At 43.8% G+C, this 120,943-nt stretch overlaps 4 protein-coding genes across 7 annotated transcripts; all 4 read right to left on the reverse strand.

Moving 5' to 3' along the window:
* Positions 1–2,770: 2,770 nt before the first annotated feature.
* On the reverse strand, positions 2,771–46,896 carry LOC118787708 (unconventional myosin-Va-like). 3 transcript variants are annotated; one of them, XM_036543343.1, is made up of 42 exons: positions 46,697–46,896; positions 35,343–35,453; positions 33,921–34,092; positions 33,554–33,698; positions 32,791–32,947; positions 29,430–29,573; positions 27,294–27,375; positions 26,183–26,290; positions 25,762–25,868; positions 25,316–25,581; positions 24,918–24,999; positions 24,116–24,256; positions 23,813–23,938; positions 23,010–23,093; positions 20,179–20,331; positions 19,954–20,051; positions 19,492–19,578; positions 18,696–18,804; positions 18,035–18,246; positions 17,488–17,644; positions 16,300–16,539; positions 15,732–15,980; positions 15,215–15,308; positions 14,818–14,966; positions 14,584–14,697; positions 14,244–14,381; positions 13,909–13,965; positions 13,275–13,502; positions 12,972–12,980; positions 12,266–12,363; positions 11,112–11,168; positions 9,958–10,038; positions 8,830–9,028; positions 7,184–7,277; positions 6,892–7,041; positions 6,042–6,196; positions 5,609–5,698; positions 5,364–5,514; positions 4,712–4,994; positions 3,915–4,089; positions 3,697–3,777; positions 2,771–3,556 (listed from the first exon to the last, which is right to left on the reverse strand). In XM_036543343.1, the coding sequence occupies exons 1-42, from the start codon at positions 46,721–46,723 to the stop codon at positions 3,404–3,406; spliced, it is 5,613 nt and encodes a 1,870-aa protein (XP_036399236.1). In that variant the 5' UTR covers positions 46,724–46,896; the 3' UTR covers positions 2,771–3,403. The 3 variants fall into 3 exon arrangements, with proteins under 3 accessions (XP_036399236.1, XP_036399234.1, XP_036399235.1); XM_036543341.1 differs by lacking the exons at positions 9,958–10,038; positions 11,112–11,168; XM_036543342.1 differs by lacking the exons at positions 9,958–10,038; positions 11,112–11,168; positions 12,972–12,980.
* Positions 46,897–49,630: 2,734 nt separating this feature from the next.
* Positions 49,631–55,115, reverse strand: LOC118788061 (cAMP-regulated phosphoprotein 19-like). Its single transcript, XM_036543911.1, has 3 exons — positions 54,953–55,115; positions 52,145–52,267; positions 49,631–50,623 (listed from the first exon to the last, which is right to left on the reverse strand). Exons 1-3 carry the CDS (start codon positions 55,010–55,012, stop codon positions 50,453–50,455), a joined length of 354 nt encoding a protein of 117 aa, XP_036399804.1. The 5' UTR covers positions 55,013–55,115; the 3' UTR covers positions 49,631–50,452.
* Positions 55,116–58,462: 3,347 nt separating this feature from the next.
* Positions 58,463–87,969, reverse strand: LOC118788005 (protein FAM214A-like). The gene is made up of 12 exons (XM_036543821.1): positions 86,963–87,969; positions 67,524–67,708; positions 67,077–67,279; positions 66,283–66,408; positions 64,284–65,862; positions 63,808–63,933; positions 62,377–62,465; positions 61,778–61,877; positions 61,145–61,303; positions 60,900–60,968; positions 59,487–59,686; positions 58,463–59,169 (listed from the first exon to the last, which is right to left on the reverse strand). Exons 1-12 carry the CDS (start codon positions 86,976–86,978, stop codon positions 59,016–59,018), a joined length of 3,006 nt encoding a protein of 1,001 aa, XP_036399714.1. The 5' UTR covers positions 86,979–87,969; the 3' UTR covers positions 58,463–59,015.
* Positions 87,970–97,121: 9,152 nt separating this feature from the next.
* On the reverse strand, positions 97,122–107,187 carry LOC118787661 (hepatocyte nuclear factor 6-like). 2 transcript variants are annotated; one of them, XM_036543209.1, is made up of 2 exons: positions 105,959–107,187; positions 97,122–99,316 (listed from the first exon to the last, which is right to left on the reverse strand). In XM_036543209.1, exons 1-2 carry the CDS (start codon positions 107,043–107,045, stop codon positions 99,021–99,023), a joined length of 1,383 nt encoding a protein of 460 aa, XP_036399102.1. In that variant the 5' UTR covers positions 107,046–107,187; the 3' UTR covers positions 97,122–99,020. The 2 variants fall into 2 exon arrangements, with proteins under 2 accessions (XP_036399102.1, XP_036399101.1); XM_036543208.1 differs by having other exon boundaries at positions 105,944–107,187.
* Between the last annotated feature and the right edge of the window lie 13,756 nt (positions 107,188–120,943).

Consider the following 120,943-nt stretch of genomic DNA (forward strand, 5'->3'; position numbering starts at 1 on the left):
TGTGCCAGATTTCACGGTCAGATAACAGTCACAGATACAGGACAGTAGCTGACAAAAGTGTGACATTTCAAAGGTAAATGAGATTTTTTTTTTTTTTATTTATGATAAGTACAGATATGCTCTCTGGAAATTTCTGGAGTCCAAAATTTTCACTGATCGTGTCCAACTGGCTCTTTCAATAAGTACTACATTTACTGAAGACATAAATGCACACTGCAAACTCAGAGCTGTAAATATGAAATGTAATGTGGACATGAAAACTTGTCCACCATTTGAAAATGAATGAAGTATCTCTCCAAATTATAAATCTAGAGATGTCTCTCAACAAGCATGAAGAGATTGAATGTACCTTTGGTGTCTGAAAGGTGATTTAATCCACTGATTCTCAATCCTGCTCCTGGGGCCCCCCTGCTCTGCACGTTTTCCATCTTTCCCTGCTCTACCTACCTGACTGAACTCATCAGTGGCACTTTTGATTAGTTGGGCACACCTGATTTAATCAAGAGGATCACACTAATTTTAATTGGGTGTGTTTGGAGCAAGGATAGATAGAAGACATGCAGGACAAGGGGGCTCCAGGAGTAGGAGCCTTCCCCAAACCTCTCCTGGAGGACCACTTGTCCTGCATGTTTTAGATGTCTTCCAGCTCCAACACAGCTGATTCAAACGATCAACTCATTATGAACTCCTGAAGCTGCTTAACAAACCGATCATTTAAATCAGCTGCAGGAGCAGGGAGACATCTAAAACATGCAGGACAAGTGGGCCTCCAGAAGAGGTTTGGGAAACGCTGGCCTTTAGCAACATTAAAGACCATTACAAACCAAAAAAAATTACTGATATTGAAAAAGAAGCAATATACTTAGTGAACCTTCTTTCAGCATTTATTGAAATTCCAGAGGAATATTAAAAAAGTGCATAAATTAACACTGTTTAAGGTAACATGGAGGGTCTTAAAAGGCTACAACACATTCTACTCTCAATATCCATGACTAACAGTTCTTTACAGACAAAAAATAATATTAAATATATGAACTTTGAAAAATCAAGCAATGTAACAAACACTCCACAGACAAAAAAAAGTCACAAACCGTGAGATGTACGTTCTGTCAGGTAAGGCTTCTTCCAAAAATGTGTTGCAAATAAAATTTACATATTACATGAGCAACAGATTAAAAACACATTCAAAATGGTAAGACTTTAAATATTACATTATTTTCCAGCATAATCCAATTATTCCATTTTGTGTAACTGTATTAAAATATATACACATACGCACTTTTAAATAATTGTCATATTTGGCGATCCAGTACAGTACACTTATAACAATGTCAGAAGCAATGTTCACAATATAGTCTTGATGGTCCCAGTGATTGATATGCATTTTTTGCTCCACACCACTTACCAAATATCGACATGGTATAACAACACGATTTATGTTTCACGTTCTTTTGTAACCCTTTGAGAGAGAATTATCTGTGTATAACGCTCATGGGCAGTTAGAATTTACTTAGATTTAGTTAGAAGAGGTGGCACAAATAAAATGGGAAGAATGAAAATTAATCCACCGGTAGATACTGTTGACAGGCAAACATATGAAGAACAATGCATCTAAATCCACCTAAATCATCCAAAAAAGAACAACGAATAAGGCAAGGGATGACCACAAATGTTTCGATTTAAGTCTCCACTCTTCCACATAACCAATAGCATGTTTTATCAGGGGTTTCATCTTTGGGTCAAGAGTTTTGTGAACCAGTTTCACTCAGTCCACAAAACTATGTAACCTGTAAGACTAAGAGCATGCAGACTGATTTGAGATATGCATTTTAGATATTCTAATTTCTCTATGCACATATAAAGCTCCTAGCAACGGATGTAATTTACTCCCACAAGCATATACAGCGTATCTATATCTAAACAAAACAGAAATCAGGGAAAAGGCATGCCACAGGTCCTTTGTTTATAGAATAAAGCTTGCAGCGTCATTATAAAGGCCATTGCACAGAGGGTAGTGACCACAGCCAGCGAAATGCCAACTACACCAACAGGTATTCTTTGCATCATGCCATTATCTGTGTTCTTTAATGATCAAGAAAGTGAAAGTAGGAAACTGACAGCACTAGTCTGGTTCAAACACTCAACACTGAAATGAATTGTGGATAAAGGTCTCAGCTAGGAGATAGTTGTCTGTGACACATGGGACATGTTTTTGTGCTTACGAGATGTTTAATCCCAAGGTAGAGGAACCCAGAGAGAACCAACTGGCTGTACCCACCATAGTGATGTCATGGAAGGGACCATCTTCAATGCCTCAGTGCAAGGCCTTAAGCCTGGGCAACAGCCTCACAGCAGAGGTGGAACAGCCAGCTACACAAAAAAACAATTATATGTACGCTGGTTTTTGATTAAGACACCCCTTGACTAAAGAACCACCGCACACTGGAGGCTTGAAAACATTCGGGCCTCTACATAACTGTGGTTTTCACCTATTCGCAACTCCTGATAGACAATGTTGAGTCCAAGTTGTAAACAATATTGATATTTAGAGCTGATCATGAGAATCCTAACCTTAAACACTGTACACTGCAGTGACTCAGTGCAATTTTCTTGGATATGCCAGTTACACAAGACAGCAATAATCTGTGTCCTACGTAAAATCACTATATATACAGAAAAAAAATCTACATTAAATAGTTAATTAGCAGATGATTTTTTACAATGTTTCGACACATTTTGTTTTGAGAATGTACAGATATGCAGACAGTTTTCCTTTTCAGTCAACCAATCCCTGGGTACATTTGTTTTCTGGAAAACTCCAGTTTCATGGCAGGTAAGATTAATCAAGTGAATGAATGACATTAACCTGTACGGTACACCATACTGGTACAGGCCTTGGGTATTGTGATGTACTCATCAGAACACTGCCAAGCTCAGAAAAGGGTAGGAAAAAATGCAACAAAACAGACAGAGCTTCTCTGCTGACCTTGCTTCAGTGTACCATTACATTCTCATCCCAGACTGGGGAAAAATGAAGTTATTTGCACTGTTCATGTTAACTGCTAAACCTGAACTACTGATCGTTCTGGGGACACTACTGACAGGTATTTCTAAGTACTCTGAACCTTAATTACTGGCTGCGCACTACTTTCTAAGCATGCTAGCGTGAACGTCTCTCTGTACATGGCATTTAGACAAGCTGGCTTTGAGTGACTGAGTCCAGGCTGCCTCTACACATGTGTAAGGACGCCCAGGTTCAGACTGCCTCTACACATGTGTGAGAAAGCCTGGATTGTCTCTACACGTGAGAAAGCAGGTTCAGGTTCAGACAGCCTCCACACATGTATGAGAAAGTCCAGACTGCCTCTACATGTGTGCGAGAAAGCCCAGATTCAAACTGCCTCTACACAGGGCTAAGGAAGCCCAGGTTCAGACTGCTTGGGATGTGAATGGTGTCCAGGACCAGAGAGGAGGGGTTGAAAGAGAATAAGACAGGGTGGATGATTCTGGTGTCCATCAGTAGCTGGGGTGACTGCTTTCGGTCTTGTAAAAGATTCTGATGGAGGGGAAAAAAGGAGCGAGACACAGAATCAGCAAACTATGTACAAACACATGCACACATCAGACTCGAATGCACTCAGACATCCATCCACACAAAATACCGTTGTATTTAAGCAAAAACACTGATGAACTTACCTGGATTGTTTGAATGAACGTTAACGAAACCCTTTCCTCAAACTCGTTCACAGGTGTGTACAAGTTGAGCACCTTGACAATCTGTGGGGGGGGGAAAAAAAAAAAAAAAAAAAAAAAACAATTACTAATATTTTCTAGCCTGGTATTAATTTCAAGGTTTGAGAGAGACAGCTGCCTTTCTGGCTGCACTCAGACACGGCAGGCCCAGACGGACGTACCTGCGCGGTGCTGAGGCCGCTGCACATGGAGCAGATGGCCTCGGCGTCCTCGTCCGTCTTCTTCTTCACCTGCAGGAGCTGCGCTGCCTGGATGAGCGGCTCCAGCATGTCCTTGGCCCCGCAGTTCATCAGGTTCTTATCCCTCAGCCACTCCTCCAGCTGGCTCACGTTGTACCTGGGAGTCGCCGCCAGAGCAGGAGGGGGAGACAGGACAGACGGTGCCTTTTAGAACACACACTCCCTGCACTGTCCCTTCCAGGAACTCTGTCTGCTCAGCACTCGCTTCTTAGTTGATCAGTGTTTGTAATTGCTGCCTCAACTTCCCTGGCTTATTTGGCTCTGCTGTATCAAGCTGTAAAACCATGTAACTGCCAAAGCCAGTCAGTTATTCACTGACTCTTTCCATGATTAAGTGAGGCAGTGAATTAGTAAGGGAGCAAATCAGTGAGGGACGCTATCATTTGTGGGGGTTCTTGCAGTGGAAGTCAAAATGGACCTGGCCCCTTCTTAACTCCCTTAGTCCCTCCACGGTTCTCTAAGCCATTGGCTTCCAGACTAGGCCTCCTAAATCCTGGTTCTGAAGCATTGTAATCCACCGGCTTTCTTCAAATCAACTGTAACTTTGAACAGGGAAGAGTAACTAAATCAGGTTGGTCAAGGTAATAATTAGATGGATCGGGTGGATTAGCGCCTGTCTGGAATGAAAGTATCCCTCCAGTTCCAGGATTTAGCAACCCCGCTGCAGACGTTTTAACCCTTCACCTGCTTCCCTCTGTCCCCCTTGCTCCTGGACATACCTGATCTGCATCCCTTTGCTCCAGGAGCACATGTCCTTGCGGAGCAGCAGGTTGTTGAGGGTGACGGCGCCGATGATGTAGAACTGCTGCTTGACGGCCTGCTTGATGATCTCGGGGTCGACGCCGTGCTGGCACATGATGGAGTGGAAGGAGGTGAGCTGCCGCAGGATGGAGTCCAGCGTGTAGGTGCCCTCGTCCGCGATGCTGGACGTCCTCTTGCGCAGGCCCGTGGGCTTCACCCCGGACACGCCCTGGATGGTCTCGTGCTCAAGCATGCCAGACACTGCAGCCAGGAGGGGGGGGGAGCAACGGGCAGAGGGATGGTGCGTTCGCCGTTAAGCACAGCGCTCACAATGTGAGCACCCACACATTCATGCGTTGGCAGAGCGAAAACCTCTGTCAATATTAACATTACTGGGCTGACACAGTGAATGAGTCATGAAGGATAAAGGGTTTATCTGATAAAAAGCTGATCTATTCAGAATTCCAGCACTCAAGAGGTCACAGGTGATCTATTCAGAATTCAAACACCCAACAGGTCACAAGTTAAAAGAAAAATACACCAGTGTGAAACGATATCGTCCACACACTACAGATGCAAGGAATGCGCTGTGTTCAATAAAAGAGTCTAGATTCTCTCATAGCGGTCTACCTATCATGGGCTGAAGGATGCTCTCCATGCAGCGGATGAGCTGCTGGTAGATCTGGATGGCCAGGTCACTCAGGACCTGCTGGTACTCGGTCAGGTCAAAGTTGGACAGGCAGTGCTCGTTCTGCCTGGGCGTGTTATGCTTCATGTAGGCCTGCAGGGGGAGACAAAGTGCAACAAAGAGGTCAAGGGCAGTCGGAGAGCAGGGGCATGAGCATCACATCTATATGACCGGTATCCACCCTCACCTCTTCTCCACTGTACTGCTTCAGACAGTGCATGAGGCGGCAGGTATTGGACAGCCAGAAAGAGACCATTTCAAAGTCGTCCCCTCTTTTCTGTAAAAAAAAAAAAAAAAAAAAAACAAAAAAACGAACAATGCTTCATTATGCCCTTCACAGTAGAAAAAAGGATGAATTATATTTAATGTATTTTCCAGGATATCCCTTGTATACATACAGTATACAGATATATCATACACACATGTATAGATAGATATAGATACATACATACTTATATTACACAGATATGATGTTACACATGACCAAAGACAGCACCACTGAAGTAAGCCAGGGTCAGACTGTAGTTTGTGGGCTCTGCCTGATAAGGAGCGGAAACCTTTACAAGGTTCTCACCGCTGTGGAAGCCTGAAACTGTTAAAGAGGGGGCACGCTCACATACCTTCAGGATCTTCTTGACGCTGTTGATGGTGGAGGTGAGCAGCGAGCGCACCTTCTGGTCGTCGTTCAGGTAGTCGGCGTGGCGCAGACACATGAAGAGGATGTAGGCCGGCAGGCCAGGAATGAAGTTGACAGCCACGCCCCTCGGCTTCAGCTCTGCACGGCGACGAGAGGCAATACGCCGGTGAGGTGAACATGCTGCAACGCTGGAGACTTTCACAACGACTAATTTAGATTAACACTGTACCACAGCAAGAAGGTGGCGAGCTCAAGAGCACACCCTAACAATAATTATAATAATAGCAATAATAGTAGTGAAATGAATAATGTATTGCATTCAGATAGGAAGTACCTCAGAGTGCTTTATGAGAGGGTAGGGGTAATTCACCTCACTTGGGTAATTCAGCGTGGCCAGTTCATACCAGAATGCTGACTCCACATCATCAGAATAAAGGGGGACAGATTATTAAGACAATTAAACTGGGGGGAGGGGTTAATTCAATGGTCTGGATGAGTAAACCAGATTGGGAATTTTGGCAGGACACCAGAGAACCCCACACTCTTTACAAAAAGGTCTCATCTGATGAGGAGGCTGGAGGCTGCTACAGAACAGTGTCTCCTCCCCTGGGCCCTTGGTTTGCTGGTTAAAGAGACAGACTCCCCACCCTAAGGAGCAACCAACACCACTTCCTGCAGCAAAATAACACTATGCAAGTCCTATCCAGACCGAGCCCTGCTTAGCTTCATCCATCAGGCTGGATGAGGCCACAGGGTGGTGCCGGCTTAATCCTGAACCTAAGAACACTGAGAGGTGGGCAACATTTTGTAGTGTGACTGGTGAACCTGCCCACCTAGAATCAGGTTCTTCACCAGTCTCTGCTCATCATCCCTGTTGTACTCCAGCATGCCCTGGAAGTCTTTCTCCTTGCGGTGGATGTTGACCGGAAGAACAGGCTCGTCCACGATCTGCCCAGGTGACACATTCTCCATCTGACCTCCCACTGAGGCAGGAGGATCATGGGAAAGAGCAGCCAAGAGGTTGCGATTATGTTTCTGTGTCATCTCCAGCAAAAGCAACACAAAATTTCTGTGGTCTTAATGCAACACATGTAGCATGCCCATGACCAAAACTTCCCCAATCACCTTCTCGCTCTCCGATCTTCTTGGAGTAGACCTTGAGCTGCTTCCTGTATTTGCGGATGACCTTCTCCTGCCTCTCCATCTGTCCCAGGAGGTCCTGAAAGACAGCAGGAGCCATTAGGCTTACGAGAGAGGGACTCCGACTACCACTCCAAAGCAGGGAGTAGATTCAGGACCGAAGCAAAAAACCCAGGCTTTAGCACACAGATCAACACTTTGACTGAGCACAAGTATCTTCACCTATCCCCAAACACTGCCAAACTGCTTGATTGTTTTATCAAATATAATATGAAATGGCCCATCATTATTAGCACACTTTAAGTTCAATCCGGCAAATCAGTTGGAATCCAGTACATTGTAATCGTTTCATGTTACCATTTAGTTTTTTTCTAGATGAGCCATATTAATGAGCCTCACCTGCCTAATGAAAGCCTCTCTGAAACAGGCATGTGGCTGCTGCTAGAGCCTCAGTATTTTCAGCAGTTTGGCTGCACTTGGCTCAAGGCTGGTTTGGATTTTTTTTTTATCCTTTTCACTCTGGCTGCTCCTTTAATGTGTGGCACACCGGCCAGCACTCTTAAACGATGAATAGCATCTGCATGCTGGCTAATCATTAGTATTTGGTTACTGTAAAAGTAAAGAATTCTCAAAAAAAATGCTAAATCCACACGGGAAAGCAGTGCGTCCGTCACCCAGCCGGCACGCGTTAGAGAGTGGGTGCTCATCTGACCACTGTGTGTGTGTTAAGACGAAGAGTGCAGCCACTGGCAGTGATGGCACATCACTCCACGCTGCCCTGTGAGCACACACACAGGGCAAGGTGCTGTTAGTGCCAACACACACACACACACACACACCGTGAATGCACACATTGACCACCAGCACCCCTACATACAATTATCCGCTGGTTAATGAATAGCTTTTCCCTCCTGTATTTGCCTGGGTCTTCAGCATACATGTCCTGTGAGGTGAAAGCCACAGAGACAGATGACTACACAGTCCAATATTCTTCTATATTTGCATTAAAGATACAGTATATCAATAGGCCTATATCACTTTTTTTTCATACAAGAGCACTGAATTTTCTCCAGTTCCACACCAGCTACTGTTATAGTGTTTGTGGGGGGGGGGGGAGGCAAAATTATGATGCTTAAATTGTGTTAAGACAGGTGTGATCCGGTTTTCATGCTTTCCCTTTAACAAGAATGTGCATTTTAAAAATGTGCAATCCACTCCCCGTCTTGGTGAACAGATAATGTTGAGGCAGACTGGAGGCTGACACCCGCATGAAATGTAACAAAATGGAATAAAAATTAGCTGAATGCAACCAGTACACAAATACATACCTTAAACATAATGTATTTAGATGTGAACTAAGGAGTGAACAAGCACAGCTCAATGGCTTTGGAGGCATTTTGCCCTCTACTAGTGAAACGCCATTACTGAGAGAGTCACTGACAGCCAGTAAGTGAGTGAATGAGGGAGAGACACTAACGTAATTATCAAAGGTAAATGAGGTCAGTGAACTGTGGGTCCCTGAGGCAGGGTTCTGGGTTCTGGAGTGGCAGAGGGACCTGAGACAGTGGTTTTGTGTGGGTGAGGGGGGAGACGGAGTGAAGGAAGGGCAGCAGAAGGCCAGGCCCACCCACCAGGTTCTCGTTGGTGAGACGCGTGATCTCGTGCTGCAGGCTGGCCTCGATGCGCGCCTCCAGGGGAAGCTGCAGGTTCTGCGCCAGGACCTGCTGCTGCCGGATGTTCTCCTCCTTCATGCTCTGCAGCTCCCTCCGCAGAACGTCCATCTCGCTGTCGTGGGACCTCCTCTGAGCCTGCATCTGGGACTCCAACAGCCTGGGGGAGACAGGGGAGGGGAGAGGAGGAGGAGGAGGAGGAGAGAGGTGGCACTCAAAAACCAAACCAAGAGGAAGCAGATCTTTGGCAGAGCTTTGGCAATTCAGCAGACAATGTAACTGCAAGTAGCAAAGCAGCTGCTGCCTCTGTTCCAGAGCCCGTAAGAGCATGGCTTCAATCCTGGCTCTGTGCTTTTGCATTTCACCACTTCACCATGATATATGCATAATGCATTATGCATTATGCATTACACATTATGATGAATACAGATGTACTGTTTCAAAGTAACTCAGGAAGAAGACTTTGGTTGTTGACTTGGACCAATTGTCTATGGTTCCTAATGAATTATTCCTAGAGAACAGGACAAAAACACAGTGGAGAATCTCAGCCACCATGCAGGCAATCAACCATCTCTGCAAATCAGGGTCAAACAGACCTTCACCTTCCTAAAGACATCAGCCTGTCTGCTGCTACACTACACTATGGTGGAAGACATCTCAGTGGTGATCATATTCTAAGCACTTTCTACATGACCTAGATAGAACAGGTTCAGGGAGGAGCAAAGGTGTGCTGGAATGTGGGAGGGGCCTTCAGGTCTGAACTGTATATAAGGCTTGTGACAAGGATGAGAGCACAGATCCATAAGACTGTGCTGCTGAAATGAACACAACGAAAAAAGAGACACATGCATGTGTGTGTGTGTTCTTAGAATTGTGCGTGTCCTATGAGCTCAGAGATTGCTTTGGAAGAAACGCTTTAAACCCAGTGAAGCCACAGTAAAGCGTAACAAACCCGTGTGTGAACCGGGGAGTGTGATGGAGGGGTTAGCAGGCTACACACAGCAGAGTGACGGCGGGGAAAGGGGAGGGAGAGACGGCCGGAGCGTGCTGCCCCGCCCCGCGCACACACGCGGCGGAAACAACGTTAACCTGTTGGTCTCCTTTAACCCTTCATATGCCAGCCATAACTCTCCATCCTCATTCAGCTGATGGTAGTCTGGAGTGGGGGATCTGACGAGCAAAACAGAACGAAAGAAAAAGAAAATGGCAAAATAAAAAGGGGGGAGGGGTGAGGGGGGATGAGTGGAGGGGTGAGGTGAGAACGAAAAGGGTGAACAGAGATTATGCAGCACATCTAGATCAAAAAAAATCAGCTAAGTTCACCAAGCTGATTCTTATTCCATCTAGTGCTGTCAGACAATAATCAATTTAACGTCAAGACAAAACACAATCAATGATGCAACCAAAAAACTGTTAAAGCAAACATGATTTAAACAAAGCAATAACAAATGAAAATGAAAATATACATAAAATAATTTCAAACTCTTCAGTTTTCGTTTAATATCACTCAACTTTGAAACCAAAATTTTCCAATTTCCACACAAGCTGACCACAAGCTGCCATGCAGTTAGTGGAAAGAGCCTCTATCCCTACATCCCTGACCACCAATCAGCTAATGCAGAGCAGGATCCCAAATATTCGTTATGCACATCTCCGAAAACCAAGCATCGCATGTTTCACTACATTACAGGGTCAGACACAAAGCTACATTATGGCAGAGATAGGGGCTTAGCAGTATATACTGTAACAGGGCCCCTCAAACATCCATGATTCTATTCTGGCATTGTTCTAGGTTCTTGTGCATGTCTGATAAGATCTGGTCTCCACTAAAAAAAGCCACTCGCAGCATGCATGTTCCTGTATGTTTTACTTATGGTTTTTAGTAATGTTTTGTTAATGCAGATATGGGTGGACGCTAATGTAGATCCTGCAAACCAAACAAATAAATGAAGCAACAGAGAATGATCTGCTTGTGTTAGAGGCAGATGAAGTAGAGGTTAGAATTAGGTTAGGTGAGCAAAGAGGACAGCCATTTTCTCCAACGCAGTGAGCTTACAGTGGACACTATTCATGCTTGTCAGAGGCTTTCACACTGGGGAAGGTCACTAGGTTAAGAAAATGGGGGTTTAATCAGACTCGCTCTCTGTCAATGACAGGTTAAAAATGCACCTTCCCCACAGGGCTCCATGTTCATGCACGGTGCAGAGGCACGCATCAGTGTGCATTTCCCTGCATTCAGTTACCTTAGCCTAATCATGAGTTCATTCACTTCAGGGGGCTTATGCAAAAACGTGGGTGATCTGGGCAAGAGAGAACATGGATACAGGCACACTGTTCAGTATAACCTAAAGCAAATATGAACCTGGATCAACAGAAGCTTTACTGGCTGTCTGAAGGGGAGCTCCAGTCAAAGGTGGCAACGTTATGATTTGTGATGCATATGAATATGTATGCAATTTCACGCGTGCCAGAAAGGCAGTGCCAGATACAGCTTGCGTAGAGGCTCACAGCCACGTCGTCGTCGCTGGCTAATTTGCGCTCTGCATATTGCGGCAGGTCAGTTGGTTTTTCTAAAACCTGAACATCTACAGTCTTGCTCAAAATGGAGAATGTCACAGTGATCTATCAGCGCTGAAAGCTGGAGCTGAAGTCTGCACAAATTGTGCTTTTGCAGAATGCAAGACACTATGTATCTAAGTCTTATTTCATTTAACATTTGAGTTCCCCCTTTAATTTCTTTGTTTCGGTAAACTCAAGCTCCCATGACAGAAGTGGTAAACTGGCACCCACAAATTATTCCAAATTTAAAAACACCAGCGTCCCAGCATACTGGCTTCTGGGCGCAAAGATGATTAATGTGCTTTCTTCTCTTGCTGTGTTCAGCAGTGGGATTCTCAACAGAACTGTAGCAATGGAGCATGACAGTGATGATGATGTTTTTTAAAAAATGCAAGACAGCAGCTGAGAGTAGTGGTGCTCGCTGTCACAATGCAGAGATAAACTGCAGCATGGACACACCCAAAAACAAGGCACATTTTTTAGAGGGTATGTAGAAAACTGCCAGCTAATTAAAATGACAGAGGACCTGGGGGGGGGTGAGCCCCTAGATGAAAGACGCATTAAAAACTGCAACGCTGTCCCTCTCTGGGAGGGGCAGCCGCTGCAGGTCGTCTCTGGACGCTCAGACAGAAATGCCTCAGAGCGCGCTATGCGACCACTGCAGGCCACCGTGAACGAAACTGTGCGACCATGACATACTGCGACTGAGCCAGACCTCGCGGCGATACCGAGGCTCATGGGAGAAGCGTGGAGGTAAAGGCGGTGCACCGGCTCTAACCAGCCGCCTGCCGGGCTCCGTCGGAGGACAGGGCGCGAGGGGAGAGAGCGCAGGAGGTACCTGTTGGTCTCTTTGAGCCCTACGTAAGCTTGAGCAACTTCACCCGCGCTCAACCTCTTCACGTCCTCCGTGTATGGCGAGGGCTCCGTCATCGTCTCCTGCAGGAGTTGGGAGGAAGGCAGAAGCAGTTTTCAAACAGGAATTTCTACTCACTCCAACATTAGCATTTCTACACAATACTTACAAAGACAGGACTGACATTTCCCATGCAACTGTGCTGTCTACTGTCTATTCTGCCTCTGGCCTGCCCTCTGCCCTATGCAGACACTAACAGTAGCTATTACAAGTATTCATCAGTTACTGTATTGTACTGTGTGAATCGTACAATGGGACTTGATAAATCTTCAGCTGAAGTGATGAAGCCGTAAGATGAGGTGTATAACCGTAAGATGAGATGAAGCATCTACTCGTCAAAAGGGAGATGCCAGTGTATAGTATTGCCGTATTCACAAATGAGAGCAAATGCTGCAAAAACCAAAATAAATGAATCAAATGGTGCTAATTCAATGGGTCACCCTATGCAACCATTTACAAGAAACTTGTCAAAGGAACTAACCTAAATTATATTTGTTTCAAAAAAATAAGACAGGTCTCCTTTCACCACATATAAAAACAGATATGAATTTCATGCGCTGTTGAGTAATGCAAGACTGCAGGAGTGATGTCGGTCAAGCTCTAAAACCCTGAGGAAGGATGAACAATTTACCTTCTCATCCTGGAAGCAAGACATTACAGGAGAAAGCAGAACAGTGGGAAAGCAGGTATTAACGCACTGTCAGCTTTAAAGGACACATCTGCAATTTGATAATAGTTTCACACACAACTTTGGTTAAAAAAAATTAATAAATAAAAATAAAATAAAGATGCATGCTATTCATTCCACACACTTAATTTAATCTTGAATTGAAGACATCCAAATTTAAAAGCTTAAACCAATGACATCTTAATATTTGCAGACTGCAGTCTCATTACATAATGAGTGACAGTGGACCTGCCTCATGACACCTACCTTGTGGTGCATGGCCTCTTTCTGACTGACCAGCTGGGACCGCAGGATCAGCACCTCCTCCTTTCGCACCTCCAGCTCCTCGTTGGAGGCGCTCAGCTGTTCCAGGAGCGCCTTGTAGGCCGAAGGGGGCCCGCCGCCTGCCCCGGCTCCGCCCTTCTCTGCCAGAGCCTGCCGCATCTTGTTCAGGTCGTGCTTCAGCTTCTTGTTCTCGGACTCCAGCTCCTGGCGCTGTGGAGGGAAGGGGCTGTCAGCGTTTTCAGGGAGACCTGCTGTCGCACAGATGGGCTAAGCCTTACACCACAGTCCCCTGCTCTGCTGCCCTCCAACGCGCTACAGCTCTGAAGGATCCTTATCACTTGCAAGCAGCTGGGTATTTTTCCAGAAATTCCACCAGACCACCTTCCCTGGAGGTCAGGGGGTTCATTTGATGCTTTAAGAGCAGGAGGCAGCGGTGAAAGGACTTAAGAGCCAGCAAGGGCCGTCTCGGCTGAAGCCGTTCAATTTTGCCAAATCAATTAAGGGAGCAACTCGAGGCAGGAAAGGAATGAACCACGAGTGTGGGAAAGGCTCCGGTTTAATCAAGTGAGGCCGGAGCTCTCCATAAAGCCCTCAGAGTGCCATGCTTTGTGTTTACCTTGAGAGACTCGTACTCCAGCTCTGCCCCTCTCGCTCTCTTGTGATCCTCATCATCCTAGTGAGCGAGAGAAGATAAAAACAGGGACATGAAACAGAAGGCTATTCAGAGCACTGTGGCCGGCTCTTTGCCAACAGTCTGCTCAGACGTCCACATTGCTAAAGAGATGGAATCAATTATAAAATGTCAACAGGCAACAGAGCAAACTGCTAGCAAATACGCTTGCTATTAGCAGGTTATTTTTAATGTTGACGGTATTCCTGGCTTCTCCTTTACAATCACAGGTAGAGAAACTGACAGAGGGTAAGAGTAAAGGAAGCAGAAATGCCCAGTACCCTGGCCCGGGCCAGCTGGAACTGCTCCTCTCTGACGTCCAGCTCCTTCTGCAGTGACTGCTTCTCATGCTCCAACTCCGTCACCCTCTTCTGGAGCTTGAGGAAGAGAGACATGTCCAAGGCGGCCTTGGTGACGTCCTGAAAAGAGCCCAGCACAGAGCCAGAGGAGTTACGACATGGCACTCAAACAGCTGACTGACTAATCTCTCCAAGAAGTTAAAAAATCTCACATTTCTGAACTGTTTGCTCTAATGTTAACCATTCAGGGAGAGACCACTCCACGCTCCAAGCAAAAAAGACTAGGTTCACTTCAGATCATATCTGAGACCCCAGTTCTCACCTCTCCCCGGTGGGAGCTTTCCTCGGACTCAGGGAACTCCGAGTTGTAGGTGTGCTCTGATTCGTTGCTGCTGTGGGTGGAGTCGGTCCTCCTGTGGCCCGGTTTGGGGACATCCTAATACAGCAGGGAGACAAAAACCCTTCAGCAACTCCCAGAGGGACCAAAAAAAAAAAAAAAAAACCACCACAAAAGCCCACATTAAGGTGACAGGTGTTGGGGGAAAAGGTCTCTCACCAGCGTGAGGGTCATCTCCTCCTTCAGGTCGTCGTAGCGCTCCTCGAGCCGCAGGTGCTCGCCCAGAAGGTTCTGGTAGCGTGCGCGCTCCTCGTTCAGGTCACTCTCCAGCTTTTTGGTCTCTTCCTGCAGGGCCTTGGCCATTCTCTCTGTGACAGAGACAGGCAGAGGAGGCCAGGTAAAACACAAGCAAGGCTGTCATTAATCCACTGTTTATTCCATTATTCCACTGCTTCTTGCACAACACTGACTGCTGTGCCCCTTTTCAGAGGCTTGTTCTGCTGTTCAGTTGCATGTTCTGCTGACTGCCACACAGCGATATCCGCCATCCAGCTAACACATTCATTTTGTTGCAGCTTTGAGAAAACAAACACTGGGCACATGCAGGGAAGTGAACCTGTGATCTGCTGGCCCTGTTCCTGGATCAGTCGGTTCAGATCGTCCTTCTCGCTCTTCAGCAGGTTGTTCTGGTCCTTCAGTTCAGCCACCATCTGTCAGCAGAGGAGAGCACAAGATGAGGTTCCATCTGCAGCGCCATTCCATCTCTACTGTAGTAACATCAAAGCTAGTAAAGCAGCATTTTCCTATCCCTGGTCTGTGGGGAAGCACCGCTTCTGGTTTTGCCTCCTAGCTCCTGATTAAGATTTAGAAAATTAGCATAAGAATATCTTACAACTAGGTGTTATTCACTGGGATCTTTCTGTTAATCCATTTTCCTCCAAATACAAAGAAACAGTAATCATATTCTTTGTGCAGATGTAACACCTTGTTAATGGAAATTTAATTCTCTTTGCACCTTTTAAATTACACGCTTTCAAAAGCGCAAGTTGGCACTGGAATATAAAAGCATACAAAACGTATTAACATATTGCTAAACACGCACTGACGATTTTGAATCGGTGACTCCTGCCTACCTGCTCCATCTTGTTGCGGTAACTCTCGGCCTGGTCCTCGATCAGCTTCTTCTCGCTCTGGGTGCTCTGCAGCTCCTTCCGCAGTTTGGCCAGCTCCTCCAGCAGGGAGGTGATGCGGTTGGCATTGTTTCGCGCCTCCTCCTCGGCGCCGCGCAGGCGGGTCAGCTCGGCCCGGAGCTTCTCGCTCTCGGCCGTGTAGGCGCTCTCCAGGCTGCTCAGACGCTCGCTGACGGCCTTGTTGTCTTTGTTCTGGAGACGGAGACAGAACCAGGACAACGAGCGTTACCCTCAGTGAGGCACCATGGGGATCCCAAAGTCCAATAGGCTCATTCCTAAAACCAACTGCCAGACAGGGGCAACTAGAGTAAAAATTATTGATGAACTGAGTAAAAGACTGATAAACTAACTGGATGACAATACGAAGCAAGCAACTGGAAGTCACCAAGAGGACACGCTCTCAAAATTGGACGGAAAGAGTTATGAATGAACATGGTCAACAATGTATGCCGAATGTTTCGTCTGCCCGGAAGTTGGGCCTCGGAGGGCCGCATCGCCGCGGGAGCCGCACCTGCTCGTCGATCTTGCGCTGCAGTTGCATGATCTTGTTCTCCATGCCGATGTTGAGCTTCTTGAAGTGCTCGACGGAGCGCGCCTCGATCTTCAGCTTCTTCAGCTCATGCTTGGCCCGCATGCGCCGCACGCAGCACTGCAGGTACACCACGGCGGCCAGCGACTTCTTGTACCAGCACCGGGCCAGCCAGCCCCTCACCCACTTCTGGATGATGACCGCCTTGTGCTCGCGAAGGAGCTGCGTGGAGAAACAGAAGAGAGTGTGGAATTGTGGGGGGGAAAAAAAATGCCTTGTATTCTGTTTAATGCTCTCTGGACTTGGCAAATGTGTCCTGCTCAAGCCAGCCTTCCAACAACACTTCCTCCTTCCTTATATCTACGCCATGGCACCCACCTTCACACCTCTGTTAGGACAGCCTTATTCTGAGCAAACTGGGACATCTACATCTGAATCATTCGTTTATAAAGCTGGATATATAGTGAAGATACTTGGATGAGGTACATTGCTGTGGGGTAACGCAGCAGTACCTCATTTAGGATTAGAACCTACGACCCAACCTTCTTGTTACTAGCGCAGTTTCCCATGCACCTCACTGCAGCATTAATGTTTAGAATCAGTAGGACTGACCCCACATTCACAAAAACCACTGGCCAGCTACACTCACTGTACTTTGACTGTTCAGCTGTACTTTGCCTCGTAGCAGTTTATATGCTTAGCAGTTCATATGTTTATATGCACAGCAGTGTCGTGTTATCACAGTGAATCTGAAACCTGAAGCCTGCTGTTCAAAACTGCTACTGGCTTCCAATGACACTGTCCTATGACCCCACTGCGGGTTCATCCGTTCAGTAATAGAAACTGACATAAATGCACATTCGTATGTGGAATGATTCACGCGAATCCACGGTACACTGCAGAACACTGCAGCCACACACATCGTTATTCAACTTTTATGTTCACTGCTGCTGCCCAACAAATTGAGGTTATGTAACAAGCAGACAGTACACTGTCCTACTTGGCTGCTGTATTTAAACATTTTAACAGGAAATGAAATACAGATAAACTTTCAGTATGACAGCGTCTGCGACAGCGTCGTTCAGAGTTCCGAGCAGCATTAAATATGTCCCTCTTTCTGAACGCTGGCGGACACACACAGGTAGACAGACGGGGCGAGTGAGGACGTACCCCCTGGTACAGCTGCCTGGCCTGGTAGGCCCGCAGCTCACGCTGGATGCTGAGGGCGGCGGCCTGCATGCGCTTGTAACGCGTCCTCTCCACGTACATGCGCTGGTACTTCTGGATGACGATGGCCGCGTTCGTCTCGCGCAGAAACTTGGCGAGGCTGGTAGCGGAGAGAGAGGGAGGGTGGGAGCAGACAGAGTGAAGTGGAAATGAAGTGTGAGGAAGATGACAACAATGAGTCGCCTCATTTTCCTAAGTAATACACAATAGCTTGGCCACATCGAGATTAGCAGGCCAAATTCTCAATGCTACAGGATCACCTTTAGCTGATGAAAGCTGCTGCCAGTAGTGCAGAAAGATTTCAGTGAAATGAAACAGCTGTGAATGAGTCCACGAGCATTATAATTTACAGACCCTGAATGCTACTGGCTTTGGGCCTTGAATGAGGATGAATCAGTAATAATTAGACACAGACTGAACAAGAAGCAGATGAGTGAACCCAGAGAGAAAATGAAGTGGCTGTCACTGGACCCTGGATGGAGAATCTCACCATCGAGCTTGGTATCCGCGCACGAATCTCTGGATGGTGATGGCGGATCGGCGCATGCGCAGGTACTTCTTGCGGACCAGCCAGCAGCGGATGGTCTTCTGGATGCGGATGCAGGCCGCCCGCAGCTTGTCTGCTCGCAGCTTCTCCAGGTAGGCCACCTGGCCCGCGCGGAAGAAGATCTTCGTCTTGCCAAACTGGTATTTGTCTTTGTCCTGCAAGCATGGAACACCAAGGCAACTATCACATTTCAAATATTCAGATTACATTTTCCTCTCAGCTACACAACCATGAAGACGGGGTTCAATAAGGCTTCATAGCAATGAGAGCGTGGCCTCAGTTTACTTCTGAGCAGATCCCCTGCATCTCTACATTTTCACCTTAGTCTATTACACAAGCAGTTCTGTATTACGCTCAGCTTTGTGTTAGATTTGCGGGCAGGAGCTGCCTGGTGTCTTGCAATGTAGCCAGCAGGAACATCAGAAAGATCTGACAGGTAATTAGCCAGCGCTCGTCTTTCTGAGCTGAGCCACTGCAGTACAAATGCAGTCACTGCACCACATAGCTTCTGTAGTCACAAAGATGAATGCACTGGCTAATTGTACGGTTCCAGGCCCAGCACAAAGCCTGCAGGTTTGCCAGGCCATTGCCCGTTTCCTCCCACCTGCACCAGCTTCTCCAGGACATTCCTGCAGGTCAGCTTCCTGTCGGACAGAACATCCTTCTGCTTCATCAGGACCCGGTACCGGCTGAAGAACTCCTGGTAGGTCCACCTGGCGTCAAGGCAACGGCGGATTGTTACAAGGTGGGGGGTGGGGGTTCAAGCGCTGACACTTCACCTAGAGTGGTCTGAGGACCAATGGTTGAGGGGGTTTGTGTGTGTGCGCATGTGGGTATAACTGTTTGGCTGTGTGGGAAGCATGCTTGACGTGTGTGTGATATGTCAGAGGGGCTGTATGGTGGTGGGTGATTATGTACACAGATAGGAAGTGGCTGGGAGTGGGCTTGACTGTGTAGCTAAAGGTAATGTAATTTAAAGGTGTGGTGATCATGGTTGTGATCATGGGGTGAGGTGGTGATCATGGACTACATGTGTGGGGGATGTGTGAGAGATGACTGTGCCTGGGTTGTGTGAGCATGCGCGAGAGAGAGAGAGAGAGAGAGAGAGAGAGAGAGAGAGAGAGAGAGAGAGAGAGAGAGAGAGAGAGAGAGAGAAGAGAGAGAAGAGAGAGAAGAGAGAGAGAGAGAGAGAGAGAGAGAGAGAGAGAGAGAGAGAGAGAGAGAGAGAGAGAGAGAGAGAGAGAGAGCTTGGCTGGATGTACCCACAGTATGTGGATGTGTGTGAGTGATGAGCTGGGTGACTGTATCTGGACAGTGCAAGAGGGGCTTTGGGTAGGTTATTGTTTACCAGGATGAATGGTGTATTAGGGTGTACTGGGCCTGGTTGGGTTATTGTGTACCTTGATGGGAAGCCAGCAGCTGATATGCGGATGGTCTCCAGGACACCACAGGCTCTGAGCTGCTGCACAGCCCTCTTGGGATCAAACCTAGAGGAGGAGACAGACACCCTGAATTCAAACTGCCACTTTATCCCATTCATTTGTAAAGGAATACCAGCTCCAGCTGTGTGCCGTAAAGACGGATATAGGACTCTTCCTGCAGTATTTCACAGTGACAGCTCTCACATTGAACGCATCTAAAATTAAATGACCACAGCATGTTCCAGGTCATGTACCATAACATTCCCCAGAGGTGGGCCCTGCTCTAGCTGAGCAAGGCAGGCTACAATAAATCAAAGTTGTTGCAACACGAAATAAGTGCTGATCCTCGCCCCTTTGATTGGACATCATGATCTCTAGTGGCCATATGTTATTGCGTCTCTGACGCCACCCTCTGGGTGATGGTGGTGAACGCAAACTCACGTGAAAGGCGATTTGCGGTCATTTGGCTTGATGCAGCGCACGTAGTGGGGGGTGGTGGCGTTCAGGGTGTCCATCAACAACTGGAGGGAGTTACGGAACTGGGAGAGAAGAACATAAGACCGTTTTAAAACCACCAAAAACTCCATGATCATCTCTGAGAGACGGACAGTTTCAGCAATCTTTGATTCATGGTTCCGGGCTCACTCGCGGTTCGGCTGACCTCACCTGCAGTCCCACAGTCTTCTTGTGTTCCTTGGCGGCCTGGCCAGCGCGGGAGGTGTCTGGCTTGACGCTCAGCCTGGTGCGGCCACCGGTGGGCGCACCTGTGGGGCTGGTGGCTTTCTCCTCGTCCTGGAACAGCTCCACCAGAAGATCAAACTGCCCCAGCACGCAGGGATGAAATATCAATCTCGACAACCAACAGCTAATGACTTTCAATGGCTCTTTCAGTTTTGGTGACTTATTGTGCTGGTATCTATTCAGAATTTTCATGAGCTCGTACAAAAGGATTAAACCAACACTGCTGGTAAACTGGCCTATGACAATTTATCAATTCCACAAAGACCACAACTGTGAAACACAAGCAGAAAAATATACTCTTTAAGTCTGAGAGGTTTGACTCTGATACCCAATGCACTATTATAAGTAATAGGACAGCCAATATGCTCTGTATTGACAGTTAGAAACTGTTAGTTCCATTTCTCAGTGTGCTGTGGTGGTTAGGGGTTAGAACCCTCAAAGTGGGTAATTACAGAATTGTGAAGATGGTGCAGAAATCCTTTTACAGCTCCCTCTACCATTAAAAGACCAGTTTATGCCCAAATGAAGGAATATTAAATATCGCTATTTTGCATTATTGCTGTATAGTTTGTGACAAGCAGCATGCTCTTCACTTCTTAGGACCGTAGACAGCCATAACATGCTGTGCAAGCAGTTTAACACCCCCCTCCAAATCCCCCCCCCCCCCTTTCCCTGCCCCAGCTGCTGCAGCAGTTACTAAGCACCCTCCCTTGTGCCCCTAAGCAGCTCTGAAACCATGGTGACACAGACAAACAATGTGGGTGAGACACCTCCCGCCCCTCCCCCAGTGGGAGCTGGAGAGGGTGAGAGGGTTAGTGGGAACACAGCTAGACAGACATGATGACAGCTTTGGAGGGTTTACCTTCTGCAGAACAAGGGTTGTCATGGTAGGGGAGACACACACACCGACAAAGTGGAGAAATGAACAGACAAACAGCAAGAGATTAAAGTTAAGAATTATATCTATTTACATAATTTATATATTGAACATAAATAACACTTCTATATGTCCATATAATTCATCTTAAAACTTGACATATAGAAGAGAACCTGGCTACCCTTCATCGTTCAATTCAAGCTCTGGGGGAGAGGGGAATCAAAACTACAACTCCCATGACTCAATTGTTTCAGTGGACACAGAAGGGCAGAATCACAGGTGCTTCAGATCAAGGGCTGTTTCCATTCGACACAGTGTGACAGAGATAGACATGAACACAAATGCAGGGTGATAAGCATACAAATGAAAATGGAGGTCTGGTTTGTTTATATTACATTAATTCAGGTAATCTTGTTATTTCAGGTAACCTCAAATTAACACACAAAGACTAAACATTTGCTATCAAATGTGCAGTAATTGTTGCAATTAAGAAAAGTTCTTTAAATATTGATTATTGCTTAAGGTGACATTTTAAATCCTTAGCATACACTTAGCCTTAGCCATTCACAAATTTATCTTCTATGAAAAGAGACTGAAACAGAACTAAAGAGCCAGGTTAGCTTCTGTATGGCCAGAATGCATTCAGCTATGAATGAATAAAATTTCATCTTACTCAAAAGCAGACACCTGACTCACACTGAGGAGCATTTCACTGTAAACTGCAATAAAATCTTGGGGATGACCACATCAGGCTCTCCCTGAATCACAGCCATTTCAAACAGACCCTGAAAGACAGCTGCCCTTTTAAAGGCAACACAAGGAGGTGGGAGTTTTGACAAGGATAGAAATGTTACTGGAATGAACAGACGGTGAGTCTTCATATCCATAGCATTTCAAAACATCAGTTATCGCCCACACCACATGAGACGACAGGGAAGCTACCGTGACCAATCGAAAAGGCAATGCTACAGCGCAAACACCGCTTCAGTCCCCTGTCCCTGCGGCAGAACTCAAGCAATATCTAAACGTCCCTCAGTGGCTGTTTTGGCCCTGCATAGTGACAGAGTTTGCCGGCACTCTTCCAGCATGCTCTTGTCAGTGACCGCTGCCCATTATTTGATTCATCTCTGTACAGTCATCTGCCAGGATCAAATATAGGGTTTAAAAGCTTAGCCCTCTTCCCAGAGGGAATATAAATCCCAACACGTGCTGCACACCACTGGTCCATGTCAGCCCTCCCACAACACAGCACTGGGAAACAGACAGTCTTCCCTGAACCCTTTACAGCTCTGAGCATTATTTATGTATTCATGTTAAATGAACCTCCTGATATGTAATAGTAATGTCACTGATCCTGGATCAGTTGGCTTGGTGAGCCACATGTGTGACACTCTCAGAAGTCACAGGGCTGTGGGAGGGAGAAATCAGCGACAACCACAATAATCGTCAGTAAAAGATGGTTGTTGAACAAGAATGCAATGACTATAACCAAATTATTGATAATTACATTGATTTCAAGCTGTGCTCTAAAGAATATACACATCCTGGGTGTTGTTTCTAAGCATTAAGCCATTCTAAAAATGTTTCTCTTTTCATGAGGCACGTGGAAAGAACAGCAGATGGCGCTGTTGCCATTGACCTTTATGGTGATGCAACCAATTTGCGAGGTCATACATCAGAAAACGCCAGGACCAAGACAGATTAGGAATTTCTTTACAGGGCTCTAATGCAGAGTTTTAACGCCTTTGGCCAATAACACCCCACTCATTCATCCAGTCTCGCTGACATGGATTCAGACTAAGACAGTAATACCACACACAGGGCCCAGGAGAAAGGGAAACAGGCAGTGGCAGCGAGACTGGTTACAAGGGATACAAACCTTGCTGGCTTTTAACACATTGATCTGTTCCTCATTGACGGTGTCTTTATTTTTCTCAAGGAATCCTTCACACTGATATTCAACCTGGGGGACAGAGGAAAACATTACTGTTCATTACTGACACCCTGGGTAACAGTCACTGGTGACAAGGGCCACAGCCACAATCAAGAAGCCCAGGCCACTCTACCATGCATGCAGGTCCCTTTAATAGAGGGACACGATTCAAAAATACAGGAAAATGCAATGACTTGCAACAGATATTACAGTTGTGGATATCTAATGCAAGTAAAATGTATAGCTAATTCCACATTAGTGACAGGTCATGGGTGCTCTGCGCTGCTACAGGCCAGATCTACCCAGCTGACTGCTCCTAACCCACAGAGAGGAGGAAGGTGCCATGACCGTGCAAATGTGGTAAGGGAAATTAAAGCTGAAATGTGTGAGGCAGCCCCCTCCTCCGTGCCCTGATCTGCAGGAACTCAGACGCTCTCTTAACTGCAAAGGGCAGTCACTCTCACCCGCGCACGCCCGCCGTAACCCGACACGGAGGCTAAAACGGGACTGAGTGACACCAAACGCGGTCAGCCGCGTTTTCATATCAGCTCCGCACACAAATGAACGGCGCAGCGCGGCCCGCTCAAACCGCAGGCCTTTGATACCTTTATTACTTTATGGGGGTGTGAACAAATGCCCTTCAAAGGCCAAAAACCGCACCGCTCTCAGAGGGATGATCGACAGGGAGGCCTTTTAAACGCAGTTACAGTACAGACGGAGAGCCCACAGAGGGAAAAGGCCGTGAGCACCTTATCTGCAAAGTGCTGGATGATGAAGGCTTTATTTGACATGCGCGGCTTTTCAAAGAGCGCGCACGTCTTCAAGTGTGTGTTGTAGAGCTTCTGGGCCCAGGTGTCGTCTGATCCCTTGGGCATCTGGAGGAGACGAGAGGTCAAAGGTTATGAGGGTCAAGGAGCAAGCGGACCATAGCGTGCCAACTGTGAACACGCAGACGTTAAATCACATGGGCATTATGTGCTGCAGAGGATTGATCCAGGAAGCTTGACCGGCTGTCACTTCTCTGTGCTTTTTGAGATCAAAGCAGGACCCACCTTGCACTCTTCATCCAAGAGAGCCAGCACCCCCATTTTCGCTTCAATGAGGTTAATGCAGGGTTGATTGTCATAGAAGTCAATGAGGGTCCAGGGGATCTGTTCCTTCATGTATTCCTCCTGCTCCAGTTTGAACACGTGCTGGAGAGAGCAGAGGCCAAGCCAACGTTTAACAACCTCTTCTGTCTCTTGGAGAGCTGGCTAATTGAAAGTGCTCAACACAGTAATCAATAGTCCACAAAACAAACTCAGGGGACAGTTTGAAAACCTCTGCCAAGGAAGTGCACCATTTTCTTCCCATTAAACAGCTCAAATTCTCACTGCTGCCAGCTGAATGTAAGACACTGAAGAGTTTTTTGGTATATATTTTATGGGTGTAGTGAAATGACCATGCGATTTAATAAGTGCTCAAAGCCTCCCTGAAATCACACAAAAAGAATGTTATATATTGGTTATTGGTTTAATCTAGCCTAACAAATTATTAACATGTTACCTGGGAACTGTGCTGGCAACAACAGGAGAAAGAATTTGTAACTTGTAAATGTATGGGTTTGTGTATGAGGAATATTTTTCAAGGTTTGCTACAAGTACAGACAATGGCACAAAATGGCTGCCGCGTTTGAAAACCCAATGGCATCGATGATGCTTGAGGACATTTCAAACTGCGGCAAAACCCTTTGATACGGAGGGGAGGCCTATCGGATTCCTGATGCAACAGCCTGCGCATCAAAGATGACTGATTAATAGGGTGATGAAAGGTTATATTTCAAAAGGACTCCATGCGGAGAGAATCAGCACTCACCATGTTAAACTGTTGCTGGAGTTTCTCATTGGCGTAATTTATACAAAACTGCTCAAAGCTGTTGATATCAAAGGTTTCAAACCTGGAGAAAAACAGGGGAGAAATACATAAAAATGTATACAAAAATCAGAAGTCCACAGTCAAACTAGGGTATTCACTTACAAATAAGACCTGGAATAAGCATAGTTTTACTGGGAATTTGCAACCACCCCCCAATGTGAAGGGAAATCTCCCATTTGTTAAAACTTGTATATAATAATTGCTCCCCTAAGATGGACCAGCCCAGGCAAACAGGGTATGAAGTAGGCCTTTCCCTTTCACACATCCTATTTAATGTGGAAAAGTTTTACACATTCAGGAAATGCCGTCCTTTGCCCTTTCTGCTCGAGGGAACACACCCGTAAATGTCAAGCACTCCGATGAAGGAGTTCTGCTTGACCGTGGAGTGCAGGGCCTTGTTGACGTGCTGCACGATCCAGTCGAAGAGCTTGGCGTAGATGTGCTTGGCCAGGGCGTCGCGCGCGTTGACGGCCTGCAGCTTCGGGATGGGCTTGACGTACGTCTCCGTGGCCGTCTTCAGCTTCCTGTGGCACAGCCAGTGGGACATGTCCTGGTACGTCACCCCCATGAGGTCACAGAAGACGGTCAGGTGCCTGTTATTGGGCTGAAAGGAGAACAGGGGAACCCCACTTCACTGCCGTGTCATTATTGTGTCAGACCTACCGTTAGAGTTAAAAACATACATATCACCCTTGAACTGAAATCTGCAGTGTTTCTGTACACATTTCAGATATGAATTCCTGTGTGTTCTCTAGGAGTGGCGCTCAGATGTTTCTGCACTCACTTCTATTTTGCTGCTGTCTGAGTCTCGGTCCTTCAGCTCCACGTTGCCCAAATGAAGGATGGAGGCAAGAACTTTGAAAACCCCCATCTGATAGGATTCATTAATTCCTGAAACCGAGAGCAAAGAGACTGGTCAAAGAACAGGCCCCAGTTTGGTCTGGCTTTCAACACAAGTGACTGATGGTTCTCAAAAGTATCGTTTTCAGACAGAATGCACTGTACTTAAATCAACCAGGGATATTCAGTACCTAACAAATCAATTTACTTCACACTCCTTGGCAACAAAATGGAAGTTAATGGATAAATTTAAAGAAAATTGATTGTTTTAGGGTCAATGTAGTGTTTATATAAAAATAACTACATACTGGTTAAACATGTTTACCTCCTTCATACTCCAGCGCTCCATACTAAGGCACTCTTACCCAATAATGTGAAAGCATTTCGTGTGGTGGACATCTCCTTGGCATCATCCACACCATCGATGACGGTGTTTAGACCCTGGTTTGTGCAGCGGAAGCCTTCTGCTTTACCTGCAGGGGAAAAGTGAGCATACCAAACAGGGACAGGGAAACCAGCAACCTCTGACATATGACATGTGAAGGACAAAACGTGTATCAAGTTAATGAAGGTGCTTGTTTCAATTCAACATTAAACTGTAGATTTAGAACAAGAGAGGTGAGGGTTTTTGCTCTGTTGGCTCATGTGAGCCAGGAAACATGACTACTACCAAATTAAGTCACTGGATTTCTTTTTCACATTATCCGAGCTGAACCATGTTAAATCTTACACTTAATTTACACTTAACTCTCAACAAGCGTTAAGTGTCAAGTTAAGTGAGAGCTTTAAGATTCTAGCTGCTTTAGCATGATAGAGGCACCTTAATGATGAGCGGAGACAGAACACTAGATATAACCACCTCCATGTAAAAGATGCAAAGGCTGCTGGGATTTGATGCTAAAAGCCTGCCATTTCAGAGTGCGGGCACAAAGACTGCGTTCAGTGAGGTGCCTATTGGCTGTACCTGGCTGCCCTGGGACAGAAGCCCATTTGAGCCAGGAAAAAAAAAAAAAAAAGCGGCCATTACTGTAGTGTCAGCTGGCCAGGATGCTGGCAGCACAGAGAGCCAGTGTGACAGTACTCCCAGTGTGCATCTGTGGCAGAGAGGCCAGGTGCCTCTTCACTGTGGGAGTGCTCTGATAGAACTGGCCACCCTGCTGCTCTTTGTAAATGTACACTGCCGCTCTCTGCTCCCTCAGAAAGCCCATATCCATAGTCCACCTTTTAAATCCACACTTTCTCCACCTGAAGACCCTTGCTGAGGTGGATGTATAGAATTATACACACTTTACTGTGTTTCCAACTGTTATTTTCCATCAAATTTATCAATGAATCTTAGCTAAGAGTGCAAATTTCCCCTTAACTGCAAAACACCACCCAAAACTAACAGCACAAATGACAGCTTCAGACTCTGAGGCAAAGGTTTCAGCAAGAGGATTAAACCACGTCTTCACTGTTTCTAGTGGAAACACCTACCTAAGTGCAGTGCTTTAAATTCAGGTAAATGAGAGGAGGCACACAGCTGATAGAAGATATGGTAGTTCCTCTCCTCATCTGCCTGCAAAGGAAGAATGACAAAAACGGAGCATTTAGATAGGGTACACACAGTAAACGTTTACCAGCACTACGCCAAAGAAAAAATAAGGACAATTAATTTCTTAATTTTTTCCTCATGAGGGTGGATGAATCAACATGACTACTAACACAACTGTATAAAAACATGATACAGGACAATGCCTGCTGACAACACATACAGCCATCAGATGTACATTTATAGAGATGAATTTTTAGACAGATTGCACATGCTGCTAAATATTAGCCTGTGAGCTCATCCTCACTTGCCTATCTTTCCCAGCCCTCTCCCTGCGACAGCAGGTGTCTGTGCTGGGAGTCAGTGCGGAGGGATGACTCATTCCTGGACCCGCGACTGTGTCATAGCCCATTTCATTCATGACTGGGGTTCATTTCCAATGACTATTGCTGCCTTTTATTGGATTTTCCCCAGTGGTATAGACTTACTGGCAGGGATCCCTCTGATGCAAGGAGGCTGCTTCCGCCACCCCTACTGATCTTGCAGCTGGTGAAGGACTCGTCACTGAATGGTGAGGAGTCAGTGATTTGCATGAATGGGGCAGAGACAACTGGCACAGTACCAGCTGTGTGCTGGCACCGGATGCCAAGGGGGTGATGGGGAAGGCAATGTGTAATCTCTCTCACACACACACACACACCTCTAATTCCATCCTCTGATCAGCCCCTGAAAAATCCCTGACTGTGACCTGGAAATAAAACTGCCCTGAAGAGATTCATTCCTGAGTCAGTCTCTGACAGTGGAGCCCAGAGCACAAAGAGCCCTACTGTACTGTGACTGCATTAACTGGGGAATAAACCTTTATTTAAAAAAAAGATGGACAACACATTTATAGATGTTTAAGACACTGCCAAAGTGGACACTGAGCATAAAAAAAAAAAAAAAAACATTAACATCCCATTAACCAATTCAGTCATATATACTATCAAAATAATGAAACAGCAGGTAAGCTGAAATGTTATTGAATTGGCATGATTTGTGGAAACGGATTCTGCCGATTAATGCACTGTGGGAGGCCTGCAGTGGAAGCAATGCTAGCTGTACATCTGCGATGCAGTCTTCGCACCGCACTGCAGAGGCTGCCGAGCGGGACGCCGTCTCATTCCTCCCGATTCACTGCTGAGAGAGACCTGGCTCCAGCGCTGGCGGGTCTGCCTCAGGTGCTGCTGACACGCTCATACACAAATCGCTGTGCCCTGGCGTTTCTAATGCTGTGGAATTGGCAATCCAAAAAACAATCACTGAGCGGGCCGGTGTCTTCATCTTGGCAAGGTACTGCGGCTTGCCATCTCCCAAACCACTGACTGCACTATTTGGTTGCGGCGTTTTGCCAGGTTAGAAACCGCTGGTTTCTAAAAACACCCCGGACAGAGAGAGCCAGTTCATCAACTCTCAATTTGATCCAGCCTCCAAAGTACCAATGCAAAGACCTTCTCTTGATAAGCGGGATATAATGGGAAATTGAAATTCAACAGGTTCAATAACCTCACAACATGCGCCTCATTTGGTGTCTGAATAAAGTGGAGATGAAGCGCTTACACAACTGTCAGTCACTCAAACACACCACACTGTTTTGAATCACCAATAACTGAACTGACATTCAGATTTGATGAACACAAACCCATGAACAGAGGGTTGTTTCTTTCCATGCTCAGTATATGTACAGCCCTCCATTACTTTGACATGATTTTTCTTGTCTTGGAAAGAGCTCAAGGCAGCCTTTCCACAGCACTGGATAAATAGGTCCTCTACGCCACGGGCTACAGCTCGGTGGCCTGACGCTGGGGTTAATACGTCTCCACCTCCGTCAGCACTAAGGAGGGCTGCACTTGAACCGAAGCACACGTCCACATCAGGACCTCCTCCCCACACTGAGCATGTGCAGGGTGCATGCATCGGTCTGATGGAGAGAGGCCGATAAACACAGGAGATTCAGGGTCTACATCCAGTGCAGCACTCAACATGGGTACTCTGTCCGTAAGAGGTGGAGAGCGCAGGCTGCGGGAAAAAGTGCCACTCACCTGAAACACCACTCTGGACTTCTCCAGCAGGTAAGTTCTCATGTTGGCACCAACAATGTGATATTTCTTGTCAAATCCGATCTCAATGTACTTCCCAAAGCGACTGCTGTTGTCATTCCTGGTGGTCTTGGCATTGCCGATAGCCTGGATTAAAAGCAGAATATATGCATTCAATTACAAGTTGGAGTAGTGATATCTGAAATTAAGATGTTTTTCCTGTTTTCTTTTTAAATATTTTTAAATTTCGAAAGGAAGGATCAATTAATGACCACGTATTTACTGATGTTAATCCCTGACGTCAACAGGCATGTTCTACAGGACAACAAAACTAAGGGACAGCATTTCACTGGAAGAAATTCTTACCATCTCAGCATCAGAAGTGACGCTAACGTAATGTCCACTTAACCAAAATAATACTAACACTTAGGCTTTTTCCAGAAAAACTACATATTAATTTTAACTGGTATGTCCAACTACGCCTTTTCCCTGGGATTCAGCACCAAATATTGCATTGTGTTTTTTCCCAGAAGAAATTTCATGTCAAGCTCCTAAATGGTAGATTTTTTTTAAACGATGATTCAAAGATAAGGTACAGTTCATTCTAAGACCAGCCCCCGGCAGCCTATACAGCCTTAAATATACAGTGCTTTCCCGGCCACGGCTTCTTTCTGACCCTGCCTGCCCTCAGTAGCCCCATGGCAGCCTCCCTGCCCCCAGAGGTCCACACCAGGCAGATTTGTGACAGGCTCAGACAGAGCTGTACATTCAGGTGCTGCTCCTTAGGGGACCGGGGAGCTGACGCCTCGCTTTCCTTCAGTCTGAATCACTGGCCGCTCCAGTAGAGCGCAGGCCAGACCCCGGGTCTCTGCGGAGCGTCGCTTGGAAGGAGCAGAGGAGGGGGGAGAGCGCTCCGAGCCCAATATCGCAGACGACGGGCGGAATTAGGCGGCTAAAAATAGCCTGGTTGGTAACGCTTACGCTGGTGGCAGATTGAGATCAACAAAAACACCTCTCAGCGTTTCGTTTCAGCGCACCACAACTAATCCCCCCCAAAAAAGGAATTCACTGAAACCCAGTAGAAATCAGGTTTCTAGAGGGAGGGCCCATGACAGCTACAATACACATTTCTCCAGGCTACCACCATTAAGCCAGTCAGTCCACATTCTAGAAAATATTGGCAACATAGAGAAAGCTGCCAGCACTATGACAGTAATGCATCTTCAGAGGGGGACAGAATGACATCCAATCCGTTACCAGTACCAACTCTGCACATGAGCAGCACAGGAATAGCACACACACATAGCCCTTTCCCCCAGTTCCAGGGACAGAATTCTATGCTTTCACCCAGAAAAATGTGTCTCAGTTCAGCCATCTTGGATCATTTGGCTGGCCCTTACATGGACCTCATTTAGGACATGATGAATAAAGCCCTGCAGCACAATCTGTTGACAAGGTTACGTCAACACGATCAGACCCCTCGGAAGTGTTTATCTGAGAGGGGCCAGGGCCTTGATCCAGAGTCTTTCTCCACAGGAGAGAAAGTGCCCTGCTGCTGCAGATGCCACCGACAGGACGAGTCACCACAGCTGACAGAGGGGGACACGGAGGTGACAGCTGCGTTTTACGTCAGCCGGGTGCCCGCACCGAAGTGTCAAAAGGAGACGTCCCTCTGAGCTGCAGGCACAGGGGAACGGGGCCTTTTCACCAGGGTGCGGAAGTACGCAAATCACTCCGCCTGGCACTGCTGTGCTGCGCGTACCGGCAGGAACAGCTGATTCAACCCGGCCTGCAGGAACCTGCCACGGATGCCCCGAGCGTTTCCAAAACTCCCATCCTGCACTGGGGCAGACGGTGTCCTGGTGTCTCACAGCGCTATCACCACGACTCATCCGCCCTCTGACACAGCTACAGCCTGGGAGGAGATCTCTATCGCATGCGGCTCCAAGAGGTCTGCCAGCCATTTCGGCGCTGAGGGAGGAGGCTCAGGGGTGGGGAGCGAGGGCAGCCAGGAAACGGCCATATGGGCACTGGGGAGTGCGTTTCCCCTCCCCGCCTCGCCCCTTCCCACAATGCACTGTGCACACAGGCACGCTGATCCTGGCAGGCTTGCAGAGAGCAGTCACAAACGTCAGGCACAGCGCTGACTCACTGAGGCTCACAGCACCGCAAACCACGCTAGCAACAAACAGGGGAGAGAGGGCGGAGCCTTTCCTGGAGCTGCTTTCACTCTCTCAGGCCGTCATCTGCTATAAAGGTCATCAACATAACAGTTAACTGCCCTTTTTTTTTTTAATGTCTTTTGGGACAAAAGGGTTGCAATAATTACTAGACTAGTTAGGCTTGGTCATCAACTCAGACATTTCACATGTATTTCATGGTACAGTTTAGGGTGAGTGACAGGCTACACAGGCCACTGGCCAGTTCACAGTTGTTCCATTGGGCCTCGGAGCCACACAGTAGCACACTGAAAGACAACATGCGGACCTAAAAACTCACAACAGCAGGTCAGGCACACAGCTGGCCACGACTGACTTTGTTAGTAAAATATCAAGCACCAGACTGGCGATAAGTGATTAGACAGCTATAGTATGGCAGCTGCTTTTTACACAACGCCATGTTTCAGTACAGGTTCCTCATGGTGAATCAGTGAGCATCTGGAGACTCTTTAGCAGAGTTTTAACTCAACACCATAATCACATGAAAGCCTTGCAGGAACAGAAGGTCAGAGTTGGTAGAGATTGCTGGTCTCTTATTTGTCACTGCAAATATCAATGGACGAGATCTGAAGACCCAGAGAACACTGACGAGAGAAATCCGAGGCCCTTTTCATTTAGTAAAATGCCAGTAAATAAATCTAGTTCATTTAATCAATTTATATTCATACTGCTCTGGTGCTTAAGAAGAAATTTACAACAATTTAAATGACTGTCTCTGCTGACTTCTTGAATTACTAGCCACTTTGTCAGGATACTATAATGAACGATGTGAATCATTTTATAATTTTACTCTAAGCAATGGCAATAACAAACAATCTTGTTAGAATGCAGGGTTAATTCCTAATAGATTTTGAGTTGTTACTGAATGGCAGGACTGTACAGAAGCTGTAAAATGGAACTAAAAAACATTGATCTATGGAATCATCCATTCATGCAAAAGTGGAAGCCCCAAAAGTGGAAGCCCCAAAAGTGGAAGCCCCAAAAGTGTTCTACTACTACTTCTTTGCAGGACAGATAAATACCTTAATTCACTAACTGACAGGGGCATCTCAACACACAGTAAAATGTCATGCGTGTATGACGAAGCAGTGTCTGACCAGCTGCTGGGGATAGCATTACAGAAGGGTCCATCGGATGCCCCTCACCTCCATGATGGGGTTGGAGGCCAGCACCCTCTCCTCCACGTTGGCCTCGCCGGCGGATCCGCTGACCGTGGCGAAGTAGCGCATGGTGTACTTGGCGGAGACCGTTTTCCCGGCGCCCGACTCCCCGCTCACTATGATGGACTGGTTCCTCTCGTCCCTGCGGGACAGACCTGAGATCAGCTGAGGGAGGGCAGTGGCTACTGCCAGATGCGTCCACAATGATGGAGCATCAAGCACAATCAGTACAGAGTGCAAATACAAGTCCCGATTTTCCCCTCCCCAGACTGCTTGTTCCTATTGATTGTATTACCACAGCACTATTTCTGACACTGTTTGTCCTAGTAATTTGAGATTCGCATGCTCTAAGAGGGATCACCATTTTAGAGAAACTTTTGAGCGGTCACAGGAGAATCGATGCAGCTCAGCACAGCCCACTCAAAGGAACAGTAGCTCAGTACACTGTGTGAAAGCCGGGGGTGAGACAGAGCACACCACAGTGACAGCAAGGGGGAGCCGCTGCTGTGGAAACCACCTCACACATGTCTGACTCCTCAAGGAGGTGAAGCTGTTTCTTCCTCGGGGTGCCTAGGCTATTTCTAGATCACCCATGCTGAGTGACATGGTGACCTATAGACCTTATTTTCTGATTTGCCAGCAATGACAGTGTAAGACTTTAGGGCTCCTCTGAGCACAGATACAAGGAACCAGGGAACTATGATTCTACAGAATCATACAAATGAAAAGATTCAGACATTTAACAAACCTGGCCATTTGCTTGTACGCTTCCTCGGCCACTGCAAATATGTGGGGGTCCATGTCCCCCATGTTCTGGCCACTGTAGGCATTGATGATGTCGGTCCCATAGATAGGCAGATTCTCATAGGGGTTGATGGCCACCAAGACAATGCCTGAACAGAATTAAAGTGAAACAATGGATCTCCAATAGGATTCCACAATATCACATGAACATTACCTAGAACCCCAGGAAACACTACAGTTATAAAACAATTCTAATAATATCTCCACAAATACTAATTATCACTACCAGTGTCTGTTCTACCAAAGTGGCACGTTTGCACTCAAGAGGCGTAACTGTGAAGCAGAGCACAGTCAGAGCTGATCCCATTTACCGCAGTAGGTGTAGATGAGCTTGGAGTCGATGAAGCGCACTTTGAGGTTGTGAAGCACGGCGGGCTCGTGCAGGTAGCTGAGCGCTGTGAGGTCATTCTCTCCCACCAGGATGTCAGGGTTCCGCAGGTGAGGCAGGTTCTTGGTTTTGGGGTCCAATTTGTGCTCGATGTCCTACAAAATGCAATTTAAAAAGGAAACAAAGAATATAAATCCTAATTTATGAATGAGAACCATTTTAAGAGAAGGTATATACACCATATACAGAAAAGGAACACACAATGGTCCTTCCTTTTTTCATAACAGGACACAACCCTCTATCCCTGCTGGCCAATCAGTTGCTCTGACACTATCATCCAGAAAGCCTATCAGTGAGCACTACCTGGGCGCAGGCCAGGTCTGTTCCAAAGCCGGATATGAATTTTTCACCATCTGCTCTAGATGCGAGTGAAAATTAATGACAAGAAAAATCTCCCAAACAAGCCTTTTGAATTCAGGCTGTACAGTTAGAGCAAATCCAACACCGAGGACATGCGAGGTGATGCAACGAAAGGACTTCTTACATAAGTGTGGGGAAGGGCTGGGAAGTGCTCTGCCGCAATAGTCAGGGAGCATCAGTCTAAATATAACTCATCTCCATACTCCCTCTCAATACTTACATCCACAGCACATTCGATTCACAGAAAGTGCTGACAGGGACAAGCCAATCACACAGCAGCCCTTGCTATTCCCGTTTGGCGTGAAAAACTAAGGAATTAAATTCCATCGTGTGTGTCAATTAGGACTGATTTCTTTTCAGAAAAAGGAAACTGGTCATTTCACTGGTGTAAATACAATGTCTTTTCACTTCAGATCTGCCAATAAAGTCATCAGCTTTGGAAAAACACAACACAAGACGCTGACAGCAATGTCTTAGGGGAGGAAACAGTTGAATGAAGGCGACAAGACCAGCCAACAGGAAACAAACACTCACATTATACACCTGCTCCACCTGGGGCCTTCTAAAGTACAACCTGACAGAGACAAAAAGCTAAAACTAAAATCCTAATGCAGTACATCACTGCCTGTGCTCTGCATCTTCCTATACCCCTTAGCTACCCCATCCTTGCACTCCATCTATATCCCCCTCCAACCCTCCTGCAGCACTCCACTGCCCCTCCCCGCCAATCTTCCAACTCCCTCCTTCATAGACTCTCTCAATGCTCCACCCCTTTCAACACTCCACCCCTCTCCTCCCACATTCCTCCTTTGCTCACTACAAGCCCAGTCTACCCCCTTCTACTCAATTGCCCGGCCTCCTTAAATCTTGTTCCCAACTCCCCCCCACCCAACCACTCCCCCCCACCTCCCCCTACAGTCCTCCTTCCCTCAGCCTCCGATCCTCTAAGTCCCACCCACCCCGCCGCCCCTCTCCCACCCCTTACCTTGCCATCCTCCAGCCGCAACTGTAGTGAGGCGTCTCCTTGTTTGTAGTCCTTGGCGAGTTCCGCTGACTTCCACACCTCGTCAGCGTCCGGGATCCAGACCCGGGCATACTGCAGGCAGACACAGGTCACAGGTCAGAGAGCGACAGGTCAGCGCCGAGGCCTCCCATTTCACTTTCAGAATTCAGCCAAACATAATCATCTGTTCATCTGTTTCTAGTGAGATGACTATAATTGAGCAAATGCCAACCACACTGTAAAAGACACTCAATGGAGACTTAGTGTTACGTTGAATTATTAACATTAAAGATTTGTTCCCATTTCAAATCTTGGCTACACCAAAAGGCTAAAAATGAAAACTGTCATAATTATACTGAAATAAATGGCTGTACAAGGCAGTCTGCCACCTTTAAAGTTCAACCATACTACAACTGACTAACAGGCCAAAGAGCACATAACTCACGTTGATTCAGCAGAAGTACAGTAATTGGATAGGGGTTATTCTCACGAAACTGAGAATCATTTCATCCTGCTGTATAGTTAATTGCTTTGCCTGCTAACTGGCTCCTATTAATGAGTACTTTTAATAAAGTGCTATTTAATGATATAACTTTAACGATATAAAACATTGCTTTGCATACTTAATAGCCATTTAATGTAGCCATTTGCAGTTTAATGTCACTGCTATTTTCCATTATTTTCAAGAGGTTGCAGAATGGTTCAAGCAAAGGACTTATGTTAAGGGAAAACACCACCAAACACGATCTTCGTATCTAAATGTCGGACTGGTAAGAATGGCATTCTGTTTGTATCCAGGGAGTTCAGTCACACCGATCTCTTTAGAACAATGTTAGAGTCTGAACACACAGAAAGGTCTAGAATGAGTTCAGATACTACCTATATCTTTTTGCTGCCTTTCCATTGTTAAAAAATACAGAAACACATTTTCTTAAGATCTGTCCCCAAAGAGATGGCTGGACTTGCTCACAGATCTGCACACTCATGTTTAAATTTCAATGCTCTAACCAGCACTAACTGAAGTAGTAAATGAGCTAGGCAGACCCCACTAACTTTAGTAGCTTTTTGATGAAAGGAATGAGGAGGAAAAACAATGGTTGCTTGATGCAATTTCTCATGTGGTCTCTTCCTGTTTCTGTGTGCCACCGCTTGGCTAAAATAATGTGTCTGGCAAGTCAATGAAAATATGACTGCCAAGTAAACAAGGTGTACTGCACCACAGGGGGTTTGGGATGGCACAGTAGGCTCCGATCACCTTGGCTCTCTCAGCATAAAACAGAACACAGCAGAATGTATTACAGTTTATATATCCTGTTTGAGGATATTCTTGGAAAAGAATTCACAGGAAATGAATGCCAGATGCAGGCTGGGGGGAATCTTAAGCACAAAACTGCCCCAGGAGAGATCAAACAACCCCTCACACTGACCAAGTGTGAGAACTAACCTGACCTCCAACAGAGGCACAGTGAAGACCAACAGTGACCTCACATCCACTAGACATACAGAAGCAGCAAACACTGACTTGAGCTCCAGATACAGACATGGATCACTGATGTCCACAAAAATACCCTTATGTTCATGCATATCAGTGATAAAAATTAAATTCAGAACATAGTGCATAACATAAGCACCTGAATGTACCCATTCATATGGAAATACTAGGGAGGTTTATGCATAACAGCAACAGCAACAGCAACAGTGTACAGTATTTTGATCATGTCTGTATAAAAAAAATGTATCAAGACAAGGTAAAACAGATCATGAAAAGGAAAGGACTTTAAAGGGGCTTATATATGGCTCCAATAAACCCTTTGAAGTCCAGTACTTTTCAAACTGGTAAATATATCATTGGTGATCATGGAGCCTCTATGGTTTGACACAGCAGCAGCAGCACCACCCCCCCCCCCCCCCCCCCCCCCCCCCATCAGTGCAAGGCTGGCCTGTTGAGACAGCTGGAGAAAGGACCCAGACTGTTTGCGTCAGAGTGCTGACCCTGCCGGTCAGCCATGTTTGCAATGGTGACAGAGGCGGAAGCCTGTAAACAGCTGTTGGGATATTTGTGGGGGAAAAAAAAAGGTTGACTGAGCAGCAGCTAAATGACATTACAAGACACAGGGCAACATGGATGCTTTTACTTATACTTTATTATATTCCTGCTGCCCCAGTATATCTGCTGCCCCAGTAATCAGACACAAAGTGTAAATCGGGCTAATCCAGGAAAAATGGACTCTCAGGAATGTGACCTCAGGGCACTCAACAAAACAATATTGCAGCTCTTGCAATTCCTGTTCGCTTTTGAAATGATACTTTATGCTTACCAACGCAATGTAAAAAATCCTCGCTGGTTTAGGGTAGTTTGTTTTGCTGCAAGTCAGTACTGGAATTTAGTCTAGTTTCCCCTAACTGGTCGATCTGTGATGAATTTTCCTCATATGGTCCTCAGTGCCTGCAGCAGTCCACTCCCAGAGAAACTCAACTTTGGAGACATTTTACTGAGCAAATTGCCTGAGGAGTCATAAGCCCATACAAGCATTCAGTTTAAAAACAGAGGGAGAGAGCTGGTACCAGATGGTCTGCTTGTCACAGAAAGTGGGACATCACTACACTTTGACAATTGAACAAATCACACTGACAAATGGTTCAACACATCTAGCCTATAGCTAGTATTCAGCATTAAAACACTCCCATACTGGGAGAACAGTTTTAGAGACCATATGTCATTTGAGAGGTTTGTACACAGCACCTCTAGCTCACGCTCCTTTAATCAACATTCACTTTCAAGCTCAGTTTCTCCAGTTTGAACAGACTGCTACTTCTCAAACTATTAGTGCTGTCTGGTACCCAAACTGGACAAAGAGTCTGCGCATGAATCCTGTGGATGAGATATGAGGATATGGTTTGACAAGTCAGTCAAAGTAATTATGCCCAAGTGGTACCCCAGTGAATAGTGATGTGCGTTTCCCTGGTGACAGTATTGCCATGGGAGCAGACTGGTGGCACAGATTGCTCAGTTATAGCAAAGGTTGATTGGTTAAGAGAGAAGAAAAAAAAAAAAATTGTGTGCCAGTGATTGTGTCGCCAGTTAGGCAGTGCTTGACATCAGCTTTTAAACAATAGAGTTGTCCACATACATTTCCCAGCTCCATAAGCAATGGTGAAAGTAGCAGCACCATCAGCTATCTATGCCCGTCTATAAAATGGCACTTATGGAGGCTACCATGACAGAATCTTTACATAAATGCCCTTCCACAGCACACTCCCCCTTTTGTGGTCTGCTCATCGTGCTCATCAATGAAATGAAATCCATTAAATACTTATGATTCTTTAACCTGAGGGTTCCCCTTGGAGGCCCAGCCCTTTATCTTGGCACCTAGCAACCACCAAGAGGGAGCAGGGAGTATGGTGGCAAATACAGCACCTAGGGATGTGCCACATGACAACCACACAGCCATCACCTACCACTGTTAGCAGCTCCTACACTAACAGTCTGCGCTCTTAAGCACTGCTGACAAGTCATTGCACATTATTTGACTGACATTTAAATGTATAGCATAGCTTATGGTTAAGACTATATGCCATCACTGGAGTAATTTAGGAAATACATAAATGGTACAAAATTTAGTAAAGCTTTAAGCAATGAGGAAAGACTACAAAAATTCAGTAAATAAAGGTTCTACCACCACAATACTGAAAGGGGAAGGTGTTCATGGCTGTTAACAAGGGGAATTAACATGTTCAAAATGTATTTCTTCTGCAATGCTGAGGAACATCATACATACAGCATGCTGTGAATGAGCCAAGAAGCCTGTGAGTTTTTTTTCCTGTTCTCCTCATGCCATAAAACCTAATCTAGGAGGTAAGTTAGGAGATCAATTATGAATGCACCAGTGAAGTGATTTAGATACTGTGGGGGAGGATACTGTGAGAGTAGCAGGAGAAGACTGGGACCGGGACCTATTTATAAAGAACATCAATTCCCATGAGGCTGCACTGCGGGCGAGATTCTGAGACTGAAGGAGAAACACAAATGGCATTAAAGACCGAGACAGTCTGTGTGGGGAGAGGCGGAAAGGGTGGTGGCAAGTCTGTCCTGAAGACCTGCCGGCGTGGCAGAGGGGGTTGGGGTGGGGTGCGGTGGGGGCGGGTGATGATGAATGGGTAGGAAGAGATTAAGATCTGTGACGGCCCCTGATGAGTCATCACTGCTGCTAACACCAGGGGTGCATGGGAGCACAGCCATAGATATTCTATTATGCCCAGATATTCAGTTCCTCTTTGCCCATCCTCTGTCCCGGATCTTACAGTTTGGAACACAGACAGCACCGGAACGTTGTGTTACCATGTTGACTGGATGTTCTATTCTAGACCACACCCCTTCAAGAATGTTCGTAACCAGCCAGCCAATCAGTACACTTGTAGCTTCAGCAAGGGCAGAGAGAGAAATTTCAAAGTAATGCACACTGGACCAGATCGTCAGCTACAAAAAAAAATCTGATACAGCATTTTCACTGATTCCACACACTGAACATTTATCACACACACCTCCCACATAGAAGCACAGAGATTCATTTTGGGCCCTGATAAGCACGGAAAAAAAAAAAAAAAATGTACTCAATGACCTACTGCTCCGAGCAATGCGCAAAATGCTAAACTTGCAAATGTGCTTCAGGAGAGGAACACAACCATTCAAGAGATCCCCGATGGTCTTAACCATCAGTTCTCATTTACATTAACCGAATACATCAATTTTTCACCTCTCAACACAGCTCTCAAAAGTCACATCTGAGCAGTCTGAGCAGCCAGAAGGGAACTCTTACCCTTCTGATTACTGATGTTCACTTGCCACATTGATGTGACAGTTAAGAGGAAGATCAGGCTGATTGGCAAGATGGAATGCAGTTTGCCTTCAATTGTCCAGCACAGAACTCATATCAAATGACTGTGCCTCAAGTGAACAGCAAAACAGAAATGGACCAGCCATCATTTTCTAAATTAGTGCCATTTATAGATGGGCAAAGTAACCTTTTAAGACATCGCTGCATTAAAGCATTTTATGATCTGATCAAGTATGATCTAGAGGCAACTTCAATTGTTTCAACTGACTACACAAAGTCCAGAAATATAAACACACATTTGAGTTTCCCAGATCATAAAAAAAACCAGATAAATCATGAATGGCCAGTAACATGAACAGATCCTCACACAAATCTCTCAAAGCGGAGATCATGAGATGGAAACATTCAAGGCATAAGGCCTGATCTGAGACCTGTGAACAGCACTTCTGCTCCACTGCAGAGCCTAGAGGCCTGTCACACACCTGCCATGCTGAAAGCACCTGTTCCCTTTAGTGGGCCTGCATTTAAGCTTCATTTCCATTTGATTCCATTTCAGCTAAATCATCCCTCAGGTTTGTCTCAGGAAGACCCAGCTTGTGAAAAGGCATAGCAGCCAAGTGCAAAGTAACTATTAAAAAAAAAAAATAAGATTCTTTGCTGAGCCCCTGAGAGCTGTACAACACTAGGGGGGCACACAAGAACAATTGTCAGATATTATAAACACACATTTCATTTCATTCAACTTGGCCCTTTACAAAGTATAATACAAAAAACTGAACAAAACATTCAGATGTTTATGAAAGAATTTTATTACAGTCCATTCATAAACTTTCATGATGTATTCATCTCTTTGTTCAGGATTGTTACAATTGTCACATTGATTCCAACCTATACTCACTCCTCCATTTTAAAATAAACGCATGAGTGACAATTGCTATAAAAGTTCTGAAAAGAACAATGCAGTTAAAAATTAACAGGGATGTTCTTGACCTAATCCCTTTCAATTTTAGCCTAAAGGTTGCAAGGTTTGTCTCAATATTGAAAAAGATAATAGGCTTTATTCACACATAGGCTTTATTCTGTAACTTGCAATTAAAGTTTTTGCAAATATTGTTTCCTGAAAGCTTTGATATCAATTCCTTAAGAATGCTATCTTTTGTCATTAGCTATTTTGCCAAGAACATGGTGTATAATTAATGCTAAGTCCAACCCATGGTCACCACGGCAAAAGGCATAATTGCATGCAAATCTTCACGTTAATCCTACAGTTGCGAACATCAATGTGAAATGTGACACAACCATGTCCCTAACAGATCATAACAAAATTACATGCTGAATCAGGGATATTATAGAAATCTAATTTATGGAGGAGTCCAAGTTGTGGCTTTGATCATTTGAATAAATGGGTAATGGAGTTCATTTATCAGTGTCTTCCACTTGGATATGAATCTTAATTTTTCAAGTAAAAAAGGGAGAAGGGTCTACCTTTGAATTCTGCTCGATTTCAGAAACACTTGTTAAGCTGACATGTATTATATTTAAACCTGCTTGCACATGAAATCTTCAACCCTCTGCCCCCAGGTCCCTTCCATACTTAAGTAACAACTTTCCTTGTGAGCGTATTCTTAAAAACTAACAAATCAGACATGCTAGGTGACTCTACACTTTTGCTCAACATTTATCCTACTGTTAGACACAGCTTTGACTGAGGTCAACAAGAGAAGATGCAGTTAAAGAAAGTCTTCAGAGGGGGTGGAGCCAGCCTAAGAGAGCAGCTGCAGCCACAGAGAGGTTCTGAAAGGCAGGCGGGTCCAGGAGACTGCCCCTACGCTTGTTAATCTTCTAGAGGCCAACTGGAGATTAAAGCATTAACCTGCAAGTCTCCCGGCTTTCACTTCAGAAGTCACGCCTCATACGCTTTCACTGACACACTTTATTCACCCTGATACAGAGGGGGAGGAAGCCACATACAGTATGCATGTATGGCGGACATGTAAATTATGGCCTTAATTCAGTCTAACGAGACTGCACTGCACTTGAGCTGTAGTTCTTATTCGTTTGTTTTACGTTATATTCTTCCATTTCAGTGACTACCAACCCCTGTTATGCAAGATACTTAAAAACACTGAAGTAGGCAGAATAATAATTCAGAGGTGAGTAATAAAGGGTATGGCAGTTTGAAGCACAGTGGCCTGTGCCTTACAGAACAGATCTGCCAAACAGCTGCCTTCCAACTTTCAATTCAATCCCTTGCATTTTAAATGTACCCACTTATAACCATATTACATAAAAATGATATATATTCCAGACAGAAAAGAAACCAAATTAGGCCTATTCTTTATCACAACAAGAAATCAAATAAAGTGCATAATAGTGTTAAGTTTTTGTCTGTGATTCTAAAGGACACGTTTAACATGATTTGTTCCATAATACATAAGGATACGCCATCATCCTTTCCTTTTGCTAATATAACCATCATGCTTTGCAATCCCAAAAGAGCGACAATACCACAATTCTCTACAGCACTTCTGAATAGGAATACAGGATCATACTTTCAGTGGGTACGATAAATTCTGCTAAACCGCCATGCAGTCATCCCACCTCTGCCATACAGTTTTGACAGTTTTGTATGATAACATAGGGCTAATCCAACACAACTGACTCCACCATACAAGCCAGCTCTGCTTCATGGAGTATTTTCTGACATTGCAGAGAATGTTTTACTCCTTCAACTGCTAACACTTGGCCTCTTCAAGGGGACCCCAACATTGACCTCACCTACAAAACTGCCCTGGAGTTCATATTACAAGGAAGCTAGCTTACCTTTAAGGGTCGAGTTGGGGTCAACACATGTGCTCATGCTCCAAATACACTAAAATGATTAAATTAGTCCCCAGTGAGGCAGCAAAGAACATATCTGACTACAGCTTAAAACCTGGATATTCTCTGCAAGCAGGCTTGAAGACTCACAATATAAACTGGGTCAGCCAATACTAAGTAAAAGTGAACATTTCATTGTTTACATCTAGAGAGGGAAATCAGCAGGCTCTCTAAGGATGAGCTGCCACTAAATTTTGGAGATAGTGAATGCAGTCTCTTAATGTCTATTCCTAAGCCTCTGACAAAAGCTTAACAGCACAAGCTTGACGCAGAATGTGTGGGGTGGTCCAAGCTGGGTCAGGGCTGCTAAAGGTCAGCTGAACACAGAATGCACCCTGAAGCCCAACCATGACTTTGCTGTAGTTTCTAAAATACAGGAATTATTCTACCATTTCATCAGCGTTTGATCACATTGAGGAAGACTAGGACAGACTGAATTACTTTCTCTCCCCAAAACCTAAGTCAATACTTTTCCGCATCACTTGAGATAAGGGAAGATCACAGCCTGATTGACCACTACTGCATGCTAAACACTTGACTAAACAGATTCCCAGGTGGAAATCATCTTTCTGATGCCTTGCTAGTTCCCCAAAATTAAGGACAGTAAGCAGTCTAGCCTCTGGTGAACCTTCACTGGAAGGCCTGGTGACCACAAGAGCTATCGGAGCTCTGCCATTTTATGCTGGCCCTGCATAGGGTGTAAAACTGCTCTAGATTTCCTGTTCTCATCCTCAAAATGATCATGGCAACACAAGGTAGTCACGCAGAACACCTCATGAGAAAATACGTCAGAGAGGCATTTCACAAAAAACAGATTTAAAAACTTTAGACACACTGATGACGACATTATGGAGGAACAACTGTGCTTGTTTCTTCTGCTTGTTGCCAGTTACAACACCAGTGCTTTACGTCAAAATCTGGCTTATTTCAAAATCTGCCTTGAGCTTCTTTAATTTCAGTGCAAACATTCTGGCTGAAAGATTTTCTTCTTTTGAGGAATTCATACCTGTGATAGTACTCATGTAAAAATATTCTCAACCAGCAACAATTAAAGAATCTCGAAGATGGATGATTATTTTAAGCATGCTAAATTCTCTAAAGCATTGCGAGGTGTGAGTCATTAATGAACTTTAGTTGGCTGTAACATCTTGCCATGCAAGAAACTGCTGGCTGTGAACAACCCAGATGGCAAGTGGCGCTGTGCTGACTCGGTATAGTCCAGCCTCCGACATCAATGTCAAGTAGGTGTCACTTTTGATAAGCAAAGTATACTGGTTGCTTTTTGTGTTTCTCTTGATTCTGAGCAGGTCTGCCATTTAACTGGTTAAACATCCTATGCATCAGAACATCATTAGGCACAAGCTAAATTTATACAGTATTATAGTATTGTAATAAGTAAATTGATACCACATGCTGTCTTATCAATATTCAAAACTTATTACAAGGACAAAAAGTGGTGCATTTTATCTGGGGTTCAGTATATGCATCTGCATACTTAACTGGAATCAATGAGACTCATTAAATCTGTGAGAAATTTAATCACCCAACTTCAAAAATTTTCAGAGGACAACACAGTCCGGTGTCTGAACTTTACATGGTGGCATGAATGACTGGCATTTTTTGTGCTCATTTTTCAATCAGCATGCAGAAAATAAGGCGCCAGCGATGCTGCACACCACTGATGAGGTCTGCCCCACATCCTGACCTGGCCTCTCACTAGAAACGACACACTGTCCTGCCTGGTCCTGGAGGAACAGACCTGACTGGTTGAGAGAGCTGATTGGAGGAACAGCACTAGTAGGCCTAGTAGTACCGGCGTGATTGGAGAGGGGTCTGATCGGAGGAATTTTCCCCATCGGGAGGTACAGCCCTGACCTGAAGCAGCCGTCTAGAGGGTCAGCCAAACTAGAGGATCAGTCGAGACTAGAGGAATACCTCTGTCCTGGTGAGGCATACTGACATGGAGGAGCAGAAATAGCAGGGGAAAAGCTGCCTGATTGCTGAGGCTATGGTCAAACCCAGCGGCGTTAGGGCCGATCATTCGGGGCTACAGCCTGAATATTTTAAGCCCAGCCCCAAATATTTTCACCCAGAAAAAGGTGGCGTTTATAGCAAAACAGAGTGTAACAGAGCGGACCTTGACTTGCAGCCTCCGAAGGTGTGATATTTATTATAAAAAGGTAGATATAACCTCCGACCGACCGATGCCGATCTCCCTTCAAAAAAAAAAAAAAAAAAAAAAAAAAGCCAAGCCCCAGGCAAACTTGACTTAGCCACTGATCTTTTCAATAGCTAGAAACACCCCTGCTGAAACCTCCACTGCAATACTGCACATTCATACCAACAAAGAAAATAGTGCCAAAATCCGAATTACAATCTTGCACAATCTGAGATGCCATCTCAACCACTGGTCAGACACTCAGTTTAAGTCAAGAATCATTTCAACATAAATTAGTAATACTTAATGTCATAAAGGACTATCGTTATTAGTACTAGCAACTATTATTACTGTTTGTTGTTTTCATAACCTTTACGCCGTCCTGTGTATCCATAACGATACAACCCAAACCTATTATTTTTCAATAGCTTACGGAACCGTTTTGTTATTAACCGGAACCATCTGAACTGACATTACGGTGTTAACGACATACGAGTTCTCGATGTGAGACGTGCATGCTTTTATATTTGTGGCTTTGGTGTACTAGTTGTAATGCATTATAAATCCTCTTGCAAAACGGCGTCTCATTATCACAGTATTGTAGCTGCGGGCAATCTGCATCAGTTTCAGTCAGGTCCATGGGCCTTGCAGTGAATTCAAAACAAACGTCATTGACGTCAGTGACGTCAGCGCCAGTCTCAGCATCTCACAGTGGCGCTTGCAATGTAGTCCATCCTTTGAAATCTGCATTCATTTTAGACGCGCAGACTGTCAGATGTAACAGCGTAGACAATGTCAAAACTAAAATTCACTTAATTCAGACATTTACACATCACTTGTGAAATCGCACAAATACGTGTATTGCACACGTACAAACATTAACCAGTGAAATGTCTTAAAGCAAAGGCTGTAACGTACACAATGATATGTTACGGACAGTCAATCGTAACGTTATTTTTTGCAATGACAATGCGCAAACATTCGAACCGAGTGGGTAGCTTATAAGACAGCAAGACAAAGGCTACGGCTAGCGCAAAGGATAGCACGCAAGTAGCTAGCAAACGTCTGAAACACCAAGCTTGTTAATAACCTGCGCCGGTAAGTTATAGCGCCGGGTCCAGACCGCGCCTTTGAAAATATAACAATCACACAGCAGCTCCACTTATCGAAGCAATAAAACCCGTAAACTACATATGGCCGTTTCTGTACGAGTCACGCCGAAAACCAAATAATTTAATTTCATTCATTCTCCTAACCTAGCTACCTATTGTTCATTCACCACAATTTTTCCTCGGCGTCGGTGGCACTTTTTCTCTGACGGCAAAAAAACTAGCGTGGTTTTTTTTTTACTCAAATACCAACCTCACTGAAGATTTCATAAAACGGTATGTGATGATACAAAATCAAAATATGATGCCACATCAGTAGCCTGTATCGCTCAGGACCGCACAATCCGGCATTACCTTTGTGTACAGTTCAGACGCTGCCATAACGGTCGATCTATCCTTCCCCAAGCCTTGGTTAGAACAGCATCAGAAATGCGTTTCTCTGCGCATGAGGTTCCTTTTCGTTTTTGTTTTTGTTTTATTAAAATATCTCTCTAGAAGACCGTGATGCTTCAACAAGAGGTAGCTATCGCCATGATACTCGAAAATCCTGCTATTTAAAGTCTCTGTGCATTCTGGGTATGATTGATGATATGATTCAGCTGTTGTTGCTACGGGTTTGTAAGAAAACTAGCGACGGCTGCCTCCCAGCGGCAGTGATTCATTTTCGCCGATTGTTTCATCAAAGAGCGTCTGGCGAGGTTCCAGTTCACATCTTTATTGTCAACGTGGCTGTCAGAGAATCAGCAAAGTTAAGAGGTGTGCAAATGTTCAATTTAAATGTGTTTAGCTAGCTGGGTGAACATGTAAGGCTATAGATCATAGCCTTCTTGCTATCTAATAATTAGCCAGCTAGCTACGGGTACTAACAAAAGGGGTTGTGATTGTGGTTAAGTCCACGTAACGTTACAGTATTTACCCAATGTAGAATAAATTGTAATATTAGACATTCAGGAATGTCTCTGTTTAAGTGTAGCTGGCGTTAGTCAATGCTACAATAAACAGTTAGTTTATTCTCCACGGAATACATAACTAGTACATGCCAACTATGTATGTTGTATCTCTTAGATACGGTAACAAGGCCTATTGTATGCCGTTTGGATGTCATCATTGTCATCTGTGAGAATTTGAGATAGTTATCGTTAATGAGATCATTATGACTTAGAAAACCATGTACGGCAAAAATTCTAAACGTGTTTCCAGCAAATAAGGATACAAATGATTTGTTACTTGGCAGCAACTCGCACACACGCTGAAGGTGCATTGGGCAATACAAGGTAAAATAAGGAGCACTGGTAGTAGGAGCAGGTACCTAGGAGCTGCATGAGTCTGCAAATGAGTGCACGGCAGCAATATAACAGCAATAAGAGACAGCAGCAACAGAACATTACAATGTGTGCAGGTACAGGAGTTATCACATGAAATATATACAGTAGCAAACACATGGCCTCAGCACAGGACATAATACTAGTGTGCAGTAGATTGGCAGCACAGTACAAAAATAGGTAACAGCAACAGCACAAGAATACAAAAAACAAGCAAACATGGTGCCTAATAGAGTTACATTGGGCCACTGAACACAGAAGGGTAATGTAAAACAGCAATTCAAATACAGCAGTTCAAATATTAAAAATGTGACTGGATTTTTTTTTTTTTACATAAAGTAAGGTAAAATGTTTTAAGGCTTGATCTAAAAAGATGCAATTAAGAAGGATGATTTCAGAAAAGTGCACAATTGAGTCCTTTGCATTGAGAGGAGACTAGTGCTGATAGACCTAAGGGTGTACATCAGTGTTTGGAGGGCAAGGTTTTGTCAGTAAGTGGAATTGGTGTCGTGTAAGGTCTTGAACTGTCTTGATTTTAAACTGAATGTGGTACTTCACTGGCAGTCAGTGCACGGAGGCCAGGATAGCTTTGGGTGGATCTGTGAAATTAAAGTGCACACACAACAATTCAGAACATCTTGAAATGTTTGGTTTTAGCAGGAACACAGGCAAAGGCAGCTTTACATTAGTCATGTCTGGAGAAGGTAAAGGCACAGGTAAATTTCTCTGCATCAGGAATGCTCAGAGAGGCTCTCAACCTGGTAATAGTTTCATGATGAAAGAACAGCATTTGAAAAACACTTATGTTTCATGTATTCCTTGTTAATACCCATGAGCATTGTGACGTGTTAAGGTGATAGACTGCCATTTGTCCCACTTATACAGTTCAATACTAGTAGCCTACAAGTTGTACTATAACTTTATAGATTTTTGGCTAGAACAACTGCCTGCAGCTCAAAAACATGTTGTGAGTGCAGTGCCATTGTGTTACCCTCCCAGGAGACTACTGACTCATAACAGACAGCCTTTTCATGTATCAATGTCTGAACGAAGGGGTAGAAAATGTGGCTTATAATTACACAGAATCTCATGGTAGTCCAAATCAAATATCTCCCATTTAAGACTTCTGAACATACTTTTTGATTTCTTGTGTTTGCAACTGATCTCCTCAAAGAAAAGGTGTGTCTTTTATCAATTTGTCTTGTGAATTATTTGCAACTAAAACCCGCATATTCTCCATTAGAGGGCATGGTAGGAGGATGAAAAAACAAATAATGAGGTTTGCCAAATTGGTACGGATATTAAGTGATTGTTAGTTAACCGATATGGCTTCAGGGTCAGAATGTGTTTTATTAGTACCCCTGTATTCGGTCAGGTTATGCTCCAATGTCCAATAAAGTTGTAATAGAACTTCATTCAGGTTGAACAAGGCATCATATGGTCCCACCTTTAATTCTTAAATTTCCAGTTGGTCAGTGTGCTGTTGTCCAACTCTTATGCTAACCTTTCTTTCTGGTTGAAGAAGGTGCTTACACAAAGGTGACGCAAGTCCTGCAGGATCCTCAACCTGAAAACGGCTGCCCAAGCTTACCGTGAACAGTTAGAGTTGAATGAAGAGTGACATGCAAGGAAGGTCCTGGTAGAGAGGTGTGAAAGAAGTATGCTTGGTTCATGTTCTCACTACATGCATGTTACCTTTAATCCCTCCACACACCACAGTGAACACCACTGTCATTTCCTCATCTGGCTGTTCTAGTATAGCTCTGCTTAGGATTTTATTTTTTCCCCAGATTTGGCCACTACTCTTCCCCTCTCTCCTCCATCACCTCTAAATTCAATAGTGTAACATGAGCCCAAATCAACCATTTACCACATAACACAGACAGGCATAATTAATGTAATTCCATTCTGGTGTGATTGTGATGCGTAGCTAGAAAGGCAAAAAAGGCACAATCGTTAGTGCAAAACTATTTTATTTACAAAAAAACATGGCACAAAAGTGACTGCACAGTTGATGCACATGCACACTTCAGACATTTCATCTTGGTGAGTTGCCCAACCACAAAGCCTAATGGAGACTGGTTTCTGCACACACTCCTGACAAGGATAACTGGGGTTTTTCCAGGGGGTGGACAAATATTGCCCAAGAGAGCCTGCGGGTGATAAAGCCGACTGAGGGTTTAAGGCCATTTTGTAATTACAGATTGGAGACAAGCAAACAGCAGCCTTCTAGAACCTAGTGTCACACATGCTCTTTCTAGCATGACCCTGTAGCAATAGCTGTGTGGTCCATTCTTCATTTTTTTGAAGTATACAAAACAAATAACATAGCAATGACGAGGAGGAGGGGTGCACGGACAGTATTGTGGTTCATATTAAATCATTCAAGCACATTACTTCATAATTTAGATGAGGACGTAAGGAATGGTACAGTAAAATGTAAAATCTTCTAAAACGTTGATTCCTTCCGTAACTCCAACACAAGCAACTATGCACATTCCATTCAGAATTACTACAGTACATTTAACCTTTGAGTAGACTGATTTTAGACTGGTTTTGTCTGTTTTTCCTACCACTGGCTGGCAATACAGACAGTGTGACAGGGCCCTCCTCTAGCAGCAGTAATTAACTGCCTACTTGTTTTTTTTTCTCTTTTTTCAGAGCACTTATAAATGGAAGTAAACTGAGAAATAAAAGGAATGAAGAATAACATGACAGGGGACAATGAAAAGGTAGGGGAGGTGACAGAACAGAACTGAGGACCTAAGCAGTGCCCTTAAAGCTGCCATCAACCAGCCAGTTTGCTGGCCACCAGAGAGGTTTTCCTCTGAGGAAGGTCCTTTGGGGTGGGGATGTGGCCTCCAGTGATCTCCGTCTTCTCCGCCATGGCTGCAGGCAGCGGTTTGTTCTTCATCTTTTCCTTGGCCATGTTGTAGTCGCCGGAGTCAAAGTACTTTTGCTGAGGAGGGACAGAGGCACATGCGTAAGGGGATGCGCGCACACACACACACACACACTCTGCAGGTTCCGAAGGGTCCAGCTGACCTAAAATGGCCCACTCAGACATTTCCTTGCAGCGCCCATTTGTGAAATGAAAGAAGGCAGCTGTACACAACAGCCTCCAAAGGCACTCTATGCAAGCATTATTTTTCTTGAAGTAATGAACTATTTCAGATCCAAACAGCTACAAAAAACAACCCCAGTCGCTCAAGTCAGGCTCCTTAAATGTCATGCTGTCTTAATTTTAGACTAGATACCTATGTATTCTGACTGGTTTCATATACTCAGCTGAATTTTGAGAGAAGAACAGGGTAGTCACAAAAACAATACAGGAATACTGCAATAAAGGCTGCCCAGACATGCAGGTACAAATACCTATATAATCCATTTCATCATTCTGAATTTTCAGTTTGCCTTTTGTCTACATTGTACATTTCTCAGTTTTTCCCAAAGCAAAACCCTGTTTACATCACAAGGTCCTGTGTTGCTGAAATTAGATCCGTATCCTGCGAACAGATATTGTTGGGAGCCCTTTAGTGATTGGCAGCTGTGCTTTAGCACCTTGAAAGGGAAAAAAAAAAAAAAAACCTGAAACATGGCTGAAAGCACATTCACACCGACTACAAAGCCAGGCAAATGAAGCGGAGTGGGATCAGACAGAATTAACCAGCCACAGAACCTACATATTTTTCAGTGGGCAGAGGTGTTCCAAGACACACAAGTGAATGAAAACGTTGCTTATGCATCTTCAAACCAATGAAATGCCACCATTTCACTTTCCATTCAAAATGCATGTCATATCCCCACCATTAACAGTCATTTAATTAGCCACACTGAATAACTGCTACCTGGCCTTTTACCGCATACATTAGCAACACAAACCCCATTTAATTCCAGCGCTTTTTTGCTTTAAGGAATGTAACCACATACTGAAAATCATAGCTGGGTTAGTCCAGGTTTCTGCACACAAAAATAAAATCAGCAAAGTTTTCACCCTTAATGTTTTAAGGGTGAAAAATATTAAGGATTGTTGGAAGTAACCATATCATAGTTTTGTAAAGAATTTGGGCCACATATTTATGTTAAGATGATTGAAACAGCAACAATCTGATTCGACTTAGCTCTACTTCTCAGAGCTTATCAGCAAAGCATGTTTTGTTTGCTGCAAGCAAAACAAAGCATGTCTGGCCTCTGGCTGAGGGGTAAAATAACCTTTTTGTTGTACTCTCAAAGTGTACTTCTGTGCCTTTTAATGTTGTTTAGTCCCTATACACTTTCACTCTAATGACATTATTTTATAAGGGCTTTTTATATTGATTTTACTCTAGTGTCCTGCATTGCTTTATTTCATTTTATATCTGGATATAACTCTATATATAACTCCATCCTTGTTCTCTGTAAAAGGGCTTCGTCAAGGTCATATTTACATTGTGGAGCAACAGAAACCCTTTAGAACACATCGAGATGGGTCAGAACTTACCCCCTTCTGAAGTCGTTTCCTGAGGAGGTCGGAGCCCCCAGGCTTGGTGCCAAGGTTGGGATACCTGGCCCTCAACTTGGCTTCCTCCAGTTTCTCTGGACTGACCACCTTATCCTGCATTTCCTGCAGAGAGATGGTGGGAGACAGGGGAGTCAGTCAGCACAAGAGATCCTCAGCACTGGCTGCCCCATCGCGCTGTACCCAAAACCACCTTTTACAGGGCTAAAAATCCAATGACGACTCACCTACATCATGCAGAGGCCACCAAACCACCTGAACTTTGGAGAAGCTCCTAATCCCAATAAAGTCCTCTGATGTCAGAATAAATTGCACTGAATCAATAACTTAATGCCAGCTGACCAAAGGCACAATTTTAATTATTTCACTTAAATAACCAATTCTAACTCTTGTATAGCAAGACTACTCTAGTCCAGAGAGACAGACTTCAAATTAATGGGTCAACATCTAAAACACTTTTGGATGAGAGCTGAGATAGCTGCCTGAAACACACTGCTTCTCTAACTGAGTATGATGTTTGTCTGGGCATGCCCAGCCAATCCAGATAGGGACAGAAACACCATAAGATTCTGTCAGAGAGGACTTATTTATTCAGTGTAATCAGCAACCATATATGTGTGTGTGTGTGTGTGTTTTCCAAAAATAATAATCCTGACAAAATGATTCCATTCACTTCCAAATCTTGCACCACCTCAGTTTGACGTTTTTGGCTAATTCTCCTCTTTGATACTGGACAGAGATCAGTAACAGAACGCACATGAACAAACCAGCAAGGGGCCACAGTTGATACTGTAGCTGTAGCTTACCTTTTAAAATCGTTACGGAGAGCAGAAAGCCAAGAGCACTAGGGCGATGCCACAACAGAATGCTCAGTGACAACACTTGCAGAGTGAACAGCATGGGATACGTGGGCATACTAAACAACCAACAATTGTGCTCTGGCTAAAGGAGGTGGGAGATGCAGGAGGGAAGTGAATAATGCTCTGTGAAAATGCCGTTAGAACAATGAAAGGAGGTCTATCTTCAGGCTACATGACTGCACACTCCTACACCCAAAGTGCAGCACAATAGCCCTGAAAGTCTATTTAAAACTTCCACCTACATATGATGTAAACTCCACATAAAGGAGCAGTTATCACAAGTACACTGTGCATACTTATGTGCATTATTATGGCTACGGTGGGGAAACGAGTGTGGCATTACCGTCCTCATCCAAATAAGTCTGGATTAGTCAAGGCTGGTGAACGTGACCAAGGACAGCAAATGCCATACATACATTATAGTTATCGCTTTGATTACTTCACAACTATTGTTTGTATTCAATGTTGTTCAAATGTTCAAAAAAAAAAAAAAAAACGGGCGCCACACAATACTGATGAATACAGCCACACGTCGTTTTCCGCGTGTGTTAAATGCATAGGTAATCATGCAGTCTAGTTAGGTTTGTACAGTAGCTAGCTCACTCAACTACTCAGTTACAGCACTTGCTGCGATGAGTGTTAGCTGGGGAAAATACAGCAGAGAGAAGCTGATATCATAACGTAACTGCTGAGCCCTATTTTTGCATATCACACTGCTAACACACGTTACTCGTGTGCCCAAGAGTCGCACAGTTATTGGAACAAGAGGACCCAGGTCCAACAAGTGACTACAGCAAGATTTCTCTCCGCAAGGTCCATTGTCTGAACACTTACTAGCAATGTTAGCGCCTATCTATTTCTAGGCAAATTCGCTGTGTCTGATATTCTACTTTCAGAAACGAATCTATTCTAATCAGCCATGCTGGGAAACAGAAAATTAAGCAAGCTGAAACAAGCCTATGACAACAGCTAGCTAGCTTGCGTCATGGTGTACTAGCTAAACCATCCGGATTCATATCAACTCGCGCTAGTTAGCTAGCCGGCTAGACAGTAAGCTAATGTTGGCTAGCAGCCTAGCTACCTGTCAGATAGTTATGAAATAGTGGCCAGATAGTTCAACTAACGGAATATCAAGTTAGTTAACTACTCATTTCGTCATAATGAACTTTACTTCAGTGAGGGGCGTTTTACCTAGCTAGCTTAAAAAAAACTAGCTTGCTACTCACTAGGAAACACTCTGAAGTGTGTTCTTAGTTAAGATGCGAAGCAATTCTTTAAAAACTGAAAATTAATTACAACAAACACTCCCAGCTGCTGTTGACAAGCATTTGTGTTAACGAGGTAACTAGTTAACCGGAATACGTATTAACAATAGGTACCTTCCGACCCAGCCCAAGCACAGTGGCTAGCGAGCTAGCTCAGTTTATTCTAGAAACTCTAGCATCGAGCTGGTGGGGGAATCCACGGCCCGCGCTAACGGCTACTTAATCAGCCCGCTGCTTAGCAACCCAGCCGGCTAACTAAGTTACTGCTGCGATTTTCATACGATTAGCAAGTAAGCGCTGACCTACTGACAAGAGAGTCGCCCATGAAGTTAATACAGCGACGTTTACGCTAGCTAATTAACGGCAACCAAGTGATGATTACCAAAAGAAGCAGTTAGCCGAGTCCAGGGAGCTAGGCTAGAATGTCCATCAACATCGCTGGCTACCCGTGGAACCGTCACAATCCAACTGATAACTCTGATGTGTTCTTTATTAGCTAGTCAGGAATGCGTTTAATGTACGGACGCCCCAAATGCTGTCTTAGCTAGCTTCCTAACTCACCAATAGCCCGAACCGAAACGAAAATGCAGTGAAAACGCCAATATTTGTTGCCGTTAGAATAATGTTACTAGATAGCTATCCTGCTAGCTAGCAATGTCTTTTACCTGTTGTTCCTCTGTCGGCGTCTCTTCAGTAGTCTTTGCACCTTCCATTTTCTCAGTCATAATTAAAAAATAATACAAACTATTTTTTTAACAAAAACACAACCCTACTCCCTCCTTGCGTGACAAGCCGTTCTAAGCTTTATTTTTTTTTACCTCCTCCCGCAAAAAGATGGCGGTCAGATTTAGACGTCATTGCTTAGTCAACGATTTTGTCTTAGAAAATCCATTATTATTGGAAAGTAATGTTGTATATTTCACCAAAACGGTTTTAGTACGTTGTCATGTTACATATGATATTTTATTATTATATGACACAACATGTAACATGTGGGAACTGCAGTTTCACGACTTTATGGTTTTGCAAATGAACCTTGACCTTTCACAATTAACCAATCAGAGAGCTTGTGTGCTACTAACCAAATACATGCTTTCATTGCTAAACTGGAAAATGAAACATTTCTTTGGCTTCTTCGTTAAGACATTATTTATGAAACTTCAGAGGTTTATTATTAAAAGGTTTATTATTGCCCCAGTTGTATTTATAAATGTTGCGATTCCCCCATTAAAATGATTACGTTCCAATTTTATTTTGAATATGAATCTTTTGCACCGGTAATGACAAACAGAATATGATGACCTTTCATTTTAAGTCCAGTGAATCCTTCTCATGGTCTGTTGTGGTTGATATAATCCAAAGCTGATTTACTGAAAGCTTCACTGAGCCATTAACATAACATTGTTTGTGTAAATGATGAACTTCATTCACATTTAAAAGAGGAAGGATTGTGTCCATACTGGTGTACTTAAGAATACCTGTCTTCAGCTGATGTCCCAACTATGGATTATAAAACAATGACCAGATGAAATCAATAAATACAAAACGGGGCAAGGTTTACTTGTTACCAGTGTTCACAGTCAAGTTCCATTAAGGCAAAAGCTCTAATCAACTGCTCCAAGTCAACAGCGAAACATTCCATGACACTCTCACTTTCCACACCCTCCCTGCCTTTCCTGGTCAGTACTTTGCAGTGAGAGAGACCTGCAGTGCACCTCAAATCCTCACCAAGCTCCTTGAGCAGATGCAGCCTTAGGTTAGCGGCTGTGAATTGTCTGCTGTTCCCGCTGTGCAGCCAGGGGATGGTGCTAGCGAGCACTAATGTGAGAAGGCCTTACCACCAGGCCTCTGGCTTTGCCCATTTTTTGATAAACAAATAGAGACAGTCCTGTTTTGTCAGTTCATCATAGAGTGACGTATCTAAAACTACAAGTACAGAATTGTGACTATGTCTACTTTTAAGAAAAGCTGATTGAGATTCACTGATTATGCAACTGGAGGTCTGTGCTAGAGTATGTGAAAATGCAGAACCATACCTTTGATATCAATTTGATATAGTTTTCAATACATCACATACAATATTTATCATTACGGAGTACATCCTTTGAAAACGTCCTTCCTGAGGCCAACATTGTGTAGGTACTTCCTGCCTGTAGCAACTGATCCTGGATCAGAATCAAAATTTTACTTTCATGTAGTTGGAGTTAGAATTGGGGATGGGGCAGCTTGTCCTTAGATCTTTTGTCTAGAGCAGAAAGTACCCATGTTAATATACACAGTGAGGTCATGATGGAAGTAGAGAGTAATAGAGAGAGAATCAGGCAAAATATTTCTAAAGATAATACATTTTTCATTTAAGGGATTTCAATATCTTTCAATTATGGATAAAGTGTCTGATGACAGATTGGAAGTCTCTAGGATGAGTGATCTCTTTTGATTATCCTGTAAACGCTATGTACAGTAATTGACAGCAAAAATACTAAGGGAATCACCATTAAGTAGTGGTTATAGTGTTGAAAACTCTTCCATGGTGGTTGGAGGTGTGAATCCTCACAGAGGGCTGCAGCTATGTAAACTTGTAGCACTGTTAGCTGCTCTGGAATGTGGCATTCAATACTACGGTAGCAGTGTCGTATAATGGTAAGGATTAGGGTTTACAGCCAAAAGCTTCAAGGTTTGATTACCATGTAGAGTGCCACCCTAGGTGGGGTTTGGGGTATGATACCCTTGCAGCCTGGGTTTGCTTTACCAAAATTGCTTTAGTAAATATCCAGCTGTATAAAAGAATGAAATGTCAACAATGTAAGTTGGACTGGATAAGGGTGTCTAAACAAATGTAATGTAAAACAATCTTTTCCATATTTCTGTATCATAGCTGGGTCCACTGGTTTTCTGTCCATTTTGTATCTTAATTAATTTAGGATATAATTCAGTTAAGCAATTAAGTTACAGATATAAATATACACTGCTAATTAACTAACTGGCCATAGGGGAATGAGAGTTGGAATAGAAACTGCTTCTAAGGATCTCTCAGGGAATTTGACACCCAAACCTCTATCAAAACTCCTCAGCATTATATAGGTTACCCTTCTTAAGAAACATGGAACAGTGATCACATTGTCCTTGTCAATCAAAATAAAGGCATTTCCTCATGATGAGAACCAGGCCAACTAAATTTAGCAAAATCAAATATTGTTCAAGGAAAGAATGCATCTCCTTCTACAAAACATTATCTCAGGGATTACCTCTTGTGAATCTCAGATTTAATTGAAATAAAAGTACAAAAAGTATGGTCCCTTTGATGTTTTGCGAATTGTCTCCTCAGCTGAGCTTGGGGGGTTTATGGGTTTCTCTCACTAATGTTATTGCTTTACAAATTTTCCATTGTGCAATTTTCCAACTGTATTTTGATAAGTATATAATTGGTGTTCCATATGCAATGTTGCAACACTAGCCTCTTTCATGGCAGATTGGCATCTATGTGCATAAACAGGTTTAATGTGAACTGATAAACTTACACACCTCTTCAAGGTAACAGTGAGACGTGACAGTTCTCAGATACCTTAATATATTTAGTGTGAGATTGTAGGGTCCCAGACAAATGCCTAAGAAACACCACTTATATATCTACTACCTCCATTACTTGTGTTATTGAAGGAAAGTGTCAAAGGGTTACCTGACTTCTGAACGGACGAATAACAAACTGTAAAACTGCAAAACTCCAAAACATGTATCAATATTTGAAAAATTATTTTAAAGAAACTCTCACTTTGTCCCAAAAAACACCAAACCACTTTTACTAGCTTTTTTACTACTACAAACCATTGCCAACATAGAAACTTGTGTTTATTGTGGGACACTGTGCTGTGAGAGCACTTCTCTAAAATGCAAAGGTTAGAGTAACTTTTTTTCTTATCACACCCACACAAAGCTTTCAGTAGATGTGGACCTCTTTCCATTGAAAAGCGATTATTAACGTATAATGCCAAGGTAACTGGAATGTGTGATGTGATAGCAGTAGTGTCAGAATCGCTTAACACCATAGCTTCATCTTCTCAGTTTCGTTTATAATGTAGAAATGACAGAGACACGTTTTAACATTATTTTATATATATATATTTCTGATCTGAGTATTAATGTCAAAAATACATAGTATGATTTACGCAGTTGTCCACTATATCATAATGCTTAGCATAACAGACATCACATGTGCAGTAAATGAAATATTAATTTAAATATTAAATAACTGACAAAGTAAACATGTAAACACTAAGCTAGTAAGGTATTTCTCTGTCTATTGCAACACTTCCAGTAAAGTGGTTCTGTAACAGTACAAAAAGAGATATTAGAATACTACTAATTTCATTTCCAGTTATTGTGGAAATACACAGTGCTCTTTTGCCATCTTATCCTTCTCTTGTTTGATTGCTTATGTCTTCTCTTTATTAAAGTGGGTCATAGTCTGATGCATTTGCTGTATGTCTCCACAAGAAATACCAAAGCCTTGAAAAGGATTTTGATGGGATTTAAATCAAAACACTGACCTACCAGCCAATCAGACATGACAAATCTAACATATTAAACCAACCGGGATAGGTTCAAAGATTAAAATGCATCTGGGTCTACCCAAAATAAAAAAAGGATATATGCGGTGGGATTATATGTTGCTTCTTAGCAGGTAGGTCAAAGTTTTGATTTAGTTTAAAGGCTGGATTGGACTGGGCAGGACTAGCATCTGGGAGAGAAGGGTGGGTCGGCAGGGGACTCTGTGAATGATTTGAGCTCATAGGCAGCACCACTGTCCACTTCCATTGACTTGCGTGAAAACAGGAGTCGGATGTCTCTGTGGAGGTAGATCTTTCCAGATTTTGAGCTCTGGAACCTAAGAGAGACACAGACAAACCATTCAATACAATGACAATAACTGCAGTCCCAGCAACTAGAGACAAATGCAGATAAACTCCATTGTTATACCTGAAGTCTCAATTAGCTGTACTTGCCCTTAAAAGTCACTCAGGGGACACTGACAGGAAACTTTAAATGTCTATCATTGTATCAGTACAGAAGAAGAACATGAAACCATTCTGCAGTGCATCCGACAAGGGAATGGAAAGCTTCAGGTCTCGCCCAAAGTGTCATTAACCACGTCATGCAGTAAGGGCGGGGTCTGAGGTTCTGGTGCTGACTGGGTGCCCTCACCTCAGGTGAATGAGGTAGCGCAGGGTCCGCTCCTGTCTCAGGGGGAGGGGCTTTTTGCTGACATGTCCGTTGGTTTCCCGCTTCACGGGAACAGAGAAGGTCCTCTGTCTGAGGAATGTTTGGTGATTGGCTGGCATCTCTCTCAGATCGTACACCACCACGAACATCTTCACCACCGTCTTGTTGGGATTGAATAAGGTCTGCCGCAGAAGTGCATTACTAAATTAACTGTACATTAATACAAAAAAATCTAAAAACGTCTGTTTCAAAGAAATTAAACAATTTATTTTTAAATTAGATTTAAATGTATCCAACACAAAAAGCCTAATGCTATTTTCCACAAAGGCACACTGCAGTGCCTGACATATTTCAGCTCAGCTTTTTCAACAGTATAAAATATAACCACAGGGGGCGCACAAGAGCTGGAGAGGAAACAGCCACAGAGTCAAAGCCCAGGAAGTGAGCGACGCAGCCCGCAGTGCGCTTTACTCATCAGTAAACCCCATATTCAGTGCCTACCTACTAAAACCAATACAAAAACCACTAATTTGATGAACAAACAGATACCCGATCATATATACATTTTCAGTGTGGCATTGTAATGTTTCCTCTTAAGAAAAGAATGTGATAGACTGTCTTTGTCTGGGGAAAAATACACAATTTTATTTTATTTAATTAATTTCATTTCTCAAACTTCTTGGGCTTCAACTCCTGGCTGTTGCCTAGAACAAGATAGGCCAGTCCAGTTGCTGTATATACATTCTGTGGATGCATTGTGTAAACCTAGCATTTTCCAGACAACACTAGGGGGCATATTTTCATCCAGTCTAACCATAATCCACTTCCCCCCTCAAATGGCAATGCTGTACATTGCCTTCCTCTGCCTCCTTTGTTCTCAGGGCTGTGTGCATAAGTGGGATGTAATGTTTAAAAGACCTGGTTCTAATCCTCCAATCCCACTCAGATACTGTGAGATACAGCCCACAATTAGACTTTTTTAAAACTGACATTAATTTAAACTAACATTTATTTACATTTTTTCATATTTTCAATGTAACACTTAACACTGAGTACATGTATGACTGTAAATGTACGATTATGGCTTTACAATATCCTGTGTAGAAAAGGTAAAAGCACCATATGCAGTTAAGAGGGCAATGATATTACCGTCTTAAAAATGGATGATTCATTAAAGCGTAAAAGTCCTTCCCACACAAATGCACACACGCACATACACATGAATGCGCACACGCACATGCACATTTTTCCTTTTTGTGATTAAAAACATCCACTTTTCGGCTTCAAAAAGATGGACAATTCACTGACACTACTGGATCACAATCAGCGAGGTAACATTATTTGTTAGCAGCCTCTGAAGTGGCCCTTGAAAAAATGTATAGATGTGATTCTTACCACTTGAATTGTTCCTGAAGGAGGTACACGGTAACCCCTTTTACCAAGGGACTCCAAGTTAATTACACCCTGAAACAAAATCAGAGCAGAACTAAATTAAACAGCTAATACTGGAAAAAATGGTCACACATTACACACAAGCAGAACAGACCAAGGCTGCTATCCAGAGTTTGGAACAGGATATCAGCAGTGAGCTATTCAGAATGCATCATCAACAGAAGGCAGAACATAGAGGGACATTCTACCATGTAGGGAGAAGGCGCGTTGTCATCAGAGACACTGTAGAATGACACGTCCACCGGCAGGGTCATGTGACTGGGGCAGAACGTTCCACTGGCGCCCACCTCGGCTGAGAAGCCCTCCACATTTCCCAGTGGCTCCAGACGGTAGTTCAGCACACACTCCTGCGGGCACAGCACACACACACAAACAGACACACACACAGAGAAGAGCTCAACATTTGTCAAATTATTGCTCCTCCATTTTGAAAGACGATGTGACTTTGAGATGGCCAGATTAGCCACTGGTGCCCGTGTTCACTTAATCAGAAGGCAGTATGATTCCACTAAAGCAGTCAATGGAGAAATGTCCCTGGTCTCACTCTCAGACATCCATACTTTTGTATCTATTGATCACTTGACCGCATCTCACCACAGTCTGATAGCCAACACACATCCCTGTGGATCACTCTGCAGTCCCTCAGCCCTAGAATTTACAGCTCGAACCACAGCGGCGTTTCCAATTCCACAACAACGAGGGGTCGGTGTCCGACCGAATCTATGGTTTTCTGGCCGAATCTACGGTTTTAGCTCTCTGCATCAGCAAAAACACAGTGAGCGCGAGCAGCTGTGGGGGGCGCATTCTCCCGGGAAGAGTACCTCGAAGTTTCCCAGGAGGCTGAGGCTTGCGGGGGGTGCGCTTGTGCTGAGCAGCTGCTGGGTCGGCCCGTCCGCATCGCCCTCTCTCTTCAGACACACTCTGGAAGCAGGCAACGGGGAGAAGCAGGCTTTTAGGGTTCGCGCGAACGGCCCGGGCCTTGTCACATTCTCAAACGATGATCTAAACGCAGCTCCGCGCGGCTGTCACGTGGACAGGCCCGGCTACATGGATCCTCGCCCCATTCAAAGGCTAAACCCTTTGTCCCTCGGTCGAACGGGGGAACAGCTGTGGCAAAAGCATGCTGCCATGTACAGCGATTAGAAATTCCACAGGAACAAAAACCTTGCACTCAACAGATTACTGCCTTATGTCAGTGCAGGGACCTGTGCAATGCAGGAATATCAGGAGATTAAAAATGTACAGTTGGCCAATTTGATTACAGCCCACTTCAGAACATAATGACAGTGTGTCAGCTCTTGCAGTGGCAAAGAAATGAGGCGGATTTGATGCCTCACACAAATGAAATACCGCATGAGCTCATGTGCCCTTTGTGACTGTAAGGCCACTGGTGAGTAAGATGCATATGACCGATCAATACCTTCTGCCAGCAGCCCATGGTAGACCGTTGCAGCGAATCAGTGATGTGTCTAAATCAAAGTATCCAGTCTGCGTTTTCCTTTGAGGAACCTGAAAAGGAACATTTAAAATTCCTTCAGTCAAATAACAACGAAGATGAAAAACGCTATTTTCGTCAACACGGTCCCTCTAGATACCGATAAATCTAACCAAACAGTCTGCTGACAAAATTAAACTCACAATTTTAAAGCCCTGCCAAATTATTGTATTCAAAAGATTAAACGTAAGTACTTTACGCTAATGCATGAAGTATTTCCTTATGATTCAGACAGAATTCATATGAGAATACATATGTGTCACTCAGTGTAAGTATCTATCATAGATTGACACTGTGTGGGTAAGTCTGTGGAAAATCTCAGGCAACTCTACCACAAATGTGCATTTTTCTATTTTCTATCTACAGAACAACATTTATGGGGGATGATGTTAGAACTAACTTGATACCACACAAAAAGAACATCATGCTATAATGAGCTAAAATAATAAACCCAAACATAATATAGCATGCAGTCATGTGATACATTAGATGCCTCACACAGCCCAAAGTAGGCTTCCTTAACAAAACACTGCCAACGCCCTCAAAATAGTAGGTCCTTCAATAGTGTCCTGCCAAAGAGGGCCTGTTATGCATTAACTGGCTGTGAAATCGGGGAGCTTCTATAAAAAGCCGGGTTTGAGCCCAGGCGCCGGGACGCTGCAACGGCTCACGCGCTCAGCGAGACGCAGGATATGGCGGCTCTGCCTCTGGACAGCACTGCCTTCTCCAGGAAGCGAGGGCTTTCTGAGCGAGCAGGCAAACGCCGGGCACGTGTCTGGTTTCAGTCTGCACCTGACAGCAGCGCACGGCAAAAAAAAAAAAAAAAAAGCAGGGCCCCTTTTTTGCCTCCCAGCCTAAACCGCGCTCCCGTGACGAGCCTCTGCCTTTCCGCCGTGGAGAGGGTGACTTCAGAACTGAGTCATTCACGTGAAACTGGAGGCGTAATGTCAGACGAGACTCGGGCCATACTGGCTATGTAATGAGAGAAGCTCTTTGTTACTCAGTGACAGAAGGGAATATTTTTTTTAATGTGTAATATCACTGAAATGCACGCTGGAGAGAAATAAGTCACAGCATGATTAAGTGGATAATCTGCTTGAGTGAAATGTATGTGAAAAAAAAACACTTGGTCACAGGATGATGAAATAAGCAGTCTTTACATGCAATAACAGTGTCATGTGTATGGGTGAGACACCTGTGGTCAGACAGTAATTAAAGTGAACTTCCTTTATGTCTCACATAAGTGTAATCTCTATGTGCAACAACAGTGCCAGGCCTATGGGAGCGAAACCCCCCACTTAGACAACGACAAGTGAGCTTCCTTCATGTGTAACATGACTGAAATGTGACACTCACAGGGCTGGAGAGCAGAGGTAATCCGGTGCAGGGGTGGAAGGCTTTTGTTGCTGTTCCGTCTAGGGAGTGACGATTCTGCTTCTTCCAGATATTGCACGGCTTCAAGGGGGACTTGGCATTTGCTCTCTGTGAACATAACATAGCGCGACAGTTAAAGCCCAGACCAGGAAACTCCAGATCTGTACTCTTAAAATGTTCAACAAATGAACTCAAAACAGCTATGATGATATTTATGACCTCACTGAGAAGTCAGGCCTGGCAAATTATTTATCAAAAAATGCAAAAAATCAAAGATTTAAACATTTCTTTTTCATAGGATTCATGTTCAGAAATCACTGAAGAGATCAATAATCCAAGTGATGTGGATTACTGCAAAATGCTTCCTCTCCAATCTTTGAGTCCACGTTAGAAGACTCAAAGAGGCATGCTGTGCGCATAGCTGGCGGTTGCCATTGCTCCCCGGTCACACGACTCACCAGGACGTCTCCATTCTGTGTTGTGTCGGCGTGGACCGCCCGCTCCTGGCTGCCGCCTCTCTGGGCGAGGCCGGCCAAGGTTCTGCGTGCGGAAGGGTCCCGGTTCTCGTCCTGCCAGCGGGGTCTCTGCGGGTCGGGCCTCTCTTGGCCTTTGGAATCGATGACGTCTTTCGGAGGGGAGGCGTCCGCAACGTTCACCTCGTTCTGCCCGTGGCGGTCGCCGGGCCTCGGAACGTTCCGCTCGGCGCTCAAGGGGCTCCCGCCGTCCTGTTTGGCGTTCTGTAAACCGTGTGACGTTTTTGGCTCCGGCGTCGCCGCCGGGCCTTCAAGTTTTCTGCAGGCCGGGTCCTGAGGTCTCTGGGGACAGTCCTGGGGGGTACTGCCGTTGATGCTTATATGTTTACTACTCAAGTCTGTGCAAATGTGTAAGTCAGTGCCGTTCGCTCTAAGGGTGTCTGGGGAGGTGCCCTGCAGGGGCGTTGTTTGGCCTTGGCTCTGGCCGCTCTCGCTTTTATTTGGTGTGTTCAAGGTGCCCTCCTTGCGGCTCTTGGACGCGCAGTGCAGCAGCCCGGTGCATTTGCTCTGGGACTGCTGGAAGGTGTCCTGGATGAGTCTGGAAATGTCCTGCACGGCCTCCGATATCCGCTGGGTCTCGGCAGGGTCCAGGAGCAGCAGCTTCCTGCACGAGGCCGGCTTAGGGGAAGCTCTCGGCTCGCTGTCTGTTTTGGCTTTGCCGCAGAAGCCCGGGGGGGTGTCCGAGGGAGAAAACCAGCTCCTCCCTTCACGGGTCCTCTCGGGGGAGCTGCCGTCCCGGCGTGGGGACTGGCTCGGGGACGAGCTGCAGGGTTCTTTGCTCCTCCTGAACAGGCCGTCCTCTTCGCGTGGCCCCCAGAAGGCTTTGGGGCCCGGGGCCTCAGGACCCCCGAACAGGCTGTCTGGGATGTGGGGGGCGGTGGGGTCGCAGTAATTCAGATGCTGGGCGATGCGGGCGATGACCTCCTGCCTTTCCTGCAGCAGGGAGCCAATCAGGGGGTTGGTCTCCCCCAGGGGCGGTCTGGGGCCGGGCCTGGGGGACGCCAGGGGGTCCAGCAGGGACTTGGGGGCTCTGGCGGGCGCCTCCGGGGCGTGCGCCTTTGAGCCTTCCGCGCCATTCATCGACGACCCGTAACCCTCCACGGGTCTGACATCAGAGGGGCCGCTCAGTCTGGAGTAGAGCCACTTGACCGCTTTGCTGGGGGGGAGGGCGTCCGGGTGGGGGTACTGCCTCGGGCTGGCCACGCCGTTAGGAACGGGGGAGCGGCCGGTGCGGGAGGGCGGAGGGGAGCCCCGCGGGCGGCGCGGGTCGGCCTCCGCGACGTCACAGTCCCGCCTGGGCCTCTCCTGCTCGTGGCTCCTCTTCCCGTGGAAGCTCAGGCTGGTGTGGATGCTACATTTCAAGACGGGGTAGTTGGGCTGCCGGGGGAGGGACTGCACACGCACTTTGAGGGCCACGCTGTGGGACACGTTGGGGATGGGGAAGGCATGCTCCGCCGGGGGCTGGGAGAAGTTCCACAGCAGCTCCTCGTCGGCCGCACTGATCCTGTGACAGAAACCGAGAGTCAGTGCAGAAGCTGAAACTCTGTCCTAAATTCACTGCATCAGCACAGAAATCATAACTCTTCTGCATTCATTGACTTTTACATCATTTGCCAGGCAAACCCTATTATCAGGAGCACCTCACAGTTTACATATCATCCGCTGATACAGCTGGAGTGGACTGAAGTAATTCAGGTTAAGTACCTTGCTTAAGGGTGTAACAGCAGTACCTAGGAACTGAACTAGGAAACTCTGGGCTGCAAGCCTTGCTCCTTATCGCTTAACCACACTGCTGCCCGCTACACCTCCGCTGCCTTCATTTGCACGGACCAGCATCCAAAATACATCTGCGCGTTCCCAATAGCTAAACATGGACGCTTCTGCAATGCCACACTGTACTGCCCTGGGGCAGACAGACGCTCACCTGTACAAAATGTTCCTGGGAACAATGCCATGCGACGCACTCAGCCAGGCGCTGAGCTGGGAGAAGAACACATAGGAACGTACTGCCAACAGCAAGGTCTTCTCCTCGATGAAGCGATCGCCGCTTCTGATCACAGACACAAAGAAGGGGGCATTTTAGCACTCTCTCACAGGCGCGAAGCCCATCCAAACAGCATAACCACCTTCCAAAAAAATAACCATATCTAGGAAGCAAAAAAGGAGTTATGAAGACAATATAAGCAGGAGAGATAATGAAGTAATTAGAGAATGGAGAATCATATTTGATTTCAGGCGGGCGTGCTGGGTTTGTGAATCTTTAACCCTTTCGCACGTAACTTATTTTATGCTATGTAGCGCGTGATACGTTGCATTGTTCATTATGTTTTCATTAGCGTTATTAAGCTTCTCAAAGTTTTCACCGCCACATGTGCCATACTTTAAAACTTTAAACGCTGTTTTTCAAAGCTAAAATTAGCTAGAATTTTTCCAATCTAGTGTTCTAATTGCACCGGTTTTACCGAAAACGCTAAACAGCTAATCACTGTGTGTGACTGTATGTATGCTCGAAAGGGTTAAATTGTACTCTGTGTGTGTGCAGGTGTTAGTGGTTGTGTGTATGTATGTGTATCTGTCCAGCGCGTAGTCCTGCCTTGCACCCTGAGCTTGCTGGGCCAGGCTCTGGCTCTCAGCGCGAACTCTTCGGGTGGCTACAGAGGACGGGTGGACAGAATCAGGACAGAACTTCTCCTATGGCGCAGGCTCTCCGACACGTACTGCCTGGGAACGGGCTGCAGGGTCCACCTCTCCAGCAACAGCGCGTCCTGCTTAATGGCGGGGTCGTTGATGTCGTTCCCTTCCGTGGTGGGACCCTCGTCGCTATAGCAGCAGTCAGGGAGCAGCATCACCTCTACCATGATGGGGATGTTGTTTCTCCAGAGGAGCACGACCTCTGAGCGCGTCCTCCTGGCCTGCCGGCACTGACACAGCAACACAGGGCACGTTCAGCCCCCGGACACTGCACCGCGCCAAGACCACAGAGCCTGAACATGTAACTACCCTCTGAACCCCCGAGTCTGGCTATACCTCTGAGAGTGCTCAAAATGTAACACCTCCACCCCCCCCCCACAAATAGTATCACTCACACTTCTCCCTGAAAGCAGAACCACACCACGTCCGCTGCTGCTTTGGCGGAGAGAACAGCTCGGTTTGCAGGTACGGTACCTGTGGCAGTTTGTCGCTGCATTCGTGCTTGGAGTGGACGGGCAGGGCGGACTGCGCCGGGGGGCAGTGCAGGCCCTCCGTTCGGCCCTTCACGGAGCATTCCGGAGTGCGGCCCTCGGTGATCAGCAGGGACAGCAGCACCAGGAACTCCTCCGCGTCGTACTCGAAGAACTCCTCCGCAGCGTCTGGGGGGAGGGGGCAGAGAGCAGGGACGTGCGCGGTTAAGAGTAGCCGGACGTTACACATGACAATTACGCAACGCTTCACCTCCGTCTCGTCCTCTGGAGTGACAGGGTGGGGGGGTTGGTGCATACCGCAGGCGCGTGGCTGTTTTCGTGCTAGGGTGCCAGCAGCCAGCCTGTACACACGCGGGTGTTTTCATGAGATAACCTTCAGCGCGACAGCGACAGGCCGCGGCCTCGGGAGTCTTCTGCACTCGTCTCTCACCACAGATTTCCATTCACGGAAACACAATGCGGCCCATTCCCGGGCCGCTCCTCAGCCAGCGAGAGGGCCCGCTCTCACCACGCCGGCGTGACGTGCGAATGAAATGCGATCCCGCCGCGTCTCAGGAGATCCGCACGCACCGCTGGCAGATGCCGCCGAACCCTGTGAACCGTCGTTACCGTATTGTTCCCCGGCAGACAGATCTGTCAGCCGCTTTCGTGACGATGCGGAGACAGCGGCGACGCGAGTCACAGCTGCCGACATGTCAGCGCGGCGGTGGCAAAAGGGAAAAGTAAACACAAACAAGCCACGGCAACTTATTTAGCGCTGCACAAAGACCTGTAATTACGCATACGTTTTATGCCATTTTTGTTTACACTCTGAAATCAAGTAATTACCGAAGCCCACCACAGCACTGCTGTTGGAGCAAGGGGGATGCTATTATAACAATGTTTTGACAGTGTCTATATACAGTACCACAGCGGAGATGCAAATAATTTTAAAAAAGACATTCAGACTACCTCCATGCTGAGCGAGCCAACTGAAAAAACTGCCACGCATGTCCTTGCTTTCAATGGGAAAGAAAGTATAGAAGACCACGAGCTGGGGCGATGGCCACACTGTGCCCCACACTTTGTCAGACACTGTGGAGCTTGGAGGACTCAAGTTTCTTCAACAATGTGGCAGTCAAATCAGGTAGTTACCCTAGGAGAAATGCTCTCGGGTGAAACAGAGTACAGCTTATTCATCCTTGGTTTATCCCCTGATCAGCCAGATCAAGCACTCGTGGCTTGTTAGAATTGTAAAATTGCTGTTCGCTAAAAAGCAAACTGTTAACAGTGTCTGTGCTTTGCTTTGTGGCAAGGTTAACCTTCTGCCACATTTAATCTGAGAAACCTGTAAGACGATGGCCTCCGCAAAGCTTTAAGTCAAGGCTCCCCTCCCTTTCATTCTGATTTTTCCTCTTACACGGTTTCGCCTGACTGGGCTATTATCAAAGGTGGCCTGCGTGCCGTTTGATATTTTGCATTCATTGTTAATTGCATCTAATGGCACAAGTGCACCCTTTATGAAAAGACGGGGGGCTTACAGTGGTCCCTTTGTTGGCGCCACTGTGCGAGGTTCAGTTGGAGCCGGGCGGCTGAATTGTGAATTCTGCAGAGCTCGGTGAATGCAGCAGATGTAGGCCTTCTTTATGAGCCCCAACAAAGGTCTCAGACAGCACCGCTTCCACTGAACTCTTGAGCAGCGCCGTAAGCTCATTGTACGGCCGTCATTTTTCTCCTATTTCAGCTACGACTGAACTCTGCGCATTCATTACAGAATAACTCTATCTTCTCCCACATCAGTGAAATAGATACTGCAGGTGTTGTGAAAAGATTACTCATCGTGTTTTCTGTGACCGTTACTTAGCAATACAGCATAAAGCAGCAGTGGTGACTGCTGACAGAAACATACTGCGAAGATAAGCTGACCTGTACAAACTTATTCTGAGAAGATAAACACATCATAATATCGAGCCGAGCAACCAACACGTTTCCTAAATGATATAGTTCAGTTTGATAAACAAAGGCTTGTTTCATGGGGAACCCAATTTAGTGTACAAAGTCTGAACAACGGACAATACAGGCAGGAAGACGTCTAATTTTAGGTACACCCTGAGCAGTCACACCCACAGATTCTGAGGAAAGCCACAAGACAACGTCATTATTTCACACTGACCCTGCAGACACGGGAAGGAGAGCAAATGACTGCACTTTATCATCCTTCCATCCCCGTTCTGGCGATAATTTTAGCCTTTAAACGCCGCCTGTGCTAATTGCACGGTTTAAATGACTACCCGTTCACACAGGGCCCTCGCTATTTTAGTCGCACAGTAGCTGGCATGCTGTCACACTGCCCGTGTGAGTTGACTTTGGGAGGGGCAACAGAAATGTACTGCCATACGTGGGCTCGAGTGAACTAGGTTACAGAAGGACACGATCACAGCGCGTAATTGTTTTTCTGCTTTTCTGCGAGGAGAGGCCCTGGAAGGCACTCCATTTCAACATCAGCACCTGAATAAATTATCAATCAAGGGGTGATTTTCAAGCTGTAAATCTGAGTGAACCAATCTTCACCTCAGCGCAAACAAACCCAACCCGCAGAGGAATTTCAAATCAATTCCGAGGTCAAACCGAACGACCCTCTGAAATAAACGTCCTTGTATTCCGCTCAGCGGAGAATGCGGAACGAATCATTTTAGCTGTCACTTTTCTACTTCTCTTCCAGCGTGCGGCATCTGAGAAATCCTGACACATTCAGACTCATGCAGTCTGCACGTGCTGCCACAAAGCACTCATTTATGCACAAGTAGGGAAACTGCAACCCACCCTAGAGGGTCTTGCTGCTACACGGCCATCACCTGCTGCAGCACCAAGGCCTCCTTATTCTCCAACAGGCAGAACCCTTCTCTTCAGGGTAAACAGACCCACAGAAAGCACATCTGATGGAGACATTGGCCTGGGAGTGGCTGAACTGGGATCTGTGAGCGGACACACATGTGGAAAGTGTACTGGGAACTATTCATGGGACTGCCGAGCTTGCACATACACATGCCTCTGTAAAGTTACGCCGCTAATCCAGACACTGTACTCTACGCTAGAACAGTGGAGGACTGTATGGCATAAGAACACAAGGTTCTGCAGCGCCAGTGCCTGAGTTAACCATTGCATAGAGGTTGGTATATCTACAGTCAAGACAAGAATTAGGCTGACCTGTCCTTGTTATCTCCAAAATTAATTGCTGACAGGACAGTGGAGTTCAAAGTGCCTTGACAACACAAGCCCCTCTGCGAGTGCGCAAACCTTTGGTCTTTGTTCTCACATCAAACCTCCACTGCGGCTTTCAGTTCTCTGTCGGCTTGTGGGCAATCTCCGTTTAGCATGCCCACAAACTCAACACAGACATATCTGCGAGCCGCCAACGTTCTGACCGCATCTGCACTGAGCTTGGCAGCTGCTCAGCTGTCACAGATGATAGGGCCTCATTCTCATTTTGCTTGTCTCCACTCTCTCCCGGACTCCTCACAGACACACTGTCCGAATACAAAACAAAGCTGTTGGTATTTCTGCATGCTGGTTTTGCGCATTTAGCCCAGCGAGGCCAGAGGGAAATTGCTTCACATCTGTTATTTGCTCAATATTGGAAGAGCTGTGCTGTCTGTTGCTGTCTCTTCCTGGATGGGGGTGCGCAAAATCGATGCCAGCTGATGCAAGCCGCCGTAACCGAAGACCCCCGGCAGCTGGTTCTGGTTAGACGGGGGTGGGGGGACACCGTGGGCCCCCGCGCTGGCGAGGGGGACCGTCTGTCCCCGGCGGCCGCTCCCGCTCATCTGGGGAGGGGAGGGGGACCTCTACACGCGTGACGTGGGGAAAGCACGGTCGCCACAGAGAGCCAGGAAGGGAAGAGGCGGCGGCCTCCAGCCGCAGTGATTGCGTGGAGGAAAGGTGGGAAAAAAGACAGCAACAACAAAACACAGAAACGCCAGCTCCTGCGATGCGCCCCTCTTCCTCTCGCGCTGCTCTGTGGGCGCTGCGCTTTCGGCGAACTGGGTTAAAGGTAACGCCTCATTCAATGCAAGAATAGAGACAGGGCGACCAAGGGGGAGAAGGGAAAAAAAAGAAGATTTGGGGTGGGGGGTTGTGGGGAGGCTCCAGGGGAAAAGGAAATGACTGAACACAAAGGCAAGGTTTTTGGAGTGGTACAAATCACAGCATGTGTCTCATCTGAGGTTTTTTTTTTTTCTTCCAGATAGCTGCACTTTCACATGGTGGGGAAACAGAGAAAGTGGGCTCTGGCTAATTGGCTCCGAGACAAAAAGCTGGGGGGTTACAGACAGAGAAATAATCCGGCCTTTTCTCTGCCTGGCTGAACGTTCCTGTGCCTCTTCTAGGAAAGACAGATAACATGCCTCGGAATAATAAGCCGCAAATCAAAAGGGGCCTGAACTGCCTGGACCCGTCCTAATAATCTATTTCTGTCACCTCGCTGCTGCCTTACATATCACCTCTTAGCAGGAACACGGCCCAGAAAACCGGCTCATGCAAATACAGAAACCGCACGCCGATTGCTCTTCCACGCCAGGTTCAGCTGGCCTGCGGCATTTCTCGGGGGCCCGTGCCGAACGCCTTTTCACCGGCTGCCACGCTTCGCGGTCTCGAAGTCCGACCGGTCCGCTCCCCCCCCCCCCCAGCCTTCAGGGGTTTATGTAACGAGGGGGCTATTTCGAGCAGTGCAGCACGCGATCATTAGCGCCGTCTCTGCGAGGTGCTGGAGCGGAGCCAGCGGATCAGCTGGCCGGGTTCACGCGCGCACAGAGCCTCCAATGTCACATTGGAAGGCCCCGGGCCTGGCACCCCGCTCCGGGGTGACTGCCACCGTCCCTTTCAGCCCTCGGAGTAATAGGAGCTGGCAACCAATGGGGTCTCTATGCACGCTAACAAAGTAGCTGCTTCAAGGAGATTTATTCCCCTGCCCGCAATAAGCAATAAAGGTCCACATTCATGTACTGATGGTGATTAGCTCCAGTATCGCCCTCCAGAATTCACACTGACACCCTAAATCCCCTTTACGAGACACGGTGTTGGGCGAAGCAACAGGAGAGCGGGCCGCTGTGATCCCTCTCAGCTCTGTGCCACTGAGACAATGCGCCCATGCAGCACGCAGCTGGCCCTTCCCAGCATCCTCCAGGAGGCAGAAAAACAGACAAGTGTCATGTGAGACTCAGAGCACTCCTATTCCTCACCAGACAATGCCGGTCTTGTTTAGACCCGCAGCCATATGATAAGCTTATTGAATCATCGATTCTTAACGTCCAAACAACCAAACGCTGTTTGGTGCTTTCTTTTTCGAGTTAATCCACAGATTTAGAAATGCAGAGATTTCAGTTTACGTAACATATTCAATTGGGGGGGGGGAGTGTGTGCTGCCATCTAATAGGAAACCCACCTTCAGCAGCTGCGAACCGACACGCAGTCCTCAGTGTTTCCACTGTGTGTAAAATCAGAGAGAGCTTTTTCATAACGCTACGCGGGGACAAAGCGCTTAAAAGCCTTTCCCAGGCTTGCACAATACATTAAGTGGCACTTTGTTACCGGACACTGACCTTCGCAGCGTGGATCTGACACATTTCATCTCGAAAGGAGGTCAGATCGTTATTAATGCTTTATCAGATCCCGGATCGCTGCAGATATTGTTTCCCATCTGCGCCACCCTGAGAACCTCTGAGAAGTTCTGATACTAACGAATGGCTCTGACGGGGGGCGACCGCGTGGCAAACGCTGTTACCATGAGCGTGCTTCACCTTAAAGATCACAAGAAGTACAAGTAAGCAACTGTAACGTGGCCCCCTACAATGCCTACAATATAATAAAAATAAACACAAATCCAGTCAGCATGGATTATCTTTTTGAGGTGTTTTTTTCTATGCAAATGGATCAGTATCCGAGGTGACAAAGAGCGTACATGATCACCCATAGGATACTGCTTAAGCCCTCTGTGCTATCAAGACGGAGCGTTTTGGGCCCTGAAATGACACAGCTGTGGCACCGAAGCCCAGGACGCAGCGGAGAGCAGCCCACATTGCTCTCTCTCGTAATTACCAGGCACAGGGGGCAAACCATTGGAGTTACGCTGTGGAAAAGCAATTGGGGCAAGATTACAGCCAGGCCCTGCATTGGAAAGCTGCTTACTGCAGGCACTTGTGAGATAAATTTAACCACCGAGCGCGCCTCTCTCCACCCACGCTCCCGAGACAGCTTATGTCACGCGGGCCCCCACGACACGCGGGGGACATCACCCCGGGGTGCGGGGCCGGCGCTGATCTGGGACGGGATAGTCAAATGCTACCGCCGATCCCAAAATGCAAATCTGCCCCAGGGAGAGGCAGCCATTTAAATCCACAGTCACGGCACTCCACCTGAACATAGTTCAGGTGATGTCTAAACACGCACACCTGGGGACGGGACGTGGACACGGGTACGAGGACAGTTGTAATTTTTCAATGGCTTTTCGCGGATTTCGATCAGCGCCGTTCGCCAGCCCCCCGCTTACGCAACCCGGGTCCCTGTCCCACTGACCTAAAAGCAGCAGCGGTCACGCTGCCGGGCAAGTTCCTCTCTCTCTGTTTTATTTACACCGGGCTGATGTGTATTGAGGCTTCCAAACAAGGCAACGAAATCACTCGGCTGCCTGCTGGCGCTGTCCCAGGGATCCACCGTACTTGGTGCGATCCAGACTTTGATCCCCGGTTGCCCCAGACAGCTGGTCCAAAGGTTGCACTCGCGGTGTTTTGGTGTCCATCTTCAGCGGAGATAGGATGGCAGAGTGTAACTTTAATCGTCTTCCTTTAATATACCTTCGCTGCAAACACGCCATATGTCAGCCAGCACCAAGACGGAGCTAAAAAAAACCCCACTACGATGATGTGTGTAAAAATAGGCACTTGACCCAGTGCTATATGAGTATAGGCAGTTTATGTTGTTTTTCATCTGCGCATGAAACCACTTTGTCTTCCCAAAGCGCAAATGAAAGATGGATGATGAATGCTGACATGGGTTAAAAACAGTACAAAGAAGCTCTGCATTACCCAGTGGAAAACAATATATACATACATCTCCATATACATTTTATATTACACTTGAGTATTTCATTATTTATATAGATTGATTGATTTCATCTCATACTCCTAAATGTTGTAATTTAAAATGCAAAAATTAAAGCCTATCACACTTGAAAATATAAGACAGACAAAATACTATGATTACATTGTGAATCAGCAATCCCCATTTCCCCACTAAAATAGCGCCTAGCGCCTTCTGAAACAGGCAGCACCCCGAATAGGCTGCTCTCACATGCGAGTACAGAATGTGCAGGGTGCTGGAATCCGACCCCTCAGAACATGGGCGAACTGCAGCACAGACTAGGAGGGCCACACACCGGGGCCTGGCTGCGGTCAGACAGAGCTCGCTTCTGTAGGGAGGTGCCAGGTGGAATATCTTGGCTCGGGGGTGAAGGGCCATTGGGCCGGCCTCTCTTTCCAGGGTCAGGTCAGGAGAGCGGCAGACAGCAGGAGCCTGGAGAAGGCTCCCTCTCGTGTGTCTCGGTAAACACACACCACCCCCGTGGCTCTGAGGCAGCCGTGCGCGAGAAGAGTTAAGGTAGGGCTGTTTTTTTTCCGCTTTGGGGCACTGGGGGCTCCTTTCTGCGGCGGGGCGGGTTGTTACTTATTCATATCGGAGCGACACCTTGAAAAGAACAGGAGCTTTGCTTCTGCAGTAAATGGAAGCGTTGAGTCCATTCGCAGCGGGGGGGCTCCAGCCAGGCCCATTAGAAATTCCACATCAGTTCCCCTCCATTCCGGTTATGTCAATTAAGGTGTTGTCCTCATCCAAGGGAAAGAAGCAGAGGGAAAACACGGAGGCGGAAAACGGTCCCGCCTCGTCAGGACACCGCGACGTGTCCTTACTGTGCGCTGGGACATGCTGTTTCTTCATCTCACCGACACAATCTCACACCACCCTGGAGCTGTGGCCAGTTCAGGACAACGGACGACACCAGCAATAAACGTCTGGAGGGACTCTGCATTGTTGTATAAACCTCCACTGCTTTATCATTTATTCATAAAAAACCTCATTAAAATGTGTAACAACACGGGTTGAGTGTGGTCGGGCAGACGGCCAGGTACTTCAAATAATGGACACTGCAGAGTAAAAAATATTAGCCTATTAAATGTCAATGCAAAAGCATGTAAGGCATCAAGTGAGAGTAATTTTGTTGTGTACCCGGGGAAGAGGGCTGAACAGACCAACACCACTTTTAATCTCTCTACTAGTCACTTCTCAAGCCATGTGATGAAAGTCACTTTAGGCATTACAGTGGCCGCTAGCAGGAGGAGACAGGGGAGAGGAGGAGACATCAATCACGTCAGCGCTGGCGAAGAGCAGCGAGGGGCGCACAAAGTGTCAGTGTGCTGCTAATGAAAGGCGTGACGTCAGCGCTTTCGGCGGAGGCCCTCGCCGGTCCGAGTTCACGCAAGGCAGACGTTCCCGAGCCGGCCCCCCTCCTGTCCGTGCGGGCGCTGGCCCCGTCTGCCCTCCGGCGGGCCGGCGGCCGCGGTGCGGGATTATTAAAGCGACAGAGCGCGGCAGCGGCGGCGGCGGCGGGATGAGCCGGGACGCTCGGCCTCCTCCTGTTAGACGGGAGGGGAATGCGACCTACATAATGTACACCACGTACAAAGGGACAATGCCAGCTGCAAGCTGCTCTCTGCTGCCTTCACTCTCTCTCTCTCTCTCTCTCTCTCTCTCTCTCTCTCTCTCCTCTTTTATTGCAAACCAGCTGCACGCGCTCATCGGGATTCCGGTACATTAACCATTCCCGAAATCTGCGACGGGGGGACTGGAAGCGGGTGCAGCTGATGTCACGGAAAGCGAGGGCAAAGTGGGACAAATCGTCCCCCCCCGGCCCCTTGTTCCTGGACTCTCCGCCGCGGGCCCGGGTTTCTCAGGCTGTTCAGATTCGGACGTGCCCCCGCAGGGCCACCTGTGCCGGTGCGGGGAAATCACAAAGGCCGTCATGCACGCAGCGCGCGATTCATCTCCCCCCCCTCGACAACGGCTCGTCCAACTGCTCCTTTTAATCAAGGCCGCGGCCATCCTTCTAATTTCACAGAGGGCCGACCCACCGTCTCCCCTCCTCGTATTTCACTCAGACAGGACAATGTGACAGGACAGACAGCCACACTTCATCATCACGGCCGCATTAATCCACCGAAACACCTAGATGGACTGAAGGAATTAACTCTGGGGGAGAAGAAATCAGAAATAAAAAAGGAAAAAAAAATCCTTTATGTCACGGCAGAGCTGATCTGTTTTGTAAAGAGACAATGAGATTACACGGCAACTCAGTCATAACGTCAGCGCTTCTGTCAGACCGGTTCCCGTACATCAGAGAGAAATTCTGCAGAAATCAGCTTGAATTTCAGACTGCTGGTGCATACCTGCCTTTGTTCTTACCCCCCTGCATGTTCTTCCTGACTTGCCAATTAACATGGTATGGTAACATAAACATACCACATCAATACCAACCTACAGACTCACCGACCACAACCCTTTCACCTGTGCTTTTACAATATTCCATTTTCTCTTACTTGCTAGCTGCCATGTTCTCTTTTTGCGAACATAACCTCAACAGTAACAATTTGGGATGCATTTGAAACAAAGGAAAAAAACAATACGAATTGTCTGTGTTATGTTAAAATGTTGCCTTCAGATTACTGTAAATTAAAGTGTTTATGAATTATCATAAAAATAAGCAAAAACACAGAACCATAGTGGTTTAAACAAAAAACACACACACACACAAACACACACTGTGGTTTGAAAAAAAGACAAAAGCACACCAACCTGGAAAGTGTTAAGAACAATGGGACAGGGAGAGGACTGACTCTATTGTGTTCTGTATTGTTAGTTTTCCTGGTAAAAAAAAAAAAAAAAGAACTACATGTATAGCAGGACAGAACAAAGTGCCTGACGGTCTCTTATTTTTGTCAAAGCAGACTTTATTTCCCCCTCCATTCACAGCGGAGGCTCTACACACTGATATAATCCGAGTCCTCCAGGTGCCTCCAGAACTCCCGGTGTTCCTTTACAGCTACTGCCCTGTTGTTACACAGCAAGGTACGAAATTCTTCATTTTTTTCCCCTGCTAATACAAAGGGGGCAGACTCAGAACTCACATAGCAACAAGCCCCGCGATCTGATTGGCCAGGAGGCACGCTTCTACCCCTTCACCGCTTGTTGAGCTCCAGTATAGTTTCCTCTCTGTTTGGCAGCAGAGGAGGGGAACGCCAGTCCTCCCACTGCACTTGTGAACTCAGCGGCTCTGTGCTCCTATTGTGCTGCTCAAAAACACGACAGACGCCCCAGCTCGCCATTTCAGACTCATTAAAATGTTGGGCAACAGCGAGGATTACGAAAAAAAAAAATTAATAATGAAAGTTCATTACTGAAAAACTGCTGCCTGAGAGTGTGCTCCTGCTCAGCTGTTGTACCGGCACTTCACTCAAAGCTTTTAATCACACAAAATGAAGGTTCATTAGCTTTATGTAAAAAAAAAATTTAAACCACTTTCAATCATCAAATGACACTGTTGATGTCAGAATAAGTCACATGAGAAGTGCTGCCTGTTGGAGCAATGTCTATGGACATTACAACAGTTGATTCAAAAGTGTTGTAGCATTTCACCCAATAGCGTGCAGGTGGGGCACTGAAACAGCTGCTCTATATACAAACGACGCATGACCCAAATTCTGCTTTTCCCCTCTCTGACACCACCATGAGTGAGAGCGCTCGAGTCTGCAGCGTCACAATCTGAGGTGGTTACTCAAACCCACTGCGCCGCAGGGCCTCTGTAATACTGAGGAGCAAATTTAAGACATCACCAATACACCACCAATACACAACATCACCAATACACCAGCAGAAGAGTTGGATGAAAAATGTTGTGTAGGCCACAGAATACTGGTTGTTAGTCACAGTTAGTCATAAATGCAAAGTGGGAGAACTGAATAGCTCCTCAGTACTGCGAGCTCCTTGGTGTTACACAATGACACCATAAAGTAGAAAATAAACAACAGAAGAGACTTACACTAAGAGAATGGACATCACATGCCATTACGGACTGAGTCATTCACACTGCTGTGTTCTGCAGTAACAGGATAAGCAGGCCGGGCTGTCTGACATACCAGACAAAAGCGCACTTTGAAGCTCCCTGCAAACTCCCATCTAGCCGTGAGAACCTTTGTGGAGAGATGAGGCTTTTTTTTCCTCCCGCCCTCAACAGACTCTTCAGAAACTAGATGAGTTTCATCTCATATCTCTCATGATTGCCTTCCTTTTTGGCAATCTCCATGCTTTTAACTAGAAAGGACTTTCAAATGCGTATACAATCTTCGCCTTCATTTTACCCACATTGGTTTAAAACAGACACAGAAAAAAACTATTTTCCTGACATAGTATCAGAAACAGAAACACAGCGGAATGAGGTATGCAGATGAATAGCCCACTATGTAACACCATTTACAGATTACATAGCTCTCCTATCAGAGCTCATTAATAATTAAGATCTCAGTGTCTGCATGTCCAGACTTCAGAACCTTCATTTGAGGTGTGATTTATAAACACCTCTGTACTGACAAAAGCGTGCAGGCAAAATTTCGCCCCCAGAGGTGATGGAGTTGACTGTGTGTGAGCGGGCGATTGAGCCCAAGCCAACGCACCCCCCCGCTTTGCCGCGTTCGGCTCTTCCACCGGCTCACGCCGAGCCTCGGGAACCCAGGCCCTGAGAAAGAAAGCGTGGGGGGGAGGGTGGGCCGCGGCTGCCCTTCCTCACCGGGGGGTCCCTGAGGGTGCAGCTCACCTGGCAGATCCGATTTGCTTTCACGCTAAGCCCCGTTACATAACTCTCGGGTCCGGCTGGCCCCGCGCAGGCGCTCCTAGTGAGCGTGCTCCGCGGGATCTTTCAGGACAGTCTGGCCTTTAACGTCAGCTGGGGTCAGAGCGGGGCGGCGGGGGCTAACGTGCGCCCGCGCTCCGCGACTCCTCCAATTGGGCGACCTCAGCGGCCATCTGCTTTCGGGTTGCACAACGCGGGCCGCTGCCAACAGGGGCGACCGCTGCCTTGCTCACTGTTGTCAGTGAAAACAAATTGAGCAACCCCTCAAAGGAACAGAGGGGGCATCTCCCAATTAAATCGGGTGCAGGTCATTAAATTTCCATGAGCGGCTGAACTTTGCCTTTGTTTGTGGGTTTGCGTGTTGTTTTCATGCTCTGGGAGTACAAAGGCGGCCCTGCTTCATTCCACAGAGCTTCACGTGAGGCAAGCTGCTTGATTCTGTGAGTGCTTACGTGGCATATGGGGGAGAACCCATGTGGAGCACGTTTTATCTCTGACCATCACTGCTAACTATGAATAGACGCAGATTTACACTGTTGTCACAGAAAGATCCTCTGACAGCTTTCAGACCTCACCCTCTCACTACCTACGGTACTTGTTACAATCAACTCCTTTTGTGAAGGTTCCGGCTCAAGGCTCAAGGACAATGAGCTCTGGCTGTTATATGGTATTTATATGCCTGAAAGTATAAAGATGAATAATGACTGAAAATATTCTTCTTTGTGAATTTGTGGTAGTTATTTACATACAGGCCAGCCCATCTGACTGCCACCAAACGAACAACAAAACAAGCCTGCAGCTGTTCACCTGACCTCGCTGAGCTGGTGTTGAGCAATGACCCCGAGCGAGGGCACCCGGGCCAGGTGAGGACACTGAACGGGCCGGTCAGAACGCCCCGGCTTGGACGGAGGGGGGTGGGGGGGGGGAAGAGCCTCCCACACGTGAAGGAGAAGCCCCGCGGGGATTGAATCTCCAGGCCAAGGGTACTGCGGCACGGTGCTGACGCAGAGTGCCGAGGTTGTTCCATCCGGGGGGGGGGGGGGGGGGGTGTGGGGGGGGGGCCCCTGGAGAAAGAGGCGGGCGACACCGCTCTGGAACCACTGCCTCGCCCTTGGAGCGGACGGGCAGCGGACCTACCGGCGAAGATACACTGGGCGTGACGCTCGCAAGAAAGTGGACACGCTGCACGCCCCTCCTTGGCACAAAACGGACTGGACAACGACAGCTCCTTTGTGTTCAGAACACTTCGCGAGGCCTTTGTTTTGGATGCTGTTCTTAGACGTGGCTGAGTGCAGGGCTTGTTTATTAAAACCGACCGCTGCTGACAACGCTGACAGGAACGATCAAAATAATTATATTTCCGTTCAGTCCCCCACCCCGAGACGGGCGCTCTCCGTGACACTAATTAGCTGTAATTCCGCGGCTGAGCGGAGATGCAGCCCGCGATAAAGAACGCTGCCCCCCCCCCCCCGGGGTTACACGTCTGAGATATAAACGGCTGAACCCGAGATCTTGGCTGTGCTGCCCGCTGTGCGAGAACCAAATCCGAGCCCTGGCCTTGCATAACAGCTCTACCCCAGAAAATACCGCGTATCCGCTTACCGCAGCAGCCTCTGCTGCCTCCACTCAGCTGGTCCTGCCGCGGCTTATAACCTAACCTCGCCGAAAGGTGTCACGCACGGTGTGAAAAGTGAAAAGAGGCCAGGGTCTGTCGGCTGTGTGAGAAAGAGAGAGAGAGAGCAGACTGTGGAGGGAGAAACAAAACCAACATGGTGGCTTGCCCTTGATGAACTCAAGACCAGCGCAGGCTGGAACAGACAGTGGAAAGCAAGACCGCGCTACACTCCAGATGGAGGAAACCTTTCTTGTGTTTTCACCCTCTTGGACAAAATCGTTCACAGAAAAGCAGTAGCCTCCCCTGCCACCAGCACCTTTGTGAGAATTAAACATGTAGGGCGTATGGTAATTTGATTCTCTTAAAGGGGTTGATTTTCATAGGTGGAGAGCTGACAGCATGGGGATAGCACTGTTTTACCCAAAAGACACCATCATGAGTGAATGATTCCTCCTCCACTGGGTGCAATGCAACAGAAATGCATCCCTGTTCTGCACTACGGCGCGATGCGGTGCCCAGGAAGATTTCAGAGTCTGCCTCACGTAAATGGGAATTCACTCTTAATGTCTCGTCAAGAAAGGTCAGCGAGCTTCGCTGTAATGTCAATGCATCCAATTTCGTCTGACTGTGTCCGTAAGCTGGAAGTAATTCTCCTTCAAGAGATGGGCTACGCTTTTGAAAGGGATAAAACGCGATCGCACAGAGCGGCTTCCTCTCGCTAAATTATGCGTGTTTACCCAAAACACTCACCGAGGTGATAAAGGGCATCAATTTAGTTTCCACAGCTTTACATCGAACAGCAGCAAAACTCCCTGCTCATTTAAATGTGAGCACGTCGCCCTTGATCCTCAGTGGAGACTACCTCCAGTTTTATCTAAATTAACAGGCACACAACTTTGGCCGCCGTGAACCGCTTTGAAATAAAGGTCAGAACGAAAACAGCCACATCACGCTGCCATGTATCTCAGCGCGGGGGGCTCTCGCACCATCACATTTTTAACACTTGGCCCCGGGCCTGGCCGTAGGGTGCTCCTCTATATTTAAAGGGGCAGAGTTCCGCCCTGTGCGATCTGTGCAGGGGAGTGACGCACGCGCCCCCTGACGATGTCACCTCCACGGAGAGACCTCCGGGTCCAGATGGCCCTCGTCCCCCCCCCGCCACGCTCTCTCGAAACATCGCTACCGGTCAGCTTCTCGAGAGCTGCGGTAGCATTTAGGACCCGGGCCACACAGGAAGCGCCAGGCTCTAAATAATGTCTACCGCCTGACATCATCGCGACAATGAGAACAAAACAAGCAAAAACAACAGTGGCAACGGCAACAACATCCACAACCTCGACAACAACAACACCAACAAAGGCAACAAGGGCCACAACGATAGCAGGAGGAAAACACACACGGTCAGAGCTCATCTTGGTTCCCAGAATTTGGGCCTGTCGTACGTGCAACATCCAAAACTGAATCATCCAATCCTTGAATGAATTATGAAACAGTTTACTGTAGCTCCTTAGGATCATTGCAGTATGACGCAAGTTAATGTTGATCTTATGATTCACTGTTTCGAAGAATGTGAACACTGTGAGGTAGAGTTATACTAATTACTGTTAATTGTTAGGCTTTATATTCTGTTGTTTATGAAGCGATTATGTGGCACCTGAAGATGATTTTAAGTGTCATCACTTTAACACTGTTTTTACCTTAATGTCTATTTATAGTTACTCTGGCTGCCCTGCACCCTTATAATTTGGATACTAACTACATACTCTCACAGCAAACTCCATATATATAAAATTTTTTAATATTTGCCAAACTGATATTAAGTCATGAAGCTTGGTACATGTGTCTCGCAGCACGGGGAACATTTCTGGATTATAAGCATACGATATCTGCCATACTGGACTTGCTGCCGTTTAATCCTGAACCATTTAACACCAAAAATTTATTCATGGACTTTTTCTGGATGACTAGAATTTTTCTTTTGATAATTTCTCAATATTCACCACTATACAGTACAGCAGTGAAGCTCTCTATATATATTTCTCATATCGCCAGAAATATTTTTATAATTTACACTTATGATGTCCACATAACTGGGCTTTCTATATTCTGTGCAAGTACTTAACCTCCTAGACCATTTCATGTTTCGGCAGTGGGCTTTCACCAATTCATTCTATAGACAGCCCTCTTTAACAGTCACTCAGATTATTTCTGCACTCAACAAAATGGCTGCCACAAGTCAATCAGTTTTCAGTATTCACACATAATACATGCCCACTGAATTTTACCCATCTTGGTGATCACTGTGTTACCTGCAGTGCTTAAACTACACTACAAGACTGCCTAAAGTACTGAATCAGTTAACATCAGTTACATGGTACAGACCAGTAGGCATTTTTGTGAGACTGAATATGGCATCCATAGGTCACATGACACAGAATCAATTTCACTGCTTCTCACACATATTTCCATTGTTCCTGTATGTGCAAAGACTCTGTGTAAGAGATCATGCAAACTAAAATATATATGTTTCACAGTAATCTAAGAAAGGCCTGCTTGCTGTGTAATTATGTGCTCTGGTGGCTGGAGGAGATGAATATACTGTGGAACATGAGAGGAGAGTTATGTGTGTAACAGCCATGTTATGTAAGAGCATTTATGGCAATACTGGTGCTAAATCTCTTCTCTTACTGGAGCTCTGGAACAGGGACTGCACAAAGCAATGGTTGTGTAAAACTAATTGCTCTATTCTCCATAGGCCTTTTAATTACGAGTAAGCCAGGGTTACACAGCTGTAGCAATTGAGTAAATAAAGCCCTTACTCTGAACCCTCTGTCTCAAGCTTCCACTGCATTGGGGTTTGAATGTGAAAACTATCTGTTCAAACGATACATTCTTGAGCTTTGAAACTAACCAACATTGTACGGATTGTACAGGGAATATTACTGCCTGCTGGTTAAACTTGATAAAAACTAGTCCCTGTATATATGAAGGGAAACAGATTGTAAACCCAGATCTACCTGTAAGGCGAGAAGAGGGGATTCTATCCGCGGAGATACAGCACTTTTTAAGATACTGTAGCAGCAGAGTCAGATTACCTGTCTGTGTCTCAGAGTAACTCAATGCAACTCGGGCATTCTGTACCCCTCAGACTGTTTGTGACATTTCTATTTGAGAGTTCAATTAATAAATGGAACACCATAAAAAGACAATAACCACTCAAAAACGTGTTGGAATTAATCTGTTCGTCATAATTGGACGTTTCATTTTTTCAGACCTACAGTCCCTTCCTACCAAGAGCATTAGAAGTTGTTGAGATTTTAAGCTCTCCCTGCTTTTTCTTCTTTGTTCATAGATTTCTTTGGCTATTAAGTGCAAGAATGATTAGTTTAACAGCCCCACAAACCTTCAACAGTGGATTTCAGCCCCACGCCCAAAAGAATTACAATTAACAGTCCCCGGAAGCCAAACACCTTTTTTTCCACGACTGCCTTTATTTAGCTATTCAATGTAAGGCTGATGAGTTTAACACCGTCACAAAACCTGCCCAACCAATCATGTTAAATTGATGGCTCCCTCAGGCTCTCCGCTCTGAAACATCCTTTACATGTGGTCTCTTTTTAATGACAAAAAATGACAGAAAGACCAGGTTAGTTTTCAAGCAGTGTTAAAGGGGGAGCACCTACAACAGTTTACAGCTGACAGTCTTAACTAAGGTGAGACTCCATGTTCCAAAAGTTCTTAAAATACAACTGAGGTGGATTTGAAATGTCTTTGTGATAAATTTATATTCCTTGCATACAACACAGCACCAGTATTTCAACAAGAGAGGGTAAGATGATAAATGCTGGTCATGAACAAGATCAATCAGCTCAAGTGACATTAGCTCAATGTTTTTACTTTCCTCCCAAAGACTATGCAACTCTGAAGGAGTGAAGGCCTTACAGTTACCAACGATGGGACAGAGCCCATTGTTAGGACAAAACATAGGCCTACATTTTCTTTTCTTTTTAAACGCTTGTGTTCATTTTGGATCCTACATTAAGTCATCATTAGAAAGACTCTTTACACAAATTTCCCAAGAGCAAACTGTTGCAACTTGCTTTTCAGCATTTCTAGTTAAATGCCTTATGACTGAGCTTAACACCTTCGGGCTGCCCTGCATTTAAATGCGTTACGTCATTTTCCCGGGAGACACTGATCTTAAAGTAATCAAATTATAGTGGGAACGCACGGGGGTTAAATGGCTGCCATCCAACAGACTGTATTTAAATAAACAACCACGCACCACACAATCGCACTTATGAGCCAGAAAGGAAAGAGTACTGGAACAGCACTCCCTGCTACTCCTATTAGAGGAACAATATGTTCCTAATAACGAGTGTGCAAAGCTCTGGCTGTCATGTGGGAGCAGCTCCAGAGCGATTTCAACTGCAATCAGTTTTTTTTTTATTTATTATTAGAACCATGAAAAAAGAACAAGGAAGACCTAAGCTTGCAGGAATCTCAGCACAGATTGTACAACCTTAGTTTAAAACCTGCCCGTGCACTGTACAGCAGTGTTTTTGCATTCACAGACAGCGCAACGCCACAAATAGCTCAGGCTACACAGCCGTGCATTACATCGAGGCAATGCTGTTAACTGCAGCCCATGCTAGGTTGCTGTAAACAGTCTTGACAACCTGCCTGACTATAGCAGTAGGTCGAAGGTCTGAACAAAGCTGAGTTCAGCGGAATTTCCATGGGGGATCACTATATCTCGTTGCAATCTGTTATGTGCAAATATTGACATCTGCATGAAGTAATTATTTACGCTTACGTGTGCACATAATACACTTCTCCTGTCAAATCTTATACTAAAAATCGCTATTATGGAGAGATGATTTGAGATGTCCAGTCATTGTGTCCAAAATGTGTTTGAAAATGAATGTAATTCTGTCCATTTTATATGACCACACATAATTTAAAACGGACTGTATCGCTACTCTAAAGCGTACTCGAAGATTGAACGCAAGTGGTAGCCAATCAATTTATTGAATCATTTGGGCGATGGGTCGATGTATACTAGCTTCTTAGCTTCCTGTAGCTAGTCCAACTACACAGTCCACAGTTGACTGCACCCCTAACACAACAGCTCAGAATATGACTCAGTGGAGAGCCGAAATACTCATGTCAAACAAAACTGACATTGGTTGTCTTTTAAAATATTAACAATCCAGTATCATAAACAATATGGTCTGTCAAGGTATTTCGGCTCTCGAAACACTCTGGCAACGTTCGATGGGTTGCACAAAGCGAATCAAAGACTTGACAGTTGAACCGTGCGTTTTGGCACAATGGAAAAACGACAGCACACAGTAAACGTTGGCATACGTTGGCTAAATTAGCCATCTAGCTACTGTAACGTTAGCTACATTGTTTTGGCCCGAACCAAAGCATGACGCTCAGCAGTTATGTGATGTCGCTGTAGCTGATGCAGTGCCAAAGCAACGTTTTCCATGAGTGAAAGAAAATACAGGAAGAAGGACATTGTGGACAAAAAAACGTAGCTAAACACTTATTCTTTTAATGTTTATTAGCTGGTAAACTGGCAAGCAAACAGGATTCGTGCGTATGCTGTCCTCATTTTAATCATCTGATTCGTTGAAACAAAGGCTTTGTTGTTGACATTATGCTGAAGTTAACCAGCTGTTTCATCATTTCTCACCCATTGGATTCCTCAAGAGACACCGCGATTAGGGGTGAAGGCATTCCGCTGGACACAACAGAAGTCCCTATCAACTGCGATCGCTGAAACCTGTCAAAAACAAACAGTCCCCTCGCACGACCCAACTGGGTCACCCCGCTGTAAATCACTTTAAAAATTAAGTCATGATTTATTTACCTCGGTCTGGCTTCATGTTTGCCACTGCCAGCGATGCCCTCAAAAATCCCACCACCCTTTCTTCGTCTTCAGATTTTCTTCTTTTTGTCAGCGAAGAGTCTTGATCTTTCCTAAGCAGAGCTAACGCTAACAAAACCCCCCTCAAAGTATCATTGAACACTCTAAACAACCACCCCGAAATATGCCTCCTGTTAACAGCTCCCAGAGACCTTTGTGATGGCTCTCGAAAAGCTAACAAAGCATCCTCTGCTTCTTATACTAGCTATCTAACTAAGCTAGCTATACGAGGCATATTAGTCCATCAGCCTCTCGGGTAACAATACAAAAATTAATAAGATTGGTGCCAGCTACCCGTCTCAATCAACCAATCCACTCGATGTAAAAACTTCTTAGTCAAGGTACTCGTCTCATTCTGGTCTCTGCCTACCTAGCTAGCTAGCTGCCCCACTAATAAGATGGTTGACAGACTAGTCAAACTGGGAGGCATCTAGCTGGCTAGATATTAAGCTAGCTAAGATGCCCCTGCCAACCAACCCCCACGCACAGGTAGGACAAGCGCCTCTACTCTGGTTGCGTTTCTGACAACTGAGCTCCCCTTCGCTACTCAGCGGATCATTGTGTTTGGAAAAAAGATACGCGTTAACTATGCTGTTATTTTACACATGCTTCCTTCCCCGTCTCCCTTGCTGACCACCACACAATCTACCCATCCAGGCTAGGTAGCTAGCTTGCTCTGAGCGCTCTCATTTCCAATTCTATATTCGCTTGCTGCCCTCGGTTGTCTCTCTCCCCCCTTTTCACTTTAGCTAAACGAGCAATTCTGGCCAGAACCGCTGCTGACACTTCAGCGCCCTAAGATACTTCGAACTGGCTGCCCTCGCTCGGTACCGATGTGAAAGTCTATTAGAAGTCATTTGCTAAACTCTCTTCTCTTTAGGAGACAAAGCGACTGTCGCTACCAACTTATGCTATCTCCCCCTCTCCCTGCCAAGTCCTGCCTGCCCCATCGCTTGTCAAAACAGATCTGGGCAGCCTCTGTAGTCACGTGTCCCAACAACAGCTCGCCTCTCTCGTCACTTCCTAATTCAGCAGCCCTCGTGTGAACCTGCTGCCATGGCAACCGTGTAACTTCAACTTTATTTCCAAAACTGCTCTCCGCTGTCGCTTGTTCCTCACCACGCATATCAAACAATCAAGGCGCTAATAAAAGTAAAACGTGACTTCTGTTTTTGTGACAGACTGAACCCAGGGTGATTCAAAACAAAAAGAGATGTGCTTTATTTGTCTGAGCAGCTACTTTAAAGTCAGTCTATTTCTAGTCGCGTTTGCGTGAACGTATGAAACTTTACCTAACAATCTGCTACAGTTAGTTAGGCGTCTGTGTAACAAATAACACAAAAAGTAATGTATCCGGTCTTGCTATGTCCTGTTCGACAAACCGCATCTTATTTAACCTATCTAATAATTGTAAGCAAACACATATTTTATGACTGCTGCAGGAGAGTAAATATGATCAGCATTTTTAAGCTATCGGGTAAGCGTCAGCAGTGTTTGCTTTAAACACGTTCTGTTTACAGTCAACATAACTGACTGAATTCTCTGATTAAAAGCAGGGGCAGTTGCAACAGCCTTAGCAATGCTTTAAACCTAATGTTGGACAATTAAGGTGTACGAGAACTAGATTTTAGAGATTAGATTAAGGCGTGTCATTCCTCATTGTTCGGTAGCTGCAGTTGGCCCATATGTCATTTAACCGTACATGCAATTGTCAGTCAACACCTTACAGCCAAGACAGGGTTTTCTTTTTGGAAGGGAGGAGATAGGCAAAGATGAGGCTTTAGGTTACATCACTTAAAACGAAAATGTGGAGTGCGTCGAGTGAAGTTATTTTGCCATACTTGTACAGATGAGTTGGCATGAATTTGGTTCATGAACAGCGCTTCATTTGGCATGATTAGGTTGTGATCTACCTCAAGAATGTCAGCATGAGACAAGAGATGTCTTTTCTGAAGCACACAGCGGCTAGTAATCCTTTAACCAGGTTGAATGTATTTTCGTTTGGCAAGATTAAACAGGCAGTCTTCCCATATTTTATCTAAATTGGGCTCGTCGATTATGACATTTTTCATAAAGTAGAATAACTGCCAGCCTTTCATTTAATTTTTTTTTGTACTTGCAATATGCGACTGAAACCTTCAACTTGAGAAACGTAGTCATTTTATTCCTACCATTTCAATCTCAACAAATCAGAGTAAACCGTAAGCGATGACTTTAACTCAAATTGCCGTATGCTGCCATCTAGTGGCATCATACTTGAAGTACAAAAATGATTTTCTTACCATATACCGAAACAGGAAAACTTGCCTAAATGCTGCCTGTATATGGATAAGACAGTCCAATGTCTTATTCTTTCGAAAAGGATGTTTCGTTTCAAAACTACAGGCAAAAATTGTTTCCACTTCATGTGCTCTATATATACAGCCTTTTTCTGATGAGACGGATGAACAGGTTTAACATTTGAGTTAGTTCCTTTATTAGTGGTTGGTAGTTTACTATGCCACTCTCCACACTCAGGCATCAAAGAATAATTATCTCGCTTAAACTCACTAAACCTTGTTTTCAAACTTTCATCACCAGTGTTGCACAGGTGAAATATCAAGTATTGGTGGATCCTGTAGAGTCAAAAAGGCCAATGGAAATGGCCTTAGAAGGGGAATTAAAACTTTAAACAACTGAATTCTCATAGAACTGGAAGAGCCAGCCATGACATATGAAATCATGGCTTGCCACTTTGATTGGTTGCGTGTTATATGCTAGCCTACATGCAGGAATTTATCACAGTTTTATCTGGCAAGCTAAATGAGGGCTTTGCGGTTCAAGCTCTATGATAAGGGCTTCCCTGTTGTTGGTTGTGATCTTTCTAGACCCCTTTGAAGAACCTGACTCAGCAAACCACAGGGATCTCCTGTCCAGTTTGGTAAGGATGGAAATATCATGCATTGCTGTTTCTCAGATCATTCTTATCAAGTCACCTGGAGAGACTCTTTCTTGAAATTCTTTCAATTTTCACTCTCTTAACAGGAGTTCACTAGGGATAAAAGCTGCCCCCCCCCCCAATCCCTTGCATTTTACCATCACACCAAATAATTTAGATCTTTTATTTATGATGTAAGGTCTTAGTGGGGTATCAAACCATCATTTTAAACCCAGTCGCTTGGAGACAGACCTAATCTAGCTACCAGTCACATCTTCAAGCCCTCTGTATGATTTTGAGCAGTTCGACACTGTAGATTAGTGTTGGTGTTTCTCTCAGTGTTGAGATGTGCTTCAGAGAGGACATCATTTGGAAATGCTGGTACTTCCTCACCGATATAAGAGTAGTCTGTTCATTTTTCACTGCCTTCTCTTCCCAGCTCTTGGTCCAGGGCCTTACATAGTACCTTTGATCCATCATCAGACCTTCCACCTCTGGACACACCTGCCCAGCAATCTCTGGTCAGATGGCAGGTTTCCACCCCACCATGGCCTTTCGTACAGCAGTGTGATGTAGTCGCAAGAAACGGAGCTCACAACTCAAAGATGGTTGCTAGATAGATTCCCCGATGGGAGTCCACCATTGTACACTTGGGCAGTGTACTTAGCCCAGATTGCCTCAGTAAATACCCAGCTATTTAAATGTAAACATGTACAACATGTAAAACTTGTAAGTTTTGTAAGTCAATCTTGACACGAGCATCTGCTGGGCAGCTTTAATGCAACTGTAATATTGAATATCCGTTAAATGTTTGAACATCCCTTTACTGTCTAGCTAGTGTTGAAATGAGCTACCTGCAAGTGCCACAACTTGCAAAAATTGCTCACCAGTCACCACCAACATCAATTAAAGGCAAATCCGTTCAGACTTCACCCTGGTTCTCACAGTTTGGATGTATCCTACGCCAGACTAAGATCAGTGAAACTCCTAAATGAAATCTGATACAGTGTAGCTCCTTAGTATCATTTTTAGTCACTATTTGTGACACTATGATGCAAGTTACCATTACTTTCATGGATTTTGTTCTGTGTGAACACTCTGGTATGACATAATGTTTTAAAGATCATCATAAGTCTCCAACTGAATATGATGTAGAGCAATACATCACATAGGTGTTTTGGATGTGGATGTTTTTTTGATACAGTGTGTGTATACAAATATAATTGTTGTACAACATTAGTATGAAACACTTCAATTGCTGTGTTGCACCTAATTTATTGTGTTACTGGCTGTTCTGATCATGTTCTTTTTTTTATCTATCTATCTATCTATCTACATATATATATATATATATATATATATATATATATATATATATATATATGCAATATTATTGTCATTATTATTAATATTGTTGCCAACAACAGCAGCAGCAATACTATGACTGATACTAATAATGTGGCATTATATAGAGAACCCTTATAGTTTGCTGTCAGATTTAATAGTTGCATTTTTTTGTTTGGTTTTGGTTTTGGTTAATCTACAGATTATTCAATAGTCAGAACTATAAAATATAAAAGGTTATATATTATACTTTTTATAACATAAAAATATACCAGAAACACTTTGTAAATGTATCCACTCCTGGTCCATAGAAAACTGGATACAATTGACAGCAGTCTGTGCAACAGAAATGCAAAATTAGTATTTGCCTATAAGTATGTAAAAGCTTCAGGAAAAGTATGAGGTGACATAAAATGAGAAGACAGAGTCTCGACTTAAAGTGCTGGAAAGCCCAACATTTTATTTTCTACATTTTTTTGTGACTACAGAAATGCTGAAACATTTTAACACTGAAAAAAGCATGACATCACTTCTTGTTTTTTTTCTTGTCTTTTTTTTTTTTTTTTTTGCTTAGCAAACACAGCAGATGATATTGCACGGCATAGAGAGAACAGTAGCAAAGCTGAAAGAGAATTAAAAAAAAGTCAGATCATTTAAATCATGGTTACAAAAGAAAACATATGAGGCATTACAAAAATACAAACCTGGGAGTAATACCCATTGCATTACCCATGTCTTTTGCTACACACAAAAAATACATAAGAAGTGCTGGAACAGGAGAGGTAGAGAGAGAAATAAAGACAGAAAGAGAGGGAGAGACAATGAAATCATAGCAATAAACCATAACTGTTTAATACAAGGATCACTCAGTTTGAAATGCAGATGCAAATGCATGAACAACTACTGCAGTCTAATCTGAAACATGTCAGCAAGTTTCTTTTTTTCATTTTATCAAAACCCTTCTAGCATCTTTGTATTTCCCACTGCTAGAAGAAGTCCCCCTTATAAGAGAATCTAAATGCACCCATCTTTTTGTATTCCAGATGATTGTCTTTGGCGCGCTCAATCACATTACCCGTAGCCAAGCTATCGTCCAAATGGGAAGTCCTTTTTCATTTGAAGCAGTTCCCTCCTTTTAACTGGGATATTAATCAAAGGGGTTTAGAATGTCAGTGGAATTGATCAACTTAGTGCTACATTCAAAGGACACACTCACACAGGAAATACTGAGTTGTACTGTACATCAGAACCTTGGAAAAGGATGATTTTGTTGTTGAAAAATTGCTCTTGAATTCCTCCAATGATGGTCAGTGGTACATAAAAGACTACTAGGTAATAAGCAGAAAAATGCTCCCCCAGATAATGATAGTACCTTCAGCACATGACGAACATAGTCTTCAATGGATCATTTCTCAGTGTCTCTTAAACTTAATTGTGATTGGTCCTTTTTCAAGAAGCCATTTCAAATGGGATAGTATGCATTTTTATTGAGGCTCTATCCATTGATCCAGGTCTTTCTCATTTTTATTGAATTTCATAAAAAAGCAAATGTGGACTTTAGTTAATGTTAACAGTGCTTCATTTTTGGGCATCTAAAATGATTTTGCTCTAAAGTGCTGCATATGTTTACTTTGGATATTAGATAGAAGTGGATAACTGAGACATATGAGAATTTAAGAGCAAAACTGAATCAAACATACAGTTATATTGAGAACACACTTTCAGATAATCTGATGTCCCACTGCACATTAAGATTTTTCAGTGTTTTTCCATCATTGGGAGGTTGGTGAAAATAATCCAACTGGGATTTTAACGCTATAATGTCTGACATGAAAAATAACAGCTTTAACAACTGGAGCTGCCTTTCTGTTCTTTTTTCTAAATACCAACAGAAATACTACAATCAGCATCAAATCTGAAACAATCATTTTCTCATAGGCGGCTGTGTTCTTAGTTGATTTTGCAGAGAACAACTAAAGCTTTTTAAGAAGTTTGAACTAAAACCTGTTCTACAATAAGCTTTACCACCCACATGCCCACACACACTCTCATAAGCATATATTTGCGCACTTACACGCTCTCACACACATGCCATTGGCCTGACACACACACACACACACACACATGCACACACATTCAGAAATGAACACACACATTCTCTGGCATGCACACGGCACACGGATGTGCGTATGCGTGCATGCATGCACACACCCCTACACACACAGGCACATGAGAAACAAAAAGAACCAAAAGCAAATCCACCACATTCTGCATACCCCTGTGTACACACATACACACAGCGATTCCTTGGTATGTTTCTTTGTAGATTTATTAGACTTTGCCCATTGTCATTACATGAGTACGCACCAAAATAACAGATACTAGATGGAGCTAGGCAGCAGTGCCACATACATAAAAACGTACCCAGCAATGCGGCACAGCCGCCCGGCAGACCTGCTGCCCAGTCTAGACTCCATCTCACTCTGTGCATGAAACAGCAAAGTGAGCAGGACTTGCAGCCCTTGTTTAAACAGCTCCAGATTGTACATTTCTCAGGATATCCCAGATGGTCGAGTTAGCTTGTCTACGTAGTCCTACGCCCTCTGCTTTCTATACCCGTGCGAATGGCAAATTAAAAACTCAACAACTCTACCTCACAAATGCCAGTGCTTTTCGACATTAAACTTTTTTTTTCTTTTTTTTTCCTTTTTGGTTTGTTTTATAAATCTTTGGATGTGCAGTATTACCCATAAAATAACCATTTTCAAAACAGTCAAGAAAATAAAACAAAAGAACACATACAGTACACTGCTTTTTGCCATCTGAATGACAAGGTGACACCATTGTTTCCATTGGCAAATCCATTGTTTTGGTACCTGGCAGTGTTTAGAACACATATTGACGTGCCTGCTAGATACGCATGAAGAAGAATAAAAAACTCCTACTCCTCCATCATATCTAAGCATGAAAAAAATAAGGCTGTAACATAACACAGATTTTTTTTGCTTTTCCAAAACCTACTATATACAAATCTATATTTTCTACAAATGCATAAATTAAAGCAGTGATTAAGTAATACAAAAAAGGCAATTAAATTAAATTAAATTAAATCAAATCACAACACAGAACAGAGAAAAAGGGGGAAACATAAATGTATTATCACACAAGTTGGTTTTACCCTGTAAAAAAAGAATAGTCTACCATCATTAGAATATTGGAATAACACAATATCCTAATAGAAAAATGTCTGTTTCTCTCTGACCCTCCTGCAACCCACCACCGCGATCGTCACAACACCTCCGCCGCGACCGAAACAGAGCCGTCCTGCCAGACGTTCAAAATAAATAATTATAAAGCTTTTTCGAAAGTAACATTAACAATTACCAAACTAGTTAAGTTCTGCCTTAATCACATAGACTCTCTATACAACATAACCCTAAAGATTTATTACTATGAGGTATTCAGAGACATTGGTAAAAGAGATGCACGACCTGCCAGGTGGACACTTCTATAGATGACACAGACATGGGAACAGGCTGGGGGGGGGAGAGAAGGGAAGGGGAGGGGGGTGTGGGGGAGAAACAGCTTTGGTTTGTCAGTGAAAAAGTGGAAAAAAAGGAAATTCCTTTGGTATGTTTTCATTGCATGGTTGTACTGGCAAAAGCACCACGGTGAGAGAATTATTCCTTTTTCTTCAATAGTGGCCCTTTGAGAGGCTGAGGTATTCAAAGAGTAAAAGGTGAGATCAAAGAGGTCAACAGCGGTTTAACACTTTGGTTCAAGCAAGGCACTCGTCCTGTGAGTTTCACAAAGTTTGCAACATGTTTGCCTATAGCTTCTCTTAGTAGATTCCTAATGAAGAAAGGTTACACTGAGCAAAAAGGGGCGGAGTGAAGGAGAGGAGGGGAGAGGCCGGGCAGGAGGGCAGGAGGGACTTAGGGGAAAACAACTATCCACCACATCATTCATGTAGGCCGTGCAAGAAAAAATCTTTGGTAATCTTTGGTATCATCAATGTGATTAAAATCACAAATGGAAATCTAGTGAGGTAGCGTCTTTGGTTCATACAAAGAGTAGTAGATCTTTACACGTTTTGTTTTTTTTCCTTTCTTCGGTCTTTTCCATGTGGAAGCAGCTATTTCCAAACTTTTCTTCATTGTTGTAATACTAGTAGTTACCAAATATATATGAATTTTTAAAGCTAACCACACCACAAGAAACAACAAGGCCAGAAACGTGGTAACAATGTGGACTACCACCCAGTCAGCAGGCCTCTCAGTACTGAATGCACCATGACCTGGTCGGGGCAGGCTTTTGTAGTGCTTTCTTCCCAGTTGTGAAATGCATAGCTTCCATTCGTTCTTCCCGAGTGGCAGATTTGGCGAAAGACTGAAAAAGTGAACTCGAAATCCTACCGCGCTTTGGTTTCTGTTTGATTTCATTGCAGCTGGACTCCGATTCGCCCAGCTAACTTTGTGGAGACTGCAATCATGGATCAACCTAGCAGGCATTACACCCCTTTAGTAAAAGGCTCTGATGAGAGGACATAATGCACTTTTGAAATATTTACAAAACACAGCCATGCCGCATTGCGCTCCTGCGGCAATCACAGAGACACTGACAGTGTTTTTTTCTCAAAGCAGGGAGGAGGGAATATGGAGAATGGAATGGGGAAAGACATTAGGCTGTAAGCATGCTGATGTTTCCCACAGTGAGGGAGCACCACCTCGGTCCACTGGAAGATCCCCAAAGCAGATCCACACCTCTCTGGTCACCACCCTGGTTTTGCTCATTCTGATTTACTACTGTATCTGATTGGATGGCTCGAGAAGCAATATGGGTTTGTGTCTGGTTTTCGATTAGGTATTTTTTGGTAATCATCTCGTTTGCATGTAGTGCAGGTGGATAATTGGAAATCGGAGCAGAATGAAATGCTAGGAAAACAAGCATTTCAATTATGCGTTTCGGGCTCTGTGGCCTCAGTGGAACTCATGCCAGTTAAAGCTTATATGAGTATGTTTAAGGCGAGCTGCATGGCTCAAACAATAGACATTGAAGTCTTAAGATCAAGCTCTTGGACTAGGTACTTTGGTTTGTTTGTTAGAAGACATATTCATATTCATCTTAGTAAGCTTTATGTAACTCATCACTAAATTATATGAAATACTCAAATCATGCTTTGCTGTCACATCTAATCCTTACGTGATATACGTTAATATTAATATAATTCAAGTGTTCTTCGGGTGTGTCCAACAGTACTTTTGCTTAGTTGTTAATGAAACAGCATGACATAGCCAGAATCTGAGAGGTCCCTGACATGTATTGGAACAGTATTCAGGTCCTGACATAAGAAACCCCATGTGGAGAGGAAATGCTGGTTGATGAGATTCAATCTTTGGTTCTTAGCAGCTGGCATTTTTAAAGCATATGGTACAATGCTTTTTTTTTTAAAGCTTATGCAGTGCCGTTGCTCTCCCTGAAAAATATCAAGTATCCTAAATAACAGGAATAATAATATCACAACGTCACATGACACACTGCAGTAACACAGAAGGCGAAGCAAAAAAGTGAATGACTTCTTGCTTAATTTAAATGAACCTCTTTGGTTTTCTTGCAAACAGCTGACTGTCCCATGACAACAGTCTTGATCAATGTCTCAGAAGGTATTTGAGAATACATCTCTTGACCTATTTAGGAGTTACAGATCTCATTAAGTAATTTTGGAACATTATAGTATATGTTGCAACAATCTGACCCATCCAATATAAAGGCATTCCTCCATCCAGTATAAAGGCATAGAACTTAGGTTTGAAATGTAACAAGACAGTTGAACAGCCCATAATAGAATCCTTTGGCAGTCAGGATTACTTCCTTATTAATATTAGTTTTGTGGGTACTGATGGACAATTTGTGGATATGTCCAAACAGTTTTCACGACTTGCCCTTGTAACACTCAGCATCATCACCATCTATTTTTGAATTGTATCCAAAGTGGAAAATTTTAGAATGTAAAACAGTTTCTCCTCACTAATCTCAAGACACATTAGTTTGATAAATACCTTGATAGTAATGTAATAGTTTGTTCTTGTTTTGATGTCAATGTTGTTGAATATGCTGGATAAACAGTTATTGAAATGTATTTTTAGCTTTTACTACTGTCTCCACAATTATGCTAGCTTATTAGTTAGATCAAAAGGAAATTACAGAGCAATATGAACTAGGTCTATGCTAAGCAAAATGTTTAGGCAACACATTTCAGCTGGCTATATGTTGTCCAGTTGTAAATAAGAGTTGTCTGGGTAAAAAAAAAATTATTTTCATTGATGTGTTCCACCATTGCCATCCTCTATAAATGGCTTTGTCCTAATGATCTCAGTCTGATGTGTGCAGGTTATTATGCATATCAATCATTTTCCTCTGCCTCAATACCTGCAGGTTACTTACATTTCATGCTCATGTAAGAGCTGAGACCTACTTCTACAGTCTTGTTTTGAAGTTAAAATTTCAATTTCCTTCCTTTTTCCCATGATAGAGCTTTGTCAAAATAGAGTAGGATGAATATTATTGTAGTTAACATTTTCAATCTGATTAACTCCAATATATGGTAAAATTATTCTTTCAAATGCAAGGGGTCTTTAGCTCACTGTCATATTTTGTACTACCTGAAGTCTACTGTGAAGGAAGATAGTTTTCTTCTGTTTAATACCGTTTTAGCTAAGTGCATTGTTTTTATTCTGAGTTTTGGAGTTCTGAACTGGTTTAAGCATAAGACAACAGAATGCAGTTTTGCAAAATTGGCCATTTCTGTGTCTTGGAGCGAAACTGCCAAATCATTTCAATTAACAGTCACACATATTCATGTTTACATTTTGGAAAAAAGCTGCAAAAATACTCTTTGGAACCTCTACTATAAAATATAGCTTGTTTCTTCTTTGGTAATGCTACATAATCTGATGGGATTGTTGATGACTGTCAAAAGTATACGGGTATGATTTGTATGGTGTTATTTTTGGTTTACTGAATACTTCTCCAACAATTAGGAAGAAAGCACTACTGAGTTGGTGACATTCAAAATGACCTTCAGCCAGATTCAACTCTCGACTCTCAAAGCCTCTATCCTCCGGGTTCTTGACGGACGGCGGTCGAGTGAAATATTCCGGGCGAACCCGAACGACTCCGTGACACTCCAGTCATGCCTCTGCGCAATCTTCACACAGGGCCATCCTGTCGAATCTTCTGCCACTGGTCTCTGCACAGTGTTTTTTTTCTCCCAGTAACGTCATACACCTTTCATGGAACAGGAACATAGACGCAATGGCTAACCACTTGACATGACTACGCTGTAAACCTCCGATTATAACAACCAATCACACTGAGTGGTAATGACAGGGGTGAGGGAGGGAAAGGGGGGGGCGGGGGGGGAGAAGGTGGAAAGTTGAGGTCAAAAGGTGTACAACCAGTGAATTGGGAGTTTTTTGTAACTTTTTTCTCTTTTTTTCTTTTTTGCAAAAGGTTCGTCTTAAATGTGTCGCAGAACAAAGTCTTTAACGCAGGTGAAAGAAGTCTTTGGTTTTCTTTGGATACTATAAATATCAGTGTTGTTGTATTTTTTTTCTCTCTCAAACAGGTTTTTTTAAGGATAAAACTGCTGTCTAGAGGTCTTTGTCTTTGTTTGGTTTCTTTGTATTTTCTACTTTAAAGCTTTTCCACCGAGGTTTTCAGTCTGCAGCCTTAACTCCCTCACGCTTTGGTACAAGTGCTTGATGAGGATGAGGAGTTGGTAGAGTTGGAGCTCCCGTCGTCCAGCCACTTGTCCAGACTCCGCCTCCGGGCGTTCATGAAGAAGTTGCTGACGGTGGTGAGCTCCAGACCCAGCTGCTGCGAGATGGTGACCTGCAATTCTTTGGACGGACGCTTGTTCTCCTTGAATATTGCATGCAGAGTCCGGCGCTGGACGTCGGTGAAGACCAGCCGCGGCTTCTTGCTGATGTTCCCTCGGTCTCCCTTGCCGTGCTCCTGCTCCTTTCTCTTGCATGCTGTGGGATGCGGGGGACAAGGAGGAAAGACAAAGGACGTTAGCTGTCGAACACACATGGACCTGATTAGTTGTTTCAGATACGCACAAGAACACGGGAACATACAGCTATATGATGGGAAATATTTTAAACATGGCCTACAATGGGTGGCGGTAACCAGTATAGTAATAGTTAAAGAACTTTTTGTGACCAGAGGGTTATCAGTTTCAATCCAGTGGGACAATGCTGTCACACCAGTATACTTAAATCCAAATAAGTTAATGAAACAGACTGTATAATAACTGATATGCAAAGCAATATTAGGTAGAACAACTAGCCTGAATAGTCAATATTAAGCTTATTTCAATATAGATGTGTAAAAGATGCATAGTCCAAACAAACTCTTAGAAAAAAGACAGAAAGGATAGCTCAGTCTCTGAGAACTGTAGCAGCATATGCTGACATCATTTAAAACCAGGAACCTGTCTTTCCAGTGATTCTCCTCGTTTCGGCAGCTGCAAAGTCAAACTGTTAACTGATTGTGACAAACAGGAAAAGTGATCAAAAACAGGGAATGCAATAATAAAATCATAGCTGTGAGCACCCTGGATAAGCATCTTTGGTCTGTCTAATGTCCTACCCTCCTGTTGCTGTGCCCATTGGTGTAGTTTTGAAGGGAGACGCATGGGCCAGAGGTTAATTGGACTGTGAAGTAAGGGGGCTGGGTTATCGCAGAAAGAGAAATCCTGATTATCTTTTCTTTAGTTAGGTCATGCTGGAGTGCATAACTGACTATATGTCCAAACTGTCCACAGTTTGCCTCCACATGGCCAGGTTCATGCTTGTGATAGTGGATTAATTTAGCTGTGCCTCTCCCCATATGGGTTAGTCAGCAAATGGCACAAAATACATCTTTTTAAGAAACTGCCATCTGGACCAGCAATCAGCTACAGGGAAGCCAGTAGCTAACTAGAAAAAAAAAACAGAGAAAAAGCGCAGAGTATGCTATTCACAAACGGCAAACTTGTCTTAAGTAATCCATCAAAAACAATTAAGAAGTAAATCATCAGAGAGTATGGCTAGCTACCTAACAAGCTACATAGGCTTGACATTCAACAGGAACACAGTTACAGCTACAACCATATCTATCTAACTTACAATAGTTAATTCAGCTTCTTCCTTATACAATGCTGCAATGAAAAGAAAACTCAGGACTGAATCTGGGTTGATGGTTTTATTTACTGCATTTGCAAACGAACAATGAGGTGAGTGGCTGTTAACATTCAAAGAACAGTGCAAAATATTATGTAAATATTTATAACATGAACAGTTATATTAGAATGCTTGTGAATGAAAACAATAGACCAGCATACGGACGAAGAATTTTACTAACATCGAAACATTAGTAATGGTATGCTTGCTGGCCAATGTGGTACAACTATAAACTTAAAGACGGGACAAAACAAACCAAGGGGGACTGGGAAAATGTATTTAAAAATATTAGTGCTAATATCTACTAAAATTAATAATAAGCAACAACTAAAACATCCGAAATACCAATGGGCAGTTATGTCCCAGTTGCCACTGTTTAGCTACAGCTTCCACAGTACACACTTTTACAGTACAAACTATGTAACCGTTAAATTTGCTGTGGCGGGTAAGATAAAAACTGAATAAATAAAAAACACCTTTTGCGTTTTCGTTACCATTTTTTTTTTTTTTTTGGTCTGAACAGGTGTTTCTTGACAAAGACACACCTAAATTTGGCTTAAAGCAAAAGCCTATTTGATAATAAGTCTTAAGCAATTAAACTAACAATAAATTCTATTTTTGTATATTTTCGATTCATGTTTTCACTGGGTAAATCGTCTATGTGGTGAGCTTCCTGAACAAATTCGTAAAAAGAGCTATCCGTGGTACTGAAAATATTTTAAAAAACTGATTACTGCTGTTATTTTTGTGTTATGAATAAAGGTTAAATAGTGAGGGGACAAGAAATACGCAAATAGATACAATATTCGTACTACGTCACAGAAATGACAAGAATCTCTTGTCTTCATAAATAAACGAATGTTACATATTTCGATATTTGTTTTTCTCGAGCAAATCCATCACTACTACGACGCTGCCACCAGGTGGCAGGCATGTACTACAAAGTGCATGTCCATGCAGCCTTGCTCTTTGTGGACAGACTGCTAGTATTATCAGTGCCCCTTTACTACGGCACTAAATAATTTACAGACATGTCGGCAGTCGAGCAAAAACATCTATTAACATACTTTCATTATCTTTTTCACTTGACTTTTGACTGTGAGTATTCACTGAAAAAGCAATGCCCAGAAATCAAATTAGCAACACATAGCTGCGACCGAGAAAATAGGCAATGCAGAGCTATTTCTAAAATCTTCAGAATGACCAGTAAACAATTACACAAGCCATTTAAAACAGCAACAGATAACAACCACTGAAAAGGAAATACCAGTAAATCAGAGTCCGTCATGTGTATATTACGGTAAACACGTCTCACCCCATTGTTTGTGCTCCGCATAAAAGGCTAGCGTGCCAAAAATGTGACTATATAGGTCTTACATAATTACACTGAATAAATATCTCAGCTAAAAAAATATCCATAACAGTAGTAGAATTTTGTTCAACGTAGCATTACGGTTTCCATAGTTATTCATGGTATTGTGGTTAAAAAAGAGGAAAATCTTGCTGTTTTCTACGTTGTTTTTTGCAGCACGATAACACCTAGTTCATGTCATAATATTTTATGCACAGTGTCTCGGCACTTTTGCAAATTTGGCGTGTGGTTGTCGCGATTCGAAGCGGCGCACGAAACAGTCATTAAAGAAATATTACACGAGCTGTTTGAAAACACCCCGTACGAATGTCTCCAGTTTGGATAAATATTAACAAAAAAGCAAATGAGGTTCTGTATCAGCTGTTATAAATCAAACGGCCCACAAGGCCACACTGACAACACAAGCGCCAGGCACCTTGCAGGTGGGATATTTTCCCAGAGATCAGGTTGAAATAACAGCCAACCCGGTATCGCACCTTTATCGTCCTCTGTCAAATAGAGCTGATCAGATGGTCACTGTTTGCCCGCTAAATCATTATACAGACACAAGATAACTTCACACATACAATGTGTTACTATAGCCACACATTTCACAACCGAGCTTCGGAACTTACATCAAATAGGGTATGCAAAACTGGTTTGTGTGTTTGACGTGTGCGCCTATATATGTTAACATTGCGTGAGTATGTGTCAAATTTACATCAATTAGGACTGTTAGACCTTGTAGCCTACAACAAGCTAAAAATGGTTCCGCCAACTCCTGTAAGAATTACAGTGTAGCCTACGTTTTCATACTCCAAGGAGCGAATATCTTTCAGCAAAAAATGTCTTTTGAAATGTTTTTATTCTACAACCTATTCTTACTTCTGTAGTATGTATTAAATTACTGTACCTATAATGTACAGCAATTACACACTCATGTAATTTTAAAATTGTTTGCTAAGACAAATGTCAAAAGTTTAAAGCAAAACAGCGTTAACAACTAAACACCCTGAGACGCAAAGGAGAAACGCCGTATGATAATTCACTTCTTTTCACTCCATTTAAGCGTTGTTAAAAGTTTAATTTCAGTTTTAGCAATATTCAATGTCACATTTCTTAAAGAAGTCGCTGTCGCTCCCATTAAGATATTGCAAATTTACAAATTGAAAGGCGGCTAAAACAGGCACGTATTGACACACGGAATCTATAGTTTTCGTTACTTGATATGAATGAAGTAGAAGTTGAAATTTAAATCGTTTTTATATTAAACATATTCAAAAATTATAGTAATTGTAATAATTATGTAATATTTAGTACTTAAAGAATGTCACAAATATCAATTTCACGTAAGCTATATGTATTAATTAGTGCATCAATAGGCTGTTACATGTTACATACGTACATCCTACCATACAAACAGGTAACAATAAATTAGATTGAAGCCGAAAGGTCACCGTGAGAGAACACACGTGCAATTAGCAACTCAGTTTATTCGAACATAGAGCTCGGAAAGTGTCAAGACCTCGATGTTCGTTTAATGTATCCATCATTTTTCTCTGTTTGCCAGGGCCTCTGTGTAATGTTCGTGGTATGGGGAACCCCCACGGGACAACAGCATTGACCAAATACAAGAAGGAAATACAATTTATAAAACATTACGATCTCCGCATACATCAGTGAAATGCACGGAATTAAAAAAAATAAGTTTTTAAATTTTACATTTTAAGAAAGAAAGAAAAAAAAAACTTTACATTCTGTGGGAAGACAGCGAAACATTCCAAAGGGAGGTACAAAAAAAGAGAAAAGGCCAAATTTAAATAATCGATACTAATTTTATTTTTCTGTTCTCTGTAGTCCTACTACGTTCCTCCTGAACCTTGTGTAACTGATCAATAAAAACTTACACGTCCACTCCTTACAACAATCCAATGTTGTTTCATTCTGAATGTGGTGCTCATCTAAATTCATTTTTCGAATTAAAAAATCGTCGTTATCGTGGAATGTCCAGGTGCGACAGAGGTTTCTGGATATGTCGAATATGCAGTATATAAAGGAGTAATAATGAAATATTCATATTCAGTTGTTTTAAATATGAAAGGTATGTTGTTTTCTGAATTCATCGTCTGTTAAATTAGATTCGGTTTAGAAATTCGAGTGCCATCGACACTGTTGTGTTTTAAAAACAATTGTAATCATATTTAGATTAGAATGAAGACATTTACTAAATACAACCTGCGTAGTATTTCCCAAAACACGGGCCATTGTTGAAATAATCGTTAAAAACAAAGCGAGTACAAATGACAAACCACATGAATTATTTTCAACTATAGTATATTTTTAAATATGTGACCTTGTTTTCTTTCTCTTTTAAACAGTGCGGCAGTAGTTTTAGTATGACAGCTTGTAAATTCAGAAAACTAGGAGAGGAATCGCCAACATATTCTGATTCAAGTGTCTGTTTCACTATCGATTTATGCAAATAATTGAAGACTCAAACAAATTGTTGTAAAATTTTCCTAGGATCGAAGGCCACGAAACTGGACTTTACAACGGGAGTTTTCTGTCTGTCTGTTTGATTCACCATCTAAATGACGGTTCTCCTTGAAAATATCCCTCTGAATTTTCGGCATTATTTCGTATACAATGACTTTTCAAAGGTCTGTGTGGAACAAAAATAGCAACACTGTCATATACTACGCCGTTCACAGTGGATATAAAATAACCAAAAACTCTTCTTACCTTTACAATTTACATTGTACGCAAACACACACACACACACACACACACACACACACACACACACACACACACAGACAGTAACAGTAACAGATGGTTAGACTGAGATAAACAACTTTAAATGATCAATTGAGATTTACAGTCGAAAGTGTTATTGAACATACTCGTTGGAGAGTGGGAAATCGACGAACAAAACGACGTACAAATTTTGTTTTTAAGAAAATATTTCCAACGCTTTTTGTGCACTTGAAGGAGAATGGCTCTCCGCGTCTGCCGGTGAAACGGATCAGTGCCCCTGTCTCGCGCTGGGATTGACTCTCTCCTTCTCCAGGGACAAATTAATGGAGACCCATCAGTTAATTAACAAAACCTCACTCAATGCCACGTCACTGAATCCTAACGTATCTTGTGCACAAGCAAAGCAACACAAAATGCAAAATGAACTAAACGAAATAACTATCGATCAGATACAAAATTCGGGCTTAGGCCAAAATACCGCACAAAACACGGTGTTTAGCAGATATGTGCTGCAGTAGACCCAGCTACCGCATACACCCCCCGACAGGACCCCCGCCTGTTTCAGCGCACTAGCATGTGTAAATGTGAACAACCAGTCTTATAGTGATGGCTACCATAAATACGAATGGAACACCTTGTCCCTTTTAAGAATTGAGATTAAGCAGAATAAAATAACACGGAAAGTAAGGGTTAAATTGACAATTAAACGGAAAATCCCCGCCCTGGCTTCTTTCATACACTGTCATATCGAGACAATGGGGCAGTAGCCATCCCAAGAGAACATCGCCACATATCACACCTACGAGTCCGGAATACAATGTTTACATCTGAGATGTAATTTATACCCGGCGAAACGGTGACACCATCCGCACAGAAAATTGTTCATAATAAGGTATTCAAGTTAAATAAAAAGCAAATCACAACGTATCTGGACCACCTAAATGTACACAACAAACCCATTCCTAACGATTTATAGCTGCAGTATCACTTTACAAAGAACCCATGGGTCGATATTTTGATCTGAAAACACAACCACTGGCTTTTGAAGAACAGTAGCACCACAAATGAGAGGGGGAAAGGCTACACACACGACACAACACAACACGACACTGAAAACCTATATTTGGGCGCGAGGACGCAAGGTAAGGGTCCCTTTATTGAATATATTGTTTTCAGATTTGAAATTGCGCAGCGCCGTGGTAGCAACATGCCATCGTCTTAATCAGTGACCTACATATCAAAATAGACTAAACTGCCCAAACAATGAACACTTCAACACTATATAGAAGATTAAAAAGTAAATTGAGAATTAAAAATAGTGCGATTACCGATTGTTCGCTCACCTGCGAGCCTGAGAGCGGACATCCTTTGGAATTCAGGCTCCTGCAGCCATTTCCACATTCTCCGGAAAGTCTCGCGGCCGGACTTCAGTTTGCTCCAGGGTTTGGGGTTCCTTAACAGATCAGATAGGGTCCCTTGCGATCGGCACAGCACCCTCTGGGCGAAGATGGCCTGGGGGATGCTGTACCTTTTCAGCTCAGTTGTGATCCTCTGGGCTACTTCTTTGGTATTGACTTCTTCCATTTGCCCTGAATTGCCTCCATTGTTGACCTGCGATCCCGGCACTGACGATGGGTTTTGTTCTCTGGGGGAGCCCAGAACCTGACCGTGGCCCTGGGCGTTCAAGTGGGCATGAGGGTGATGGTGAATCCCGTTGATTTGCACCATGCCCGCTGAGGAGGCGGCCATATGTTGATCCCCATGCCTGGCCAGCATGGCAGGGTGGTGAGCTTCAAATCCATTGGGAGTTAGCATTTTCTCCGTCGGCATAGCGGCACCAGGGTGTGCGTAAGGCGGCAGCCCCTGCTGGGAGTTGTGTATGCCACCCAGCCCGGATCCTGACAAGGGGGACAGGCTTTGTCCCATACCGGTAACATCCTTGTGGTACGGAGCGTAGAGATTGTTCATGGACGCCAGACCCCGTTCGTCCCTCATGAGGGTGAAGCTGCCGCTCACGTTGCCCGGGATCCGCTGGTGAGGGTGGTGGTGGTGATGGTGGTGGTGGTGGTGATGATGGGGAAACTTGTCCGAGACCGTCGAGATGGGAGGTAGCGGTTGCAGGGGGGTGAGCGTGGTGTAGGTGCTGCTCATACTCATTCCGGGGGGAGCCTCGCAAGCCATGGTCATAGCCTGGTGCAGGTGGCCAGCAAGACCGTGATCCGGGGGTCGATGCTGATGATAGTCGCCGCTGTCTAGGATTGATGCCATGCCCATTGAGCGCGCGTGGGCTGACAAGTGGTTACTGCGATGGGTCACCGTGCTTCTGTGATGAGGGCTGTTGCTGCCCATCAGGTCAGCCGTGGCGGGCACCTGCTCATGGTTCACTCCGTGCAGATCGCCAATATTCTCCATCGACAACTGAGCATTCATTATACGTGCAATCTTGTGGACAAAACATCTATCTGATCTGCCTGGGAAAAGTCCAAAAAAAGTCTTCACATTAGACAAGCGAAATTTCTTGTTTCCTTTTTTGTTGTTTAGTTTTTTTTTTAAGTTGACGTTTTTTATGGTGTTTTTGTAATTATTCAGACGCTGGTTTTCTCTTTGTTTCTCTTTAAATACGTTTTTATTTATTTTTAATCCTTGTTGGTATTAATTTAAGCCCCCCCTTCTTTTACCAGAGCATCAGCAGCCGTGGTCGCAGTCTGGTTGTATCCCTCCATCTCAAGCCATGTCTCGTGCTGTTTCGATTTCTTTGACCACAGCTCCGCTGCTGCGGCTCCAACTGAAGAATCATGCGCACTGGGTACTTTGCGTCCCCTCCCACAACACACACACGCAGGGCCACATGCCGCTCCTCTGCTCTGACGTCAGCGATAAAGGAAGTTGCAGCTAAGATATTAGATGGAACCAGCTATCTGTCTCTTGGTATACTGAGTTTATTTAGGCAGAACGCCCCCTTGCTTTGAGTTCTGTGAAGCAACAACAGCTAACTATGAGATTATTTGCTATAAAGAAAATAATGAAACATTACTCTGAGTTAGTGAGAGGACAGGTTGAAATGATTCAGTACACTTATTAAGCTGATTGAGTATGTATAATCAGTGAATAGATTCAATTGTTTTCATGAGCTTCCTTAATGTGTGTGTGTGTGTGTGTGTGTGTGTGTGTGTGTGTGTGTGTGTGTGGGTGGGTGGGTGCGCGCGCGCGCTGTGTGTTTGGTAGAGTGTGTGTGTGTGTGTATTTGTGTATGTGTGTTTTAATGTATTCACTTCCGGGTTCCCTATTTGCTTTAAGTCAGTAAAAGAGGGGCGGAGAAGAATCTCTGCTTCTCATTTACCCAACCAGAGCCTGGACGATTTAGTGCAAATTGAGCAAGGCTAGACTCCTGACAGTCACTGATTTAACCACAGTGATTCCTATTTCAGTCCTATCTGTATTGAACACATTTATGTAATTAGCTTTGATATGCAATGTCCAAGACTACCAATGTGTTAACACTAGATTATTTGAATGTAATGAATTATCTGTCAACTCTCTAGGACTTATCCAACTTCACCCAAACGCAACCCATTACGTGGGAACTAGTTTATAATAATAAAATATCTCTTCGAAGACGACATCTTTTTTCTTCGTGGAGTCAGACTTGTCGTACACATGACTTCATTTTCTTGGAAAGGACGCTGTTTTCATCGTTTGAAAGAAGGTATTTCTGTTCTTTTGTAAAGAGCAGAAATCCCGGACAGATGTGTCTATTGTTCAACCATTAAGAATAACGAACCAAGCCAGTCAAGGAGTATCCCCTCACCCGCGCAGGATCCGCGTGAGATACAGAATTATGACACAGCACATTATCCTCTGTGAGTGATTTTCAACAGATCCGAAGAGACTTCCTAAAATTGATCATTAACTTGAATATAAAACCGTCTGCAAAAACAGAGACCCGGTCAATCAAATACTGTAATCAGCATGTAGGGATGATGGTGGAGGTGCTTCTCCTGGTGAGAATGTCTCAGTGTCGCAGCGTTATATGCTGTGTGGTCAGTCGAACTACAGAGCAAACATTTTCCTTTTACTTTTGGAAGAAGAGGCCTTACGTTTATTCCACTGTATTCGCAACCCAAAATATCAATACTATAGTGAATAGTTGTAACCACACGAACCAAACTGGCAACTATCACATTATAAAACACATTATCTCCGATGATATTTGCAATAGATTCTAATAATATTGCCCATATATTGAATGTATTTTAAAACGCAGTGATAAACACTCTGTATTTGCTATTGGTTTTTATTTGTTTTATTTACTTCGAAATCATGGGGGTATTACAAACAGCAACAGGGGTTATACAAAATGAAAATTAACCTTGAAAAAAGAAAACAAAAATAAAATAACTAAAAGAGACACGCGCATTGAAAATATTAACAATTCAAATGCCATGAAAGCTTTTGCAACGAAAAAGAATAGACATGCAAGAAAACCTGTCACCTGTTGAGAGAGTGAACGTTTGTGCTTTATAATTTGGAGTTTTTTTTTTAATTTCATGTAAGGCCCTCGGTTAAAAATCACATTCTTTCTCAACACCATCAGGAAATTCAGCATAATTCATTCTAAGACTTAAGTTACAGGGAGATGTGACCTCCAGCAGTCATTCTCCGGTCCATTGTTCGAACATCAAGCAAATTTGGTAACTTTTGATGACGTTCGGGAGACGGTTTGTGCTCCGGAGAAGGCGTCCTCCTCTGCCCCCCTGCACCGCTGACAGCTTGCAGTGGTCAGTGCTTGCAGCCTCCTTCACTGAATAGGGAACATGTCAAAGGTGACGCTTCCAGACTCCAAAAGCTAACAGCTGCCGAGGGAGCAGATTAACTTTTCTTCAAGACTTTTCCCTGTATAGTTTCTTGGGGACCTGCTCGATGACAAAACACAAATACATCTGTCAGGGTCAAGAAGAATGAAATTCGGTTTAGGGAGTTAAAAAAGTTAAATAGTCACTAATGAGAAATTAATGTCGATGGTCCGAGGAGGCTGACGCTGACAATAAACTCAAATGACCATTAGCAGGAAACGTGTTTTAATTAGACACAGCACACACACACACACAAAAAGAAAAAACACATAAGGGGCTTGAAGGCGTAGGCTGAAATAAATATTCTTACAGGAAGCTTTAATTATAATACAACGGAGGTTATGAATTGAAAGGAAAAAGAATGTATACAGCACATACAGCAACTTCTTGTTCAGTCAAACGTCAGGTTTCTTTTGTGCTGTATGTTGTACATTGTGAATGGCATTCACTCAAGATAGTTAAATCTGTATATGTAAAAATGTATAATCTGAATATGTAATTCACAATAGATTTATGTCAATGCGTACTATCCCATAGGTTACAATGACATAATTCCAACAAAATTATGTATACATCTTTTTTGACAATAAGGTAATTGAGTAATAAAATTCAAGTTACAGTAGCCTACTTAAGTGCATCTGTTCACATTCTCATAGTGGTCGATATTTTTCATTCGCACTCGTGTCACTGCGACTTCTGTGACTTGCAGGAAAAAGGGGCTGAGAGGGGGGCTTTTTGTTAGGACCCGTTCATGCGTCTCTGATTTATGTTAGTGTGTTAGATGCATCGTTTATGCCATGTATTTTGTACCCGGATTTTAGTATTTGAGCATCATTTGGTTCTAAAACAACGATCAATACGGAGAGAATTAATAATTGTATGGATAAAAATATGTAAATACAGATAATATCAATACAAGGACAATGCACCCTGAGCTCTCTTCTGCCACCCCCCCCCCCCCCCCCCAACCCAGCGCGGAAAAGTTCAGTGCAGTTTGTGAACTGTTTGTAAAAAATCACAAAGTCAATGTTTTTTCTTGTGCTGTAATCAGTATTTAGGATGTTGGTTTTCCTAACATTCTAAATATATGTCTTCAAACACCGAACAAAATTTATTTTCTGTGCTGTAAAATGGGAATACGGTCAAAACTTCTTACAATGTGCTTCAGCCCCAAAACACAGGTCAATGTGCAATTTGTGGAACAGCCTATATTGATTAAAGTTCAATTATGCACACAGCCGCTCTATCCATTGTTTTATCGAGAACAAAAGTATATATGCAGTGCGCTGCCACGTTTACTTAAACAATTGAACTAAGCGTGTCATGTACATGAGTTAATTAAGAGCAGTATTTTCTTAAAGACTTTGGTTTTTCTTTTATATATATTGCCTGGCGACAATCCTGGTAAAAGGTAAGCATCACGGGATGCCTCTGAGTTTTATTTGATCAAAGGATTAAAGAGAGGTAAGAAATTAAAATACTGAATTCAAAAGGCTTTCCAAATAATTACACATGCGAAACAAGTTTCTGCGAACTCAATGCAAAGAAAAGCACAATGTAATAAAGTCTGATCTTCTCAGAAATATGCAGTACAATTAGAAGGCGTAAAACTGTAGTTTGTAATCCCATAAAAATCCTGGCAAAGTCAGATATTTGATGCGCGGGCAACCCAAGAGCCATTTGAGTGATGGAAAAATTTAATAACATTGAGAAATTTATGAACAAATGTGATGCACGCTACAGTATCATAAAATTTGTGTCAATGCACTGCAGTAGAAGATGAATTTAGTTAATCTTCAAAAATAGACAACAGTGCCGTGTTTTACATGAAAACAATCATTATTCGCTGAATAAAAAAGCCAAATTGAGTTAGTTTAAGTGATTTAGATTTAGTACAACTTAAAAAACTCAACCCAAAAGCAAATTGCCACTTGAATCCAACTTTTCTGCACCTATTGAGATTGATTATTTTGACCGAGTGACCACTTGTTGTGTTGTCACGATTATTCCAATTCTCTCCTGTTGATCCGTGTTTCGACCGTGAATTGCAATCAAGTTGGTCCATGGAGCCGAAAATATTGCCTTTGGAGTCCTTAACGACTTTTATCGCTATAAATTCACGTGGCTCTAGTGCAATGATATCGCTCCTCATGTATTTTGGGCATGATATTGAATGTAGTGATGATCACTATTTACTGCACCACTCAGAGTCTTAATTGACCGGAGTTGTATCTGGATAGTGATCAGATAAATTGAGACACTACTCAATACCGTGCAAGACAAAAGTTAGCAAAAGTCAAACTCGAATTAAAGAAAAAGCAACAACAAGCAAGTTCTTGCACACATGATGGCATAAAAGTTTCCATGGAATTACACAGAATATAAATGTATATGCCAGGCTACCTGTCCTATAAATAGCTGTCAAAACAGAGTGTCAGTATTTATACAACCCAAATCTTTGAACAACGGGGTATGGAAACAAGGTCCGTGTTATTCAGCTCCCGATGTCTGCTTGCCTGGCATTGGTATATAAAAACCAGCCACTGGGAGTATTAATTATTCACACGGTGCTGCCTTTCTACTTTTCAAAGATATTATTAATTGGGCGCCTCTGGTCTTTTGCTGGGAGCTCTATAGAGTCACTTGTAGCTTTAAATATGAATTAAAAGCAAATCCGGGCTACTGTAATGTGAAAATTATTCCATGTCTTGTATGGCAGAGATAAATAGCAGTGTGGATCAATACTTTCAGTCTCTTCAGCAAACGAAAAAGTTATTCATAGCTCGTGTTAATGGTCTTAATAGCAGAAAGTACACAATACGGAGTATTTGTCATTAAAGATGTTCAAAACATTTAACAGATAGATGGTGTTCTCCTCTTTTTAAAGTAGAGTACCCCGTTAGTACTTTTACTAACTAGTTAGTACTTCATGCATGCCTTAGCGGCTTTAAAAATTATGTAATGATATTCAGAATGACTGAAGCAACGACACGTTTTTCATAAACATATTTAACATGATATTACTTGTTAACATGTAGCATGATAACACATATCGCATGTTAACATGTAATATCTTAAGCGTGCATTTTTATTATTCCATACATTATTTTACCTGATTGGGCCAAATTCAGTCTAATCCCGATGTCTTTTGTCCTTAACTTTCGAAGGTAATGAAAGGGACTTTTATTTTTTCGATATGCAACATCACCAGCTCAACGGTGCTTATGTAAGAATCGATAAAAAGAGCGTTTGCTTACATTTGTCGCTCAAAGTTAGGGACAAAGCGCATTGCGATTCAATTGAATTTAGCTTTATGTCTTTGCCTTTGTAAAAGGCAAAGGATTCATTTTCATTTAATCGATATATGTTTGACTTTGACTTGATTAGAAAGAATTAAATCTCTGATTTGATAGAAAGATCAATATGCCTTGCAGCCCATATGTGCTACAAATACTCGTAATATGTGTATAATTTATTCAGTACAAGTACAAATGAACTCAATCAAAACTTTCACGTAGCTTTATTTTAGTAAAAAGCAGGGTTTAAATGCTTACATCCTGTTTTTATTTTTAGTGTTTGTTGGATTCATAACCTACGAAATAATCGTTCATAAAACAAATTAAAATGCTATATTTCCAATATATTGAATTATATATTTCGGATATATGCGATATGTCTTATTAAAGTTTACTGGAAGTATGTTCATTGTAGAGATATCCAGAAATGTGGCAATTTGCTTTTGATCAAAACTTTATCGATTCTCTATTGATGCTCATACGGGTATTGGGGCTTTTATTATTGGGGGTTTACTGATTGATGATTCAATTTAAACCAGTAAACTGCCCAAGTGTTCTCATAATGTGCAATGGAGTTTTCTTAGTTCTAAAATGAAATGGGATTTAATATTTTGAGCTAATGCTCGACTCCGATGTATAGAATTCCCATAATCGTGCAGGAAAGAGGCTCATACGTGTTCATTTTACATGAAATTCGCGTTAACGCGCAACGGATATGTCATCAGTCTGCATTGTGTGATGCAAAACATCAACACTGGAAAATAATGCAGTATGGTATACTTTCTGTATTAATTCGTGTCTTCAAATACAAGTTATTTATTTTGCAATTGTTCGTAATATGCTGTTCAATTTCTTACCTTTTGTTTCGGAGTCTTATATTATGAGATATTCTAAATTTATTTATTAAAAAATCAAACTCAACAAAATACAAAACACTGGGATCCTGCAAATGGAGCTCGTTCAACGATTTTATTCAGTAGACCTTAAAATGATGTAGATCCATGTACAACTAGCAATCCTATATTTTTCAAAGGCCCATGGGCCAGAACAATCATTGCTTGGAACATTATCGACTTCAACAGCCACCGACACGCAGGGTTCAACTAGTCCAACTTTTAATATATTCATTTCATTAGGGTTATTCAGCCTCGAGACAAAAAGTAGTCTACACCATGGCAAAATGTAATAATCTTAAAACCTAAATAGCGTATAGGAGTTTATAACACGTGCAGTGCTATTCAGTGCTAGGCCACTGCAAGACTGGACATTACAAAAGTTTTTACTCATACCGAGGACTATACCCTATACGGGTAGAGGCTGGACAAATGAATTAATCCGTTACTCATGGTCTGTTGGCCCAGTTTATGTAACAAAGCTTGTGATTTTTAATTACACTCGGGAAGCTATCTTGCAGTAAAAATGTTTCAGTAAAATGTTTCAGAACATGTTATTGGAATCTGTTATTGCAATCAGATTCTGCATAAAATCATTGTAAAGGGACTGCATCTATTCTTCTACCCTGACAAATAATGCATTTCAATAACATTAATATCAGTTTCCGATATTATTACTTATATGGTATTTCATATTTTACAGATATTTACAGACAAAAAAGTTTTGTCACACTGTATTCATGAAAATCACTTTCACTCGATTGTAAAAAGACGCAATAATTCCGTGCTGCTGAGTAATATAAGATTACAGTCTGTCAAACTATTTCACAAGCCATATTCACCGATAAACAGAAACATTAAAGGAATTTTCTCCCAAACAGACCTAACAAATGATATTCAAAGTATATTCTTAACAGAATTGATCTTGCTCATTGACATATAAATAAAGAACAATGGAGTCCTAATTAGGACGAACCTCAATTAAGAAGTGCGACATGGATGAATAATTGTGTCATTATTGCACGGTGCGTGGACTTCGCTGTTATGCAGAGTGACCATCAACTAATTGTTGGTTTTTGATAAGGTATTTAAGCAAGCCACGTGGGCATCCTTCTTTTTTGCACGGGCTGATTTGGTCCACCAACAGGAGGCCATCCATACACAAAAGCCTATGCAAGGAAAAAAAAAAGAAAAGAAAATTAATGAGCCACTGGCCAAAGACCACGTGCAATGCACTTGACGGCCAATTTGTAATCTAATGGTCTGACAGTTAACTAAAATTAAAAGATGCGTTTCGTTGTTGTTTAAACTAAAAATGCTCCATTCTTCAACTTCTTCACTATTATCAGTTACCCATGTTTACATACAAGACAGGCTCCGAAATATAATCTCACTGTCACCAATCCAATTGTATAGTACCAAACAAGACAGTACTCTTTTGAATATCCGTGTCAAGCACTTAAACTATAGCAACGGGAGTTTGAAAATTAATCATTTAGGTTGGTTTATCACCTGACGGGATTATTTAAAGGAGAAACTTGCCGCGGTTTGATTGTTCTTACATGTTATATCGCCCATCCAAAACAAGTGGTGTTATTGCGCATCCATTTATTTGACAGCGCTTAAATAAATCGTGTCAAACCTAGGCCAATAAAATACTCCAGAAAAGCCCCTCCAATACGGTTTAATTACGCATTGTATGGAAATGCTGAAGACGTCGCATGCGTTTTTGATGGTTTCAACATAAATAGTTAGCAAAAGGCTACAGGCAATTTGTTTTGGCTGATTATGTTGACATAGCGAATGAGAATATTTAAGACCTCAGCATACCAGGGTGGTGTTAAAAAGGATTCAATGTCATTGCCTTGTCTGTATTAACACGATGACTGCGATAACTTTGAGCTCGAGCTCTATTTGAATTCACTTTTCACATTGCAAATATCTATTTTTGGTTGCTTATTTTAGAATCATACGTTTAGAAAACAACAACGACCCAAGAGTTATTTCATTTAAATAGAGCAAAATCACCAATGCATTCCTAGTAGGTAGTATCTAAATTAAACCGACATTTTCCTTGTTGTCACAGAGGGTTTCGTATAAACCTGGTTTCAGAAATATATCTCCAACTTTAGACTTCAATTTGCATATTCAAGTCATCTTGATCGCATTAACAGTATTAACCTATTAATATATTTTTCCGCATGACAGTGGTGGTAACCATTATTAATAAGATGACACACTCAGGTGAACAAGGAAGGTGAGATGGGGATAGAGGGTAGAAGTCTACGCCATGTCTTTTATATACAGGGGGAAAGGGGGCGCGTAGGGGCAGGGGCATTTTATTTCACGTGTAACTACATACCTACCGACCCCCACACCTTCCTTGTTTGCGGGGAGTGAGGCAGAAATGTATTAACCGCATAACAATTAATGGTGACAAAATGTGATTACATATAACTGACCTGTCATAATAAACACAATCATTAAACTTGTCACACGTGGCCAGCGCAACCCCGACTAATAGTGAACAACATCATCCCAATACTATGTAGTTGCACGTTTAAGAAATTGTATTTTGCCATAATAAAGCTAACTTTCTTACGTTCGAGTAGAAAGTGGATGTTTACGTGGAATTGTCCGACATAAAACTAAATGAACTGCATGTAGTTGACAGATTTTGGTTAAGATATATTGTCAGGATCCACACTGATTAGAATAAGCCAAATCATCGCGCCACAGGACCCCTTTAGGCGAATAAATGCAAAACTCATAAAGAAGACTGTTTTCATTTTGAATGTTAAAACTGTGCTCTCAAAACGTGCCATTTGGTAATATACAGCTCACAAATGCATCGTCAGTAATAATAACTCGAAATAATATCGTAAATGCTCTTGAATGAACGGAAACGTAATAGACATGTTTAAGCGTTCTCTGATATCCTGTTCTCAGCTGTGGAAAAAAAAACTGTTTCGCAAGCCCTCTGTTAAACAGTAGTAGAGCGCCAAGGCTTTACCGCAAAAGAGCTCAACGATATTGTAGGTCCGAGAGCTTATGACGCTGTTGCTGACCTCCGCTGAGCTTTAAACCGTGTCTGCAAGTCCACAATACTCTGCAGGGTGCCAAATGTCACTGCATCCCTTTAAACAACACATCGCATCTACGCATCCTTTTGCTGTTTTAAAGCTCCCCATTCTCTCGTTGCGTTCTCGATAAGTATATGCTTACCCATTTGGATCCGTTGCATTTTAGCTGATTTCATCGCATGTTGCGTCTTTTACCGTCCGACCGATTTACGCAGTTCATTGTCACCCCGAACAAACTTGTACTCGCAAACTTGCGTTTGAAATTAACAGAACAGTTTCCATCTTTTTGATTATGATTCTGCACCATTCAGTCATTGGAAATACACGTCAGGGTTTTTTTTTTTATAGTAATCACAGTCTAGGCGAGGATCGTCTCTGCGTCGTTCCGCTCGTACATCTAGGTCAAGCGCTCTCTGCACCCGTACGCCGCATCTCGTTGTCCGGGGAAAAGGATAATCTCTTTCCACCATTTCCAATATCTAATAGTCAACATCCAACGGAAAAATCCCGGGTCTTCTTATCCCCTTGCTCTTGGGCAGCTCTTTTTGGCTGGTCTCTCCGTGCATTTAGGGATGCTACCTGCATTTGAATAGCTGCCTGGGTTGTTATGGATCGGCGGGGCTATGAAAGGGAATCAGTATGCAAATTGTTTCAGTTACAATCGAAAGGTTCGATCTGTAATAGCCGTCTAACGGAAGTTGATGTCAGCTCTCTGCACATTAGCTCGCATTTGCTTCCTTTCACTAAGGCCTTAGGTTGGACACGGTTAGGATTTTTAAAAATAAAAATATATATTTCTGTACACAATTTTGGTGGGAGTATTAATATTATATTACGACTGTTATTTCGTGAGAATAAACACGTTTAATTTATTGAGCAGGGCATTTAAGACGGACTTAGCATTAAAAAGGAAATTTATAATTATTTGGACGTAATTATTAGCTTAATTATTAACTTATGAGCATTGACTTGCCTTCAGAATTCTGAATTAATCAGAATTAAAACAGACACCAAATACGAAGTCTAATCTATACAAAAGCCAAAAATATATACAAAACTTACATTATGCTTAATGTTTAATCGAAAAATTCTCTAAAAATTAGGATTTGACTCTACTATGGCACACGCTGTTGGTGTCCTGCATCATTAATGGTGTATATTACTTTGTTTTCATTGCAAAATACTAGCAATCTTGTCATATATCGGTGCTTTATGAATAATAATTACAACATCATTGATCTGTAGAATGTATAATTTTCAATTCTGGCATTGTGGCAAAATGTGCTTGTCATTTGGCAAATGTGCTTTATTATTTTTGTCTGCCAGGCAGCTGGTTTGGAAAACATTTCCCTTTCCTTGTATACAGCTGAATACGTAGTATACAATTACTTTCCTCTAAGTCGTTATCAAATAGCCGACTTAGACGTCAGTATTTAAATATAAAGCTTATGGATAAAATGTTGGACATTGATAAAAACGCGTACCGATCTCAGAGTAAGGTCTGAGACAGTATATGGTTTTTCAGTTCTGATTACCTCAAATATTGCGTAAGGTCCTTATTTGGTGTGCTAGGGCGTCTCTCCCTTAAAAATAACATGGTAAAATAACGAGATTTAACGTCTCAGTTGTTGCCCCCCGCCCCCATTTAAAACACAACACATGCGCAGCACAATTAATAATTACAACCTGGATCAATCAAATACAAATTGTTTTTGTAATGTTACTAAAGCAATATTTAATCACGTTGCATAGGCATATTAACTGCATCCCGAAAAGCGATATCAAATATCTACAAAAAAAAAAAAAAGCTGAATAGGTTCGTGGCGTACTACCTCATTATTGACTAGCGACGCAAACAGCAAAGCATGACTTTTTCCCCCAAACAGGCCTTCACCGACAGCGACGGTGGCAAGCCAGAATCATTCCGCAGAATGTTATTATCTTACAAGATAGGTAGGCCTAATTCTATAGACTACAAAATTATTCACGAATAAGGCCAGTAACAACGACCTGAGACATGCGTCGCAACGGCAAAGGTATGAGGCAGAGGAGCTGACGAGCCAGTTTAATAAATTGCAATAAACATATCTTAAATATTGTTTTTTTTTTATCGGTTCGTGTGCTCCAGCTCACATAAGCTGACCATCTGTCATTCAATTAAGGTTCAGATGCAGCTGATGGAAGAGCAGCAGGTCACTGACCCCAGGACAAAACGCTCTGCTGTCGAAAAAAGCGAAGTTCAAATGGTAAACGCTGCACACTTTTAGGGATGTATGCCCATGTTTGGGATTTGCGTATGGATCCGCTTTATTAATTGTAGGGTGCGCGTATTTAAGGTCGAATCCTCCGTGTCAGCACACAATTCATCAACCTCAAATCACCTGTGAGCCGTACAGTTCATCCCTGTTGGTAACTGACCAAGGAGTGTCACCTTAATGGATTATAATAACATTCGAACATGTTGGAACTAAAACACCGTTAAAACGTTAAAAATCCTTCTGAACTATAACGTTCACTTAATAATTGCGCAGGCATAAACCAACAACAGCTGTCATAAATGGCAGTGCAATGTATAAAAATTGTAAAGGTAGAAATGTGTTGAGTCTTAAGTAATAACAATAATTAAGCAACTGAAAACACACAGCCTAATTCTTTTGTCCTCTAACATTGAAAATAGACACAAATATTAATTACCCAACGAAATAATTTGGAATTGGAAAGGAAACCTAAGTCTTTTGGTGTAACCGATGACCTATCAGACAAGAACCAATTGATAAATAGAGCTTTTACCATGCTAATTTTACGTTATAAATATTTAATTAACATAACCACATGACATCTTAGCATCCTCCCGCGTGGCACTCTTATTTAGCCAGGATCAATATGCCCCGATTTGCTGATACTGTGGGCGATTGCGTAATCTTGCGTAAACAAAAATGCTTAAAATTTGACTGCGCTCATCAATCTGTTTCTTCACTTTGGTCTTTAGTTATTGGTTTTTTTCATCTTACTGTCATTCGAAGTAGCCAAATACTTATTACCGCCTTAACTGTCACCACTCAACTTGACAATGACAATGTTTGATAAATGATAACAAAAATAATAACGAGTGCAAGATGAATAAATCGACCACAAAGTTTAAGGAGAGACAGTGAAAACCCTGCTTTTTGAAATTCACCGTGGAGGCTTTGTTACATTTTATGATTTCCACATAATGTCACTACCAGCGCTGCTGTTACCAACACCACTGCTCCTAGCAGCAGAACAGCTCACTATAACTGCACTGCTGCTAATTGCATTCTTTATGCATGTTTTTTGCATTTGCTACTGGTTTTATTAATTCAGCTGACTTTACTTAATCCTATTGTGTGCAAACTCCACTTCAGAGAATGATGTTTGTGATCACATGCAATTACAGTACCAGGAAATGATTGTAGTAGGAATAACTAATTCAGATATTTTATGATCTCATAGAAGCAAACCCATCAATGATTTGGAGCAGTGGTGGGGTGGAACAGTGGCAGTGTTATATTTTTTGTAACTAATATTGTAATCACAGCATATTGGAGTTAATTATGTTTTCATCTGGGGTTACTTGGTAGGTGATCCCATTCGAGAATAGAGTTTTGGTCTTTTTAACACACTTACATTCACCTCCCAGCAGCAGATATGGGTGGAGTCTCAAAGTACAATGGATCATTTGAAATAATTTGTTATAATATGTTTTAAGGTGAAAGCTACTGGGTGTGAAAAATTGTCATGAATATTGAAAAGGCATTACTCAGATTCCTATGTCATATGACTGTTATTCGTACAGACACGTGCAAAGTATAAGTAGTATCTATTTTCTACTTTTTGGATGACTGCATATGCACTTGCATAGTTTTTCAAATAATACCATTACTTAGTGTTGTGATTTAGAGTTAACAATATATTAATCATTCATCAGTGACAATCAGAGAAATCATCTTGAGATGTTCAGAATGGCTTCAGAATCCCAAGATCTGTCATGGTTTTGCATTTTGAAAAGAAGGTGCCAGGTGTCCAGAATGTGTCAGATGTGTGGATAGGATTGTTGTAAATTACAAAGTAGCAGGCGTTGGGTGATGAGATTAGCTGGCTGTGATCAAAACCAGACAGAAATGAGTTCTCTGCGAGACAGAAATGAGTTCTCTGCATGCATTCTGACAAGACAGATCACTC

The sequence above is a fragment of the Megalops cyprinoides genome, chromosome 13 (assembly GCF_013368585.1).
Source record: "Megalops cyprinoides isolate fMegCyp1 chromosome 13, fMegCyp1.pri, whole genome shotgun sequence".
Classification (NCBI taxonomy): Eukaryota; Metazoa; Chordata; class Actinopteri; order Elopiformes; family Megalopidae; genus Megalops; species Megalops cyprinoides.

Excerpts from the sequence above, each read along its gene's own strand:
- LOC118787661 (XM_036543208.1), bottom strand. The coding sequence starts at position 107,045 with ATGAATGCTCAGTTGTCGATGGAGAATATTGGCGATCTGCACGGAGTG. Across the intron at positions 99,317-105,943 it reads CGCAGGTGAGCGAACAATCG|CATGCAAGAGAAAGGAGCAG; the intron begins GTAATCGCACTA and ends CGCATCCCACAG.
- LOC118788005 (XM_036543821.1), bottom strand. Across the intron at positions 62,466-63,807 it reads TACCTCTGCTCTCCAGCCCT|GTTCCTCAAAGGAAAACGCA; the intron begins GTGAGTGTCACA and ends GTTCCTTTTCAG. Across the intron at positions 61,304-61,777 it reads GCCTCCTGGGAAACTTCGAG|GAGTGTGTGCTGAACTACCG; the intron begins GTACTCTTCCCG and ends CTGTGCCCGCAG.
- LOC118788061 (XM_036543911.1), bottom strand. The coding sequence starts at position 55,012 with ATGACTGAGAAAATGGAAGGTGCAAAGACTACTGAAGAGACGCCGACA. Across the intron at positions 52,268-54,952 it reads CGCCGACAGAGGAACAACAG|GAAATGCAGGATAAGGTGGT; the intron begins GTAAAAGACATT and ends ATCTCTCTGCAG. Across the intron at positions 50,624-52,144 it reads GGAAACGACTTCAGAAGGGG|CAAAAGTACTTTGACTCCGG; the intron begins GTAAGTTCTGAC and ends GTCCCTCCTCAG.
- LOC118787708 (XM_036543343.1), bottom strand. The coding sequence starts at position 46,723 with ATGGCAGCGTCTGAACTGTACACAAAG. Across the intron at positions 14,967-15,214 it reads ACAGGGCCAGCAGATCACAG|AGAGAATGGCCAAGGCCCTG; the intron begins GTTCACTTCCCT and ends TCTCTGTCACAG. Across the intron at positions 5,699-6,041 it reads GCGTCAAGAAGATCCTGAAG|AAAAGAGGGGACGACTTTGA; the intron begins GTATGTGAGCGT and ends TTTTTTTTACAG.